This window comes from Biomphalaria glabrata, chromosome 16, assembly GCF_947242115.1.
Source record: "Biomphalaria glabrata chromosome 16, xgBioGlab47.1, whole genome shotgun sequence".
Taxonomy (NCBI): Eukaryota; Metazoa; Mollusca; class Gastropoda; family Planorbidae; genus Biomphalaria; species Biomphalaria glabrata.
Window position 1 is genome coordinate 22,717,113 of NC_074726.1, and position 144,179 is coordinate 22,861,291.

General features: G+C 35.5%; 4 protein-coding genes and 1 long non-coding RNA gene across 7 annotated transcripts; all 5 read left to right on the plus strand.

Moving 5' to 3' along the window:
- The first annotated feature begins 2,949 nt into the window (after nucleotides 1-2,949).
- LOC106073640 (uncharacterized) lies at nucleotides 2,950-28,955 on the plus strand. 2 transcript variants are annotated; one of them, XM_056014706.1, is made up of 13 exons: nucleotides 2,950-3,122; nucleotides 6,731-6,911; nucleotides 7,799-7,944; nucleotides 9,559-9,787; nucleotides 11,083-11,337; nucleotides 15,106-15,239; nucleotides 18,141-18,285; nucleotides 19,367-19,570; nucleotides 20,164-20,241; nucleotides 23,938-24,228; nucleotides 24,342-24,680; nucleotides 25,733-25,870; nucleotides 26,641-28,954. In XM_056014706.1, the coding sequence occupies exons 2-13, from the start codon at nucleotides 6,761-6,763 to the stop codon at nucleotides 27,009-27,011; spliced, it is 2,481 nt and encodes an 826-aa protein (XP_055870681.1). In that variant the 5' UTR covers nucleotides 2,950-3,122; nucleotides 6,731-6,760; the 3' UTR covers nucleotides 27,012-28,954. The 2 variants fall into 2 exon arrangements, with proteins under 2 accessions (XP_055870681.1, XP_055870680.1); XM_056014705.1 differs by lacking the exon at nucleotides 2,950-3,122 and adding an exon at nucleotides 3,151-3,915 and having other exon boundaries at nucleotides 26,641-28,955.
- Nucleotides 15,265-17,152, plus strand: LOC129923492 (uncharacterized). The gene is made up of 2 exons (XR_008775459.1): nucleotides 15,265-15,573; nucleotides 16,997-17,152. It is a non-coding gene; the product is annotated as an uncharacterized LOC129923492 (long non-coding RNA).
- A 3,047-nt stretch (nucleotides 28,956-32,002) lies between the features above and the next one.
- Nucleotides 32,003-61,377, plus strand: LOC129923458 (uncharacterized). Its single transcript, XM_056014380.1, has 13 exons — nucleotides 32,003-32,079; nucleotides 33,276-33,344; nucleotides 37,866-38,018; nucleotides 38,984-39,200; nucleotides 40,946-41,200; nucleotides 42,216-42,352; nucleotides 44,419-44,566; nucleotides 45,940-46,146; nucleotides 47,306-47,386; nucleotides 54,119-54,412; nucleotides 54,510-54,848; nucleotides 57,028-57,165; nucleotides 58,329-61,377. Exons 2-13 carry the CDS (start codon nucleotides 33,294-33,296, stop codon nucleotides 58,517-58,519), a joined length of 2,211 nt encoding a protein of 736 aa, XP_055870355.1. The 5' UTR covers nucleotides 32,003-32,079; nucleotides 33,276-33,293; the 3' UTR covers nucleotides 58,520-61,377.
- A 22,321-nt stretch (nucleotides 61,378-83,698) lies between these two features.
- LOC106069989 (WD repeat-containing protein 86-like) lies at nucleotides 83,699-119,825 on the plus strand. 2 transcript variants are annotated; one of them, XM_056014646.1, is made up of 7 exons: nucleotides 83,699-83,780; nucleotides 88,083-88,352; nucleotides 90,346-90,521; nucleotides 92,077-92,494; nucleotides 100,677-100,812; nucleotides 107,467-107,570; nucleotides 115,597-119,825. In XM_056014646.1, the coding sequence occupies exons 2-7, from the start codon at nucleotides 88,197-88,199 to the stop codon at nucleotides 115,852-115,854; spliced, it is 1,248 nt and encodes a 415-aa protein (XP_055870621.1). In that variant the 5' UTR covers nucleotides 83,699-83,780; nucleotides 88,083-88,196; the 3' UTR covers nucleotides 115,855-119,825. The 2 variants fall into 2 exon arrangements, with proteins under 2 accessions (XP_055870621.1, XP_013085232.1); XM_013229778.2 differs by lacking the exon at nucleotides 83,699-83,780 and adding an exon at nucleotides 83,829-84,027.
- Nucleotides 119,826-122,812: 2,987 nt separating this feature from the next.
- Nucleotides 122,813-133,057, plus strand: LOC106069987 (uncharacterized). Its single transcript, XM_013229776.2, has 8 exons — nucleotides 122,813-122,940; nucleotides 124,602-124,787; nucleotides 126,782-126,921; nucleotides 128,866-129,092; nucleotides 130,369-130,525; nucleotides 130,705-130,791; nucleotides 131,341-131,390; nucleotides 132,611-133,057. Coding segments are annotated over exons 1-8 (1,062 nt in total). The 5' UTR covers nucleotides 122,813-122,938; the 3' UTR covers nucleotides 132,824-133,057.
- The last annotated feature ends 11,122 nt before the right edge of the window (nucleotides 133,058-144,179 follow it).

Consider the following 144,179-nt stretch of genomic DNA (forward strand, 5'->3'; position numbering starts at 1 on the left):
AGAACGAGACAGCTGGAGGTCACTCACGAAGGCCGCGGGATACACATTTGAGATCAAAAGAAAATCCGCTGCTGAGGACAAACGCAGACGGAGAAAAGAAAATCTAAATCGACCACCTGCGGACAGTGTTTATGCTTGCCCTGGATGTGGCAAAATATGTAGGTCACATCTGGGGCTGCACAGCCACGGGAAATACTGCACTCCTCACTAATCTTCGGACTCGAAGACAAGCTTTATATACATCACATTGAGTTCATTGATAGACTTGTGTCAGAAACGATGGACATAGGTACTCCCTAGAGGTCACGCGAGGGAACTTTGTTTTCTTGGAAGTAAATCTTGATTAGGGGGATGGACTTCAAACCTCACTTCTATACGTGTAACCGGACAATGAGTTTGCTTAGTTGGAGAAAAATCTCAATCACTTGGCTGGATTACAGGCCACACATTTACACGAATGCCGACTTTGAATTATTTTATATAAAAGTACAAGGTTCAGATTTGTATATATTAGCTTGAGAGACACAACCAGTGATGAAATTTTAATAATGGTTTTTAACCTTAAAAGGGTTATATAATTAATCTTCATATTTCTTATAAACTGGATCTCAGTCTTTAGCTTCTAATGGACCTCATTCACCAATCGTTAACAAACAACATTTACCGACGTGATTCTATATCTCTTCTATACAAATTACGTAATACACACAGGTTGTCACGTGAAACGTTTTTTTTCGTTGTTTTATCAATATTTTCACGTAGCTAAATGTTGTTTATTTACGAAAAGTGAATGAGGTCCATTGTAAATTTTAAATGTTTAACTGAAGTTACTTAATTTATTTATTTAATTCTTAAATGTTTAATCCTTTTTTTTTTTATAAATATCTACAGTTATGCAGTATAGTCTAGTGTTGACACTCCTTCAACGGCATGCCAGTGAATTGAGAAACTGAACTCTATGAATTGGTATGTAATTTCCAGCCCGTCTTTTCTTGTCCAGACAGCCCTGACTTTATTGAAACGTTGTAAACAAGTGAATGGGTACATGTCGGTGAGAACTGTCATGTACAAAAGCCAGGGCTGGGAATTACCACAGTCGTGAATAGCGTGCAGTCAACCGTTCATGTAAACCAGTGGTTCCCAAACTTTTTTGTCTCGTAGACCCCTTGCCATGTTTTCTTGTTTTCGGTAGACCCCCTGCTTAACTTGCTCAACTTGCACATTTTTGCAAATTCATTAACATTTTTTAAACAAATTTCTAACTGTAGTGAGTTGAGGAGTAAAAAAGTAATTTAAAACTACACAACTTAGGATATTATGTTTAATATACCAATTTGTCGTTCTATGAAGTAGTCTTTCCAACATTAAATATTATTTAATTAATTATTATGCCTTAAGTATCATTGTAAAAGGTTTCGCAAAGAGCAGTTTCTCGTGTATTTCTTGATCTTTCAAGTGTGGTTCAAAAGTTGAATCTGCTAAACTGTTTTCATTAACAGGAGATGGGTCAAAGGCGAGTAACTGGAGCCTAAACCAGTGAACTTCGAGCAGGAAGGGCTCATTTGCATTGGCTTGCTACCCACCTAGCAGAAGGAAAACTGAATTCAAACCTCTGCTGCCTTGCTACTATTCCCAAACATGGGAAAGGTCTCGTGGGTCAACACTAAGAAAATATAAGGAGACGGTGACCATTAGCGCCATGTATTTCTGGGCCGTCCCCTCTTTCTCTTTTCTTGGGGGTTCCAGGTTAGGGCTCGCCTTGTTATGTTGGATGCAGGCTTGCAAAGGGTGTGAACTATCCATCTCCAGCGTCTCTGAAGGATATCTACTTCAGTGGGCTGCTGCTTTGTTCTTTACCACAGTTCCTCATTCAAGATCTTGTCTGGCCAGCGGATCATAAGAATTTTCCTCAGGCAGGTATTGATGAATAGTTGGATTTTTTCACGGTGGTGATGGTGGTTCTCCAGGTCTCCGCGATCTGGAAGCAGATGGGCAAGAAGTGGCGACAGTTGGAGAGATTCGCCCAGAACCGAGATGCCTGGAGGATGCTGGTTGGTAACCTATGCCCAGAAGGGACTACAGGCATAGATGAGATAAGATGGTGACCATTATATAGTTTGTAGCACACAGCGCTACACCTTGTCAGACCAAACTGTATTTATGTATTTTGCAAAGATTTACATAAGAAGCTTTTAATTTTATAACTCATGCCACCGAAGCGACCTTGAACTGTATTGTTGCTTAAAGAAATTCTTTTAATAATAACAGATGTAGGTTGGTGTAAAACGACTGGTAGAATCAATGTTTGACCTTTGCTGTTTTCCGTATTTTGCTATAAGAAAAGAAATCTTGTAAGACGCTCACAAACCATCATCTTCTCTATATGATGTCGAACTATGATTTTGCGGGTCTATTTTGAACTTTGAGTGTTCGAAAGTTTTTAAAATCTTTATTTTTGTCAGGGTAGCATTGTCTCAGATGATCTTCCAGCGAACCTGGTTCATATCGTCATACAAAAGTCACTTAGGCTTGTTCGACAAGGAAAGAATGAATCCCAATTTTAAATAATGAATGCTGTACTGTCTACATTTTTTTTTGTTCTAAATATTAGTTACATGTAGACAAAATTAAGCTATTTAAATAAGTATTGAAATTGATTACAACAATTTTTCATTTGAATAGCAGGATAAATATTTAAAGGATTAACGAAGATACAAATCATATATTAGTGTATGCAATAATTACATTAGTGGAATGTGAACATAAAATGTGCTTAAATGAAATCTGTTATCGTAGACCCCCGTGGGCATCTCATGGACCCCCAATTTAGTTTTTTACTTTCGTGGACCCCTTGGAGGTCTTCGTAGACCCCTGGGGGTCCATATAGACCACTTTGGGAATCACTGATGTAAACCTTATGCAATATATAAGAATGTTACTCAAATACTTTTCTATCAGGAGGCAGTCCTATGCTTGTAACGTGCAATTGCATTTTTGTCAACATATAATATTTTGATAACCTCCTCCCCCACCCTTAAAAAAGCTGATCCTTCTAATATTTGTTCAAACACACTAAATACTAAATGTCTATTCGATAGTGTATTTCATACATACTACACCGGGTAAGTTGAAACGTTTCATAATATAGCCTCATATATATATGAAATATTTTTTTTCTCGAGGCTTTGAATAAGAGACTTACCCTTTACAAAACAATTAGATCAATTAGATACTCCTTATAAGACATTAGTTAGGCCAGGCTCACATCTAACTTCACATTCACTTTCACTATCTCTTAGTCTGCTGGACTATTGGGGCACCACACAGGATCTGTCAACCTTCTTTCTTCATTCTTCTCTGTCATTTGCCATTGATAGAATTTCATTATGATATTCTTTCTGAAAATATTGATACCTGCCTTTTTACCTACCTGGGTGGACCACTTCTGATAGAATTTAATACCGATATTCTTCTGAAAATATAGAAACCTGCCTTTTTTCCTGCCTTGTTGGACCACTTCGGGGGTCGATTTTGAGTTTGTGTTTCCACACAAAACTGTCTTTGTAACCTTGTTTCTACATTCTTTTATTGTCATATTTCTTCTGAATAGAGAGGGACTTTCATTTGTTTGTTCATTTTTCCATCGTGGGCCAGTATGTCTGCTTTTTCATTGCCTTCTAATTCAACGTGTGCTGGAACCCATTGAAGAACAGTTTCCTTGATGTAGGTTTACAAGGGCTGTCCTGAGTTGCTTTATATAGGAAGTATCCGAGTTTTTCAGGCTTTGAAGGACTGTCTTGGCATCGGTCAGTAAGACGATTTAGCTGTTTGGTGTGCAAACCAACGGACAAGTCAATAAACATCCAGATTAGTTGAATGAGACAGGACTTGAAAGCAAACTTGGATTCACAACAAGTATGTTGACACACGTACATTTTGTACAATTGCAAGTTTTTTTTGTTTTTTTTTTACAAAGGTAATATCAGTTGACTCTGTCTGGTAAAATGTTTGTACACATTATTTATCCCTCACCCAAAGTCGGAGCAAGCTGAATTTTCGCACAATTATTTCTTGTAACTAACAAAACAAGAATTAATTGAAAAAAAAAACAATCAGTTAATTAACTATTAGTAATTAATTATTTTGTTTGGTATCTCTAACACGGCAAAGAAAATGTACTTGATTGATGTGATTATCATTAGTCGATGCTGTGACATAATTCGATAAGTTTCTAGAAGCCGAGGCTAGGTCAGAAGTCCAGAACAAACCCACGTTAAATATAGTAATCCAATCAGACAAAGAGGCAAAGCAAAACAAAAATACGTTAGTTTCTAGAATGTCATAGTTAATAAAATAATTAGGATAGAAGTTTCTATGATTCTGGAAAGTACGGTTTAGAAAAGTATAAATTAGGGGAAAATGGGTTAGTCGGGGTCATCGTATTGTAACTGTCTTTGCTTAGTAACGGTCTTGTGTTAGAATGAGTTCAAACATTTGCCGTTCCATAAGTTGAAGTTATACTTGTTGAAGATTTTGTATCTTTAAGTTTTATCGGTAGCAAGTTATATCAGTTGAAGTTGTAGTTTTAAAAAGTTTCATTTTATGAAGATATTTAAGTCAAGTTGTTATTAAATTGAGATATTGAGATAAATTGAGACTTATATGTGAAATTTGAAGAAAGTTAATTAAAGTAGTTATAAGAGAACACATATGTTTCTTCAGTGTGTTATCAAGTCATTTATATAATAATCTCCAGCAAGATGATTGTGTTCAAACAATAACTAATATAAAAGGAAATACCAAGCAATAAATAAACAGAAATCGTCACAGTGATGATTTAAACCTCTTAAAAGTTTGAAGCTAACAATAGATACCTATAAAACCTTCTATTTTCATAAACGATATATGGCTCCTGTTTCCGAAGACAATGGATTCGCCCAGATGAGTCACTGCCTTTGGTTACGTCTTGAAATGGGGCAGAATCTGGAGTGACTGATCAAGCCAATTCTGGAGCGGGAGAGTTTCCCACAGTTCGTGCATGTATATAAAGCATCTGTTCTAGGGCTAGCTGACAGGGCAGCTTTCTTTTTCTTTCTCTTGGCTGACGCAGCTTCGTTTCTTTTGCACTCGGCGAAGTTTGTACCAGAACGTACAGTCTGTCTCCATGCTGTCCGGTCTTGGGCTATCTCCTCCCACATACTTTGGTCTATGCCCATGGCTCTCATGTCTTGCTTACAGACATCTCTGTAGGTTAGTCTTGGGCGGCCCCCTGGGTCTGACTCCCTCTGAAAGCTCAGAGTATAGGATGTCTTTAGGGATTCTTCCATCTGGCATGCGAGTGACATGACCGAACAAGCGTAGTCGTCTCTCTTGAAGGAGAGTATAGATGCTGTGCATAATGGCCCGCTTCAAAACTTCCTGGTTGGTGACACGACCACTCCAGGAGATGCACATTATGCATCGCAGGCAGCTTAGGTGAAAGCTGTTTAGTCCGTGTTCTTGACGCATGTAAGTTGCCCAGCTCTCACTGCCATAAAGAAGTGTACTCAGAACTCAGGCATTGTAGACCAGGACTTTGTTGCCGTAGTCAATTTGGTATTTTCCCACACGCGCTTGGAGAGTTTTGACATTGCTGCATAAGCCTTTCCTATTGCTTTTGTCAACTCAGTGTCTATGTTTAGGTTGGTGGCTATTGTTGTTCCCAAATAGGTGAATTCCTGCACCACCGTAAGTGTGTGATTTCCAATATGTATCACTGGTATTTCTGCAACATCTTGGGCCAGGATTTCGGTCTTGGATAGGCTTAATGTAAGGCTAAATTCTTGACAAGCAGCTGCCAGAGCATTCACAAGCCTTTGCAATCCTTCTTGTGAATGAGATAAGAGTGCAGTATCATTATATATATAAATACATGTATTGTTGTGAACTCCTGCCCAGGCATTGACCAGGACACATAAATAAACATAATTCTTTCATACTTCTTTCAATAATTCAAAAGACACCTGTGATCAATTAATAACAGGAATATAAATTTAATTAAAGCAATTCGAATAACTGTAATTGTAGACAACAGCATCAAATATTAAAGTATTAAATATACAAAACTATGAAACTGACTCCTATAGTACCGATACGATTATACTCAAAACTCAAGCCTGTGACAACAATAACAATGTTCGACTAATAGACCTATGAAATCATAACAAATAAAAATATCTTACAATGATGATTCTATCAAGCGCTGTACATAATACTATATACAAATATTTGCTTAAAGAAGCTGAGGAGGCTTTAATCCTCGAGATCCAATTCAGGTCGTTTACCTGGATATATATAATGGAAATGCATTTTACAAAGCGAGCACCCAGATACAGTCTTCTTTCTTCCCCCGCCTCTTTCCTACTGGTCCGGCAAAGTCAGTGATTCCCAAAGTGGTCTATATAGACCCCCAAAGGTCTACGAGACAAAAAAAGTTTGGGAACCACTGGGGTAAGTGATAGGGTTAGGATCATACCACAGTGAGGAAGCTAAAAGCATGGAATTGCGCTAAACAAAAATAATAGGCAAAATGTTTCAAATCGCAAAGATGTATTATTGTTAGCGTAGCTCTATTACATATTTAAATATATGCATAGTATATATTAATTGATACAACTGCTCTCAATCCCACTTTTAATTTTTTTTTTTTAAAGTATTTTTAAAGTTTTACTTATTTTGTTTTTTTTATCAGGATTTTTTGAAGAGAGGAATTAGCCCTCTCATGCCCGCCCTCACAATTGTGATATTTTGGATGAATGGAAATATCTTCGAAAAGATTTGTCATTTCATGTCCCCTGTGACAGAATCAAAGACAAAAATGATGAAGACATTTTATTGGTGTGTTCCCTTTTTTTGTTTATGTTCCCTTGGAGGTAAGCAGATCTTAAAAAATGGTTTCACCCACAATACTAAACATTTGAACAAACAAACAAACAAACAAACAAACAAACAAAACAGATAGTGGAGGATATTCAGATTATAATGTAATACACGAGAAGGGTGGGGCCAGACAAAGCTCGTCTCCTTTTCACCTACTGAAACTTTTAATAGGTTAACTCTTTCTCTCCGTAATTATTTACCACATTCTGGTGGAATCAACGTTGGTATCGTCTATTAGGAGAGAAAGAGTTAAATTATTTAGAAATAAACTGTTGTTCTTTTTTTCAAACGCACCATATAAGGTCATCTTTCAAGGAAGATATCATTTATTTGGGAAAAAAATCAAAATAGTAAAATATATTTAGAACTAGAAGTTAAATATACAAAAAATGTGAATTCAATGAATGTGAACAATATAACCAATTTTGGAATCCAATAAAGTTTAATTAGTTAGGAACTATTCCTAGATCGGCTATATACATACATGTATATTAATTTTCAAAAAAAAATTGTATGGATAACCAAGTTCGTGAAAAAAGCAACGTATTTCAACATGGTCTTGTTACTTGAGTTTTTAAATGCAAACATTCTAAATCCTCCCGACCTCTCTCCTCTTTTCACATTGCTGCTTCCTTTCCTTTCTCTCATGCTCTCTTCTCCCTTTTGTATCTTTTTGTATCTTTGTACGCTTCTCTTTCAATGCTTTTTCTCTCTTCCCCCCTTTCTCTCTCTTTCTCTGTCTGTCATTGTAATCACAGCAAATTCCAATACAGGTTACTAGAACAGTCTAAGTCGTAGTCTGTCTAATTAATGCTACTCATTCATGCTTTGTAAATCATTTAGGTTGACTACTTGAACAGTTGTTTGGTTTTCATTTCAGACGTGCAAGCTCAAAAGGTAGAGCTCTATTTAACTAATTGTCAATTAGCTTATGAGTCTGGTGATACAGTTGAGCTTCAAGCATTTCTAAACACATCTGGAACGAATCAAACTGTATGGCCTTTGGACAACATTGTCTTATTAACAGTAAGAATGGTTGATTGCACTTACATACTATAATTTCTATTTATTGGAAAGCATAATTGGTCTTAATAGATACACATTTTTGTATTTATATTCTCTAGCTGTATCGATTCGGGTGGTCAATGTCTTGGTATCTGGAATTATGTGCCCTAATATCTAAATCTGACGACTCTACTTCCACTGTATTGCCGGAGCTATCTGTTTGGAGTGGATAAATAATAGATATCCGCTTTACGAAATAAAATACTTTAATACTTTAAGTAGAAATCATTAGTACATTACACGCATCCTATTAACACACAATATAAATAAATATTAATCAAAGATTTACAAAAGTTTTTTAAAATTATTCTTAAATAAAATTACTACAGTATCACGATGTAAACTTGTCTGCCCTTGTGTAGTTTTTATAAATGGCATGATCTCGAACAGGTTATATCTTTATAACTTTTCATTCAAATTATCTCCCTTTCATTCTACACTCTTCCTTCTAAAAAAATGAAATCAATGACTCAGTAAATATCCTGTTTACACTTCTCTTAAGACCTTAGCGACTACATTAAGTAATTCTTGCAGTATGATTATTTCCTGCAGCATGAGTTTGAGTACATATGTAATACCAGATGTCCTTGAGAGATAGAGAGAGAGAGAGAAAAATAGAGAGAGAGAGAGCATGAAGTATTTACTATTACAAAGCATTTTACCTTTTTAATACTGAAGCCAGGTTGGTTAACATTTTTTTTTACTTCGAGACCATATCAATTTCCAATACATGTGTAATGAACATGACTGAATTATCGTCATCCAATGAACTTATTCTCTTTGCGCCGATTGTACAATGCATTTCACATTGTATTTGTACAAAGCTTATATCAACTCTGTGTGTCTGGTAAAAATTGTATCCGTTTTTTCTCCCACACCCAATCTCTGATCATGTTGAAATTTTGCACACTTATTTATTGTACCTGACAAAACAAGAATCAATATAATGAATTAACCATTTTATTAATTAACTATTGGTAATTAGTTATTTTGTTGTGTATTGAACAAGGAAAAGTAATAGTACTTGACACATGTGGAAGTATTAAGCTAAATGAGTCCCCTTTAGACTTAAAGTAGAGAATTAGGTCGTCGCTTAAAAGTTTGAAACTAACAATAGATAACTATTAAATCTTCTATTTTCATAAGCATGTTGTTAGGACAGTTGTTGATTAATTGACTATAGGAGGCGTGTACCCTCATTGACTCTGTGAGCTTCCTTTATTAGTCAAGTGTTGGTAATATTAATTTCTGGAATATTCGTAAATGTGTATCTCTAGATGAATAAAGTAATTTTTTTTTTCCATTCCCTACTCAATATTGCACAGTTGTTTAAATTGACTCTGAAAATCGTTGTGAGTCCTGCAGTTTAAAATCAATAAGCTTTTGAAGATGCACATTTTATTTTGCAAAAATCCTGGCCACTCACGTCATAACAAAGGCATTTACATTTACGTATAAGAAATTGTTTTAAACTTACTTCCAAGAAATATGCCAGTTAAGAAATTACACAAGTATTAACAAATATACATTTGCTGTTAGAAATATCCTTAACTTATCCTTCTTATTCCTTTACAGACAATGTACACGCCAGAATGTACCGTCAACATCACAAACGATGGGTGTGAGCTCAAGAATACATCCTTATGTGGATACTGTGATCATCAAGTGGAGGATGGATATTTCATTAATTTTACTTTTACTTTTGATATCAACAAAGGAAACTATTGGTTATTTTGTTATTGGTATGGGATAGATAACACATACGTTCAGGATAATGTTATTACTTCATCACTTCAATATGACAGTGAGAATTTTTTGTTTTTTATTTTACAAATGTTTATTCATAACCAGTTAGGCAATGTATATCTTCTATATTTTAATTACATTTATATTGATCAGTAATTAAGCATCATAAATGGCTGCCGTGTCGCTTGGTTTGCACTGAGAACTTTCGCCATGACGGCCCCCGAGTTCGATCCCCTACTCGCTGCCATTCCCGTCAATTGTACCCGAGGTCTGGCCTATGACGTCAAAACCTTGATTTCTAGATGTGACATTAACGAGCTGAACAGAGCCTGATGGACATTAAAGGCCTGAACACTGACCTGCAACGTCGTAACCTGTGGACAGTGAAGACCAAAAGCTCGTTGTCAAGTCACAGATGTGTACAAAGTGGTAACAAGCAATTGGTCTAGTTTGCCCACAGGTTGCAAAGTCGTAGGTCAGTGCTGAGGCCTTCTATAACTGAATGATGTCGGTAAGGTTGTATTGGCTGAGTGCCTGAAAGCAACAAGGAAAAGTTATCCCAGATATTTCCTCCCCTGACAGGCTCACAAATGGTATTGGGTCTTACCGCTGTAAGCCTTCTTTTAAATTGTGTAATTTGGGTTGACTTTTACAAACTATAAATGGCAATATTCAATCGACCGTACTTACTGTTTTGTCTACTTTTTGTAGTGTTTCCAAGCCATTGACTTTAAATGAAACATTACGAAGAGAAACTTTCGGGGTTTTTTTCCCATTCAAACGATTTAAGTGAAGAGCACTTCATTACATGACGTCATTCTTATTATTGTTGTCCTGTACACCGATCATCGAAAATGATTATCCAAGACATTTGACCACATTAGGAAAACTTTCCTATGTATAAATAAATAAATAAATAAATAAATATATATATATTTTAAAATATTATCTTGTAACATCAAATTCGGTCTCACATTTTGTATATTTTGAACAGACATGTCAGCTGGTATTTCTGCATGTAAATTTAAAAAAAAAAAAAGATTTTCTGGACTTTTTTGCGAACCGTCATGTAAATATTGTAGAATTATAATTTTTTAAAATTTAGACATTCACGTGGGAACGGGGAAATTATCATTGAATAAAAAGTCTTAGTCTTAGTATAAAAAGAACGATAATCGATCTTACGGAAAGTCGAGTCGCTTAAAGGAGGGATTCTCAATAAACAAAATTGATAAGTTACTTGTAAAGGAAACAAATAAATTTAATAGAATGGTTTACTATATTATTTGAACAATAAATTAGAGCTGATTTTAATTGAAAGTAGCCTTTAGGTTATTTCTTCTTTGTTGATAGGCTTTCAGAATAGAAGATATTTTATTGGTTGGGATACAGAAGCTTACTTCACCATCAACAGCCTGACGAAGTCGCCTGAATTACAGAATGTCCAACATTTTATTGGTGGCAATTACCAGCTCCAAAAAAAATTGTTTCTTGGAACTACTGCAGAAATATTCACTAATATGAATCAATCTGCTGATTCTATCAATAGCCCGCTTATACTTTTATCTGGAGTTAATGGAAGCTGTCAGTACGAATGTCAATCTGTTGGTAATGTAATACATTCAGTCTTAGCAATGTTTAGTTTAGTTTAAGAAAATTTAATTAAAATGCAATTATTTGGAATGCAAACAAAATGTAATGTGTTTATAATTTGACAATATTATTACTGTGAATTGTATATACATATATATATATATATATATATATATATACACATATATATACATATATATATATATATATATATATATATATATATATATATATATATATATATATATATATATATATATATATATAACAAAAAGAAATGAAAGCCTGGGTATTAGCTGTAGTCGGAACGATGTCGCCCACACGGCAGTTCTTTCCTCTCTACTCAGCAGTACACAGCAAAGGTCTATGCGACGTGGCAACGAGCCGTTGGTCTCCACTGCTCACGAGCTGCTACGTCACAGGTCAGCGTTTAGGCCTACTGTAACAATTGGTCTCGCTTCAGCTCCTGATTTTTCCTCAGGGTTTACTCCCGAAGCCTTTCCCATGTTCGTGAATAGCTGCAAGGTAGCGGAGGTTTCAATTCAAAGTTTTCCTGCTTGTCACAGGCTCGTTTGAAAATAATTGTGACATATTTTACATTGTAAGTCACTAATTGTATAAACGTGCTAGTAGCACGAGGGAAAATCTCTCAGTCTAATCGGAAACTACGATGTATAGGGGGCAGTGGTATATGTGTCCTGAGAGAGGACATGTGTCATATTTGATTTACCTTTGGAGTTTATTGTAATATTTGGAGATTTTGTAATTTTCGAAGACGGAATGTGTTTTAGTGATTGTAGCGCTATTCCTACTTGGATATATATAACCTTTACATTAATTACTCTCCAGTATTGACAGCCAGATGTATGTTACATTAATTGTATACACTGGCGGATCCAGAGGGGGGGGGTAAGGACTATAGCCACTCGACCGACCCCCCCCCCCCCACACACACACACAGAACGAATTTTAGTATAGAAATAGGACGTTTTGTACATGAATTTATTACTTATGTTAAAAATATATATACTAATTATTTATATTTCCACCTATTTTAGATTATTTCGCCCCCCCCCTCTAGTATGTTGGCTGATTAAGTTGGGTGGAGAGGTGGCGGCCCAATTTTTTTGTAGAAATCACAGCTTGTTAACCTTACCTTACCTTTTCTTATCTTATCTTATATAATACAGACGTTACTTCAAAAAATAGCACTTGGGAAGAAGGATTATTTGTACAAATACCTATCCCTTAGTCCAGCGGTTCTCAACCTTTTAAGCTTGGCGACCCCTTTTTACTATCCCCCACTCTGCCGCGACCCCCCCCCCGCCATAACACACACAGCAATAGAAGAATACACTAAATACAATCCATATTTTCAATGGTCTTAGGCGACCCCTGACAAATCGTCAATCGACCCCTCATGGGGTCGCGACCCACAGGTTGAAAACCCCTGCCTTGGACCGTTGGGGCACCAGGCAAGACTTGTCGACCGTCTTTCTCCACTCCTCCCTTTTTTATCTTGCCCTGTTTGTTAACAGAATCAATTCAATATCTATATGAGTAAAACTTGTTACTGATATGTTAACAGAATCAATTCAATATCTATATGAGTAAAACTTGTTACTGATATGTTAACCATTCTCGTTACTCTGTTGCATTTACTGCCCTCCCCACTCTAGCCCTCTGAGTGGGGGGCGGTCCTATTTTTATGAAGAAATCACAGTTTGTGAACAAAATTAGTTCAATATCTATATAATATAAGCTACATATTGATATTTGAACCCATTTGTTTATTATGTCGCACCACCAAACCAAACTCTAATCTCAAATTTTGTTATTAGTAAATATAAAATGAAAAAGGGTTGCAGCATGTGGGAGGGACGATACATGCAATAGCCCTCCGCCCATCGGACAAACCAATACTTTTTTCTTTTTGTATTATAGTTAAGAAATTACAAAATAAAAAAAAAATCGGCCATTAAATCATTTATATATGCTATACATTAAATTCTTATATCGAGACGTCCCATTCTCTTATTCTTTAATGTCAAATGCAATTATTAGCAGAAATTATTAAAAAAGTGAAGATTAATCGTTTTCACTCTACCGCCCTCTCCCCTTTCCAGAAGGAAACATGGCGTTTTAAAACAGAATATTCAAGCATGTCGACAGAGTTAATGTAATTGCACATGAATTTATCATAATTGTTTTAAGAAAGACTTTGTTTTGGAAAATTTAAAATTCATAAATAAATTTTCTGAACAATAGTAACAATTGACATGACTTTTAAAACCAAATATTATTTTCCTAGTCGCTTTTTTCTAACCTATAATAAATCGGATATTTTCTATTGTATAAATAAATTTAGGGCTAAAATTCACAATGTGAACAGTTGCCCTAAAAATGCAAAAAAATTAGAGAGGAAACTAATTGGTCCACTTAATTTCTCCTCCTACTACCGAATTTTTTTTTTTTTAGAGCTTTAAATTATAGATTAGTAACCAAACAAAGTTACAAATATACTTATTAAACAAAATGTATCACTTACAAATGAGCTTTTAAAAAAAAAATATTTTTCGAATATTCTTTTTTTAATCTAAAAATGTTGGGTATCTTATCTTTTCAAGAAACAAATCTGCATTGTAGTAAGGGCCTTTAAATTCATGATAGAATATTTTTCAAGTAAAACATTATTCACAAGGTACTTTTTTAATAAGATGAATAATGAGCTGTAGATGTCAGGAGATTGCGTTTCTGCAGTGAAGAATGCAAGAAAACGCTTGATGTCTTGCTTTGCCACGAACCACACTCCCCCAGACCGCCTAGCTTTCAAGAGAAAGGTCACCAGCATGACTGTTTTTGTTTTTTTTTTGTTATGTCGCCGAAGGTTGAGAAACACTGCTTTCTTTTTATTCACACACACATATATATATGATATATATATATATATATATATATATATAAATATATATCATGTGCGTAGCCGGGGGGGGGGGGTTGGGGGTTCGGAATTTAGTGACTGATATTTTGCTTTGATTTTGTTTATTTTGGGTGAGATTTTAATACTAAACCATCACTTGCCCCAGCACAGCCAAGGGGGTTTTGAGTTTAAAACCCCCTACCAGGGGGTTTTGAGTTTAAAACCCCCTAAGAGGGGTTTTTGCAGTTAAATCCCTCTCTTCTATAAAACAAAACAACAAAAATGCAAACGACAATCCCTAAATTCCAATTGCACAGTTAAGGAAGATTTTGATTTTAAAACCCCCTCCAAAATTTACGATAAACCCCTTCTTCAATATAAAAAATGCAAATTACACACTCAAAATTCTATAAGCGTAGCCAAAAGGGTTTTGAGTTTAACCCCCCCCCCCCCTCTCTTTAGTAGGGTTTGAAGCTAAAAAATACCTGTTCAATATAAAAAAAAAACAAATTACGCACTCAAAATGTTATGAGCGTAGCTAAATGGGTTTTGACTCAGTTTTGAGTTTAACCCCCCCCCCCTTTTTTTTCTTCAGCGTTGTTTGAATGTAAAAAATACCTCTTTAAAATTAAAAACAAAGCAAATTATACATTCCAAATTCTATGAGTGTAGACTGTAGAGAAACTCAAAACTTACGTGAAAAGGTGAATAAACAATTAGAGACACATCCAATTTAAAATTCAAACACATAAACAATCGTCAACCTCGTGGTCCTATCGCCTTCACTAGAGCTCAAAATTTCTAATATCAAACAAAATCTTTTACATTTTGTACTAATTAAATTTACTTATTTTCTTTTTCAGCTGAGATGTTAAATATACAAAATCTAGTCATAAGTATTTATGAATCTGATGAAATATCTAATGTCACCTTATACAATATTTCAAAATCAATCACAGCCTTCTTTCTGGCAGTAATAACGTATGATCTGCCACAGGTGAAAAAAAATATTTACCTTTTTTCTTGCTGTATGAACTATAGTTTGCAACTCAGTAATGATTAAAAAAAAAAAACGCTTTTCTTGTAAAGCTTATATTAACTCACTCTGTCTGTCTTTCTGTCTGTCTGGTATAGGGTAACGTGGGGCAAAAAGCCCTTCGGGGTAAAAGGCCTTTCTTAATTTTTGTGCGAATGGCTTATTGGATGATTCAAATTAAGACTTCCTGAGATAGCTTACTTCCGTTCTTTTAATGCACATTGAGCTTGATGTAGTAGCTTTTCAATTTATCGTCACAGATCACTTTGAATTTTTCTACCTATCTCACTATAAGGTAAGGGCTCATTTTATTTGTCTGTATTTTTATTATGTGTTATTTTATCCTTAATTGTAAATATTCTTTGCAAAGGATTTTCAATTGAAATCCTTATAGATGTTGCTATACTCTAAAAGCGACATGGTGAAAGTTAATATATTGATCGTTTCAACATCACCTATGTTGGGGTAAAATGCCCATTAGAGTTGGGGGCAGGAAGCCTTTATCGAAATCTGGTCATAAAAGATCTAGATGTATAATGTATACAATCTAGAAATCTCTATAAATTTTAGACTTCATTGTTATCTATAATATACAATATTATTCAATATACAAATAATCTACAAAATTCTAGATTCTAGACTGGAATCTAAGAATAAATTATATAAATACAAGTTCAATAGGTCTAAAATGTAAATTAGAAAAATATATCTAAATCTAGATCTATTATAAATAAATCTAATAAAATATCTAGTCTAGATCTAGTAGATCTATTTCTATATGTCTATATCATTATATTATTATATAAATCTATAATTTTTATTCTGTACGCAATAGTGATTTGGGGTATTCTAGTCAATCCAGATGAGATAGCAATTAGTATGCGTATTTGTGATACTTAGATTAGAAAGTAATAGTAAGATCTAGATCTAGTAGAGCTATAGATCTAGTCTTTAAATTATACCATATTAGTAAGTTTAACTTTAGATTTATATTTTCTGTTTGTAAAATGTTTCAGATGTTCCTTCAGAGTTGAAGATTATTACTTCCTAGTCCAAACCTCCCGCAGGACAACAGGGTCAGGGGATGGGAGCGGGCAGGGTTTAAACCCTGGATCACTGACAAATCTGAACGACAGTCCAGCGCACAAGCCGCACAACCAAAATATCTAGTCTAGATCTAGTAGATCTATTTCTATATGTCTGTATCATTATATTATTATATAAATCTATAATAATAGATTTTTATTCTGTACGCGATAGTGATTTGGGGTATTCTAGTCAATCCAGATGAGACAGCAATTAGTATGCATATTTGTGATACTTAGATTAGAAAGTAATAGTAAGATCTAGTAGGGCTGTAGATCTAGTCTATAAATTATACCATATTAGTAAGTTTATATTTTCTGTTTGTAAAATGTATGTTCCTTCAGAGTTGAAGATTATTACTTCCTAGTCCAAACCTCCCGCAGGATGACAGGGGATGGTAGCGGGCAGGGTTTAAACCCTGGACCACTGACAAATCTGAACGACAGTCCAGCGCGCAAACCGCACGACCAAGTAGCCATCCATTTTCTAGATCATTATTATTTGTTCTACTTTTGCCTGCTATGTTTGGAATTATGTATATTTATCTTTTGAGATCCATAAGCTTTTAAAGTTTAAAATGTGCACAATGTAATTTAAAAAAAAATAATTTTTTATATTTTTTTTCATTTCAGAAAATGTTAAGAAATTACCAGAGAAAAACACAAGGCTCGTATGGTCGACATTCTTGACAGGAGATTTAAAAGCTATCGCTGATGGGATGCCACTTAACAATGTCTCCGAAAAAATTACATTTATAATTATTAAATATTTCACTTATACTTTTTAAATGTGTTTGTCAAAATTTATTATTTATGTTTGTGTATACCAAATATCGCAAGCTAAAATTATTTAAAAACAAATTCATGTGTTTATATAATTACATACTGGTACACTAATACATACAACTAAGAGCTGAAAAACATAAAAATAATTTTTAAAGTTTTTAGTTTTCATTAATTTTGCTTCTGCATTTTAATCAATTTTCTTTTTTATCTTGTTTACAAACTAAAATTGAAAACAAAATTACCAGCCTAAATTTATACACAAAAACAAACATCTACGAAGAAAAGAAAATCCTTATTTGCTTGAACATAATTAATAATCAATTATCATTATTATTCTTGTGTGCAAGGATAAAAAAAAAATTATTTGAAAACAAAATTACACATACAAATATATATACACAATAATATATACACCTAAGAGATTTAAAAAGCAATTAAATTCTTTATTTACCACAATTTTTGCTTTGGGGGTAAGTGGCCCTTGGAAGGGCTTTTTGCCCCAAGTGTGGGGTAAAATGTCCCTTAAATTTTTTTTTAAATTTCATGCAATAATTTTTAGATGCATTGAAATAAATTTATTTTAAAAACTAATTTGTAAATTAGACATGTAACACTAAATGAAAACCAAATTTAAGATAAAATTGTATTAATAAGCTAGCTTGTATAGGCCATAGAAGCTTAGGGGGGGCTTTTTGCCCCACGTTACCCTATAATTGCCTCCACACTTATTTTCGGATTAAGTTGAAACTCGATTACATTTTTTTTTCTTGTAAACCAATCAATACAAAAAAAAAAATAAAAAAATTAGTCAATTATTAGTAATTTGTTTTTGTTTGATGTTTAAAATGGAAATAAATCCTATAGTATTAAGAAAGAAGGTTTTAAAAAGTGTAAGATAAGCCTCTTTTTTTTTTTTAGAATTTTTTTTTCATTTTGCTTGTTATAACCTTATATTTGAATAATGTTCTACTTTATGTTTTCCACCTTTCAGGTGGTCTACCTGGAAAAGTTAGATTACAACGATGAGCTTCAATCCATAACATTTGGATTCCGCAACTTAACTGGCCTGCACAGATTTTCACTGTACTTTGCTTACAATGTCTCAACATGCGTCAAAGCAAATGTTTGGAATTTTTGTATGTATCTAAAGACCGAAACGTCAAAGTAGTGACGTAATCCAACCAATGTATTTCTAACCGTGTACGCCGAAAATAACAAACAATCTAATTTACTTTTAAAAAATATGAACAAAGTAACCTGGGATTGCAGAGTATGTTGGCGTATTTCTGATGTAATCGTGAGTAAAAGTAGGCGTTGTGTGGGCTGTAGAAATCCGATGAAACATCGAGGTGGTCTGTCGTAATTCAGCTTATAAAATGAACTGTATAAGTTAGAGTAAGAGTGAACGAATGAGAGACGTGTGACATTAAGACATGTATTTATAGTTATTTAGATCTGTTTAAAGTATCATTTATAACTGGTGCTTTTAAGTACATTGATATTGAAGTTTAAACTGCATATATATGTATATATATATATATATGTATGTGTATATATAAGGCTTGTCTTCGAGTCCGAAGATTAATGAGGGTTGTAATATGTTTTACCGTGCTGGGACATATATGTTTTGCCACACCAAGAGCAAGCATTACCATTGTCTGCCTGTGGTCCATTAAGATTTTCTTTTCGCCTTCTGCATCTGTCCTCCTCAGCGGATTTTCTTTTTGTCTCTAATGTGTATCCCGAGGCCATAGTAAGTGACCTCCAGCTGTCTCGTTCTGACGCCGCCTGCAAACAGGTGTTCTCTTCTATGTCATCTAAGGCAAGTTGGTGTTTAAACTGGTCTGTAAAGCGTTTATATAAATGAATAAGTTTGATTACAGTGAAGTCTGTTCAATTGTACTTTTCAATTGTACACTATGAATATAATACGCATTACCGCTTTATTTGTACTAATTGCTTAAGACTTCAAACTAACGACCGAGTATCAATTCTCAGCATGTATACATAGAGTCATAGATGAACCACTAATTAATTTTTTATTAATTAGATGAGCAAAAAGAAGAATGTTAACCATTGAAAAGCCGATTACATTCGAGTGGTTTTAAAAGACCCTGTGTACTATCAGAATCACCTTTAGAAAGAGAACGTCATTTACCTCCCAGGTAAAGAGTGTTAAAGCAGGGGTGATAACCATATTTATTAATTTTTCAACAGCCCAACCTAACATCACGTTGGCGGACGACTGCCCAAGCGGACCTTATGTCAAGAATGGCTTGATCAGACGTGGGACCAATGCTACTTGTCGATGTCTTCTGGCCAACTCTTTTTTTCCGTTTTCAAGTGTCCAGTGGCTTGATTCTAGTGGTCAGCCAATTAGTACCCCGGGCGCTTACAGCGATTTGACAATTCTCACCGCAGGTAAGTGCGTTGAATGTTTGTCTGTGTGCGTTTATTGTGTGTTTGTGTGTGAAATGTTTGTTTTTGTGTGCAATGTGTGTTTGTATGTAGCATGTGTGACTGTGTTTGAAAAATATGTGATTACACCAGTGTTTCCTAAACTTTTTCAGTAACGGAACACTTCGCACATTCTGAGTATTTAGTGGAACACTTCGCACATTCTGAGTATTTAGTGGAACACTTCGCACATTCAGAGTATTTAGAGGAACACTTCGCACATTCTGAGTATTTAGTGGAACACTTCGCACATTCTGAGTATTTAGTGGAACACTTCGCACATTCTGAGTATTTAGTGGAACACTTCGCACATTCTGAGTATTTAGTGGAACACTTCGCACATTCTGAGTATTTAGTGGAACACTTTTTCAGAGAGATTAATTCACGTAGTGGCCTACTAATTAATTAGTCCACTACTTCGTTGAACTACTGTTTAGGCCTCGCGGGACACTAGAGTTCCGCGGAACACAGTTTGGGAAACACTGGATTATACAATAGTTACCAAGTTTGCAAGTGACTTCGGAAATTTATCTAGCTCTCTACTTGAAATATTTCAGGTAAAACACAGTACACCTGCACCGCAACCACATTTGAACGCAGCACAAATGGACTTACATTTATTCCGAATTATTTTGGTACGTAACATGGATTCTATTGGAGTTATTTTAAAAAAATTGTGCAACTATAAATACCTAGTCTTTTAATGTATCTAGAGTAGTGACAGTAGGAAGTGTTGATAATCTTGGATTTTATAAAATGTTACAACCATTCCTTTAGTGTACGTTCGTGCTTATCAAAGTGTTAAGCCATTTCGCTAGTAACTTACACTGATGTAACTTACACTGATGTAACTTTCACTGATGTAACTTACACTGATGTAACTTACACTGATAGATATTCTCTTTAGGAAACATAGGTCCTTAAATATGGCGTCCTTGACATTGTCTAGATATTTCAAAAGTATTTCTCTTTGTGTTTTTACGTATTCCTTTAGTTTTTCCCATATCGCCTTCCAGGTTTGAATCCTGGCGAAGACTTGGATTTTTTTTCGGGATCTTTAGGGCGCTTCTGAGTCCATCCAGCTCAAATGGGTGCCTGTCATTAGTTCGGTTGGTCATTTAACTGGCCACAAAACACCCTCGTTATCCGTGGGGCACCGAACAAGTTGACTTATCCGTCATCTTTCATATATATCGCAAGGTCTGACAAGAAGATTTTCATTTTTTTATTCCTTTTATTCTTCTCCATATTTTTTCAATATTTATTGTTACTGCATTTTATTGCTTAAAACTATAAACCCAATTTGAAAAATGAAAATACAAGCATGAAAATGACCAATTAGATAGCATTATATAACTTGTGTTTTTTTAAAAGGCTTAATTAAAAAAAAAAACTGACTTGAAATGTAAATAAAGAAATCTTAATGAGTTAGTTTTAATTTAATAAAAACAATATTGTTACGATCTTCTCTACCAGGCATTGTGTAAACACTGCTAAACACAACACAGCACATCTAATACAAGAACTTGACAACAAGAGTTTTAATAAACAATGTGGCGTTTTAATTACAAATACATCAATAGCCAATTTAACACCATTGGTTACACCAACTTCAAATGCTTTCTTGTACTTAACAGAACTGCCTAACTAAACATTACAAGTCTCTCTTGCTCGTATAGCTACATTCTCGAGGAATCCCAAGGTACCACACAGTCCTTACTGCCTTGCTGTTCTGGACTCAACTGTTCTTTCTTACTAATTGTCGCTAGACCTTGAAGGCTTTTGATCACATGACCACACCATGTGTCATACTTGCGTGAACTAGCAGTACTGTCCCTTGTCTATCGACAGCCGTCCACCCGTTGACTTGTGTGATTGGCCTGAGTCGTGTGTATCAGTAGGCCGCACTCACATTAACCCTTTCAGTTCGACACTGGAGTTACTACTGACTTGGAATGTAAATAAAGAAATCTTAATGAGTTAATTTAAATTTAATAGAAATAATATCTAAATATTAATTTATGAGCAAGAAAGGAACATAATATAAAATGCAATTATTTGTATTTTAAACTTTTTAAACTACCTATTACAATGCCAACGTAAGAAAATAATTTGTTGTTTTTTTCTCTTTTCTGGATGATGTTTGATACGAAATGATATTTGTGTTTTGCAAATGAAGCTTCTGAAGCGCAAGTGTTCGAGCACTTAAATGAATCCAGAAAAATGACAGAACATTATATATTGTGTATCATGGGCGTAGCCAGGGGGGGGGGGGGGGTTGGGTTCAACCCCCCCCCCCCCCCCGAAATGAAATCCCCCCCCCCCCCTTGGGAATTTAGTGAATGATTTTTTGCTTTGATTTTGTTTATTTTAGGTGAGATTTTAATACTAAACCATCAATTGCCCCAGCACAACCAATGGGGTTTTGAGTTTAAAACCCCTTACCAGGGGGTTTTGAGTTTAAAACCCCCTACCAGGGGGTTTTGAGTTTAAAACCCCCTACCAGGGGGGTTCGAGTTTAAAAACCCCTACCATGGGTTTTGTGTTTAAAACCCCCTACTAGGGGTTTTGAGTTTTAAACCCCCTACTTGGGGTTTTTGCAGTTAACCCCCCCCCTCTTCTATAAAACAAAATCCCCTAATTCCAAGAGCACAGTTAAGGGAGATTTTGATTTTAAACCCCCCTCCAAAATTTACGATAAACCCCCTCTTCAATATAAAAAAAAGTTAATTACGCACTCAAAATGTTATGAGCGTAGCTAAATGGGTTTTGACTTAGTTTTTAGTTTAAACCCCACTTCAGCGGGGTTGGAAGGTAAAAAATACCTCTTTAATAATAAAAACAAAGCAAATTATACACTCAAAATGTTTTGAGTGTAGTCAAAGGGGTTTTGAGTTTAAACTCCCCTCCAGTGGAGTTTGAAGCTAAAAAGTATCTCTTCAATATAAATAAAAGCAAATTACTCACACTAAAATCTATGAACGCAGCCAAAGGGGTTTTGAGTTTAAACCCCCCGCCAGGGGGGTTTGAGGCTAAAAAAATACATCTTCAGTGTAAGAAAAAAAGCAAATTACGCACTCAAAATGCTATGAGCGTTGCCAGAGGGGTTTAATGCTAAAAATACCTCTTCAATATAAAAAAAAAAGCAAATTACACACTAAAATTATTTGAGCGTAGCCAATCCAATTGGGGGTTTTGAGTTTAAACAACTCTTCTTCAGATGGCGTTTGTTTAAAGTTTAAAACCCCTCCAGATGGTTTTGAGTTTAAGATCCCCCTACAGAGCATTTTGAGGTGGAAAACCCCCAACAGATGATTTTGACGATAAAACTTCTCTTTTCGATATAAATACTAAAGCAAACTACAGTCACTTAATTCCAAGAGCGTATTCAAGAGTGGTTACACATTTTACCAGTGGCAGGGCTCCCTTAATAAACTGTAGTGAATAGTCATCTGCCGAAATTGAAAAACACTAAATGTGGCTCAACAAAGATGGCTAAGACAGATTTTAGTAGTCAGTTATAGAGATCGGGTTTAAATCAAGGAAATCCTATGCCGAACTGGGAGTCGACCCTTTAGTAAGATTGTGAGAGAGCGACGCATGAGGTTTGCGGGACATGTTCTCCGACAAAAAGAATTACGCATAAGAAGAGTTGCAATGGTATCCTAGTACAACTTGACGCCACTCATTCATTGAGGTTCTCATGGCAGGTGGGAAGAGGCTTCAGACATTACCAGTGACAGATTTTTATGGAAACAGCTTGACGTCAAATGCTCCGAACGGCGCGGTAGGGTCTAAGTCAGTAAGAATAGCACATTAGGTTTTTGAAATAAAACTTTTTAATAGCAGGAAAATGCACTGTAGATACCTCAGAATATGCATTTTGTTGGCTTTCAATACCAGAAATAGTGCTTGGCGGCGGGGCTTCGCCCCGCGCTGGGGGAGCTCCTAGCGCTCCCCCAGACCCTCTTGCTAGTATTGGCAGGGAATCTACAATTTTTCCACTAACCTATTCTAGGGCACAATAAACGTCTTCCGAAAGAATGAAGGGTCAGAATGCAATAAAGATTATTTACACACACACACACACACACACACACACACACATAAATACATATAAAAAAATTCGCGCGGGAGGGGGGGGGGTCGGGGGGGGGGTGAGAATAAAATCCCCCCCCCAAACCCCCCCCACCCGAAAAAAAAATCCTGGCTACGCCCATGTTGTGTATAACCAAGTGTAAAAATAAAACAAATCTAAAGGAACACTATGTTTCTATATTTAGTAAAAAACGATTTGAATAGATAAATAAAACAACATATTTCGTCCCCAGATGTCCCACGTGTTGTCAACTTGACAGTGAATGGCAAAAAATCTGTTGATCTACATGTTGGTGATAACGTCACAATCTCCTGCCAAGTTCAGTCGGAACCAGAAGGAAAAGCTGTACTTCTAGCCAGTGGTCTGGGATCAATCAAAGAAATCATTTCCACCAACGAGACATTAGAGTTATCTCTCCGTGACTTACAGTGTGAGGATTCTGGGAGATACAACTGTACAGGGCGGAATGGGTTTGAAGACAACGTGACGTCATATCCGGATTATGTCGACATCAATATAAAGTGTAATCTCTTTATGCATTTTTTAGAAACTTTACACATAATACATATGTACTGGTATATGAATGTTATTTCATAGATATGTTTGTAACTGCATGGATATATAATTTTTTCTTAGGCATTTTCCAATTAAACCAGCAAAAGAACACATCTCTAGTGACAACCGTTTCTCCAGACGAGAACTCAGTTTTTACGTTTGAAGTTTACGGCTATCCAGAACCTACAGAATATGTTCTTAAAATAGAAACGGGAAAAACGTATTCAACTATGGAGACTAATCAATACAAGGTAGCATACACAAGACTAACTCCGCCATTTGGTTTGATTACCGTGACTGTCTTCGACGCCGATAGAAGGGGATTAATCACGTACGTCTTGAATGTAAAAAATGAAGCAGGGGAGATAACTCTTACAATTCAAGTTAACAAAGAAATACCACCTGTAAATATTTCTTCAGGTATTACAATAGTCCGATTGAACTAAGCTAATAAGATCGAATAATAATGAAACACTAGGCTATTATATTTTTGATTGAAATTGAATTTAAATTATTATAGCGTCTAAATCTATACAGACTGACTTATCTATATCTGTAGCAATTATACATAAAACACTGAACCATAATCTTCAAATACAAAACAAAATTTAAAAAAAATACCTCAAACGACACAAAGATATCAGGAAGTCATTCTTCCCATATGCTAGGACAAATTTGTACAAATACTCCTTCTTTCCTAGTGCTATTAGAGCATGGAATGGGTTGCCTGAGCTAGCCTGGAAAACCAGTGACTTGGCAGAATTTAAGTCATTGGTTAATATGCATGACTAGATGCATGACGCGTAGGACGTAATCATCTTCTTTTTTGAAGTAACGTCCGTAGTATATAAGATAAGTTTTCATATGTATTATCATCTAATATTATAAAGCAAAATCAATACATATCTGTATGTGTTTAATGTGTGACAACATAATGCTTGTCATGAAGAATGCTCCTTGAGTTAGGCTACAGCTAGTACTTGCAGATTCAAAACAAAAAAATGATTGGAGCCAGCAACATCGTAACCTTATCACTCACAACCAACGACAGCAACATTTTATCAATGTATTGTCAATGTTAAGAAATAAAAACTTCAAGTACCTTTTCTTTAGTCAACATTAAATGTATCACGATACAGCAATTAGTAAAGAACTTAGAAAGATATCGCTCTAATTCATTTTAAGAAATGCTAATTTTATATATGTTAATATTGAAAATATAAACTTAAGAAGTTATTTCTTTTTTATTTCATATACTTATATATAAATAGTCAATATACTAATAACATATTGATTAGCTTAAAATTTCTTTTATCTTTTTTTTTCAAGTATTTTAGTTCTGAACGAAATAAATATTTTTGTTATAAATTTTAGTATATTGGACGAAGTGCATACGTTTTAAAGATGTCACCATGGTATTGACAAGCTACTGTATAAATATAATTGTTGTTTCAATATTTTGTTTTCTTTAGGTTCAAACTCAGCAGACGTTATAGGTGGCGTCACTGGGGGATGCGCTCTTTTACTTCTCATTGTGATTCTTGCAGTTTTGGCAGTTAAACGCAGGAAGAACTTATCTGACTGTACACACTTTAAACACATAAGGAAAGGTAAAAATGTAATAATGAATGATTAGAAAAATTAAGTAAACTGCATTTCATTTTATTGGAGGCGCGGTGGCTGAGCGGTTTAAATTCTTGTGAAGACTGAGATTTCCAATTTCGGGATTTTCGGGCAATGAAACGGCAGACTCCCTCGCAAGGGAGGGGGCTTTGGCAGCCACACACCTCGAAGCACCAAGCACGTACTTACAAGCAACGGCACAAATCCGAGCACTCATTCAAGAGAAGTGATTAAAGTGGCGACTGAGGAGGTCAGAGCAGACAATTATTGCGCAGTGCAGGACGGAACATTGTCCTATTGGGGCATACTTTGCCCGGTTCCGCACGAACTTTGACTCCCGATACCTTTCTTGTGGAGAGAGCGTCGAAACAGTGTCGCACGTCTTGTACGAGTGACCCAGATCCGCGAGCTAAGGGGGGACTTGCCTGTGCAGTCACTTGACTTGTATGGTAGCTATGAGGCACTACGCCGGACGGCTAAGTTTCTTGCCAGAGCACTACGGGAGGATTGAGTCCTTCCTGCTCTGTTTTTTCAATAGGAGTTCATCTCAGGAGTCCACTCAGCTCTATACCTGACATAAGTTTGAGAAAAGTAAAAGGCGGTTGGTCGTTGTGCTGGCCTCTTGACAACCTCGTTCACCCAGGTTACAGAAACAGTCTTGCTCAGCTATCTAAAATATCTGTTACACATTTTCTTTGCTGAAGTATAAATATGTTTTTATAGGTGACTGATAACTATTTTAAAATTCTTCTTTCAGATGTTCCAATTTCGGGAAGGAAGCAAGTTCATGAACATAAAGATGAAGAAAATGTCTACAACACGCCTTTGGAAGATACAGTGGAACCTCCTGAAAGTACTAAAAAGTATACCTCGTTGCAAAATGCAGTTTTGCAACAGGATAGCAATACAAATAAAACATTTGCATCAGAGAATGAACTAGACCTCTCTGACTATAATGACTATAAGTTCGCTAATCCTGAGAAGAATCTAGTTACCTCGCCTGATTTTGACAAAAGATATTTATCCATCGTAAAAACTGACGAGTCCAATCCCGAATCTGAAAACGATTATTCCAATATCCCAGCTGATGATACAGTAGCATTGGAAGATTTACTGACTACGGCATAGATTATTACGATACTTTGGAGAAGAAGAATGTACCTCTTGGGAACGATGCAGATCCTGGCTTATATGAGACGTATGATGTATTAGTCTCCCCTGAGTATTATGATCGTAACTACAGTACTCCAATAAATAAATCAGTGGCTTCCCCTGATTTCGTTTACACTAATAACCGTGACTATAACTAAACGATTACTAACCCAGTGAATGTTATCCATCAATTGTTAGTGTATCTCTTCAGAACTGCCGTGAATTTCATTCTCTGTTATGTAACAATTACGAAATAATTTTTTTTTCAAAGTTATTTACTTTCAGAAGCCATTGGTCGTTTATTCATTTCGTATTATGCTTTATGATTGGAAATGGTGTTTCCTTTGAGCTTCATACAATCATAAATCTACAATCTATATCTATATCTTGTGTAATATTTTAAATTTGTTATTTTAAAACATTTTTGGAGCTTACAATAGCACAACATTGTGCGCCAAATGTTCGTGTACTTCTATTTGTTTACTCACCATCTTATTGAGCACTAGAGGCTGAGTGGTAAAGCGCTTGACTTACAAACCTGAAGCCCTGGGTTCGAATCTCGGTGAAGACTTGGATTTTTAAATTTGGGATCTTTAGCACGCCTAGCTCTAATGTGTACCTGACATTACTTGGGGAAAAGTAAAGGCGGTTGGTCGTTTTGCTGGCCACTGACACCCTTGTTAACCGTGGGCCACAGAAACAGATCACCTTTACATAAACTGCAATATAGATCGCAAAGAAACATTGAAGTGTGGTAATTCCCACTGAAGCTATGTGACGTAATTGATCAAATGATGAGTTCAAAGTCAATGTTTAAATGATTAAATAATTGAAAAACAAACAAACTATAACGTCATACCTGAATTTCACTTTGTAGCCAATTACCTGGTGATTTTTTTTTTCTCAAAAAAATGCACAGAAACTGTCAAATTAATGGGTAATTTGTTAGTGATTTTTTCACAATATCCATCCAATTTACAGAATCATGGAGAATGTAAGTTGTGAAAGGATATTGTAAAAATTTGTGAGTTTTGGGAATTTTTGTTTGTTTTTTTGAAAAAGAAAAACACAATTTAGTATTTAACATGTTTCAAGGTTAATATTGTATTGTTCAAACTAGACCTCCAGCGGACAACAGCTTTGTCTGAACGAGGTGCTGGAAAACATTAAGGTCGCAACTGGGTCTTTACTGGGTTTTGCGTAGTCATGTGGAACACTGCACTTATCCTTAATCTTGGAACATTGCTTTTATTATTAATGTATTGTTGGATAATTTACTCACTTTTTACAAAGCCTATATCAACTCTGTCTGTATCAACTCTGTCTGTATCAACTCTGTCTATATCAACTCTGTCTGTATCAACTCTGTCTGTATAACTAGTATATTGTTTGGACACCTGAAAACGATTATTCCACACCCGAACTCGGATCAAGTTGAAATTCTGAACATCTATTTCTTGTTTCTGACAAAAGAAGAATCAATAAAAGAAAAAGTAACTGTCATTGTTAATTAATTATTTTGTTTGGTTTTGAACAAGGGAAATAAATTGCATATGGTGGTATAGGCTGAATTAGTCCCCATTACACTTAATTAGGTCGTGGTTAAAAATGTGAAACTAATTGTAATTCTATTACAAATCCATTAATAGAATTGATTACTGTAATGACACAAGATGCGTAGAAGTTGATGTGAATCGGGTTTTTCCTAAGTAATGTGACGAGTAATAAAAGAGCAGGATTACGAACAAGAAGAATAACGGACAAGACGCCTTAGAGGACGACGCTAGGCTAGCGACGACAGAGGACTGTGCCCTTTTGATTGTTTATTAAATTGTTTGAAGTTATCAGCCTGCGTTATTAAGTATATTATTTATTCATTCTGTTGTTGTGTCATATGGACTCGCATGCACCATTAACATATATACTCATCAACAAAATAGACCATCAACATTACTATACTGTCATCGACAAATGGGAGACCAAAACTATGTGCATTAAAGCGTCGTATTCTGTCTTATTGTTACAGAAGTTTATATTCATAATAGAAAAAAAAAGACTAATATAGGAGGATAAATATACACCTTTCAGACAGACCGATCTATTGGGGTCTACTTTATTTCTGTGGCCCTCTTCAGAATGTGCTATGTGTCAAAACCTAGAGTGGAATTTTGGATGATGTGAACATTTGCATGACCACCAATCTAGAGATCTCCAGTACTTCTCTTCATTACAATGCTACTGTCTCTGGCATCCTCAGTGGGCTTGAATGTTCAATAATAATAATAAACATAAATTAAAACATTACTCTTACAAATAACAAATATAAAATTATAGATGTCAATGATTCTGCCGCTTCTGCCTTTACCATCAATATTACACTCTTTATAATCGCCTTGCGTATTGTTTTACATGAGAACATGCATATGTAGACAAAGGTTAAAATAGTGAAGATGAAATCAAAAGAGTTCGCTTTAAGAAAATCAAAATAAGGTCTTGCACTTGTTTTTAACATACTACTACTAGGCTGAAAAAAAAATTATGACCAATAGCCAACTGTGCTTTAAAAGGGGCATCAGTATTTGAAGTGAAAAGTGACGTCAGTAGTTTCAAATACCTCGGAGCTATTGTCTTAGACGAGGGAACAAAATCTGAACTATTGGCCCGAATTTCACAGTCCACAGTAGCACTTTCAAACTTAAAATAATATGAAAAAACAAAGGCATAGCCCTAGGCACCAAAATTCGACTGATGCGCTCCTTGGTCATGGCCACATTTTTATATGTGAGTCTTGGACGCTGACTGCAGAGCCAGAGAAGAGGATCCTAGCAATGAAATTGAGATGCTACAGAAGGATCCTAGGTAACACATTTAGAGACCGCATTACAAAACAAGAGATTAGAGACAGGGTTACTGTAACGAGTGGACCCCATGATGACCTGCTAACTATCGTATGAAAAAAAACGCAAGCTAAAAGTATTTGTCCATATTACAATGTCTTCGGGGCTAGCAAATACCTTCCTATAGGAAACAGTACCAGGAAAAAGAAGAAGGAGTAATAGGAAAAAGCGATAAAAGAATGAATGGGTCTGCCATTGAAAGAGGCTTTAACTAAGTCAAAAGACAAAGAGGAATGGAGAAAGATCGTCGACAATTCTTGCATGGTGCCCGAACGGTCCAACAGACTTGGGATAGGTAAAGGTAAAAGGCTGAGTCAATTAAAGAAGGCATTTTTTTATAGTTCATATTTAACAGATGGTGGAACGAAAAACTAATAAGTAAAAACAAAAACAAAAAAATGGAGAGAATAATAAAAAAAATAGTAGCATTGTGTTTACGTTTTTTGATCAGCGGGCTGAAATGTAAAGTATACATATATGTAACGGATCCAGAGCTTTTGAGAGGGAAGGGCAATTTTTTCCCAAACCAATATACATTAATATATAAAGTAAAATTAAAGTTTCCCTTTCAAATCTTGAGATCTATGATGCAGATGATGTAAAGGTCATCTGTATCTGAGGCTGACGGTTACAGAGGGTGTCATTTGGTCAGCGCAACAATCATACATCCTTACTTTTCCCAACTAATGTCAGATACCTATTAGAGCTGGATAGACTCAGAGGCACCCGAACGATCCCGAAATTAAAAATCTCAGACTTTACCAGGATTTGAACCCCGGGACCTCAAGTTCAGAAACTAAGCGTTTTGCCAACGCGTCCACCATAAATGGTAATCGTGGCGTCCAATCACTGTATTAATCATGTTTCTAATCTCTTTGTTTTTTTTAATGTGGTCTTAGTGTCCAAATTTTAGGCTTTTTCTGTAGCATCTCAATTCAGACGTTACAACATATACAATTAATATAAAAAAAATATTGTACTAATAAGAAAACAGCTCTCACATATTTCAAAACTCAACTAGCCAAGTTAATTGAATTAATGGATAGTAGTATTACCCATGGCCGGATTTAGGGCAGTGCAGGCGGGAATAATGCCTCTGGGCCTCCACAAGAAAATGGTCTCCACAAAAAAATGGTCTCTACAACAAAAGGGTTTCCACAGGAAAAGGACCTCCACAAAGATATTTCAATAGTCTCAAAGTTTTGACGATTCAGCAACTTTCATGCTGTTTTTTTTTTTCTAACTTTTTTTTTTCATTGTAAATGGACACTCGATTCAATCATACGATTGACATAAACCAAAACATGCAGTAAACTTTCTCTTTTTTTTTTTAAGTAGGAAAATACATTAATTGACAAGTACTTCATTTATTTTTTCTAAAATATGGCTTGCTTTTAGATATTAATTTTATTACTAATGATTAGGTTTTTATTAAAGCAATTAAATAGGGGCCTCCGCCTACTTAAATCCGGCCCTGGTTTTGCCGGTACTTTAGTTTCCTTTTCGCACAGGTTGAACTTCGAAAACTCCCATGAGTTTGGTGATAGTAGTTTTTGCTTTTTTTTTTCTCTCTCAGATTTGAATTTTCGTAGAATTATTTATTTAATAGAGTCCAGTGAGTGATAGGAGTATATTATTACAGCAACGGAAGGTGAATCCCAAATCCCCCACTTGCTACGCCCATGAGGATAATATAAAACTCCTTAAATATTATGTACAAGTTCAACAGGATGGCTGCCTGTTCGTGCGGTTTGCGTGCTGGACTGTCGTTCGGATTTATCGATGTTCCAGGGTTCACATCCTGCCCGCTTCCATCCCCCGTCTTCCTGCGGAGGTTTGGACTAGGAAGTAAAATATCTTCAACTCTGAAGGAACATACATTTTACAAAAACATTTTTACAAACAAAACGAAAAGTGAGGTCAGATTCTGTGACACTAAATACGCGTTTCTTTTCCATAGCTCTCTGACCTTTGAAAGTTAGTAAACAAGTGCACTGGCATATATATGATAGAACTCTTAAATACAAAAAACTTTGGCTGAGAAATTATACAGACATGAACAGTGTGCAATCATCCGTTACATATAAACATCGTTCTTATCTTCACTCATATTCTTCTCATTCAGGAGGTAGCCCTATAGTTCTAAGGTATAATAATACTTTTATTTAGATATTTATATGCAATAACTAAAAAAATATATCTCTTGCAATTTTATGCTTCAATAAATACTTAAAGGTTTATATAGTCCTGTCATGTATAATACAATTGAAAACTTAAAACTTGTCATAATATTTTCTCATATTTATAAAAAAAAATTTTTTTTATAGAAAAAGACCATATGAATTAAAATGTAGTCAGGGCTTATAAAATTTTAAAAAATCAAACCTTATTCAAAGGGGAGGCTACTTATTAGGAAGGTATTTTGCTATAGATTTGTTAACCCAATTATATCAGTTTTTCGAGCGTTAAAACAATCGAATATACGAAAAGCGTTAAATCATTGTTTGTTGAGCCCTAGGCTGACCAAAGCAGCTTGCTACAAAAGGTCTCGCTTGATGTGAAGAAAATGTTACGCTGATTATGCCTACAAAGACATACTTACGCTACTTGTGCCTCGATTGTTACACGGCCCCCTGCACCAACCGTACTTTATTTAACTTAGTATACAAATCGTAGGATCTTTCGGTAGCATCTCAATTCAGTTTCTAGAACAGGTACTATTAATATAAAAAAATATATTGTCATAATAAGAAAACTTAACGTAACATAATTTAACGTAATCATCTTCTTTTTTTGAAGTAACGTCTGTATTACATAAGATAAGATAATTTGACCTACCCAGGCTGCCCTGTCCCCTAACAATATCAGGCGCTATAAGATAACAGAGAAGGAAAATAGAATAACAAAATGTATTTTCTTATTTAAATACAAGACACTTATGTAGCTGAACATTTTTTTTTATTAAGAAATTAAGTAAATATTTTTAGCTAAATAAAAAAAAATTCTTATAAGTCTATCTATCTATCTATCTATCTATCTATCTATCTATCTATCTATCTATCTATCTATCTATCTATCTATCTATCTATCTATCTATCTATTTTTCAGTCAGTCTGTCTCTCTTTCAATGTATATATATATATATATGCATAAATAAACGCATAAACAATTTTTTTATAAATGAAGCGCTGGCTTTCTTTTTCTTTCCGCTCTTTCTTTTCTTCCTTCTCACTCTCTCTCCATTTCCTTCTTTTTTCCTACCTTCTCTTTGTTTGCTTACGCTTAGTGAAAATCTTCTCCCCTATGTAACATAGACTTGTATTTTTCACATTGATATCTACAGGCTTTGAATCAGAATAAAATGAGGATCCTTTTTTGTGTGTTTCAATTATTATTACCCATTGCCTTGAAGGTAAGTAGGTCTAGGTACAGTATCAATAGTTACACATAAGACACTTGACATTATCAAATTAAAAAAAAAAAAAACTGCAAAGAATGAACACATACTTATTTTGATAGATCTCCTTCACCTACCCCTCGGTCTAATGCACCGTTGGGGCACCACACACGATTTATCGACCGTTTTGATAGAGACATTTCGTATTTAGGAAAACTTCGTTTATTTTTCATTATCTGAGCTCTCAAATCAGTTTAAAAAATTGGATTTATTTTAATGTGAAAAAGACTGAATGGAATCCAAGAGATGAACTCACTCTGTGGCATAAATGGATCACCAATTTCCCTAAACGAGTCTCGAATAGATACAGGCCTACTGGTCGATACTTTTACTGGCTAATCTTTTGTTGACAAACCAATTATTTCGTCGAAAATTTGTTATTTTCTTATACATTTTTCTTTTGTCCATTTTGCGGATCTTTTTTTTAATTGAAAGCACGTCATTAAGCTGTAAATCTCCATGTAACTGATTGGGAAAAAATATGTAAAATAAGTGGTTTTAAACGTGATATAGCTTATAATTTTAGATGTACTGAAACACGGCAAGTGGAAACAACACATAAGCCATTAACCAACGTTTCTCAAACTGTGGTACGTGGACCACCACGGGTCCACGAGACGACCAAAGGGGATACGTATGAAAATTGTATACAAATAAAATAACTTCTTCCCTAAAAAACAAGATCGGATAATTTGAATAATAATCAACTCGCAACTCACTACTGTTGAATAAGTCTATTACGTACTTTTATAAGACGACCTACACTAATGATTTGAAAACATTATTCACTTAGATATTCTCGACTTTGTATTGAATCCCATTGCGCGGGACAAACTCGGATCCCAGCCACAGTTGAATCCATTGTAATTCAGGAGCAGCTGATTGAAATATGCATAAACAAGGAACTTTAACCAATGTTTGAACAGGGGTACTATAGGTTCCGGTTACAAAAACATTTTCCAATTTTATATCCTGCATTATTGGTTACTGTACAGAAGTTGTTGACAGCTTTCCCGTCTTCTTAGTTGGTACCACGTAACGAACAATGCCTCCATTCATATATGTTTTTTTTCCTTTTACATTTCTTGTCAGTGGGCAAGTAGTACCGCCTACGTGAACGGATGTAAATCTGTAGTACATTTTAAAATATTTTTACATGTATTTTTGGTTCTTATTAAAGTAACTCGCCATACCCACTGGTCTCGCCTATTGATTTTGTTCCCAGGCTATGTAATGCATATTTTGGTATAGACACCTTCCATGGATGCTGTAAAATATGTTGCATATGTTAGATGTTGGTCGCAGCTGAAACTGCCATAGCCACGTAAAATACTGCATTTCTCATTAATCTTCAGACTCAATTATAAGTATTGAGTTTAGGTGTATTTACTCATTATTTACTGATGAGGCTTTCAATACAATAAATGGATTACCCAAAGAGATTGACTTAGTACACTTTTATATAGATATTGTTTTTAACAATGGCCTTAGCGCTTAGCCCCTCTGGTTCCCTATTCTTACACCCTACAAATATTCACATAATACTCATGGGCGTAGCCAGGGGGGGGGGGTTCTTGGGGTTCAACCCCCCCCCCCCCGAAATGAAATCTCCCCCCCCCCTCCCAGGGGGGGGGACGGAATTAAGTGACTGATTTTTGCTTTCATTTTGTTTATTTTAGGTGAGATTTTAATACTAAATCATCACTTACCACAGCACAGCCGAGGCAGTTTTGAGTTAAAAACCCTCTACCAGCGGGTTTTGAGTTTAAATCCCCCTACCATGGGGTTTTGAGATTTTAAAAACCCCTATCAGGGGGTTTTGAGATTTTAAAAACCCCTATCAGGGGGTTTTGAGATACAAATCCCTCTACCAGGGGGCTTTGAGTTTAAAACCCCCTACAGGGGGTTTTGAATTTTAAACCCCCTACCAGAGGTTTTTGCAGTTAAATCCCCCTCTTCTATAAAACAAAAAAAAATGCAAACAACAATCCCAAATTCCAACAGCACAGTTGAGGAAGATTTTGATTTTAAAACCCCATCCAAAATTTACGATAACCCCATCTTCAATATCAAAAAAGCAAATTACACACTCAAAATTCTATGAGCGTAGCCAAAGGGGTTTTGAGTTTAACCCCCCTCCCCCTTCCAGTTGGGGTTTGAAGCTAAAAAGTACCTCTTCAATAAAAAAAAAAAAAGCAAATTACACACTATAAAATCTATGAGCGTAGCCAAAGGGGTTTTGAGTTTAAATCCCCCTCCTCCAGATGGCTTTTTCTTTAAAGTTTAAAACCCCTCCAGATGGTTTTGAGTTTAAAATTCCCCTACAGAGCGTTTAGAGTTGAAAACCTCTCTCTTCAATATTATTTTAAAGCAAACTACAGTCACCAAATTCTATGATCGTAGCTAAATGGGGTTTTGAATTAAAAACAAAACAAACAAAAAAAAACCAGAGATTTTTTAGTTTAAAACCCCTCAACAGATGATTTGACGAAAAAACTTTCCTTTTCGATATAAAATCTAAAGCGAAATACAGGCATGTAATTCCAAGAGCGTAATCAAGAGAGGTTACAAATTTCTACCAGTGGCTTGGGCTCCATTAATTAAGTGTGAATAGTCTTCTGCCGAAATTAAATGTGTCTCAACAAAGATGGCTAAGACAGATTTTAGGAGTCATAGAGATCGGGTCTAAATCAAAGAAACCATATGCCGAACTGGGAGTCGAATCCTTAGTAAGGTTGTGACAGAGCGTCGCATGAGGTTTTGCGGGACATGTTTTCCGACAAAATGAATTACGCAAAATAAGAGTTGCGGAAACAGCTTGCCGGAAAATGCGCCGAACAGCGCGAGAGGGTCTAAGTCAGTAAGAATAGCACATTAGGTTTGTGAAATAAAACTTTTTAATAGCAAGATAATGCACTGTAGATACCTCAGAATATGCATTTTGTTGGCTTTCAATACCAGAAATAGTGCTCGGCGGCGGGGCTTCGCCCCGCGCTGGGGGAGCACTGCGAACTCCCCCAGACCCCCTTGCTAGCAAGGGCGGGGAGTCTACAATAAACAATAAACGTCTTCCGAAAGGGTCAGAATGTAATAAAGATTAATTATGTACACACACACACACACACATATATATATATATATATATATATATATATCATTTTTTTTCGGGGGGGGGGGGGGGGTCGGGAATCCCCCCAAAACCCTCCCCGAAAAAAAATCCTGGCTACGCCCATGATAATACTTAAAGCGTACCGTCCACCTTTTTTTTTTTTCACTTTCAATAAAACTGCCCGCATTTCACCCCCTCCCCTCCACTTTTTTTTTGGGCCAGTGTATTCTAGTTTATGTTAAGTTTCATCGGAACGGCCCACTTTAAATCTCCCTCCTAAATACACTCCTGGTCTGTTGAACTGTAAATCACTTTTCCCCCCTTCCCATTTATATATATGACTGTGGTTCCACGTCAAGAAAATCGAAACATTTATAAATTAACTCATGAAATTATACCATTCAATATATATATTAAGATAAAATATATATTTTTATATAAACAATGTCTACAAAAAAAAACAAGCTTCGAGCCAAGGAGAAATATATGCACAAAAAGAGTTTTTATAGTCTGTAAAAAAGAAAGGAACTATAATGTACTATTCGATATGTTGTCTTTAAAAATATATTGCGTTTAAATTACGATTAAAGAAACTTATTTGGTAAATTCAACATCTGCGGTTTCCATCATGAAAGGTGCTTTGTTGTCCTAGGCACACCGTAAATAATAACTAATTAATGTTCGTATTTTGTTCTTCCATGGCAAGTGGGAGAATAAGCGATATGTCTGTCCATGAACAAAATCCGAGTCGTAAAATCTCTCAAATGTTCACAATTATAACACGCTTGTAGTTTTTATGTGATCGGCTGGGGTCCTTTTGTTCGTACTCGACTTGCTTGCTTTCGAGTTGTATAACCTACACACTGGTGAGAGCCAAGAACGGGGGTGATGGTTGTTTAGACGGAAAGGGGCAGTCTGATTTATTTCAATACAGAGCCGTGTCGAGAGTATGTTCAATACAGAACCGTGTCGAGAGTATGTTCAATACAGAGCCGTGTCGAGAGTATGTTCAATACAGAACCGTGTCGAGAGTATGTTCAATACAGAACCGTGTCGAGAGTATGTTCAAATGAGTCAGGATCTTAGATCTTAGATTTTTTTTTCTGTGGAAAAAATTGGCAGTCAGTTATGGCAAAGAATAATTAAATAAATGATTTAGTAGACTTTAAGCGACTGCATACGAGATTGGCACCTATCACACCCTACTCATCATAGTTATATAGTTACAAGTTTGGCTTGGACATAATAATCTTCGTCTCAAACTAACGTTTACCTCTTTCTCTCTCTCTCTCTCTCTCTCTCTCTCTGTCTGTCTGTCTCTCTCTCTTTTTTATTCATTTAATATATTTAATAATTTTAAATTTTAGTTTCAGATTTTGCGATCTCAAAGAATACATTTATCCATATCCAAATGTCAGCTTTTCTACTATGATGGTGATACTGTTGAGCTTCAAGCATTTCTGAACACATCTGGAACTGACCAATCTTCATGGCCATTGGACAACATTGTCTTACAATCAGTAATTTATGTGATTTGGACTTAGACGTACTCATTTTAATATAACTATGTTGTGCGTTTTTTCTGTGTTCATCTCCCCCCCCCCCCAATCTCTCTATCTCTCTCTCTAGCAGAGAGAGTCAGAGAGAGACTGAGGGAGAGATAATAGCCAATATTTGCTATATCTCATTGACATCTCTTAGATATGGTTCTGCCTAATGATATATTTTGTAATTTTGTAAGTAATAAGTTTGATATGTAATTAATGTCGATGAATAATAATACTTGTATATTAGTCCTATGGTATTAATAGAGTCTATTATTTCCCGTCACGTGTTTAAAATATAGTAACAATTTTGTCATCGTTTCTCAAGGTTGCTGTAGCCGTGGTAAAATCGTTTGCTGAGTCGATAGTGTATTCCGTCCTATAAAATAATCGATCTTAAAGAATGCACTTTTTTTTGGTAATCTTATATATATATGATTGTACAATGTTTCGCTTGAATCGGATGTTCCTTGAGAGTTGAAGATAATTTACTTTCTAGTCCAAGTCTCTCATCAGGACGACGACTGAAGGGAGCAGGCAGGGTTTGAACCAGGTACCATCGGCAGTCCAGAGCGCCAACTGCACGACCAGGGAACCTATCTATGTCTCTAAGGCAAACAAAATTTTATGGTATAAAATAGGCATAAAGTCTGTTGATTTCTAAATAATTTCAGACTATATTTAAAAAAATGTGCTATATTTTATTTTTTTTAGCGCCACTGCTTGCTACTTTATATTGGTCAGTGCTACCGGGTACAATCTTTTGCGTGGACAAGCGGAAGAAAAGATATCTGGAAAAGTTCAATATATATCCCTAATTTTAAAAAAAAGGTTGACAATAGGAGTTTTAATGTGATCTCTGGAGTTAGCTACCGCTCAGCCACAGTGAAATATTTACAAACATATATTTTACATTTAACTTTTTTTTTTTTATTCAATAGTCCTACTCACGGTGTACTGTAAACATCACAAAAGAGGGATGTGATCTTCACAATTCATCTTTATGTGGTTACTGTGATCGTCAAGTGAATAATGGATATTACATCAATTTTTTTATGACTTTAGAGAGAAACAATACGGGTTATACAATCTTTTGGTATGGAAATAATGACACGTTTACTATAGATTTTGCTTATTTTTCGCCAATCTCAAATAAAGGTAAAATAAATATTTTCTTTCATATAATTATTTACCTAATTTGTACAATTATTCTTAATAGCTTTCAAATTAAAGGGTGGAACCTGAATGCAGCCCGAGTCCCTTCTTCTATCCGTAGTTCTGTCAAGCTTACATATCAGCAATCCAATATTATATTTTAGATCATGAAATGTAATACATTAAGGACTGTCATCCAAATGTGGGAAGCGTGGTCGAGAGGCCAAGTGCGCTTGAACTTGGCTTGGCTTGGCTACCTAGAAGGGGGCTCGAGGTTCGGGGCAGAGATGTGTTTACTGAGCGCCTTAAGGCAGCACGGAAAACCAACTCCTAGATACCCCCTAGTTGTTGTTGTTTTTTTAATCAAACATCAGGGGAGGTAAGTCGTTATAAAAAGTCACAAACTCTTTCATTGACAGCTCAGTTTTAGTTGATGGACTAAATGATGATGATCATTAGTGGAAAAAAAATTAGCATCGCGGTTCACAATGGAAATTATTAATGGCCCATTATTATTAGTTATTTTAATGTTTCTTTTATAAGTTTGAAATTAACAATAGATAACAATAAAACCTGCTATTTTCGTGAACACTTTGTTAGTACAGTGTTCAAGGCCTACAATTGTACAGTCTTATATTCCAGTGTTAAAATGTTCAGGGCCCACACTTGTACAGTCTTATATTCCAGTGTTAAAATGTTCAGGGCCCACACTTGTACAGTCTTATATTCCAGTGATAAAATGTTCAGGGCCCACACTTGTACAGTCTTATAATCCAGTGTTAAAATGTTCAGGGCCCACACTTGTACAGTCTTATATTCCAGTGTTAAAATGTTCAGGGCCCACACTTGTACAGTCTTATATTCCAGTGTTAAAATGTTCAGGGCCCACACTTGTACAGTCTTATATTCCAGTGTTAAAATGTTCAGGGCCCACACTTGTACAGTCTTATATTCCAGTGATAAAATGTTCAGGGCCCACACTTGTACAGTCTTATAATCCAGTGTTAAAATGTTCAGGGCCCACACTTGTACAGTCTTATATTCCAGTGTTCAAATGTTTAGGGCCCACACTTGTACAGTCTTATATTCCAGTGTTAAAATGTTCAGGGCCCACACTTGTACAGTCTTATATTCCAGTGTTAAAATGTTCAGGGTCCACACTTGTACAGTCTTATATTCCAGTGTAAAAATGTTCAGGGTCCACACTTGTACAGTGTTATATTCCAATGTTAAAATTCAAGTTGTTTAACTTTTGTTTTAATAAACACATTTAAAAAGTAATCACGATAACCGTTAGCCCAGATACCCCCTTCTTTCTCCCCGTCCCTTTCCCAACTGATCCAGCCAAGTGATAAGATCATAGCATATTGAGAATGCTAAAAGCATGAGATTGCGCTAAACAAAAAGAATAGGTAACAACGTTAGATAGACAGTTTGAGTGGAAACACAAACTCAAAATCGGCCCCCAAAGTGGTCCACCAGGATTCGAACACGGGACTTCCGGTTCCAAGTGCTTGACCACTTAGCCACAACATCTCGATTTCTTTTCTCAATTTTAGCATATTATCATTAAGTTTTCTCTCTATATATATATTTTATTATGTAAACTCTCTTGTTCATCCTAATTATCGTAGTTGAAGCTCCGTGATCATGATTCATTTAATATTGTTCACTTCTGTGTTATGTCAGTATATATTATCTATTTTATCTATATTAATAGTCTGACATATTATTTTTTCTTTCAATAGACCCATTTGATAGAAGATATTTCATTGGATGGACCGTACACACACTCTTCCTGTACAACAATCAGAGTCGATCATTTGATTTGAAATATGCTCAGCATATTATTCTTTTCAATTACCATCAATATAAATATTTATATATTGGAACTAACGAAGGAATATTTACTTCCATGAATCAGTCAGAGGATACTTTATATCAACCACTGATACTTTTAACTGGAATTTCTGGAAACTGTCAATATATGTGTCAATCAATAGGTAATACAAATAATTTACTAATTGGTTAATCATGAAATCGATGGGCACACATATCATTATAGTCTATTATTAAGGGAATAGTAAAGACATCCATGTCCTTAAGCAGTAATTCATTTTGTCTACAAACAAGTAATGTGAGATTGTAAAACTTTTAAAAGAAGATTTAATATTTCAATAAAAGAGAAATGACTTCATAAATGTAAGTCAATTCTTTCTTTGCAGTCGGAGGTTGGTTTTATTCGTTTGCGTTTGATGCCTACCATGTTGAACAAATCTTTTTTTATAGCCTACTTCTAAGAAAAAATGCAAAAATTGTATATAAGTTTTTTAACGATTTAATTTAAGTTTTAATCAATTTTCGAACACACCTTTTTTTTTTTGTTTCTGTTCTTAATTAGGAAGCAAGCTAATTATAATTTGTCTATATTTAGTTTGACAGCGTTAATTTTGAAAGAATGTTTTTGTCTTGTTTCAATTCAATGTACCTCATCTCTAAAAAGTAAAAAAAAGTAAAGTTCCCCTTTCAGACCTTGTGGTCTATAGGGCAGATGTAAAGGCCATCTGTTTCTGTGGCCTTCGGTTTACGAGGGTGTCATGTGGCCAGCACAATTACAAACCGGCTTTACTTTTCCGAAACTAATGTCAGGTACCCTTAAAGCTAGGTGGACTCAGAGGCCTCCAGAGATCCTAAAATTTAAAATTCCAGTCTTCAGCAGGATTCGAACCCAGTAAAACACAGGAACCCGATTCAGAAGCTAATCGTTTTACAACTTAAAATTATCAATAATATGATTGTACTTTGACCACAATATATTTTTGGTCCCTGTAAATAAATTTCCCAGCTTCGGTCTCCTTCCATTTTTGTCTGATCGCCGCAAGTCCTCAGAGAGTTCCCCATAGTTTTGGATACGCACCATGAAAATCATACTCTAGGTAAATACCCCCCAAAAATATAGTTAACAAAAAAAAACATTATTAATTCAAAGATTGTTTTTTTTTAATCTGGTTCCCTAAGCTGACATGTTAAATCTACAAAATATGTACACAACAGTGACGTCGAATATCAGAGATAACACATTTACCATCAAATTCTACAATATTTCAAAATCAGTCGCTTACTTCAGTTCGATTGAACCTAGACATCTGTCTCAGGTAGGACAAGATAATTACTAAAGATGTATGAGCAATAATTTGTATCTCCATAAACACAATTACTTGTTTTAAGTGTTGCTATTATTATTAACGTTAGAAACGAACGAAACGAGTATATATTTATGTTACCGGCAAAGTGCGAAATAAAGTCATTCGATGTATTAAGCGTGTCTGTGAGTTGGTCTTTGTATGTAATATCTAGTATCTTTCTGTAGCATCTCATTTCCATTGTTAGGATCTTCCTCTCTAGTTCTTCATTCAGCTTCCAAGATTTGCAAGCTTATATAAGAGTGCATCAGTCTTATTTTAGTGTCGAGGGCTACCCCTTTGTCTTTCTATATTGTTTTGAGTTTTGCAAGTGCTGCTTTGGACTTTGCAATTCTGGCTGGTAGTTTAGGCTTATTCTTTCATCTGAGACAATACGAGGCATTACTATTGACAGTTGTCAGCTGTCACCTCCATATACTAATGTCATTTTAAAGCCCAGTTGCTTATTTGTCATAATTTTTTTGTGTGGGGGGGGGGGGGCATCGATTTGCATACTATATGTTGCGGAAGTATTGTCTATGCACATTACCAAGTAAGCTAATACTTCTTCTGTCCTTGGAAGACCATCTAAGTCGTCGGGAGCTCCTTCCTATTCCATTCAAAGAAGATATTGAAAAGAGTTGGTAAGAGTAGTCTGCCTTGTTTCACTCCAACTGAGGTTTTAAACCAGTCCTCAATGTTGTGGAAGTAAAATACACTAGTGACCTGCTTGTAGACTTTATCCATTAGTTTTATTGTGCTGGCCAGACATTTTGAATTGCATTTAATTCGATTTTTTTTTACGCAAATGTATTTGTTTCTTTGACACTTTGCCTTGCACATACACTTAAACGAAACTTGACTACTTCCAGTACACTGAGATGCTGCTACTGATTGAAGAGGTATTTCCAATAAGCAATCTTTTTATGACATTGATAGCTACGCCACTGGTCTAGACTGTAGCTCTAGAATATAGAATATATATAGAATCTAGAGCTAGGATAGATCTAGAATATATCTAAATCCAGAGCTAGACTATATCTAGATGTCTAGACTAGTTCTAGACCTAGAATCTAGACCTAGAATCTAGACTAGGTCTAGACTTAGAATCTAGACTAAGTCTAGATCTAGAATCTAGACTAGGTCTAGATCAAGATCTAGAAATAAATATAGAATCCAAGCTACATCTATAATCTAGATCTAGAATAGAATAGATCAAATTGTTCTATACGTTTAAATCTAAATCTATATCTACATCTGGCCTCTATTGGGTCTAATTTAGATTGTTGTCAAGTCAGGTGTATCATGAAGATATGTCAAAACTACGCTCTATAAAAGTAGTTTGTTGTTTGTTTGTTTGTATTAAAATTATTTTTAAAAACAACATTTGAATCAGTATTCTATTCCATGAGTTAGTTGATAAATGGAAAATAAATTTTATGATAATCCATAGCTATTTTTTCGATTGTGACCTTAGATGCAATTTTTTTGTACCAATGCGCGAATCTTTGAATTGAGCTTGATTTATTAATGAAGAAGTCCTTTTTAAAAGACATACCTCCCATGACGTTTTTCATTGAAAAGTGGTGTATTTTTTTGAAAAAAAAACATGCTTGCATAGATCATTTTAAAAATTAGATGATTCATTTTCGGAAAAGGAAAAAAAAATAGCAGTTGCATCAGAACTTTGAATGATCTAAAATATCATGATGTCCGATTTTCAATTTCTCTTCTAGTTTCTGCGATCTAATCGGGACAGACGGACTAACAGACGGACAAACAGGACACACAAAACTAAAAGAGTCTTTTCCCCTTTCGGGGCCCCTAAAATTGGTTACATATTTTCGCTTGATATTGTTAGTCAGTTTATAGCAAGTCGGATTTCGCACTTTTCCGGTAAGTTATATTTAAATAAAATACAATAATAATAACTATATTTCTAGAACTAATTCTACTGCTATAACGTTACGTAACATTATTTTTCGGTTTAAAAGTAGTGCATTTCTTTATTTCACTCTGTTTATTATTCCATTCCAAAGGTACAGACCTATTCTGCATTTCATTACTACAACGAAGAGCTTCAATCTCTGACAGTTACATTCAACAACATGAGTGACCTAAACAGTTTTTCTTTTTATTTTCCATTTAATATTTATTCATGCGTCAACAAAAATATTTGGAACTTTTGTAAGTACTGCAAGAAAGGAAAAGTAAGAAAACAAAAGTGAAACGCTCATTATATTTAAACAAAGATACAAACATTTAAATTTTATTTCTACACTGATATTGGCAAAATTTAATTTATATGAGCACATTGTAGTAGCCTATACATCCCAAGAATGAGTACAACCTTATTTTGTATAAAGTCGAATATAAAAATGATTTTGGAAATGTAAAACGTTGCCTATGCGTAATTAAAAAGATTTAGATATTTGGACTGTTTTCTTTTTGAAGTGCGTCAAAGTTATATTGCTTTACATTTCTTTTCATTTTTAGATATCAGCTTTTCTGCTAGGGCTTTAGTTTAAAATCTAATTTTCTTAGTTCCACACCAAGATAACCAATATTGTTCAATTGTTGTTGTTTTTTATTATTAAATGTCAAACGGTTTAAAATGTATGTCTCTACCTTCAGAACTATTCAATGGCATAATACCTATAACAGTACCTTTATTTGAAAAAAAAACAACAGAAAAACATTTTTAAAATATCTTTTATAAAAGACAATACCTCTATAATGGCTCCTTCTTTAAACTCCAAACATAATAAAATAATTTTAAAAAATGATTTTAAAAACTGTTGGTTTATTTTGGGTCTCGAATTAAGCATCTTCTGATTCGGCCAGGGAGGAAGGCATACATGTACAATTATTTATTGTTGTGTTCATTATATGGACATCTAGATATAACACTAGACGTCAAGTTCTGATTTAGAACAAGCTTTACTACTAGATCTATAATCTAGATATAATCTATATTAGATTTACTTAAAATATATGCAACAGTTATACACTTCAATGAAATTTAAAATGGCTGACCATGCCATATTGGCTCTAGACCTAGATATATTCTCCAGCCAAATTTACATTATTTAATTTTAAAAATTATAACTGTCAAATTATAGTTTTTCCCGTGTGGCTAACGAGCTAGTAATTTATTTCTCAGTGATATATATCAACTATTAAATTTCTTGGAAAATTGTTAGAGCTATTTTTGAGATCAGCTTTCCATGTTCCTGGATCCAAGTTTTATAAAGCTCTTACTTGAATGGAGGTATTGTAAAAAGCCTTTCGTAAACTTAAACATTTTTTGTTTGACTATATGCTGTCCAACTAAACATAACACTTTTAAAGGGAATGGGGAGAATTAAATTTAACTTGAAATGCCTAAACACTAGTTTAATAGGTAAACTATATTATTTTTTAAACTGTTGGGATATATATATATATATATATATATATATATATATATATATATATATATATATATATATATATATATATATATATATATATATATATATATATAAAATTAAAAAATCGCCAATATTTATTGCTAACAGCTCAACCAAATATCAAGCTAGCAGACGACTGTCCAAAAGGACCTTCTGTCAAGAATGGTCTCATTAGACGTTGGACAGACGCCACTTGCAAATGTCTTCTTCTCGATTCGGTCTTCCCTTTTACAAGTGTCCAGTGGTATGATCAGAATGGTAAGCCAATTGGTAGCCCTGGCGCTTACAGCGATTTAACTATTTTCACTTTAAAAGGTGAGTCTACTGTGCTTTACGAGCTTTACTGTTAATAAGATGTGTGTTATTGTGTACAATGTGTATAGGTTTGTAAAAGTGTGATTGTAAGTTAATTGTGTGTCATTTGGTAAAATGTGTGTTTGTGTGTAATATGACAACGACATTGTGACGATTAGTACATCCTTATTTACTTTTATATTTATTATAATGACGTCAACGTACACAGAGGATTGATGAACTAATAAAATATAGAACAAATTCCAACATACAAAGTAATTATATAAAACCAATATTTCTTTGCACTCATACACCAATAATGTAAATAATATTCCTTAATTAATCCACTATAATGAATCAATTTTAACTTTAAATCCATACAAATATGACGAATAAGTCACCAAAATAATTTCAGTTTTAACTGAACAAATTTTTCAAATTCTAACTGTACTCTCTACTCTCTATCTCCTCTTACTAGTCAAATCTACATCTATTTAAATTTTATTAACACAAATTACAGAAAACGAGAATCTGTTTTAATGATAGGCCCCATCCATTCTTTTGTAGTGTCTTCCCATCACTTTCTCTTTATGTCTCTTTGTCGTTGTTATTTTCTAGTACTATTCTCTTAAGAAAGGTCTTTGCGAGCTTTGAGGATCTTGTGATATGGCCATGCAGTTTAAGTTTGCGTTTTTTCGATAGTAGTTACACTCACTGTACTAATCCTGTCTCTAATCTCTTCGCTTGTGATGTGGCCTGTGAATTTTGTACCAAGAATATTTCTGTAGCATCTCAGTTCGTTTGTTAGGATCTTCCTCTTTAGTTCTGCTGCCAGCGTCCAAGATTCGCAAACTTAAAACCTTGACCAGGAAGAACAGCAGTCTGAGTTTAGTGTCGAGGGCCATACTTTTTTATATTTCTATATATTTTTTTTTTAGTTTTGCAACTGATGATGTGGACTGTATTTATTCGTGACATGTAAGATGTGTGTGCTATAGAGGGTATGTGTGTGTTTTCTAACGTAGGGTACGGAAGGGTTAGAATTCCCGTTTGTGTGAAATATTTGTCTGTGAAAAATGTAATCAAAATACGATCAACCCATTTTCGAATGAATCTATAAACTTCCCGTTTTATGTATTTTAATCAATCATTTTAATTAAAGTCGCATTCAACATTACAGAGAAGACATCTCCGTACACTTGCAGTTCAACGATATTTAGCGACATCACTAAAGGAGTTACATTTATCCCAAAAGTGTATGGTACGTAGCACAAATTCTGTTGGGTATTTTTTTTACAAAGCTTATATCAACGCACTCTATCTGTCTGAGTGTCTGTCTGTCTGGCCGAAAGAACACAAGAAACAATATAAAAAAAAGTCAACCAATTAATTAATTAACTACTCGTAATAAATTATTGTATTTGGTATCTCAGAGATGGGAAAATAGTACTTGACTAAAGTGATGGTATAAACTGAATTAGTCCCCTTTATATTAGGCTGCCGTCTGAGGCTTAGTGAACACAAACATGAAATAGAAACAAGATATAACTTTACAATTTTCCATGTTCACAAACTCTTCACTAGCAGAGTGGTTACCGTGTTGGCTTGAGAAGCCTGAGAAGGCTTTAGCACACAAGTTGGAATTTAGGTCGTTCCTTTTTTTAATACATGCTAAAAGCATTAATTGCGCTAAACAAAAACAATTGGTAAAAAAATATTAATAATCGCACAGATTTATTATTGCTAGTCTAGATTTATTTCAAATATAATTACATGACTGGTCCAAACGGACACACATTAATATAAGCTTTTTTTTAATAATATTTTTTTGTTTTTTGGTTGTTTAACAAAATCATATCAGTGTAATCTCCTTTTTATTATATCTTATTACAATTCCACTTTTCAGCTTGCAAATTCTTTATGAGACGAAATACGAATAAAAAAAACTGACTGGACTTGGTTGTTCTTGAAATATAACATTTTATGTATATCTTTTGCTAAAAAAATAGTAGAAGGTTTTTGGCCACACAGGGAAACTCTAGTTTGATTGTATAGTAATCTAATAATTAAATTTGGTCTTTGGTGAACTGATTGGTTATTTCGTAGCGACCTCCGTTTTTTGTGTGCCAATTTTACTGTAAACTAGTGTAAACTAACGATATTTAAAAAACGGGAGACTATTTAGTAAGGGAAATATATTATTTAGCATATTTTAAACACAATTGTGCAAACGGTTTTAGATTTCTTTATAAAAAAATGTTTAAAAAAAAATGTGTATTACTAAATAAATTTGTTTATGTTTTTTATATTTTTAAAAAATTGTTTACTTTAAAGAAAAAAGGAATCTTCTATTTAGATGACATATAAGTCTAATGTAATTTAAAACAACAATTAATAGGTAGTATTTCCCGTCGTACTAGAGACAGGTTATATCGCATACACAATTAACTGTAACCATTTGCGAACTAATTACAATAATCAACGTATGTTCACATTGAACTATATCTTCATAACTATCAGTTCATCTACGTGTCCTGTGATACCAAGTGGTTATTCGAAATATAAAAAAAAAAACAGTATTAGTAACACATTTAACAAGAGCAAATCTCTTCATTTTGTATCCACGGAGATAAAGTTGCAGTTGTTGATACCTGGAAGCATGGTTGAGAGGCTAAGTGCGCTAGAACTTGGCTTGACTTGAAGGGGGCTCTAGGTACGTCACCCGACTAGTGCAAAGTTGTGTTCAATGAGCACGTAAAGGCAGCACGGAAAAACCTTCTCCTAGATACCATCTCCCCCCACTGGTCCACAAATAAGATTGGATCGAAGCATGAAAGTAGCGCAATATAAAAGCTATAATTTATTTTTATTAGTTAGTTCCTAGTTTCTGATATTCTTTCTGAAAATATTGAAACCTGCATTTTTTTTCCTTTCTAAGCGGACCACTTCGGGGGCCTATGTAGAGCATGTGTTTCCACGCTGTCTTTGTTTATTATTGATTCTTGTCAGGTACAAGAAATAGTTGAGCAAATTGTACAAAAATGTAGTAATCGAGTCTACGACCTCTTATTAGAAGTCCAAAGCACTACCTTACGACCAGCAATATAAAATTATAAATTAATAAAAATGAATCCTATTGCATGTGAAATGTCTTTAACTAATAACAAATTGAAAGACTTGGTGATATGTGGAATAAATTATTATATTTTTATATCCCCAGATGCCCCAAGTGTTTTAAAATTCACAGCAAATGGCAAGAGATCTATTATTAATTTAAATGTTGGAGATAACGTAACTTTCTACTGTCAAGTCATGTCAACAGATCCGCCATCTAAAGCTGTACTTGTAGGCAGTGGTCTGGGATCTATCAAAGAATACATTTCACCCAACGAGACATTAGAGTTATCTCTCAGTGACTTACAGTGTGAGGATTCTGGGAGATACTACTGTACAGGGCGGAATGGTTTTGAAGACAACGTGACGTCATTTCCTTTTTTTGTTGACATCTACATTTATTGTAAGTAAAGTTCCCCTTCGGCATCTATAGGGCAGATAATGTAAAGTGGCCTACGGTTAACGAGGGTGTCATGTGGCCAGCAAAACGACCAACCGCCTTTACATTTTCCCCAATTAATGTCAGGTACCCATTAGAGCTGGATGGAATCAGATGCGCCTATGATCCCGAAATTTAAAATCTCAGTCTTCACCCGGGACCCCCGGTTCGAAAGTCAAGTGCTTTTCCGCTCAGCCACCTCGCCCCATTTATTGTAATCTTCATTTATATTTAGATATTTCAAACAATATTCATGCATATGAAAGACGTTTGAAAAAATGTGTCCTAAACATTCTAATATTTATTTTTTCAGGCCCAAACCGATTAAATCAGCTAAACAACACTGATCAAGTGACAACAGTTTCTACCGAAGAGAACACAGTGTTTACTGTTGTAATTTATGGCTATCCGGAACCTACAGAATTTATTTTAAAAAAAGAAACAGGAAAAACAAATTGGACCTTGGGCACCAATCAATACAATGTGTCCTACACAAAATTAACTCCGCCATTTGGATTGATTAATGTGACCATTTATGATAAAAATACCAATGGCTTAAACAAGTATGTCTTAAATGCCAAATATGAAAACGGTGACATGAAAGACCTAAGTACAATCAAAGTACTGAAAGAAATGCAATCTACAAACAAAACTTCGGGTAATTCGCATTTTAAATAAAAATGTAGTTGATTTTGGTAAGTACGTTTACCATTCGGCCTTTGTGACACGACTTCCTAAGAATCCTTTAAAATTTAAATTTTCTTAAAATTTTATAACTTGCTAAACTGTACAAATTAATTTGTATTGAGAGTAATTAGTTACAAAGTGTGGCATAAAATGAGTTAAACTTATGGCATCCATAGAGGTCATGAAAGTAATTTTTTATACAAAGGCACAACCCAAACGATGAAGCTACACTTATCCATTTGGAGACTCTAGCCTGCAACACTCTGTCATCTATTATAAAGACTTACTTCCACAAACGTCTTTTACATAAAAGTGGTAGATAGTTTTATGAATAATAGAATTAAAGTTTTGATTTTTAAAATACTAAAATATTTACAAATTTAAAAAAAAATATAGCTTAAACTAGAAATTGAAATCTGCAAAATATGAAGAGTTTAGATGTTAAATATCTTTACCATTTTAATGTGTATTACTAAATTGAATCTCAATATCCTGTGGTAGCAAGTCGTTGGTCGACCTATCAATACAATGTATCGGCAAGACTTTCGACACGATCACATCTCTTCTATTTCTATCGATGGAGATGTGAGTTCAAACCCTTCCTTTTCGTGGAAAATTTTGTACTGTTTTTTGTTGTTTTTTTTTGCTTTGATTGTGTTTATTTAAGATGAGATTTTAATGTTAAACCATCATTTGCCCCTTCCCAGGAAAGTGATGTTTTAAGTTTGAAATCCCCCTTCGTGGGGTTTTAAGGTTAAAACCACCCACTTCTATGGAACAAAGAATAATGCAAACGACAGTCATCAAATTCCACGAGCGTATCCAATAAGGATTTTGAGTTTAAAATAAAGCCAAGAGGAGTTTTGAATTTAAAAATCCCCTCCACAGGGGAGAGAAAGGGGTACCTTGTTAAATGTTAACGTGATCGCTCTTTAAAGACTTGAATTCGAACTCAGGGTTCAAGCCTCCTCACAGGGACTAATTCAACTTATACCACCACAATGTCTTTCCCTTGTTCGATACCAACAACAATAATTCATTAACAATAGCTTAATTAATGTCAGATACAGTCTCTTAGCACAAGTTTACTCCTCGCATAAGTCTCTAGCGGGCTTAGACTCAGTCCAGAACCAAGCAATACGGCTAATCTGGGGTACATTTCGGACAACCCCAGTAGCTTCTGGCGAGATCATGACAGATATTCCCCCACTGGCCTTGCGAAGGGAACGAGCTTGCCCCCCCCCACCCATCAGAAAAGAGCCACGCTCTCTCCTACGGCGGATTTCTCCCGGTAACTGTTCCTGAGCTGCCAGAAGTGAGAAAATCACTGATTGATCCAAAAGTAAACAAGAAATGCACACAAAACCTACTCAATGTAACTGCGGATCAACGAGAGAAGTCCAAGGCAGAGCAAACTCGGAATCAAAAATGCCCTGGAGTATATTGAAAGACGTATTGAGGAAGGAACTGCAGCACCGGCAAATGCAGCTCTCTACAGACTCCCTTTCCTGCCTGCAAACTCTCGAGAGCCCAGAGAAATGGCCTACTCAACTGGCAAAAACTATGGCGTGCGTGGAGAGCCTCAAGAGGAACTATCAGGTACGTAAGGTGATGCGATGGGTTCCATCAGAGAAAACGACAGTTTGGCGAAGCTAGGAACGCTTCTAGACCCACCAGAGGAGCCGCAAACATACGAGAGTGCAAAAGCGAGAATTTGTGAATGGATGAAGTCCAAATGGTACAAAAGCTGGGACCATTGTAGCAGGGGACGGGAAGTCTGGAAAGTTCTCAAACGCCCAAACAGAAAAGACGAGTGGTGGAAGCTAGACAGAAAGTAGCAAGTAATATTGGCACGATTCCGCACTGGACACTGTCCGATAGGAGCCTACTTCGCTAGGATCCGGGAGAATCACGATCTCAGATGTCGACACTGCCACGCGGAAGACGAGACCGTGGAACACATCCTGTAAGACTGCATGGTGCTCAGAAACACATTCAAAGATACAACTAGTCTTGAAACAGATAGAACTGGTGCATGTGGGGATCTCGCTCCGTACGGAGACAGAGAGACCCTACAGAACACTGCCAGATACCTGGACCGTGCTGTAAGGGATTAATCTCAGTACGGATCCTTAGTGCATGCAGGCTTACAAATGGTACAATAAATAATTGTGCGAAATGTCTATTTTTTCCGAAATTGGGTGTTGGAAAAATAACATGTAAAAATGTTTTACCAGAAACCCAGAATGAAATAATATAAATAAAAATAAACGCATATTAGTCGGCTGATTTGAAAATAAAATTTCATTATTTCACTTCAGTTAATTAGGTTCAATATTAAGACTTCTCCACTAGATTTTCCACTACATATGAAGATTAATAAAATGTTCGAAACTTTCTGGTGATACACCAAAATATCTGATTAAGTATTAGGTATAATCTTTTAGAAGCCATAACAGCTGATAGCTCAAGCAAAATCAGTTTTTGTGCATTGTGTCCTTTTTTTTCTCCGAATTTTGCTATAAGTAGAGATATTGTAGGATGATCGCAAACTTTTCTATTTGTGATGTTGAAGCAAACAAATCCATTGGTCTATTATGAACTTATAACTTTAATAGTTCTAAAGTAGTTCAAATCTCTTTTATCAGGGTATCGTCTTCTTACATGATCCTCCAGCTTAGATGGCCATTGCTTAAAACTTTGTTGTATAGGTAATGGAGGAAGGAATGAACCAAATTTCAAATAGTCAACACTGTACTGTCTACATTTGTGTTCGGATTCCACCATGTCTAATTTTAAATTTTAATGTCATATAGACACAATTAAGATACTTAATAGCATGTTCACATTTTTTTTTATTTCTTAAAAAAACAGAGTTAAAATTCAAAGCATTATCCATGCTACAAATCATAAATGTTACGAGCTACTTTCATTTATGAAAAATGAAATTTAAAGTCTCGACCTGATTAACTGAGATCGACTATGGTAGACTCCCATTTAAATCTCAAAAAAAAACCAAATCTAGTTTTTCACTCTCGTAGGTAGACCACTTAAGTCGTCGTAGACCCCTTTGGGGGGGAGGGGGTCTATGAAGACCTCTTTGGGAATCACTGATCTAGACCAACAACAATAAATCTGTGCGATTAGAAATATTTTTACAAATTGTTTTTGTTTAGATCTATATACGCTATGATCCTATCACTTGTCTGGACTAGCAAAGAAAAAAGGGGGAGGTGGAAGAGTAGATATATCTGGGTAAATTTTACCGTAACCGGTTTTTAGAAGCATTTTTTTAAAAAGCGAATGACCTAAATTTGAACTCATGACTTTAGCCTAATCAAGCCAACATTCTAACACCTCAGTCAACTTTTGTTTTCCTAATTGGTTAACCATTTTTATTGATTCGTGTGTTTTCAGGTAAAAGAAAAAATTTGCACAAAATTTCAGCTTGATCCGAGATTGGGTGTCGGAGGTACATACTTTTTATGAAACAGACAGGCAGAATGAGTTAATATAAGATTTATAAAAAGTAATGAGATTAATTATGTCCAATTTTTCGATAGGGCCTAGTTAATGATCCTACTATTTAAGTTCCCAAAAAAAAAAGAAAAGATTTACAATTACTTCTGATGTCTTATGACTTATGCGATAAAAAGTTCAAACTAGCGTAACAATAAATGTATCTATCTTACTAACCTCCTGTAGATCAGCTTGTAGTAGTCAGCTTCTAAAATGTTTTTTATTCTTCCCCAGATGTCCCACGTGTTTTAGAATTTACAGTGAATGGCCAGAAATCTGTTAATTTAAATTTTGGTGATAACGTCACTTTCTACTGTGAAGTCAAGTCAACAGATCCGCCATCTAAAGCTGTGCTTCTAGCTAGTGGTCTGGGATCAATCAAAGAAATTATTTCCAACAACGAGACTTTAGAGTTATCTCTCCCCGACTTACGGTGTGAGGATTCTGGGAGATACAACTGTACAGGGCGGAATGGGTTTGAAGACAACGTGACGTCATATCCGGATTATGTCGACATCAATATTAAGTGTAATATCCATAAGCATTTTTTTAGAAACCTCAAACATATTATACATGTATATGAAAGGTATTTTAAGATTCAACTCTTAAATAATTGTATTCGCAGGTCCTTTCCAATTAAACAAGAACAACAATATCTCTCGAACGACAACCATTTCTCCAGACGAGAACACAGTTTTCACTTTTGAAGTCTACGGCTATCCGGAGCCAACAGAATATGTTTTAAAAACAGAAACTGGAAAAACGTACTCAACAGTGGACTCTAATCAGTACCAAGTATCATACACAAGATTAACCCCTCCATTTGGTTTAATTACTTTGATAGTCTATGACGCCAACACAAGGGGCTTAATCACGTACGTCTTGACTGTCACAAATGCAGAAGGTGAAATAAATATTAAAATTCAAGTTAACAAAGAACCGCAATCGGCAGGTAGAAGTTCGGGTAATTCACATTTTTACAATAAATTCATCTGTTTATGGTAGGTAGGAATATACATTCATTTTATTTAATAGAAATTTCTAAGCATTCAGCAAAAAAAAAAAAAAATTAATGATCACAGTGTGGAATTCTAAATTTTATTTTTAATGCTAGAAAATATTTAGAGAATATCTTAAAATGTAATACAGGTTTACGTAGCGAAAATATAGGCTTGTTCTTCTATAGATGAAGCAAGATTTATCAATTAAAATCAAATGGAATAGAATTTTTACTTTAATCGAAAGAATTCCTTTATCATTGCTGCAAATAATCACTCACCTTAAAATACAAAGTAGCAAAATGAAAAATAACAACTGTTTTAAAAAACAAACAAAGCTTAACTAAAAGGAAAGAATTCTGTCCTTAAAACTTTATCTGCCAATAATTTACAAGCTATTTCCTTTATTCCATATCAAACAAAATAATAAATTACCAATAATTAATTTAATAATTTAGTAATTTATTGATTGATTCATGTTTGTTAGGTACAATACATAATTGTTTAAAAGTATCAACTTGATCGGATTATGCACGAGAAGTAATAGCGTTAACAATCATTTAAGAGGACTAAACACAACAAATTTAGCCATATCTGTGCATACTGAAATGTTAGTTTCCCTTGTTGCTTTTACACAAAATAATGAATTACCTGTAATTAGTTGTCTAATTGGCTACTCTTTTATTTTTTGATTCATGTCTTTTCAATATCAATGAATAATTGTTCAAAGTTTCAACTTGATCCGAGTATGGTTGTGGAAGAAATAACGTGTACACACTTTAACCATAAAGACTGACAGACAAACAGACATGACAGATAGTCAGAGAGAATGAGTTGTATAAGCTATGTAATAAGAATCACATAAGACTTAACGTAGTTTACTAAAAAGTAAATTATACACTTCAAATGTAATCAGATACAGATATACTATCTTGCAGGTTATGTAAATTTCTTGATGAATTAAACTACAATAATCGGAAGTTCCAATCCAAAACTCCGTGACATTACCAGAAATGTTCTTCCTTGTTATACCTCCCGGCATCAGCGACATTCTATTGTTATAGTGTAAATAATAAAACAAAAATAGAGTTTCTAAATACTTTTTTTGCAATACCTCGGTTTCAATATTTCCGGTCGAATGTCCCACTGGGTATTCAGATATTTTTTTCCCATTCCGGTCGAATGTCCCACTGGGTGGGACATTTTTTTCCTGTTCCGGTCGAAATACTATGAATCAGCTAAAATTTAATTCAGACCTGGCTGCCAACTCCTCAAACAATATTAAAGACTGGTAAGGAGTCACACTTGAGTGGAACCTTTAGGGCGGGTGTGGAACTGTGGACGTGATTCTCCTACGTGGCTGTAACGATTTCCTAGAGATTTGACAGTTGATGTATGTCGTTGGGAAATGAATTACTAGCTCGTTGGTCAGACTGGAAAAAGTCTAGTTTGACCGTTTTATTTTTTTAAATTATAAAAAGAAATTAATTTAAATTTGACTACAGAAGTACAAAATATTTTATTTTAACAGTTATACGCGTTCGGGTATTTCCGCATTTAGGCCCTATTCATGAAAGAGTTTAATAAGTTGATGATTGGGAATATTTCGCACACCGTCTTCTAAGACTAGATCTAAAGGCCTATCGTTGGAATATTTTAATAACAAGTAGATTTATACATTTGCTTAACCAGGATTTTTTTTCTCGTTGGGAGAAGGGGGAAAGGTTGAGTAAAAAAATTTTTTTTATTTTTTTTATTTTTTTTTAATCTAGCACTAATCAGTTATTTAGAGAATACTATTCGCTGTATAAATGGTATAGCGAAGGTATTGTGCTAGTTTTCACGTAACGTCTGTTTACGTTTTTCTTGTTTGTATTTCTTGAAAAAAAAAATCATAAGTGAGGAAAAAATGTATTTTAATTCTTTAAGTTACATCAAGATTTTTAAATATTTTGAAACAAAAATCAGTTCAAAAACATTTAGTTTTTTTGTTTTTTTTTTAGCTTTAAATTTGTTTTTCTTATATATTTGATTTTTAAGAATGAATTGAAACTTGAGTTAAATTATCAGTTACAATGTTACAATTTAATTTACAAAAAAACTGTACACATTTACCTTATGTTTTTTTACAATGTTTCTCTGCAGGTGCTAATTCAGCAGACGTTATAGGTGGAGTCATTGGAGGATGCGCTGTTTTAGTTCTTATTGTAATTTTAATTATTTTGGCATTCAGAAGTAGGAAGACATTTTCTGACTGTATGCATTCTAAAGACAAAAAGCAAGGTAAAAGATTTATAATCTCTAATTTAAAGTAGAATGTAAGGCGCATTGATGTATATATGTGTAATAATCAAAACCGTTTGACCAATCTTGATAAGACTCCATAGTTCATAGTTCGGAAAAAAGCGCTATCCTCATGTATTTGTTACCAAAACATTACATTATGGCAGCGGTTCTCAACTTTTTTATGCTCTGCCGAGACCCCCCCCCCACACACACACACATACAGCAATAGAAGAACAGACAACAACAATCCAAATTTTCGATGGTCTTAGGCGACCCCTGGCTAATCGTCAATTTACCCCCAAGGGGGTCGCGACCCTTAGGTTGAGAACCCCTGCTTTATGGAGTCATAGATTAACATAATAATATTAAAATAATAACTAAAAAAAACTTTTTTTCTGGAATCACTTTCTGTTTTTATTATTATTAAGATATTTAATATAGGCTATTGGCTTACGGCTCTATCTTTCATAGGTCGAAAAAAATAGGCGTAAAAGAAAGCACGATACTACAAATAGACTTTAAGGACTTGCAAGGTCTATGTAACAAAACCTTATCTTAACTGTGTTCACCTGGTCAACACATATTTACCTATATCTTAGTCTTTTAAACTATTGGGGCACAACACATGATCTATCACCTGTCTTTCTCCATTCCTCTCTGTCTTTTGGCTTGAATAGAATCTCTTTTAATAGCAGGCCCGTTCATTCTTTCACGTTGTTTTCCGCTTGCTTTCAATGTCTTCCTCATTTTGTCCCTTGGCACTGTTCCCTTTGTGACCAGCCTAGATATGGCCGTAAAAATTATATTTGCATTTTTATAATTACTGTAGTTAGCATGTCTTCGTGGGACCCATATTGTCATTGTTATCATCTTTCGAATATCTCCATGGTTTTGTAGATGCTACCTAGAATCCTTCTACTGCATCACACCTCTATTGCTAGGATCCTGCTGACGACTTGCAATTCTAGTCAGTTGTTAGGTTTGGTTCCTGGCCAACAGAATGTTTTATACACTTTCCATTGTTCCTATTGTATTCAGCAGTTTTGATTGTTACATCTCGTTCCGTTTTAAACGAATGTCTTTAAAAACGTGACAAATTCTCACCACCGCAGGATGATCGTTCCTTTTGAGACAATTGATATTTTTGATTCTCTTTTCAGATACTCCCATGGCGGCCAATGAGCATGAACCCGAACATAAAGATGAAGAAAATGTTTACGACATCTCATTGGAGAATAACGTAGACTATGTCGTTAAGTATACTTCATTCCAAAATGCAGTTTTTCTTCACGATTCCAGTACAAATACAAACTCTGCATTAGAGTCGGAAAAAAAACGTTTCAGCTTATAAAGAACATTATTACACAAATCCTAAGGAGAGTCCAATTAGTGGTACCTTGCATGATGTAACTAATGAGGTCAACGCTGAAATTAAAAACAATCACACCGATTGTCTATTGAAAGAGAAAGTTCCATCTCATTTGGAAGAAGATTGTTCCATTGAAGCTACTCAAGATCATCCAACTGCTGGATGGCAGGATACACTTCCTTCCCCTGACAATGGTAGAGATCATTCCAATGCTTTGGAGCAAAATAATGTAACGCTTGTGTGAACTAAAAAAATCATTATTTAACAGAGACATATAATGTATGCTTGCCCTGAATGTGGCAAAATATGTAGGTCACAGATGGGACTGCGCATCCACGGGAAAATACTGCATTCTTCATTAATCTTCGGACTCGAAGACTAGCCTTATAATTATTATTATTATAATGTATTAGAATCCACTAATCATAACTACAGTACGCAATTAATTTAATAAGTAGCCTGCCTTGAATTGGTTCAACACTATTTCATCATGAAAAATAATAATAATATTATTGAATTTACATAAAATCCAGTGGAAGTTAGCTAACAGTTGTTAGTGAATCTCTAGAGCACTGCCATGAATTCATTTCTCTGTAACATTTCTTTGTAAATCATATTTTCTTGATGATACTGTTAGTCGTCAATCATTTATTTTAATACTTCATTATTTTCATGAAGTCTTTCTAGTGTGACATATTTTCATGAAGTCTTTCTAGTGTGACATATTTTCATGAAGTCTTTCTAGTGTGACATATTTTCATGAAGTCTTTCTAGTGTGACATAATGTAGAATCTAGCTCTAGTCTAGTATTTTGCATGTTTATTTCATAAGCATTCTATAAGACGGTTCGCAAAATGTTCAGATATGCCTTTTTTTTTTCAAATCCTTGTTGAATATAAATACACATTTGTGTCGAATGCTCATTTGTCACTGAAGCTCTCAACACAAAACGTCAAAAAATAATTTTCATTGATGAAAATTATAACTGTAAAATCAAAGTTTCACTGTGTGCCCAATTACATAAACTGTTAATTTTCCAATAACCTCTTACTTTCCTAAATACAGGTAGAGATTGTAAGTTAATATTCCTATTTGTTAAATGTTGTTTTAACATCTGTAGTTATTAATGAGAGTGTTTAAAAAATGACCTTTTGAATAATGTTTTACTTGAAAATTATTCTAATATGCAATTACAGGCCCTTACTACATTGCAAATACAACCGATTTGTTCCTTGAAAAGATAAGATACCCCACAGATTTAGATTAAGGCTTTGAGGATCACCGCCGAAAAAAAAATATTCGGAAAATAATATTTAAAAAAAAAACCTCATTTGTAAGTGATACATTTTGTTCAATAGGCATATTTGTAACTTTGTTTTGTTACAGAACTATAATTCAAAGCTCTAAAAAAAATAAATTCAGAAGTAGGAGGAGAAATTAAGTGGACTAATTAGATTTTACTGTAATTTTTTTTTTATTTATTTTTTTTTTTTCATTTTTAGGATTCAAGTATATATTGTGAGGTATAGTACCAAATTAATTCATGCAATAGAAAAATATCAGATTGAGTAAAGGTTGGAAAAAGGTGACTAGGAAAAGAATATGTGGGTTCAGAACTGATCGCAATTGTTGCTCTTACACTAAAAATTTCGAATGAATTCTAAATTTACCTAAATAAAGTCTTTCTTAAAATAATTGATTATATCATGTGCAATTACATAAACTCTGTCGCTATATTTGAATATTCTGTTTTAAAACGTGATGTTTTTTATAATTTTTGCTGATTGCATTTGTCATTAAAGAATAGGGGTGGGGCGACTCGATATAAGAATTTAATTTATAGCATATATAAATTATATAAGTGACACATTTTTATTATTTTGTAATTTCTTAAAACTTAAATACAAAAAAGTACTGGTTTGTCCGATGGATGAAGGACTATTGTATGTATCGCCCCTGCCCCCTGGTACAACCCTTTATCTTTTACTAATGATATAATTTGAGATTAGACTGTGTGTACGGCATAATATATAAATGGGTTCAAATATCAATATGTATCTTATATTATAAACATATTCAACTAATTTTGTTCACAAACTATGCTTTCTCCATAAAAATAGGAGGGCTAGAGTGGGGAGGGCAGTAGAAGCCATCGACCCCACCCCCACCCCCCACCTCACCGAATCGGCCAAGATACCAATAGTGTAGCGACATAGTATAAAAATGATATAGTAATTCAACTAATTTTGTTCACAAACTATGATTTCTCAATAAAAGTACGATTTCCCCCCCCACACACACACACACACTCAAAGGGCTTAGGTGGAAAGGACAGTAGATGTATTCGATCCCCCTTACCCACCCAATCGGCTAACAGGGGGAATAACATAATATAAAGGTCGGGGAGGTGGAATTGATGCCATTGCCATCCCACCAAATCGGCCAACATACTAGAGGAGGGGCGAAATAATCTATAAATTGGTTAAAATTTAAATAATTAGTATATATTATTAACATAACTAATGCATTCGTATACAAATTATGTGATTAAGCGAACTGATTACTCCATATGTCCCTCAGAGAGCACTGTGCTCAATGGACTCATCACTTCTAGTGGTGCCACGTTTCTCCCTCAAAAGCTACGGTCTTCGGGCTTTTTGCAGTGCACGGCCCAAAGGTTTGTAACTCACTCCCCATTGATCTCAGACAGACAACGTTACACTACTCTCAAGAAGAACATTAAGACCTACATGAATAAAACTTTTTTAGATTAGTTTGTCATTTTAGCTCTCGTGTTTGTGTTTGTAATGTTATTACAGTGCCTTAATTCTACATTTTGTTTGTTAATAGCGCTTTATAAATAAATGTTATTATTATTATTATTATCATATGGGAGTTTCTATTTATGCTTAGGTCCTGGTCTCCTAGGAGTAACAAAGATTTGCAAAGAGAGATAACACGTACTTTCACAATTGCTCATAATCGTTATGTTACCTCCCCTATTCAACACAATTCTTTTTTATATACTTTTCTAATTTGTGGCCTCTGTTGTTATCAAGGAAGTGCTGTTGACTTCATCATCATCATCATCACTCCTTTGAGTTCCTCATGGAACATAGGGCCTCGACAAAAACACGCCACTCTCCAAGGTCTCTTGCTATTTTTTTTATGGTTTCCCAGCTCTTCCCGGTCCTCTCGGCTTCTTCTAGTAGGCCTACACTGCCTCGCCATGTTCTTTTTGGTCTTCCTCTGCGTCTTGTTCCCTTGGGGTTCCACTCTAAAGCCTGCCTAGCTCTGTTGCTGGTATCTTTTCTAAGGGTGTGACCAATCCATCTCCACTTCTTCTCTAGATCTGCACTTCTAAATTTTTATGTCCACTCATCTCCACAGTTTGGTGTTTTCTACTTTGTGCTGTTGACTTAATGTTGAAAATCTTTAGACTTTAGAAAATAAAATACAAAACCGCGAAACTTTATAACAGAGTTTGAAATAAAAATGTGGATTTCATCGATCGCTCCCCTTCTTTTCTGATCTTGACCTTCACGTATCCCATAATCTGTTAAACAGGTGGGGCACCACACAAGATCCGTCAAACGTCTTTATCAATTACTTCTTTTTTTGTTTTTGCCCAATTGGAATCTGCAGGTGTTGATCAAAGAAAAAAATAAAATCGACCACCAGTAGACAGTGGTTCTGCACGCGACAGAGTGGTAAAATATGTAGGTCAAAGCTAGGTCTGCGTAGCCATGAGAAAAAGTGCACACTATAAAATGAGTAGGTACCAATACAAGCCTTATTATTAATTTTTATTATCTTAGTTTATTTAAAGTAGTAAAGGTAAAGTTCTACTTTCAGACCTTGTGATCTATAGGGCAGAGGATGTAAAGGTCATCTTTTTCTGTGGCCTACGGTTAACTAGGGTGTCATGTTGCCAGCACAACGACTAACCGCCCTTTACTTTTCCCAACTAATGTCAGGTACCCATTAGAGCTGGGTGGACTCACTGGGGCTTAAGGATCCCGAAATTAAAAATCCCAGTACTCACCAGGATTCGGACCAGCGAATGGATACCCTACAATAGTTGGGGAAAAGTAAAGGCTGTTGGTCGTTGTGCTGGCCACATGACACCTTTGTTGACCTTTTGCCACGAAACAGATGACCTATACATCATCTGCCCTATAGACCACAAGGTCTAAAGGTGGAACATTACGCCAAAAGAATACAATTTGGGAAGTTCAGAAATACAGGAAAACCTTTGCACCGGAGCTCCGCTCTGGACGACGATTGCCGCAGCTTAGCTAACTATGGGAACCACAAACGTTCATTTTTGGGTCTAGTGTTGCGAAGTCCAAACTACGGCCCGTGAAGCGGAGTAATCTGGCTTTTGAAATGTCTGACCGCAGTGCATAATGAGGTCGCATATATCTTTTCTTTTTTGTTTGTTTTTACGGCTCAATTTTACTTGTATAGGAATAATTAATAAATTTGAAGGTTGTTACTAATTCTCTTTAATTCAAGGATACAAAATAAAGTTTGTTTTTATTGAGAGTTTTTAAGTGCTCTGAATATATTTAATTGAGCTACATTAGGACGATATTGATGTCTATTGTAGGATATAGGTTCGAATCAACGTTTAAGAGTTTCAGATGTGAGGAGCTGATTCAATGTAGCTATTATTGGCTTTCTGATTGTAAGTACATTAATTAAGTTCTCATGACATTTTTTAAAAGATGTCTTTTGAGATAAATGCGGCAATTATCTCTAGCTGGTTTTAATTTATAATTTAGATTTGAAGATCATGATTTCGCACAACCTTTTTTTTTTTTTTTTTTTTTTTTTTTTTTTTTTTGAAAGGAAACCTCAGAATTTGCGCTATTCAGTTTTAGCTTTATCATCATAGGAATCCTTGGGCCTTGGGCCTCTTTTCTTTGCCTCTTTTTTGGGCTTTATGTGCCTCTTTTATGGGCCATCTTGCCTCTTTTGTGGGCTTTTTTTTTTTTTTTTTTTTTTAATATGTTTTTATTTGTAAGTTATCATAATTTACAAGTATTAAATCATAAACAATTGAAAAGTGATTAACCTAAAAATATAATAACAGTCATAGAAATATTATTTAATATCAAAGACATACTACCTAACCAATGAGCCCCCTAAAGACAGAAAAATGATACAAGTATACTCTACTCCAGAACAATCAACACAATATCAGATATCCCTGACGCCCAACACCCTATTTCTAAAAAAACACATGAGCATTGTACAGGTATATGAAATCAAACTAGATAATTCTCTACCCTAAAGTCCATTATTTTCCTAAATGTTAATTCCAAGTGATTAGGATCAAACACCTTATTATTATGTAGACATTTGAGCCAGCTAGCCCAAACAAGATTCCTGTATTCGCACAACCTTTTTTTTTTTTTTTTTTTTTTTTTTTAATAACAAATATTTTCTTTTATTTACATAAAGTTGCAGACCTAATCCCCATACAAACTGTGATGACTCCAGTTTAGATCATGATGGGGAAGAGTGTGCTGAGGAATCTTCAAGTCTTTCTTTCTTGACTTTATGTACCTCTTGTACTCTCATCTCCAAATCCTGTAAAGGTCTATAAAACATATGTACAGTCTGTGCTCCAGCAAACATAAACAATAAAGATGTCAAACCAGCCATTAAATATCTTGGCCAGGAAGTGCCAGCAGGCATATTAAAGAATCTCCTCAGTATTCACAAGATTAAAGATGAGACCTAATTGGAATCAGGTGTTTTGTTCTGCTAATTTGGCAGCCTCTTTTTTCTTGTAAATGTCATAAAAATTAACACCAAAAGGTCTCCAATTAATCATTGAGAATTCTAAAGCTGCTCCCAGTATAAAAAATAAGGGCATAAATCTATACACTCCAAAATATCTTTGTCCAGGCCATTTCAATAACAAACGGCGGATACTGTCGCCCATAATTGGATAAAACCTTAAAATTTACATTTGCGACATCCGAGAGTTGGACCTCAAAAGGTGTAAATTTGTTTAATGATATAAATTTCACCAATAAACTTAAAACAGGTTTAAGGTCTTGTTATAAAAATACATTTTACACTTTAAAGATGAGTGACAGGAGTCGCACTGCAACGTAAAGGATACATCGTCATTGGTGTCATTCAACGTTTCATTACTGGAATGCAATGGCAGACCCAGACTTAATGAATTGTCATTACTCTTCTGCCTTGTAAGTTACAACAGTTCTCCCTGCAACAATTGTTATTAGACTAAACTGATATTATATTTAGAAAACAATTGTTTAAATTTTGGCAGTCTTTATGTATAGAGGTGTTTCTAGATCAGCGGTTCTCAACCTTTTTACCTCTGCGACCCCGTTTTACATTTTCCCACTATGCAGCGACCCCCAACCGTAAAATTATTTCCTTTCATAAGCATAATTAGCTGTGCTATTGCTTATATTATAAAATTGTAATACAAATTACAATTAAATTGCAAATAAATAAAGTATTTAAATTACAGTAATTTACTTTTCTATTTCTTATTCTCCTTGTTCATGTTGCAGACTTATTTTAGACATTAAAAGCATGGCGAATCACAGACAATCAAGAGTCCCGAATAATCTACAATGATAAGCCTACATATAGTATTGAGACCGTCTCAGCTTCTGTTTGACTAGATCAGGAAGTCTCTGTACAGTCTTTGAGACATCACAACGCTTCTAGTTTTTTTTTTTTTTTCTTTAGGACTGGCAGGATAACTCGTGTTTCGCACAATTATAATTAAGGACGAAAAAGGCGCTAATTGGGATTCGCCTGCAGACACTTGATCCAGATTTATGTAACGTTTAATGATAATTTAAAAAGAAAAGTAACTTCCAATGGAAAAAAAATTACAATGCCAAGTTTAACAAGTTAAAATCATTCACAAAATAAGTCTAAATTTTCGATGGTCTTAGGCGACTCCTGGCAAATCGTCATTCGACCCCCAAAGGGGTCGTGACCCACAGGTTAAGAACCCCTGTTCTAGATTATAGTAATAGTAAAATATTATTAATTACACAAATGTATTATTGCAAATGTAGGTATTTTACAAATTTAATGACATGACTGATCCCAAATAATTGAAACAACTACACTTGAATTAAACTTTCTTTTTAAAGTTGGATATATTTATGGTCTATCTATCTATCTATTTATCTATCTATCTGTCTATCTATCTATCTATCTATCTATCTATCTGTCTATCTATCTATCTATCTATCTATAAATCTACACCCGGTTGTTCGACCACCAGTATAATGATAAAAACCCATTCAGAACAAAGAAACATTTAGTAAGTATGCCTTTTGTTTTGGGTCCATTTGATGCTCGCAGAATTCCGCAGACATTTGTCGGAGATAAAAACACACATGTGAACTATTTTTCTCATACAAAGCAAATGAATAAATAATATTCAGTGCCTGCATTAAGTCTTTCGCGAAACAGACGCATGCGGCACAAGATCAGCAGTTTGCAACCACGGGCTTATATCAGTTGGCAAACTTCTGTGTCAAAAGAGCCATAGACCCAAATAAGGATATAACGGCAAAGTCTAGTTTTTTCAGTTGATCAATGAGGCAGGAACACTATTCCAGATGATTAAAAAACAAACAACCATCTCTCATTAGATCTCTCAAAGCAGACATGTTGTGGTTTAAATTAACTCTTTCTCTCCGTAATTATTTACCACATTCTGGTGGAATCAACGCTGGTAGCGTCAGTTAGGAGAGAAAGAGTTAAGTCACATTTTTCTCTCCAGCATCTCGAAATCGCCAAAATGAGGTTCGAATTTTAAACATATAATATATTTTTTTTAGACCTAGCATCTGCATTTCAAAGCTGCCAATGTTAGTATTAAAGATCGAACATTTTATTTCAGCTACAGTGGCATTCAGAGTTGATTTTTGACTAAGTCTAGCGTCGCTTTGCTGTTTCTAAAGTATTTGAACTTGTCAAAGAAAGATAACTTGATATTTAACAGTGTTGTTCTGAGATGATAAATATCAATCTTTGCATTATTTTCTCAACAAAAATTCAATTGAGATGGAAAAGTATCAAGGTTTCTCTTTCAAAATCTTGGGGAAAAAAAAACACTATTTTTGGTCTTCATTTTTATTTAGGATACCTCCATTTACTTACGACATCAGTTGTCGAGCTGTTTACATTCTTTGAATCCTTGTTGTTTTTTTTTTTGTCTCTAGCCCCATATATATATATATATAATTATATTTTATATTGAAGAGGGGCTTATAAACTCAAAGCCTTCTGGGGGGGTGGGGTTTCAAACTTAAAATCTTCTGAAGTGGGGGGTGGGGGGGGGGTAAAACCCAAACCTTCTTGATTACGCTCATAGAATTTGGTGATTTTAGTTTACTTAACTACAATATTGGATAGTGTTTTTTTTTAACTAAAAACTTTCAGAAGGAAGGGGGAGAGTAAGTTACAGATATTGTGATCAGGTTCCTCCTGCATAGAGTGTCGTTTGAGAATACTTTCATCAAGCCTAAGGCTGATATGGCCGAGTTGACGTCGGTAGCGTTGTATGTTCTGGCAAATTTATTTGTGTATGATATAATAATAATAATAATAATAATAGGATAGCCTTCGTTTCCAAAGTTTAAGAGTAAGTGTGGTATTATTAGAAAAAAAAAAATAAAACCTTATTTCAAGGCTAAAAATGACGCGTCCATTTCCAAGAAAGAGCGATTGAAAAATAAAATAATGTGAAAGATGGTCGTCAGGAGTTATCGTCAGCACGGTTATAATTATTTTAATCGCACTTCAATCTCTCAAATGATTTTCACTACTTCCACCAAAACTTTGATTATTACGTCATATTATAATATAACATCCCCCATATTCAATAGAAGCGCTATAGCCAAGTACACACCCAGATTTACAATATATTATAAGATTTCTCATCAAGAATGTAAAATGGAAGAGGAAACACTATAAACGCATTAATAACATGTCAACAAAATATCAAAAAGTATTCTACATAATCATATTTATATATTTGATGAAATGATGGCTTAAAGTCAAGCCTTAGCAGCACAATTAAACAATGAATATTTAATTGTGGTTAAATTGACCGTGGATGAAGTGACCAGGAATGAAGTGACCAAGGATGAAATAACCGTGGATGAAGTGACCGGAAACCTTTTTTTCCAAATCTGATTGTTGCAGGTAAAGCCACTGTCCGCTGGTAGTCTATTTAACTTTTCTATATGTGCTACGTAGCATACGCCGCTATTTTGCAGGGCCGGCCTTAGGCCACTGCAACCTATGCGACCGCAGTGGGCCCCGCACTTTCATAGGACCCGCGCTAATTCTAGGTGTATAAATTATTAAATTAAACCATTTTATAACTTATAACAGATTTCCCACGGCCTCCTGTCGATTTACCAGGATTTGTGTCTTGCTAATACTCTAGAGTATTAAAACATATACGATCAATGTAGAAATATAAAATTTATATGAAAGGTATTGTGGATTTTTTAAATGGCAGATTGTAATTGTACATCCTGTCATTAGGTGACACTATATTTTATATTTACAGACGGGAAGAGATGATATGGCAGAACTGTAGGCCTAATAAAAACTATAGTCAAAAGGGTAAAATGACATTATTTTAGATTCTTTTAATGTTCATTTATTTAATACGAGACTAAAAATGTTACATTAAGAAGTCCATGAAAAGTGAAAAACGATTGATTTTCTATTTTAAATCACAAATAGTTCATTTTTTAAACGATTCTCCTGTTTTTATCAAAGATCTCTGTGTACATGCAGTTGACGATACAGTACGCTCCCCTGAATATTAACACTATTAATATTATGTCACACAATTTTTTTACAAAGTTTATATCGACTCACTCTGTTTATGACTATGTCATTTATCTAATAGTTTGTACACTGATTTCTCCCACACCCAATCTCGTAACCATCATAATTAGTGCAATTTTTTTATTCTATAACTTTTGAGATACTAATCAATTTAAAAATTAGTCAATTGACAATTAGTAATTAATTATTTTGATTGATTGAGGTGGTGGTTGTTATGAGCAAATGAGACCCCTAATCATATACCAAACAGACCCATCAATAGTAGATAATGAGAACTTTGATCTTGATTCAACAAGTAATAATCTATATATATATAATTCTCTTCTTCCCTCAACAGTTAGGACGAGTAAGAAGTAAAGGATAGATCGCTCTCTTATTTCTGCGGATAGTAACCCCACAAAAAAAAAAAAAACAAGAGAGGGGGCAGAACAAGTTGGTATTCACTCGTCGCTACGGATGGCTGCGCGCTGGACAGTCAAATCCTGCCCGCTCCCATCCCCCTTCGTCCTGCGGGAGGTTTGGACTAGGAAGTTATTTTTCTTCAACTCTGAAGGGACATCCGAAACATGTAAAACATTTTACAAAGAAACATTTTACAAACACTTAATAGCAGCGCCGGACTTAACCATTGTGACCAAGAAGTCATAGAAAGAGAACAAGTAATCCACTATGTATATTCACCCGTCACTAAATAGCAGGGCCGGACTTAAGCATTGTGGGGCCCTATGCGAAACGGATTTCGCGGGGCCAAGTTTGGGTAGGGAAGAGGCCAATAAGTAAAAGGACGGATTTGGATTGGTTGTCAGAGGCTATTTGAGAAACCATTTAACCATTTTTTAGGTAGTGGCATGTTTATTTCCATTACAACTTCCGGCAATGTGAACCTTACGGAGTATATATATATATATATATATATACCTAAATCTATCTAATCTAGTGATTCCCATGGTAGTCTATGTAGACCTCAAGGGGTCTACGGAGACTTCCAGGGGTCTATGAATGTGAAAAAATAAATTTGGGGTCTATGATAGATGATTTCATTTAAGCATGTCGTGACTTTAATTTTCACACCCCGTTAATGTGACTATATCGTACACTAATATATGATTTGTACCTTAGTTATAATAATTAATCAAACTACTTAAATGAAAAATTGCTGTATTAAATTTCAACACTTATTTCAATAGCTTAATTTTGTCTACGTGTAACTAATATTTAACAAAAAGAAATGTAGATTGTACAGCGTTGATTATCTAAAATTCGGATTCCTTCTTTCCTTGTCAAATAAGTGGGTGCCTAGGTGACTTTTTATGACCATATGAGACTAACTACGCTGGAGGATCATTTGAGACGATGTCACCCTGATAAAAAGATTGAATAACACAAATCTACATTATAAATTATTAAACAAATACATATCATATCTCAACATATAAAAGCTCAATTAAATCTTAGTTAAAGTAACACTGCTATTCAAAAGTTGGTAGCATATATTATATTTTTGATTGGTACATCTATGAAATGGCAACGATAAATTCGTGGCAATCTAAATTGATTTAACTCAAAACAGGTTCTAAATAATATTTCAATACTTCGTTTTCTGTCGGATAAAGATTTAAAAAAAATGCCTAATCAGTTGATGCACACTTCTTGCCATAACTAACAGATTACTTTTCAATTATATTTGTCTAGTGAAATAGTTATTTGTTTCTTCAACACCTTCATATATCCCTTAGATTTGTTGACTGTCTTTCTCCATCCCTCTCTGTCCTTTGACCTCGCTAGAATTTCAATGACTGACCCGTCCATTCCTCGATGTTGTATTCCCATTTTGTCTGCCTTTTATACTTTTACTGGTACTACTCCCCGTAGGAAGTTTTATTGCGAGGGCTGGGTCTTTGTGATATGGCCATATAATTCTTAGAAACATCATATTTCATGTTTGTTTTGTCAGGAGGAAATGATGGCTGTATTTAATACTTGTTGGTACCGGATTATTATGTCCCACAAGTTTGTTTGGGTTTAGGTCTTAGCATTCATGAATTTATTAAGGGAAATAATACGTATTTTACAACCGCTCATTTTTTACTTGTTATCTCCCCTGCTCAGCACAAATCCTTTTTTAGTTCCTTTTGTTTTTTGTGGCCTTGGTTAACGTCAAGAAAATTCTGTTGACTTAGTTTTACTATACAATGTAGACAATGCATTGCAAACCCGCTTCTGCAGTACTTTATATCAGAGTCTGTAGTTCATATTTTGATTTAAACGAGTGTTTCATTTCTTTTTTTAACTAATTGGAATCCAATGTATGCGAAAGGTGATGACGGAGAAAAAGAAATAAAAAAATCTTTAAACATTAAGAAACACTGTGTATCCTATTTAACACGTTGCAGCTGTGCCGAGACGCCATGGGCAGTATTCTTTTGGAGGCCCATAGCCTCTTTGAAAGGTATTAATTTACGTTTTTGGATCGAAACGCCAGACACATTATATCATCTAAACATTTAAAATGTCTGTCTCTCATTTGCTCATATTTAGTATGCATAATTATAAGCTTTTATTTAAATGTTTTGTTTCTAGTTGCTACTCTTCGAAGTTGCAGCTAAACTACTGCCGTAAATCAGGCCTTGGTTGCGACTATTGTAAGAATGTAATCTCTTCTAGAACACTTTTTAGCCACGACGTCAACCGTAAGATTTAAAGTATTGTCAGTTAAAATGGCAAAACAAAAAAAAAAACAAAAAAAAAAGATTAAAAAATGTGTAAAAAAAATACTTCACATACGGTACACTCGATTTCGCTTTAAATCTCAACTTTTGGGACCCCTTCACTTCTGGAGTACACAGGGCAGTGACACCCCATGCCTTTTCCTATATCCGGCCCTAATGCCGTCGTTTACTTCTAAAGCTTTTTAAAAATTGTTTATTACATTTTTGACTTCTGCTGAAGAATGTAATTTAATTTCGCGTCACTTATTTCCCTTGTTTTGTTTTGTTTATCTCCTTGCTTGGTTCTTGATTATCCTCCCGTCTATCATTGTGTACTTTGGTGTTGTGCCTATTCCCTTTCGTTAAGTACTTTGTGTTATTAAATAGTGTAATAATCCTTCTAGCCGTGACAACAAGCCAAGGGGAATAATAACTTTCGTTCTAAGAATTACAAACAAGGGAGGATATACATACTTTATAGATGTAAACATTGAAAATTGTGTTTCAAATAAAACTAAACAGAATAGTTGTATAATTAGTTGCTCCGAGTCACCATCATAATCAAATGCTTAAATACATAGTCATGTCACTTTTTCAATAACACTGACCTTTACATTTTGACTATTCCATTCTCCATAAAGAGATGATTGTTGCTTACATCTGCTGTTTGCCATGCAGCAATAGTGCAAGGCAGACAATATGCAATAGGTAATACTATCATCATATCTGTCCTTATGGCTGTAGGCTATATGGGCAGCAGTGGAGCAAGGCACTCCTGGGCTCGGGTTCAAGAATACGATAGAGAGCCCCATCGAGTAGGTTGTATGTAACCAGGGGTCGCCTGAGACCATCGAAACTATGGATTGTTATTGACTACTCTTCTATTGCTGTATGTGTGTGTGTGGAGGGGGGGGGGGTCGCGGCAGAGTGGGGGATTGTAAAAAGGGGTCGCCGAGCTTAAAAGGATGAGAACCGCTGATCTACAAGGAGGCATCCCTGTGCAGGTTCTATTTGTCATTACACTTAAACTAATTATGAAGTCTACCATGTAGATCTAGTTATTACATGATATTTCATTTCTTAATCTAATTTTTTTTCAAGAACCACTGAGGGCCCCTAATGGTCATGGGCCTGGGCGCAATGAGTTCCCTCGCGCCATGGTTGCTACGCCTCTGTATATGCGCGTTCTAAACTGATGGCTCTCTAACCATAGCATTGAGTAGAGTCTCTTGTCTTATTCCGAATTATTCTTGAATGTGTGAATTAAAGTTATATATATCGGAAATTATTGATTTCATCTATATTATAAGTGCTAAGTAGTACTCACTCACTGACCTGTGTGTCAAGAGAAATCGTAAACTATCAAACTTTTATTTCTTACACCCGCTTCCTTTACCTCTCAGGTGCTCGCTAAGACAAGATTTTGACAGATTCGCAACCTGAGCATGGTTATTAGCATACAAAAAAAAACGAACTTTTAACTAAAGTTTTGTTGCTTTTTTTTGGGGGGGTGGGGGGGGGGGGTTTCCAAAGAGGGTCGCATTATATTTATAAAGCATTGATAGAAATAGCCAAAAAAATTAGGACTTACTTATTTTTAAAACATATTTTCTTTCTTTTTTCCTAAGTCCAATTACTATTTTATTTCCCTAGCAAGCCGTTCCAATTTAATGTACCAGATCCTAGTTATCACAAGCAGGTATTCATCACAGGGCTACATAAATACGTAGATGATAAGGAACATTTCGCACACAGCCTTCAAAGTCTGGATCTGATGGAGAGGTTTATACAGTACTAGAGACCTGCGTGTGACATAGGCCCTACTGGAAACCTGTGAGTGACATTAACAGTTCTAGAGACCTGTGAGTGACATAGACAGTACTAGAGACCTACTAAAAATTGTATATAGTGAAGTTTTGATAAGTAATGTCTTTTAATTAGCAGGCGCGGTATCTGAGCGATACTGCGCTTGGCTTCGGAACCATGGGCATCGGGATCGAATCCTGGTGAAGACTGGGATTTTTTATTGCGGGTGCCTCTGAGACTACCCCGCTCCCCCATGGGTACCTGACATTAGTTGTTGAAAAATAAAGGCGGCTATTCGTTGTGCTGCCCTCATGACACCCTCGTTAACCGACACAGACGTTTTATTGTACCTAATACAAGCATGATGGGATTTTAAAAATTCAACCAATTAGTTTTTGGTAATTAATTATTTCAGTGATGCCCAACCTAATTGGATCTGCGGGATATTTTAGTTTCCGGCACGTGTGTCGTGGGCCACATGAAGAAAATGTACAAAAAACGAAATGAAATTGACCTGAAACAATTTTATTTTAAACTTGTGAATCTTGTGCATTAATTAATGAGCTAATGGAAGTTTATCTCGGTTTTATTTTCTACGCGTCGGAAGCTGGCTTCATTTCTGTACGTAAAGTGTAAGCAATATTGTAGATAACTTTACCAACGACTCATTTTCTTGCCTATTTTTGGTAAATATTCCCATCTTTCCTCCAATCTCCAGGCTTAATTTAACCATTTTTTTAATTCGCAGCTCAAACCAGGAATGCAGCCATAATTGTTTTATAATCCATTCTTAATTTCACAAGAAATTATAGATCTATTCACTTTTCCTGGTAAGATTCTAAATACGTAGTCCACTTGTAGTTTCCTCGGCTCTCCCATTTCATAAAACTACACATTTTAAAGGTCATGGTGCCAATACATCACAGAAAGTCCAGGGCTCAAACGTATGTAAATATACATTTTTCCCCTTATTTTTTTTTTGTTCAAAACATTAAAAAAAAGTGGAGGGGGGGTATTTTTCTACACTTTGTACTGACGTTTCGGCTGGCCGGATGAAACCACGTCGCGGGCCGGATCTGGCCCGCGGGCCGTATTTTGGGCATCACTGAATTATTTTGTTTGATATCGAATAAGTGAGACAACGTCTACATCAAAGAGAGATATAGTTGTAAGTGCGTAAATCTTCCTCTTAGATAAGTTTAAAAAAAAAGAATTTTATTCTTATATTTTGCTTGTCATTATAAGACAGACCATTAAAATTAAGAATGGGGCATGCTGGTAAGGTTAGACATAGGTGGATATAGAAAGCAGTTGGTTTATTTTATAAAAAGTATTAAAATAGTAATATGAACATGTGGTAAAGGACAATGTCATTATCTCAAATGATTTCAATATAAATGTGTAAATTGATTTGATGGCAGGCACTGTTTGCATAGTTCTGTGCACAGTGCATTTGGTCATAACATACAGGCAAAGTTGATGATGTGTAACTAAAGAGGACATTAGATACAAAAACAGTTTGATAGATTTACACAAGAATTTAAAATGGTTAGATGATGTTTATTTATTAAAAACATTAAGTACTAATCCAATTTAGACATAACCCAAACTACTAAGTTAAATGTGCATCAACAAAAATATGAATGTGATGCACATTTTGATCATACCAGTGCACATGGCAAATACTCCTCTGACTTGAGGATGATTTATAATCAATATATCCATTTCAATGTACAGTAGCCTCCCCATATTACGGTTTACATTGTTACTAAAGAGCTCCTCTTTGAGTGCTGCTACTCCTACGTGATGTAATTGAGTTCTGTTCACTATATTTTGTTGTTTAACTCGACGAATGGAAATAAGACGATGGTTGTGTGACATTGATTTATAATTACATTTGATACCATGTGTTTCAGAAACTACTCTCGCTGCGAAGTTGAAAGAACATCAACAAAATCTATTACTTGATTTGTTAATTTAATATAATAACAAAAAAATATTGCATTAAACTTTTATTATTTAAGGATGATTTGTATACAATTCCAGAGGACACATAGTAGCCTACCCTTTTGCTTCAGCTGAATGTGTATAAAACGCCTCTGATTCTATTTCTTTTTAATTCATATTCAAAAATGTTTATATATCTAAAACATTGCATGTTTAAAAAAAAATATTGGGAAAATATTTGACAGAGACTATATTGAAATTGTATCTTCGTTGATTTTATTGCTATTTACAAAGATTTTATCAACATATCCCGTTTGTCTGTCTTGTAAAAAGTTTGTACACGTTATTTTTCCAAACCCAACCTCGGATTAAGCTGAAATTTTACACAATTATTCTTGTTCCTCACAACACAAGAAACAGCTTTAAAAAAATTAGTTAATTAACTATTGTTAATTAATTATTATGTTTGTTATCTTGAACAAGGGAAACAAATGTATTCGACAGATGTAGTGGTATAAGTTGAATTAGTTCCCTTGAGAACTCTTAAGAACTGAAGAACATTTTTATGCATTTAAAAAAACGATTATAGATTTATAAAACATTCACCAAGATACCCCCATCTTCCCTCTCACTTTCCCAACTGGTCCAGACAAGTGAGAGAGCATTGAGAAAGCTAAAAGCTAAACAAAAACAATTGGTCATAACATTTCTGATCGTGTAGATATATTATCTGGTTGCCCCACTCATATATATAAAAAATCACTTAGCAGATCCAAACTAATTGATACAATTACACTTAATAAAATTTTATTAAAGTGTTTTTTTTCCGGCCCTTTTATGCGGTTTAAATAATTACAAATTACCTTTAATTTGAGGCCTTACACTTTTTTAAAATATCACTAGTTCAATATATTGGATTCAATTTAATTGCTTATAACATTAGTATCTAACATTGACAGAGACATTTTCAATCTTTTTAGAACAATTTTTGGCCTTGTGAAATCTTGAGGTAAAGGATTGCCTTCCTATCTATACTATCAATGGCATTGTTTAGATTGGAACACGTGGACCCTTCCATATGTAGGCCTACGTCATATTTTTGTTGGTATCTTTAAAAGTGCTATGTGATATATTTGTTTTTTAACATTAAATTTTTATTTATATCTTTTAAATAGTTCAACTTTTATGGATACATTGATTTCCATTTACAGCATTTACAATGCATCCATAAACGTATTTTTTTTTTTAGGTTTTTTAATAAATGCTTCCAAACAACTAATCTGGGCTCTGTTTAAATTATTAGATTCTTGAATTAATTTCCCCCAAACGATTCAGCTGAATTATATCGGGTTATGTAGATTTTAAGTGTAATTGAGTTTTCGAAACTAAAAAAATTGACAATGCAAATAAAACATAATTATCTCAAATATACTCAAAATAGGTTCTTGTCGATCTTATCCCATTTCACCTTCATTTGAATAAATAAAATTCACTTTAATAAATTTCCCATTGATTTGGTGTAAATCATATTGACCTTTAAAAAATATATTATAAATTATTTACTCTATCTTGTACACTTGTTATTGTAAACGTCACGTCACATCTTTTTTTTTGCACTTCCAAGATGCTGAAGAGTTATACCCTTACAATGCCAGCTGTTACTATTATTAGCGTCTTACTTCCTTGCTAGTCTGATGAAATCCAGCTAATGTCGACCATTCTATCACTTGCTCTTACGCTGAAGCTAGGACTCTTGGATCTTCACTTCTATCCACTACTCTCGGTGGTTACATGTAACACCGTGAAAGAAGAATAGACCCCGCTTGAGAGTTTAATTGTCTAGAGCAGTACCTAATGCCCAAAATACGGCCCGCGGACCATATGCGGCCCACGATATGGTTTCATCCGTCCCGCCGAAAAGTCAGCACAAGTGTAGAAAATCCTCCCCCCCCCCTTTTTTTTAAAAAAAAAGAGTTGAAAAATGTATTGCAATAACTTAAGGGAGGCAACTCAACAAGGTATAGGTGTTTATTTACATCATGTACATGTAGAATATCTGCCTTAAGCACAGCATCTTCATATCGGTTCTAGACTTGGGCGGAAATCGGTCTCTCCCTCTAATGTCAACATCCTTCTCAGTCTAGTGAGTCTAGTGTCAAATAGTGTGCACCTTCTGCACTAAATTGGATGGCGGTGTGCATGGCGGGGTTATAACAGTATCTTACCTATGTTAGGGCCCTGACTTTTCTCTGTTGGTTTGGTACCATGGCATTTAATGTTTGTACATTTACGAAATGGGAGAGTCGAAGATTATTTACATTATTATTAAAACTTGCCTTGGTATTTTAACTTCTGACACAGTTTTTTTACAAACCTTACATGAGCTCAACTCTGTCTGTCCGTCTATTTGTCAGTCTGGGTGGAACATTGTACACGAAATTTCTCCCAATGCCAATACCCGGGTTAATTTGAAACATGACACAAGTATTCATTGACACAAGTATTCATTGACACAAGTATGACAACACGCGTATCAATTAAAAAACTGGCCAATTACTTTAGCAATTAGTCTTAATTATTTTTTTTATGTAGAGGCAGTACTATCTAAGGGCTATAAACATTGTATAGAGAATTAGATCGCCTGCTAAAAATATTAAAATAATAATAGATAACTACATAGCCTTCTAATTTTATAAGTAATTGACTAGCTTAGTGGCTAGCGCGTCGGCCTTTTCCAAGGTTTTGGAGGCTTAATTCCTCCGCTTCGATAAAAAGATGTATACTTGGCAAGAGAACTAGAAGATGTTTATCTTGAACAGACTGTACGTCTTCTCATGTTACTATATTCATTCAGTAGTTCAATAAATAAAGTGTTCAGAAACATTGTTCGCATCTTCCTCTAAGTCTAGAGCAAAAGGCTTATCTTTGAATTACTATAAAGTCCAGTAGATCTATACATTCGCTTACATTAGTCGAGTGATAGGAGAAGATAGGGCGGGGTAATTTCCAATTTTACAAAGCTTATATCAACTCACTCAGTCTGTCTGTCTGTCTGTCCGATAAAAGGCTCCCATATTTTATTTCTCCCCCCCCCCAATCTATGATCAAGTTTACATAATTATTTCTAGTAACCGGCAAAACAATAGTCTTTGCTTTTTTAATGTATAGCTCCTGTTTCAGACCATGCGGTTTATAGGGCAGATGATGTAAAAGTCATCTGTTTCTACTGCCAACGGTTTACAAGGTTGTCATGTGGCCAGCACAACGACCAACCGCCTTTACTTTTTTTTAGAGTTGAGTGGACTCAAGGCGCCCAAAGATCGCGAAATTAAAAATCCAAGTCTTGAACAGCATTCGACCCCGGTACTCCCTGTTCGGAAGTCAAGCGCTTTTCCGCTCAGCCAACGCGCCTTCTTGGGTTGTCATAGCATTAAAAAAACAACTTTTAAAGTGTTATGCTAGAAATATTATTCTTTATTTATTTCTATAACTATTTTTAGTGTTATATATGTATATTTCACTTATTGTGCACATAGTCCGGTGTAAAATTGCAGTTATTGGAGAAATGTATCTCAAATTGAGACCAATTGACATAACAGGGCAAATTAAGCAGCTTAGGGCCTCCGATTGGTAGGGGCCTTTTTTTGAGAAGAAATAGTGAAAATAGTTCTGGACTGTTTGAGGTTATCTGCAGGTTTGGGAGTCTGAGCTGTCTGGGACTAAGAGACGCCCTTCGTACTAGCTGTGAACTGTATTGAGGACCTGGAGCGATAAGAAAATGTGTGTCGGAGGTTTAGTGGTATGTTTAGGTAGAAAAGGACTTGTTGAACTTAAACCAAGACTCTCTGAAACTTGATAGCGGAAGTCCATGTCTCACTATGTATTGTATAACTAAATAAATATATCTTCTATTGAGTGCTTGTATTGGATTCGTTACAATATAGTTTCAGCTTGCTTTTTTTAATAAGCCTTTAAACCTAAACACTTCACTAGAAAAGAACTAATAATATATATATATATATATATATATATATATATATATATATATATATAGTTCGATGGCGACCACTCTTGTCATCCAGGGAATTTGTGCCTTTTCATGTGGCTGGTCTTCAACAAATATCTGCGCACATGCTTCCTGATAAGCACAATAATTCAAATTAGCGACATAACCATTTCTTGCATTATGTCCACTATTCTCATCTATCTGTTGAAATCGAGGCAATATTTGTTAATACAATTTGATGCTTTTTTCGAAGCTTTCAGTTCAAACATTTGGTTTAGCCTATACCTACGCGTTAGTCCATTGAATGACAACGTTTCTATTTAGGACCTAAAGTTGAGATAATAACTCATGCATGAATTGCATGCACCTCCCTCGCGCCACCGTCGACCCGATCTTTCAATGGTTAAAGATTTCATTTAAAAAATATGCGACTTTATACGGTACTATCAACAGAAAATACACTGATACGACAAAGTAGAAAACACCACACTACGGAAAATGAGTGGGCAGAAAAATATAGAGCTGCAGATCTTAGAGAGGAAGTGGAGATGGATTGGTCACACCCTTAGAAAAGATACCAACAACAGAGCTAGGCAGGCCTTAAAGTGGAAGCCCCAAGGCACAAGACTTACAGAAAGACCAAAAATAACATGCCGACGCAGTATACAAGATGAAGCCGAGAGGACAGGAAAGAGCTGGGAAGCCATTAATAAACTAGTAAGAGACTGTGGTGAGTTGTGTGTTTTTACTAAAGCCCTATGTTCCATGAGGAACGCAAAGGATACATGAACATTGTCGATACCTATGCTGTTGTTTTTTGTTTTGTTTTTTGTCGAATGGATTTAAAAGTATTTCGTGGGCAGTTATGCAACGAATACTAAGTTACACACGTATTCAAACGACAATCCGTACTCTTGTGCTTTCTAAACAAAAAAAAATAAAAATGTACATTTTCTTTTTTCTGTAGGTCTGAGTTGGAAAAATGCTCAAACTTCTTTAAAAAACTAAAGTAGTAAATAATACTACCGGCGTGCATTAAACGCTTTGTGTGTGTGCATATATATATTCTTTTAAATATATTATATATATATATATATATAAGAGCCGCAGTCAAGGAGTAAAAGACCCGCATATAGCTTGAGTCCCCCCACCCCCCGGTTTGAGACCACTGAAAAATAAAGATAAGGATTACTTTAGTTTGAACAATGATAATATTTATTGTAATAAAAGGTACAAGAGATAACACTGTTGGGGCGAACTAAGATAAAACACAAGCCACCTATCTACGTAAAAGGATAGACGAAGTAATTACTTCAACATACTGACTGCTGATGGTACAAACATGGGTGCCCTATTGTTTATAAACTTAGCTTTAATAATCCTTTATTTAGTTGTAGTTGTCTCAGAAGCTTATCCCTCTGCCTTGGTGATGTAGGCTGTTCCACTCCGTAAGCGTGAGTATCAGCGTTGGGAGGTGCCATCTGAAGACTCCTGTTCAAATTAGAAATGCCCGGCCACTGTTATATGTCCTCGAAGTGTGGAGCTAAATCAACAATGAATAGGCAGGTTGTCAAGATTAGCGCCTAACACTTATTTGCTCTTAACACCTGGACAGAGGTCAAGCGTGACGTGCACTCAGGGTCTAGACAAAGGGGAGGGGGATACTAGGGCCGTCTCGCAAAATGACATGAGTTCATCCGCACTCGTCTGGCGCTATCAAGCTTGACAGAGGTGAATAGACCATGACAGCCACAGGCCAGATGGGTAAGCTGACCAAGAGAGCCACGAGGCCAGATGGGTAGGTTGACCAAGAGAGCCACAGGCCAGATGGGTAAGCTGACCAAGAGAGCCACAGGCCAGATGGGTAAGCTGACCAAGAGAGCCACAGGCCAGATGGGTAAGCTGACCAAGAGAGCCACAGGCCAGATGGGTAAGCTGATCAAAAGAGCCACAGGCCTGATGTGTAAGCTGACCAAGAGAGTCACAAGCCAGATGGGTAGGCTGACCAAGAGAGCCACAGGCCAGATGGGTAAGCTGATCAAAAGAGCCACAGGCCTGATGTGTAAGCTGACCAAGAGAGTCACAAGCCAGATGGGTAGGCTGACCAAGAGAGCCACAGGCCAGATGGGTAAGCTGACCAAGAGAGCCACAGGCCAGATGGGTAAGCTGATGAGTTTGACTTATGGAAGTCGCTGGGCTAAGAAAAGGGGGGGGGGGCACTCACCTTTTTACAGCTCTTGATGTGGCAACAATAAGATAATTTCTGCGCAATTGGATGAGGTCGATTGTTTTTGGATCAGCTGACGGATCGACACACGTGCCCCTTTAATATGTAATGAAGTAATTTGAACAGACACTTCTTAATGTTTTTGAAGCGTGTTAAAAAGTCATTAGAATAATGATATTGTTCAACGTTACAGAAAAAGATAATGAGCAATCTGTATCAGCAGAATGGTTTAAATTAACCCACCTAAAGTAAATAAATTTTTTAATGTTTCGATACATTTGTAACCGCATGTAAATGTTGTGGAATTCATGAGATGAAAAGAAAATGTCGGTCATAGCCTCATTTTTCGTTAAATGCATAAAATTAATTTATAATAAATTAATTAATTATATAGCGATTAATAAGATAACCTTAACCCTAAGTCGTTAACGTACTAATCGTCTAAAATATCAGAATTTTATCGGGTCGGGATTTTTACTCTTTAAAGATAATTTTTTTGTCTGCCCAGAAAAGTGCTCTGAAGTCACATGAAAAAAAGTAGTACGAGATGAGCCCTAGTCGTTACGACGGAACGAGGCCAACTGTCTTTGGAAATTATATAGCTAAGGTAACACATTTTATTAACTATCTACAGTCTACACACAATGATGAACATAATGGTCCTGCCACGTTTCTCCATCAAAAACTACTACGGGCGTTTATAAGTAAAATTAAATTATTATTATTATGTATTGTGCATTGCTTATTGAATGATATTATACATACTATATTTGGGAAGCGTGGTCAAGAGGCTTAGTGCGCTTGAACGTGGCTTGGCTTGGCTACCTATGAAGGGGGATCGAGTTCGACACCCGACTAGGGCAGAGTTGTGTTTACTGAGCGCCTGAAGACAGCACGGAAAAACCTTCTCCTAGATACCCACTCCCCCCGGTCCACAACTGAGATTGGACCAAAGCGCTCGGAGCATGCTATAAGCATGAAAGTAGCGCTAAAGAAAAGCCATATATTTTTTATTTATTTATACGTGTTTCAATTTTCAATAAAAATGATCGATCACTTACCGTCATCGAATTCTGTAAGTTACAGAAAAGTTGCTTAATTATCCATAAGCCCTTAAACACCTCCGCTACAACAAATTATTTACAATAGTCGAAGCTAGTATTTCTTCTTGGTTCTGTTTCACTACGGAGTCAATCAATCAATCTATCAGACTGTTCACCTGTTATATGGTATTCTATACAATGTTGAGGTCACAGTTCAGAACACACGAGTAGATTTCCTTGAAGTACAGATATCATCGTCAGTAGTGGAGCTACTAGAGATGACTGACTAGGTCGAACATTAAACTCTAAACACTCTTTAGGAAAAGCTTTTTTATTTTTCTTTTCTGTCTTTCTGTATGTCATTCGGTGGTCCGTCACTTTAATGTTTCAAAAACTAAAAAGCACTTCTGATAGTGGGAAAAAAATATAATTTTCACGATAAATTAAGCAATATCAAGGTTGCTGTATTAAACCTCGATGCTGGAACAAAAAAAAATATTAGCTGGGGCACCACACACGATCTGTTGACCGTCTTTCTCCATTCCTATCTGTCTTACGCCTTGAATAAAATTTTGTTCAATGACGTTTTATGTTCTCTCTTCAACTTTTTTTTCCTGGTACTGTTCCCTGAAGGAAGGTCTTTGCGAGCTTTGATGACATTGTGATATTACGATTGAGTTTAAGCATGTGTTTTTTTTTACAGTAGTTGGCATGCCGTCGAGGGGTCCAATTACTGTATTAATCCTGCTTCAAATCTCTTCATTTATGATAAGGCTTAGATCTCCCTTACATTGCTAGGATCCGTCTCTCTATATTTGCACTCAGCGTCCAAGATTTACAAGCATATTAGAATGTGGCCGTGACCTGGTAGTCTGATCTTAATGTTGAAGACTACATACAAAGTCAACTAAATCAATCAACTCTTCTTTAGATCTATATCAGTCTTTTATCTTTAATTTAATTGTCAGCTTTAATATACTTTTTTTTTACATTTTTGACCATTATCTTTAGTGTCAAGAAATGAACTCCTAAAAAATATATCTATGCTGTTAGTGTGTCCATTTGGTAGGTCATTAAGTTTTATTTAGTTTCCCATTGGGGATTTGTCCTATATCTTCGATTATCTTTTTCTCCGTCACAGGTGTGGATATGTAGGTCCTCCCATCTATCTTGCATGAGTCCAGTTCAGCTGCGTTCATTGATTGAAGACCTTGCTAAATAGCACTCTGTTTATTATTGATGATGAATTGATTTTATCGATCGACGGTGAGGTATTGATTTCAAAGTATTGATCGAGTTTTTCAAACATGCTCGGTCATCTTCTATAGGTTGAGGCAATGCCAGGACTAATAATTATTGCATGATATGCGAAACAAACGAAACAAATACGTTCAAATAATATTGAAGCATATTTTTTGTTTAATACGTCTAAATTCGTCAACGTGTAAAATGACTTCTCAGTAGAAGAGCTGCTTCATGTATGTCAGAAGTCACGGTGGGTTCCGGTGTTGACACGTTGCCTAGCAACCGCCAGGAGTTATGTCAGCGTGCCACCATCTTCCTGTCATGTGACTTTTCGTCCACGGGGAAGGGGAGAGAAGCAGGCAAGCCATTGTTCTTTTAGGTATGGTGATTTTTTTTTTGATTATTATTTTTGTCTTCTCCTTCCCACGCACGCGCTCACACACATGGCCGCTGCTTCACATTTCTTCTTTCAGATTCAGTTTTGTCAAGAGAACAAGACATGAAGATTAGATTCCTTGGATGAATAATGTAGCCCGTTAGGTCAAAGTTCAAAGGAGTGTATTAGTGTTTCTGCTGTGTTATTCGCTAACATATTTGTTTTCTCAAAGACCGGAATTAAGTTTAATGTAAATTTTATTAGAAGTTTGTGATTAAGATTTCTTTATTTGGACTTAATTTTGTTTACTCTAATCATTGATATTAGAGGTTGATAGATATATTTAATTTTATACACTTAATTTACTAGTCGTTTCAGATTACGGTGAAAAATGATTACAAGGCTATTTTAATTAGGATTTAGTAATTTTGGCTTGTACATTATCGAATCTATAACCATGATTCTAAGATTTATTCACTATTTATAAGTAACTTTCTATGAAAGTTATTATTTACAAATAAGCCCTTTAGTAAAGTACTGGAATAAGGAAGCCTCTTAAAAAAGTATTTTTATAAAAATACCTTTTAGAAACATATCTTTTTAAATGAAGACTTTTTTGAAAGTATGTCTATAACAAAGTCTTTTAGAAAAGTATCTTTATAATGAAATATTTTATATAATGAAGTCTTTTAGAAAAGTATCTTTATAACGAAATCTTTTAGAAAAGTATCTTTATAATGAAGTCTTATAGAAAAGTATCTTTATAATGAAGTCTTTTAGAAGAGTATCTTTATAATGAAGTCTTTTAGAAAAGTATCTTTCAAATTAGGTCTCTTAGAAACGTATCTTTATAAAAATATCATTTAGAATAGTATCTTTATAACGAAGTCTTGTAGAGAAGTATTTTATAACAAAGCCTTTTAGAAACAATGCCTTTGGGTGGGTGGCACTGTACTGCAGCAATCTGAAAAACTAAAATAAGATTCACTATAGACCATTGAGCTTTTAGGGAAGTAACTAACATATGACTATAGCTATCATAGCGAGACAAATATAGAAACTAACATATGACTATAGCTATCATAGCGAGACTAATATAGAAACTAACATATGACTATAGCTATCATAGCGAGACAAATATAGAAACTAACATATGACTATAGCTATCATAGCGAGACAAATATAGAAACTAACATATGACTATAGCTATCATAGCGAGACAAATATAGAAACTAACATATGACTATAGCTATCGCGAAACAAATATAGAAACTAACATATGACTATATCTATCGCGAAACAAATATAGAAACTAACATATGACTATAGCTATCGCGAAACAAATATAGAAACCAACATATGACTATAGCTATCGCGAAACAAATATAGAAACTAACAATTTAATTTCAGTGTGTTTTTAAATTAGTTGGTACAATTAATGATTAATTTCTTTCATAATTTTTTTTTACATAACAAACATTACCTTTACCTATCCCTTAGTCTGTTGGACCGTTGGGGTACCATGCAAGATTCGTTGACCGTCTTTCTCACTTCCTGTCTGTCTTTTGCCTTAGTTAGAACCTCTTTCAATGGTAAAGTTCCCCTTTCAGACGTTGGGATCAAAAATGAACTGGACATTATATTACTTTTACATAGCTACCTTACGAGGTGACCTAAAGATACCGAAACTAGAAATCCCAGGATTTACCAAGATTTAAACTTGCGATCCCTCGTTTCGGAAGCTGAATCCCTCACCTCTCAGCCACCACGCCTACTACAAAAACATTATAATGTCTGTATTCTTTTACTTTAGGCTCTTGTTTTAAAAATAAATTAGGCAAACTTATTTTCGTTACTCAAAACCATTTTATAACACGATATTCGATACCTATATCTCTAAATAAAAGGAGATTTTGTTATTGTAGACCTGTATTACCTGATCGTTTAAAAAAAATATAGACGTTCCTTCAAAATAGAAGATTACGTCCTACACGTCATGCATATTAACCAATGACTTAAATTCTGCCAAGTCACTGGTTTTCCTGGCTGGCTCAGGCCACCCATTCCATGCTCTAACAGCACTAGGGAAGAACGAGCATTTGTACAGTATGCATTTGTGTAAAATCTTTCTTGTCGTGAGAGACCATGAAATTTGTTTTCGACAATATAAAACCTTTTGTACTACTGAATTTAAAAAAAGGAATTATTAAATGTATAGTCATATCTTTACAAATGAGTACTCAAAGATGTTATGAAACATGTGACTCCTTTAATTAAAAAAAAAATAATTTAATATTGTCCTGAGAAGTAGGGTATCATAGATGTTTTAGTAACTATCCTAACAGTAAGAGAACTTAATGAAATACTAGCTCTTATACTGATATATGTACAAAAATTGCAATGTGGGAAGAGTGGTCGAGAGGCTAAGTACGCTTGAACGTGGCTTGGCTTGACTTCCTATGAAGGGGGCTCGAGGTTTGACACCCGACTTGAGCGCCCAAAGGCAGCATGGAAAACCTTCTCCCAGATACCCCCTCTTCCCCCCCCCCCCTCAACAGGTCCACTAATGAGATTGGACCATAGCGCTCTGTGCATGCTATAAACATGAAAGTAGCGCTATATAAAAGCAATAATTTATTGTTATGGCCAATATAAACTTTGGTGATGATTTGGTTTTCCTGACTAGTGCAGGCAACTTGTTCCATACGCTAAAGATAGAGAAGTTCTAGAACGTGTTTGCATACATAGCTAGTACAATTAAACCGATGAGGGCCTATATAGCTCTCATAGCGTGTAATGAAAAACAAACTTTTTAAAACAAAAAAGCTGATACGAAGTGTAATGGTATCAATTAATTTGTATCAGTCATATAATTACATTTGTATTAGATCTAGACTAACAATAATAAATCTGTGCAATAAGAAATATTTGTATTTATTTATTTTTTTGTTTAGTGCTATGTCATGCTTTTAGCTTTTTCGATACGCTTTGATCCTATCACTTATCTGGACCTGTTGGGAAAATGAAAGTGTGTGGGGGGGGATGAGAAAGAAAGGGATATCTGTGTACATTTTAATGTAATCACTTTTTTAAAGTGATTATTTTTTTGAAAGGAGTCGGAAACGACTTTTTAATTAAATGTTTGGCTCACAACTCCTCAAGCCAACACACTAACCACTCTGCTAGAGAGGTAATTACGAAAACAGGGGATTGTATAGTTATCTATTGTTGTTTCAAATCTACTTTAAAGCTGTAGTCAGGTATACCAACACCTCAGTCAAGTAAAATGTGTTTCCCTTGTTCGAGATATCAAACGAATAATTAATTACCAATAGTTAATTAACTAATTTTTTTATTGATTCTTGTGTTGTCAGGTAAAATAAATAATTGTGAAACAATTTCAACTTGATCCGAGATTGGGTGTCGAAGAAATAACGTAACCAATCTTTTTACCAGACAGATAGACAGACAGAAAGACAGAGCTTTCTGAAGAGACAAGCTTCTTCTAAAACATAGCTGATTATAACTTTTATTTTTCTATACAAAAAGACGCAACTTAAAAGTAGATTATGCATAGAAATAGATTAAATGATTATAAACAATATCTAGTTCCTTGCATATAAAAGTCTTTGTGTCTCACTTCTCTTTGAAATAATTTGTGTAATTTTTACGTCAAGATAATCCACTTTATCACAATGCTGTTATAAACAATAAAAAAAAATAATATTGATTTTTATAGAAATATTTCACAAAAAAAAATTAATTAGCTCAATTTTTCTACAATTTATCTTATATTATGAAATACAGACATTGCTTGAAAAAAGAAAATGTGCTCGTAGGTCAATCTAGTCTTTCATGTTAATCAATGAATACAATTCTGACTAATCATAGGTTTTCCTGGCCGTCTCAGGCAACCCATTGCAAGCTCTAATAGCACCAAGGAAGAAGGAGCATTTGTTCAAATGTGTCCTAGCATATGGAACAAGAAATGTGCCTTTATCTTTCTGTCTTTCTGAGTATTTTATTAGGTTTTGTTTTTGTATTTGAAGATTATTTTTCAGTGTTTTATGTATAATTGAAATCTTATATCCTGAAGGCTTTCTAAATTTAGTTATTTTACTTAAGGTGTTACATTAGTCAAATGTGAATATTCGTTTGTTATGAATCTCACTGCTCTATTTAGAGTCTGTCCAAGTTTTTAAATATTTTATTGAATTGAGGGTCCCAAACAGAGGATGCATATTCTATTATTGGCCTAACCAAGGTTAAGACTGTATTTTTTATATATACTTTTAATTTCCATAGTAATAGTAACATCACGCTGGAGTTGAACTTTAAAAAAAAAATTAATAACATTTTTACAATTTGAGGAGTTTAATTCATTGTTTAACACTGCTGGTCACGTGAAAGGTGAAGGCCATGGGATGCCTTCAGTCCAAGAAAGTTGAGGAGAACTATCTCCTCCAGAGTCTGCAAGAACATGAGCGCGGAATCAACGCCATGGCGGTCAGTGAGGATGGGTCAGTACTGGCCACAGCTGGCGAGGACAAAACAGCTAGACTCTGGAGTACCAAGGTAATTTAGTTTAGTTTATTCTGGACTTGAAAAACATAAAGAATGACACTATTCGACTAAGCTGTAGTTTTGTTGCTTAAATGAAGGATTCTGAACTTTACTTATTAAAGATTAGTATTTATGTCTGAAAAACTATAAATAGCTAGCTTGTTGGTGTAGCTAGTGGTATAAGTGTTTATGAAATATTCTTTTTTTTTATTAAGTATTTGTGTAGTTACATCAATATCTAATACACACCACAAAGGAAAACAAAACAAAGTGACGAAGTCTTCTGAAGGCGCAGTCGTTGAAATTGAATGTTCCACAATATATGCTTCGCGGGAGCCAAAAGTTTTGATTTATATTGTAGAGCGGATACTGTCAAGTCCAACTTCTAGGAAAATTGGTTGCCTTAATATTGTTATAGTCAACACCGAGGACAACAAACAGTGCGTCTAAGACCTCCGAGGTCGCTGTCGTTCTAACTGAATGTCTATAATCTCCACCTCACAGGTTCAGGGACAAAAACAGATCGTTGCTTATTTTTTTTTTTACATAGGAAATAACTGAGCTTCTATAAACTGAAATATGAATAGTCCATTATTAGTAATGAAAGTCAAACTCATGTAGCTTTAATTAAACACATAAATATAAATTTAGGTTGAACTAATGCTAAATATAGCATTTTTGTACATAAATGTAAATATCCTATTCTTTTTTTTTTTTAAAGTTATTTCTTTATTCACAAAGATTAATATTATACATTGCAATATAAACATTGACAAATCTTATTGACAAATCTCATGTTTGTTTAATAAATACATCATGAGATACTGAATGTTAAAAATGAATATGGAATACAAAATAAATAAAAAATTAAAGCAAAAGAATAAATTTGACCAAAAAAAAAAAAAGAATAATTAAAACATCATGAAAAGTACTGAATGACAAATGATGATAAGGTGATGAGAACATGAAATAAAAAGAAAAATCAAATTCCGACCAAAAAAAAAAAAAAGATGCTGACTGTCACTGGTAGTATAGCTCCAGATTCATTCCATCATGTATTTCATAATCAGCAAGTGTCACATGATCTTTAAATATTGTGTACCATTTTATGAGGAGAATTTTATCTGCTCTTGTGCCAGTCTGTGCAGCTATCAACTTTTTCAAGTCTCTAATTGTGTCATCATAATTGCACTTGACTCTAACTTTTTTACCAAGTCGATCATTACATGTGATTTCCAAGATTCTTTGGATTGTCCCTTGATGAAGTGTCTGCTTTACTCCTTTAGGAGTGTTTGGTTTGCTCCAAAATATGGAACGCTTCACGAATTAGCGTGTTATCCTTACAATTTGCATTTTGAGTTAGGTGGCAATTTTGATGTTTAATTAGCCTCCTTGACATTGTTTGGTGGATATCTGCATTATCTAGGAGAGGGGCACTGCCTTTACAAAACATACCAACTCGAGCTACTCTGGTAGTCAAGATGTTTTACTTATATTTTATTTTTAAAAAATGTCGTAGAAATAAATTGGAATTTTCAAAATAAATTTTCTATTCCAAGTAATGTCAAAACAATACGAAACGAATTTCCCATACAAGCGAAACGAGCTAGGAAATTTGATTTTCTAAAGCTGTTAAATTACATGTTGGGTGTGGAGACCGAGTGGCAATGTTTGGCCTCCCAAAAGCGTGGTCTCTAGGTAAAGACCGGGCTTTTTTATCAAAAAGTGGATTTTTGGGACACCACTTAATCCACACATCTCTAATGGGTACCTGAAATATTAATTGGCGTAAAAATGCGGATGGCTGTTGTGCTGGCCCCATGACACCCTCGTTGTCGTCGACCATAGAAACAGATGGTCTAAAATTGATGCTTTTTAAAAATATATTTTAATTACAATGTTTATAAACACTTCCTTTATTATGTACGCGGATACACCAAATAGCTAGCTATTTATAGTTATAGGTCATACATGAAAATCTGATGCAAATCATATTCGTTTTTAGACCGAGCAGTGTGAGTGTATCGGAGTCCTCCGAGGTCACACGGATTATCTGAATTGCATCCTGATTGAAGATTGTTTTGTCCTGACCGGAAGTGCCGACAAAACAATCAGGAAGTGGGACGTCGGCACGTGCGAGTGTCTTCTGATTTTAACTGGCCATTCAAGTGTCATTTACAGGTCAGTAGGTCGATTTTTTTTAGTCAGTAGTATTTTAGGTCAGTAGGACAAACAGCACCAGGCAAACAGCAAAAGCTAATAATTATCTAATTAATTTTATGTCATTTTTATTGTGTTTTTTTTTTCGTGGCAATGAGTCATTTTAAAGCACTTGGAGAGTTGAGAAGGGGGTAATAATAAAAATAAAGTAATAGCAAAGAATAGATAGATAGATAGATAGATAGATAGATAGATAGATAGATAGATAGATAGATAGATAGACAGACAGACAGACAGACAGATAGATAGATAGACAGACAGACAGACAGACAGACAGACAGACAGACAGACAGATAGATAGATAGATAGATAGATAGATAGATAGATAGATAGATAGATAGATAGATAGATAGATAGATAGATAGACAGACAGACAGACAGACAGACAGACAGATAGATAGATAGATAGATAGATAGACAGACAGACAGACAGACAGACAGACAGACAGATAGATAGATAGATAGATAGATAGATAGATAGATAGATAGATAGATAGATAGATAGATAGATAGATAGATAGATAGATAGATAGAACAAGGATTGTATCCACTTTTTATTTCAACAGAAAATATTTTCTTCGCACAATATTTTCAATTTTTAGATAGAGTTCAAAATTTGCACTGAAGTGAATGTCTATTAGAGATTTTCATTTATGGTAGAAAAACTATAAATAGATAGCTTTTATTTTTTTTTTTTTTTTGTAAATCCGGTGTAAACAAACATTTTGATAAGCTATGTTTTTTTTTAAAGCATATTTCAGTTTTTGTGTCCTTTTGAGCAATGCAATGTTAGTCCAAGTTTTGAAGCTCTTTATTTGTAGCTCAAAATACATTCAAAAGTTTTCTCATCTTATCTTATCTTAACCCCAACCCTAACCCTTTACTTCAAAAAAGAAAATATTACATCCTACGTGTGTTCTTAGGCCAATCTAGTCATGCATGTTAACCAATGGCTTAAATTCTGCCAAGTCATTGCTTTTCATGACTGACTCAGGCAACCCATTCCATGCTTTAAAAGCAATAGGGAAGAAGAAGACGCATCAGTGCAAATTAGTCCTAGCATAGACTTTTACTTTATGGCTTTCGACTTATTTTAAAACGAATCGGCAACTAACTAAACATAATTTTTTTTTTTAAATTGTATCAATAGACCATATGATCTATAAGGCAGATGATGTAAAGGTCATCTGTTTCTGTGGCCTACGATTAACGAGAGCGTCAAATGGCCCCAATTGATGTCAGGTACTCATTAGAGCTGGGTGGACTTAGAGGCGCCCAATGATCCCGAAATAAAAAATTCCAGTCTTCGCTGGGATTCGAACACGGGGAAGCCAAGCGCTTTACCTCTCAGCCACCGCGCCTACTAATAAGATAGAGTTGACATGAAAATGTAATGTATTTGGCAAAAGTAAAGTTTAATGAAACATTTTTCAGTTTATCATGAACATCTCTTGTAGAGATTGACTGAAATTTAACAATATGGGATAATACTATTTTGTTGTTGTTGTTTTTTTAGAATGATCTGCACTGGAGATTTTATCTTCTCAAGCTCATACGACAGAACCGCCCGGGCCTGGGACTTTGACACAGGAGAATGTGTCCGCGTGTTCAGGGGTCACAAGAGGGGCGTTTACCCCCTGATCTTCATTCCAGCCGACCAGGACGACGACGAAGAGCTGGAGGTCGGCACCCCTAAAGACATTCTCATCACGGGGTCCGCTGATTTCACGGCGAGGACCTGGAACTTTGAAACCGGCCAGCTGATGAAAGTCATGAAAGGTCACACCGGAGCCGTCACATGCATGTCCGTTGACCCCACAGGGCGCGTGCTGTTTACCGGAAGTACGGATTTTACTATTCGGAGCTGGAATTTGTACAAAGGCTCTCAGTTGAAAACTTTTGAAGGACATCAAGGCTCAGTAATCTGCATGACGGTAAGTAGGATTAATATATACACCTTAAAAAAGTAGTTCCCAAAAGTGCGTTCTTGTACGCGTGACTCGATTTTTTTCACATTTGTCATAATATGAATCACTAGTCACCGTTTCATTCAAAACTCAGAGTCGGTCTCCATGTGTAGGGACAGTACGTAGAAAATATATTAAACGTTGTGAATGTTACTTTTGATGTAAATATAATAACATAATGGACGAAGGGCAGGGTTTGAACCCGGGACCATTGAGACCATCCAACGACTGTCCAGAGCGCTTACCACACGACCATAAGAACAATAAAATTTGTCAAAATTACACAATATAATAATAATAATGAGGAATGTAGTATTTACCGTGGTTACGCAGCCCTAGCTGTGACCTAGATATTTAGCAACATCCAGGGCAAACTTTATTAAATGACAGATTAAAATATTCATTTGTAGTACTAAATAAGAGGGTCAACATTTTAGGGATTTGTACTTGGCTCAGAATTCCAATTTTCCAATTTAACTGGATTTGAACCCGAGACTACAAGAGTTGCTTTACTAACTGATATCATATTATTTCACATTTTATATTTACTGTAATTATGGAATGGGTAGTTTATAAGTTCTGATATTTTCAACAAACAAAATAAATCTTTAAAATAAAAAAAATAATTTTAAAAAAAACTTACCTAAAGGGGAAAAACTCCGTCCTTAAAACTATAACTATCGATGATGTACAAGCATAGACATATATATATAGACTGGACGATAAAGAACAAATTATTATCGGAAATATTTGGGAAAAGATAAGTGTGTAGATCCACATCACAAACCTATATATATTTGCCTATGTCTATGATTATAAAACAAAGACAAAATATTGGGAATATGGCAGTTTTGCACTTTTCAAAACTAAAGATCAAAGGTATATATTGGCTGAAATGTTAGTCCTAGAATTTATAGCTCAATCGCCGCCATTTTTTTTTCACATAGATATAGTACATAAAACATATTGACTCCCCCCAAATAAAAATAACTTCCTACTTCCAGTCTATATTTATTTATGTCTATGTGTACAAGTTATTTTCCTTAATCGATATCAAACAAAATAATTAATTACGGTAATTAATTTACTAACTTTTTAAAAATTGATTCATGTTTTGTTAGGTACAACTAATTATTATTTAAAGTATCAACTTCATCGGAGAATGCGCGAAGGAGACATAGCGTTAACAATTAATTTAAGGGGACTAAACCCAAGACATTTAGCCATATATGTGAGTACTGAATAATTAGTTTCCCTTGTTGGTATCAAACAATATAATTAATTTCCAGTAATTAATTGTCGAATTGGTTACATTTTTTATTCATGCCTTGTCTATGCAATGAATAAGCGTGCCAAGTGCTAACCTGACATAATGTTCACTTATAGTTCAATTCTTGTTTATTAAGCTGGCGACAGGGGCCTTTAAACCTAGCGTCCTTGATATTGTTCAGTTCATCGTGGAAATATTCAATATTCAAAGCGTCACATATGATTGAAATATAATCTGAGATTAAAACATTTAATAACAAACTTGTAACAAAATATATTATGTATAAAGTCAAAGGGTATACATGTGCGTGATCATCATTTATAAGATACACATCTGTATAAGTGTGTCACATTAGAATTGGGTAGTGATTTTAACTTCGTATTTTTTAAAGTTAAATAAGTTGACCCCCCATGTCCAGTTGTATGTCGGATGTTTATGTACAGAAATTACAGAATTCTAGTCTATGAAATAAAATAGTTTAAATCCTTCTACTAGAAATCATGAAAATATTAAACACACACTCTATTTTAAGCAAAAAGGAAAAAACTATTGAAAAGACTGACATAATGAATGAAATAAGCCTTGTATTAATACACTTCAAATTCAAGTATTTTAGTGCTTACATTTTTTTCACCTAATTTCTCTGGTTCCTGGTATGTTCCATAAAAGTATATAAAAAATAAAGTAAAGTTCCCCTTTCAGACCTTGTGGTCTATAGGGCAGAAGATGTAAAAGTCGTCTATTTCTAGGGTCTACTGTTAATAGGGGTGTCATGTGGTCAGCACAACGACCAACCGCCTTTACCTTTCCCTAACTAATGTCAGATATCCATTAGAGCTGGGTAAACTCAGAGGCGCCCGAAGATCACAAAATTAAAAATTCCAGTCTTCACCAGGATTTGAACCCCGGACCGCGGTACTGAAGCCAAGTGCTTTACCTCAGCCACAGAGCCTCATTTAAAATTATGTAAGTCCACGCAAAAGCAATGACATGATTTTTATATTAATTTGTGGAATTACATCTCACTGAGTTTTTAAAATAGTAAAAAAAAAACGATTTCTCAAAATTTTGTTCTAACTTTTCATCTACAAGTTCTAACTTTTCATCTACAAGTTCTAACTTTTCATCTACAAGTTCTAACTTTCCATCTACAAGTTCTAACTTTTCATCTACAAGTTCTAACTTTTCATCTACAAGTTCTAACTTTTCATCTACAAGTTCTAACTTTCCATCTACAAGTTCTAACTTTTCATCTACAAGTTCTAGCTTTCCATCTACAAGTTCTAACTTTTCATCTACAAGTTCTAGCTTTTCATCTACAAGTTCTAACTTTTCATCTACAAGTTCTAACTTTCCATCTACAAGTTCTAACTTTCCATCTACAAGTTCTAACTTTTCATCTACAAGTTCTAACTTTTCATCTACAAGTTCTAACTTTTCATCTACAAGTTCTAACTTTCCATCTACAAGTTCTAACTTTTCATTTGCAAGTTCTAACTATTCATCTACAAGTTCTAGCTTTTCATCTACAAGTTCTATTTTTCCATCTACAAGTTCTAACTATTCATCTACAAGTTCTTACTATTCATCTACAAGTTCTTACTATTCATCTACAAGTTCTTACTATTCATCTACAAGTTCTTACTATTCATCTACAAGTTCTTACTATTCATCTACAAGTTCTTACTATTCATCTACAAGTTCTAACTATTCATCTGCAAGTTCTTACTATTCATCTACAAGTTCTAACTATTCATCTGCAAGTTCTAACTATTCATCTACAAGTTCTAACTATTCATCTACAGCGTCTTTTGCTCTTGAGCAGTTGACTTCTCTACATTCAGTTCTGAGAAGATATCGCTCAAGATTTACAGACAAATTAGACATTTCTCAGTCCTGCAGTGTACGGTTGTCTATCACAACTAGAGCGACTATGTTAATCGAACAAAGGTTTCTCTGAGAAAGGTTAATCAATCATAGGTCTCTTGAATAGAGATCTCTCAGAGAAAGGTCAATCAAACAAAGGTATCCGAGAGAAGGGTCAATCAAAGGTCTCTCAGATAAAGATTAATCTAATAAAGTTCTGTCATGTAAAAGTCAATCAAAGAAAGGTCTCTCAGAGAAAGATAAATCAAACAAAGTTCTGTCCGATAAAGGTCAATGAAACATAGGTTTCTTAAAGAAAGGTCAATCAAACAAAGTTATGTCATGTAAAGGTCAATCAAAGAAAGGTCTCTCAGAGAAAGATAAATCAAACAAAGTTCTGTCCGATAAAGGTCAATGAAACATAGGTTTCTTAAAGAAAGGTCAATCAAACAAAGTTATGTCTGATAAAGGTCAATCAAACAAAGATCTCCCAGAGAAAGATGTATTAAACAAAGTTCTGTGAGATGAAGGTCAATAAAACATAGGTTTCTTAGAGAAAGGTCAGTCAAACAAAGATTTATCATAGAGAGGTCAATCAAACAAGGGTGTCCTAGAGAAAGGTCAATCAAGAAAAGATCTCTTCAATAGAGATCTCTCAACTCAAATAACTTATTCTTTTATATATATATATACCGATTGTCTGCCATGACAATGCAGTCAGTCATGCGTAAAGCAGTGCGCGCTTATCACTGAACGCACTAAAGAATCGTTCAATTGTTTTGTTTTTGTCGAAGAGAATTATATGCTTATACAAGAAAATCATTAGTTCAAATGATTAAACTAACAAGTGCAGTTAGTACATTCAATTAAAGAAAACAAGGGATATATATTAACTCCTTCTCTCCTACCTGACGATAATAAAAATTGATTTGGCCCAATTAAATTAAATTAATTTATAGTTTTATAAACTTCAATTTGTGTTACATACAAAGAGTATGCATTCGTCTATAGTTATATACCTAATATAACATTTCCAGATTACATACAAAAAAAAGTTATAGAAATTTAATCATAACAGGGTAGTGAAACACACATTAGCAAAATAAATAATTCCATCGGAACGTGGAAAGTAATTACGGAGAGAAAGAGTTAAAAATACTGGACGTCAGTCATCGTATAAATAAATCAAATAAAAAGTCTCGTATCCCGCCCGGCTGGTGAATTCATGAACTTCCCAATGATCAGTTCCTATAAACCTCAATACTCATTGAGATTTGATCTCGTGACCCAAGGGGAATAACAGGCTAGATAGCAGTTGTACAGGACTACAGGTATGGGATACAATAGCATATTTTTGGAGAGCTAGAGAAGGTTTAACTGCTGGAAAAAATGTAGATTTATTTCTACTGTTTATTTCATTATAATTAAATATAAGAGAAATAGATATGAGTAGGTTATACACGTTAAGTGAAAACATAAGTAATGCAATTAATGAAACAAATTGATGTCTTTAAAACACATAAGTAATGCAATCGATATAACAAATTCATCTCTCTAAAACATGAATAAATTGTTGAAGCTTGGTCTTTAATTTGCAGCCCCAGAAAACTAGCTCAACTAAACCGGTGTAGGCTTCCTTATAAACAAATTTAATTATAAATTTTATTAACAATATATACAGAATGTACAAAATATACAAAAGGAGGCGCAGTGGCAGAGTGGTTAAGCGTTTGGCTTCCGAATCCGGGGTTCTGTGTTCGAGTCTCGAATTTAATGGGTACCTGAGCTTTGTTTGGGAAAGTATAGGCGATTGGTCGTTGTGCTGGACAATCGGCACTCTGCTCGTTAAACGTTGGCCAAAGAAAGAGATGACCCAACATATCGCTAGGTCTGTAAGGGGGAACTTTGTTACCGAATTTACTTCAGATGTATGTGGAGGAAAAAGGAAATGAGACTTTAAATAAAAAAAAAAACACTCTAAAATACTACACGTCTTTACTGTTACATATTTATGTTAGTTCTTACTGTTTCTTCATCTTTCACACCAGTATTTATTAATTTAAACTATGACAGACCTTCAGAATCTATGCAGTATACTCAAAAAGGGGGGGGGGGGGCGAACGAATTTAAATATAGAATTCACCCAATATGTATACGAATTTATTACTTATGTTTAAAATATATACTAATTATTTATATTTCAACCTATTTTTAGATTATTTCGCCCCCCTTTAGTATTTTGGCCGATTTGGTGGGGTCGGGAGGGGGGCGATGGCATCAATCCCGCCGCACCCCCCCCCCCTAAACTTTCGATTGAGGGGCGGTCCAATTTATTTGTAGAAATCACAGCTAGCTAACAGAATCAATGAAATATCTATATGATGAAAACTTGTTATTGGTGTTTTAACTGATTTTTATATTATGTCGTTCTCCTGTTGGCGAGTGGGAGGTAGCGAATACCTCTACTGCCCTTACCACCTAAACCCTTTGAATAGGGAGGGGGCAACCCTACTTTTATGGGGAAATAATAGTTTGTGAACAAAATTAGTTGAATTAAAATATAATTTTTATATTATGTCGCTCCCCTTCTGGTATCTAGCCCTCTGAGTGTGTGTGTGTGGGGAGGGAGAAGTCCTATTTTTATGGAGAAATCATAGTTTGTGAACAAAATTAGTTGAATATCTATATAACATAAGCTACCTATTTGTATATTATGCCATACACACACTCTAGTCTCAAATCAAATTTTATGATTAGTAAATATAAAATGAAACAGGGTTGTACCAGGTGGGAGTGGCGATACATGAAATCGCCTTCCGCCCATCGGACAAACCAATACTTTTCTTTTTGAAGTATAGTTAAGAAATTACAAAATTAAAGGAACGAGGAATAATCGTTTTCACTCTACCACCTTTCCCATTTCCACATGAAAAAATGACGTTTTAAAACAGAATAGTCAAATATGGCGACAGAGTTTATGTTATTTCACATGAATTTATCAGAATTTTTTTAAAGAAAGACTTTGCTTTGGAAAATTTAGAATTCATACGAAATTTTTCAGTATAAGAGTAACGATTGAGATGAGTTCTGAACCCAAATATTCTTTTCCTAGTCGCCTTTTTCCAGCCTTAACTCAATCTGCAATTTTGGCGCTATGGGCGTCGGGGCTTCGCCCCGAACTCCACTGATGAATAATGAGCTGTAAATGTCAGGAGAATGCAAAAAAACAAACGCTTATGGCGTCGGGGGTTCCAGACTTCCAGCGCTCCCCCAGACCTCTAAGCTGTCAAGAGAAAGAGCTCAACATGACTATTTTTTTGTTTGTTTGTTTTTGCGCAGAAAGTTGAGAAACACTTTTTTTATTTACACATTTTACATTTTTACGATTCTCTGTCTCCTAATCATGCGTTTTGTAAACAACTGCTCAACACAAAACACAAGAACTTGACAACAAGAGCTCCAAATAATCTGATACTCTAATAAATAGATAACAGCCAATACTAGACAATGGCAAAACAATCAACTACTAAAAATGCTACACTGTACATCACCTTTCTAAACTCTACTGTCTATATCTATTCCTGGACTCATACATTCACTTGAGGACTCCATCAGGACCGACTTCATGGCCTACTCACAGTCCCGGTCTCCTCGCTGTCATGTCTTGAACTGCCCCTTTCTTACACAGTCTCTCGTCCGTGAAGGATTTCGATCACATGACCATAACACTGGTCATAGTTGTGTGTACTAGGAGTACTGTCCCTTGCCCATCGCCAGCCGTTGACCTGATTGATTTGCCTGAGTTCACGTGTGTCAGCTGTACGCACTTTTATGCATAGGGTTAGGGTTTACTGGGCGTTAGGGTTAGGGTTTGGAAAACATCGCCCCCCCCCCTCCAAATTTTTGGATCGGCTAGTGCTCTTCGCTCACCTTTACTCACGGTTACAACAGAAACACGCACATAAAGCTCATGACATAGCCTAAATAATGAAGGACACTCAATTTTAAACATGGCATCTTTTAAAATTAAATATAAAAAAAGTTTTTTTAAAACAGAATTTATCGATGGTGATGGCTAGCCTTTGGTGTGTCGAGCAATGGCAATAACAAATCTTTAATTATTGACCCATGTCAATGACAAATTTATTTGTTTTTTGAATAGGACATGTCTGTCTATGTTGGCTGACGGCTATGCAATAATTTTCCCTGTTGACTTATTGCAATACCAAGCCTAACAGTCTTTCGACATAGCAGGAACAGGTCTTAGTTAGATTAAGTTATTGCAATTACATGACTGTTAGAATTGCTTCATGGCGACAAGGGACCTTTCAGACTCAAACCATAAGAACATCAGGTGTATTAGATTAGCCCCCATGTCAATATCTGCTGCTCCATGTCAATAACAAGTCGACCGATAGCCATCGCGCATCTTCCTCCACTGCCCACCACTGCAATGACATGTTTCTCAGCGATGGCAATTGACAAGACAGACGTTTTTGAATTGACCTATTGCTATAACAAATTTTTAAACCTCGGCTTATGTCAAGTCTTTTGGTGTTGGCTCAAAGCCATTACATATCAATTAATGTTGGCCCATGACTACATCAGTTGGAGCTGTGGCTGCGCGGTAAAGCGTTTAGCTTCTGAACCGGGAGTCCCGGGTTCGAATCCTAGAAAAGACTAAAATATCTAATTTCGGGATCATAATTCGCCTCTCAGCTCTACTGGGTACCTGACATTAGTCGGAAAAAGTAAAGCCTGTTGGTCGTTTTGCTGGCCACATGACACCCTCGTTAAGCGTGAGCCACAGAAACAGATGACCTTTACGTCATCAGCCCTATTGATCGCGAGGAAAGGGGAACTTTACTTTACATGATAACAAAACAAACAAATAGTGCCTTATGCTTCGAATCTCAAACGTTTGAGAACCATTAATGTCAGGCTTCGTTGATGGTGTGCTGTGCGTTGAAAAAGTCCCATACCATTTGACTTACTGGATCCTTCTTTTTACAGGTTGTCAACAAACTTATCTACAGTGGTAGCTCTGATCACACTGGCCGGGCCTGGGTCGCCGAGTTTGGGGACTGCACTCGAATATACAAGGGACATAAGCACACAGTTAGTGTTATCAAAGTCTATGAAGGAATGGGTGAGCTATAGTTTCTTTATAAGAACACGTCCAGTGAAGAAACAATATTATAACACAAATAAAGACAACAAAATAAGTAAAATATAAAAAAAAAACTTTAAAAAGCAAAGATAAGTGGAAGAACTCCACATTTACATTAATATACTTAAATACTGAAATATTTTCTTCTTCTTTTTTTTTCTATACCAAACAACATCAATTTATTACCATTATTTAATAAGACTATATTTTTTAGTAAACATCATCACAATAATGACACTATAATTATGCAAAGTTTCAACTCGGTCCGAGAATGGGGAGTGGAAGAAATGTTAAGAATTTGTACAAGACATAGAGACAGACGGAGTAGAAGATTAGTAATCATGAGGATTAATCCTTTGAATGATTTGTTACTGCTATGTTGCTGTAGAATTATGTATTTAATGTTTTTGCTGTTGAAGCAAGCAATACCAACTTGTGGTCACACCTTATCTTCTTATCTTGTATAATACAGACGTTACTTCAAAAAAAGAAGATGATTACGTCCTACTCGTTATGCATTTAGTCATGCATATTAACCAATGACCTATATTATGACAAGTCACTGTGTTTTTTTTTTTTTTTTTTTTTTGGCTAGCTCAGGCAACCCATTCCATGCTCTAATAGCACTAGGGAAGAAGGAGTATTTGTACAAATTTGTCCTAGCATATGGGACGAGGAATGTGCCTTTATCTTTGTGTCTTTCAGAGTATTTTATTAAATTTTGTTTTTGTATTTGAAGATTATGGTTCAGTGTTTTATGTATAATTGCTACTTTACTTTTAAGTCTTCTGTCCTGAAGGCTTTCTAAATTTAGTGATTTTACTAAAGGTGTTACTCTAGTCAAATGTAAATATTCGTTTGTTATGAATCTCACTGATCTATTTTGTGTCTGTTCCAGTTTCTTAATGTTTTCTTGAGTTGAGGGGTCCCAAACGGAGGATGCATATTCAATTATTGGCCTAACCAAGGTTAAATAACATTTTAGTTTTATGTTCTTATTTAATTTATAGAACTTTCTTTTTTTTTTAACCCTAATGCTTTGTTTGATTTTTTTTATAGTTTCATCAATATGTGGATTCCATGACAGTTTTTCATTTATTATAACAGCTAGGTACTTTGCGTTTTTAGTCTGTGTTACTGGTTTGCCATGAATAAGATAAGTGGAATTAATTTGTTTTAGTTTTTTTGTTACTCTTAACTACTGACATTTTTCTGGGTGGAAAGACATGCTCCAATTTGATTCCCATTTCTGTAATTCATCTAATTCTCTTTCTAAAATATCTGTGTCTTGTGTTGATTTTATTGTTTTATATATTATGCGATCGTCTGCAATTAATACGACTTTTGTTCCTGAAGTAATGCAATTTGGTAAATCATTTATGTAAATTAAAAATAGTAGTGGACCCAAGACTGTTCCCTGAGTTAAATATGAGTTTCCTATTATTGGTGTTGATTTTATGCTATTTATTATTACAGTTTGTTTTCTTCCTATCAGAAAATCCTTTAATCCACTGATACAATGGACCATTAATGCCAAAATATTTAAATGTTTTAAGCAAACTATGGTGGTGAACTTTGTTAAAAGCCTTGGAAAAATCTAGTAAGATAGCATCTATTAGCTCACATTATCTAAACCTTTTGAAAAATCATCAATTAGTCCTATTAGTTGTGTTTCACATGATCTATATTTCCTAAAGCCATGTTGGTATGGTGTGAGGACATTATGTTTGTCTAAGTGGTTTATGATGTTGCTACATATTATGTGTTCTAGGATTTTACATGTGATGCTGGTAAGTGATATGGGTCTGTAATTTCCTGGGTCTGATTTTTCTCCTTTTTTAAATAGGGGGGTGACATTAGATTCTTTCCAGTCCCTTGATACTCTGCCCTGGTTAAGAGATGCCTGAAAAAGTATTTTGAAAACAGGTGCTAGCTCATTGCTTAGTTCTTTGAGTAGTCTAGCTGGAATACCATCAGGTTCAGATCCTTTATTGGGAAGGAAAAGCTGCTACATTTCTATATATTTCTATAAATTAAATAAGAACATTAAACTAAAATGTTATTTAACCTTGGTTAGGCCAATAATATAACAATACATATACTCCTTCTTCCCTAGTGTTATTAGAGCATGGAATGGGTTGCCTGAGCTAGCCAGGAAAACCAGTGACTTGGCAGAATTTAAGTCACTGGTTGATATGCATGACTAAATGCATGGTGCGTAGGACGTAATCATCTTTTTTTTTTAAATAACGTCTGTATTATATAAGATAAGACAACAACTTCTGCGCCATTGTCATTACCTTTATTTCTATGCTTGATTTAATGGTTGTTAATCTAGTCTATTTTTAGATACTTAGCTTATACTTTCTTTAGAAAAACAAACCAAAAAACACATGTCCAAAAAGAGGCTAGTTCCCCCCCCCCCAAAAAAAAAGGCGGAGCCCCCCCCCCCAAAAAAAAAAAAAAAAAGAGGCTAAGAAAAGTGACCAAATCCCAAGTATTCCTAGGATGTAAATGGCTTCACAACTGCTGTCACAAGCAAAATAACTGAAGTATCCAACAAGAAATAATGACAAATCATAACCCAATCTCCTTTTATATGTGTTTTTTTTTTAACCTAAACTAAATCAGTAAATATTTCAATAAGAAACGAACAATCTTAATCAAATGTAGTCAGATGGAGAGCCAAAAGTTTCCTTATAAACATTTTTTTAAAAAATGTAGATTTCTAAATACATGTTTTGACTTACGGATTACAGAACAATTGAATATGCATGTAATAATATTAAAATATATACTATTGACTTGTTATACAACATTAGTAAACACTTGATATTGACTCTTTTAATTTAATGCTTCCTCAAATTGGAATTTGGGAGAAGTACAATTTATAATACAACAATGTTAAGTAAACCCTCAGCTTGCATATACACCAAAAGTTAAACAATGTGACTCTTTCTGAAGCCTTTATGACCTCGCTCTTCCATGCTTAGATGGACAAGGCCGCTGTCTGTCTTCTGCAAGGTTTTGAATAAATGGGAAAGCGTAAATTTCACGTGCCTAGAAAGCAAGAAATATTCAAAACAATCATAAACAATAAACGATTTCTGTATAATGTTGACAGGAGAACCAAGACATTGGCATTTTCGCCTTACTTCGACTCCATGATTAGACCAGAACAAGCCATATGTTTCGTGGCCTTCCCCACTTAGCTTCATGTATGGGTTAGAACTGTTAGGTATCCCAACCTACTTAAAGATAAAATATAATAATTGTGAAGATCCTTCCATGTAGTGGACGACGAATACAATAGGGTTGTAGATTAAAGAAGGACAAAGTCCATCTCTAGCTATTAGGCCCTGCTACCAATCCTTACCCCATATGACCACCCCGTGCATGCTAAAAGAACACAAAAACATGTTTTAAAATAATCAATAGACAAATTCTGAAAAGAAAACAAAACAAGCTGCTGACAATGTAAACATGACCAGTTCGATCCTCCATAGCTTGGGATTGTTCCATCAGATTCGATCAGATTCAAGTATAGTTTGTCGGTGGTAAAAATCGATGATTTGCTGGTGATCAATACTTCTTTTATTAAGCTCTAACGATCGATCTAGATGAATAGATACAAGTACTTCCGATTGTTACCTTTCACTTTTTTTTTGTAATGAAAGGAAATTTTCAACATTAAAAAAATTCAAATGACGTAATGGGCTCCCATACAATCGTTATCACAACACAGGGACATCAGAAACTGTCTTAGTTGAAAGTGACTACACTGTGATGTTATATTAGTTGTATTTACACGAGCTACTCATTCATTGGTTCCTTATGTCGCAATTAATAACTACCGCAAGCTTACTTATGGTACTACAACCATCATATTCCAGCTAATCTGAGCCACTATCTTATCTTCTTATCTTATATGATACAGACGTTAATTCAAAAAAGAAGATGATTACGTCCTACGCGTCATGCATTTAGTCATGCATATTAACCAATGACTTCAATTCTGCCAAGTCACTGGTTTTCCTGGCTAGCTCAGGCAACCTATTCCATGCTCTAATAGCACTAGGGAAGAAGGAGTATTTGTACAAATTTGTCCTAGCATATGGGACGAGGAATGTGCCTTTATCTTTGTGTCTTTCAGAGTATTTTATTAAATTTTGTTTATGTATTTGAAGACTATGGTTCAGTGTTTTATGTATGATTGCTACTTTACTTTTGAGTCTTCTGTCTTGAAGGCTTTCTAAATTTAGTGATTTTACTAAAGGTGTCACTCTAGCCAAATGTGAATATTCATTTGTTATGAATCTCACTGCTCCATTTTGTGTATGTTCCAGTTTCTTAATGTTTTCTTGAGTTGTGGGGTCCCAAACGGAGGATGCATATTCTATTGTTACGTATTTCTGAATCTTCTGGCTAGATGTATTAGTTGGCACACAAATAAAAACACTGCAAAGAACTGAATTTTCAGTTTCATATAACTTTAATGACTATTAACTCTAACATTACTGTAACATGTAGCGTAGAAGACTGTACAATATCTGTCAGTTTACAGTTAGCTATACTTCGTTGCACTGCATCTCTTCACTTCGTTGCAATTCCTCTCTTCTCAACTTACATCGAGCCGTATTCCACAGAACAGACCAACGACACACTTCCCAGTGTCGCTCCAGGTCTCCCAAAGCTGAACCAAGTCGTACTCAAGTCTACCGAATCAGAGCCGCACACGTCTTACATCGACTGTATCGACTGTAACGGCTCAAGTCCACTGTAGTTCGCTGTATAGACTTTAACGACAGTAGTCCACTCCAGTTAACTCTACCCTAGTTAACTTGCATCGAGTCGTACACATTTCTCTTCCACAGAGCCGCACACGTCTTACATAGTCTGTATCGACTGTAACGGCTCACTCACGACTCCATACGACTGACTTTCACATTAACTTTCTGGCTTATATAGAGTCCCTAATCGCTTCTCCAAAGTTGCACAAACACTCCTAGTATCCTCTGGAATAACATGTCAGGAAACGTCACATCCTGTCTTTATTTATACACGTAGATTCCAGAAAACACTCACTGCAGTGTCATCAAGTCGAGGTCACACGTAGTGACCTTTATCTGTCACTGTTCATTAGTAACTGTCCCCCTACTTAGATCTGTTCGTCCCCTGGAACAACACGTGTGGACACGTCACATCCTGTCTTTGTTTGTACATGTAGATTCCAGGGAACACTAGCTGCTGTGTCATCTCGCCGGGGTCATACGTTGACCTCTACCTATCACTGTTCATTTGTAACACTATTATTGGCCTAACCAAGGTTAAATAACATTTTAGCTTTATGTTCTTATTTGATTTATAGAAATTTTATAATCTACTATATATCAGCGAAACTACCACTGATTCACTGATTCACTGACCACGAGATGTCTCTAACTCTAGTACCTGTGGGCAGTGGAGACCAATAGCTCGTCGCCACGTCATACAGAAATGTCAGTGTTCAGGCCTCCTATGTCGATAGGTCTAAGTTGAACAATGTTGTTGTAGGGGATGAAATAAAAAATAAAATGTATTACACGAAAATCCATTCATCGGAACCTCCATTTTGAATACTAAATATAGGCTGGTTTTTTTTTTCTATCGTACAAATACTCTGCCAACAACATTCTTGCTAATGAAAAAAGTGTCCTATTTAAGAAACAAATAAAATCAATTATACACAAACAAAGATTTAAAAAAAAAGACTGTCAATTTGCAATGGTTAAAAAATTCTTTTTGACATATCTATTGTCACTAAATATTTCCAAATAGCTTTTATCAATTTCTAGCTATATGTAAAATTAGAGGTAGGAAAAAGTTATGAGTTCATATGTGTCATGTGGCTTTATACTAATTTGTTAAATTTATTTTTGTTTGAGTAAATGTCTGTAATTCATATGGTTTATAACATTATGATTAGATATGTACATGTTGTGTCTATTTGAAAGTATATTTCTATGGAGATGACATACAATGACATTACCATGATCTTAACAATTGTTTATAGGTTTCAAAAATTTATTAAGGACAATGTCATTACATATGTTTAAAGATAAATTTCTATGACTTGAAGTTAAAGTTTGAATGTATCCACAGTCAGAATCATCATCATCTCTTTTTTTTTTCTTTTTTTTCTTTCTTCTCATTTGTTTGTCACATATTTCTTTGTTTTGTCATTTGTCACAAAAGTTGCATGACTTATCATTTGGTTGTCACATATTTCTTTGTTTTATCATTTGTCACATCATTCTTTGACTTGTCATTTGTTTGTCACATAATTCTTTGATTTATCATTTGTCACATCATTCTTTGACTTGTCATTTGTTTGTCACATAATTCTTTGATTTATCATTTGTCACATCATTCTTTGACTTGTCATTTGTTTGTCACATAATTCTTTATTTTATCATTTGTCACATCATTCTTTGACTTGTCATTTGTTTGTCACATAATTCTTTGTTTTATCATTTGTCACATCATTCTTTGACTTGTCATTTGTTTGTCACATATTTGTTTGTCCTGTCACTTCTCACCTGTTGTCACAAAACCTTTTATTTTTTTTTGTTTTGTCACTTTTTGGTGTTTCAGTCGTCACAGCCTGCGGAGACACAGTGGTTAGGGTGTTCGACGCCAAGTCAGGGGCGCTCAAACGGACGATGAAAGGTCACACCAGCACTGTCACTGCTATGCAGGTCACTACATTTGTTTGCTATTTGGATTTACTCTAATGATCATAGTTACAGCACTCAGTCATAATTACTGCACTCAAACATAATTACTGCACTCAATCATAATTACTGCACTCAATCATAATTGCTGCACTTAATCATAATCACTGCACTCAGTCATAATTATTGCAATTAGTCATAATAATACAGTCAATTATAAAAATTGCGCTTTAATATCATAAATACTTTACTCAATCTTAAATTTTGAAATTAAGCATAAATACTACAGTCAATCATGAATACTACAGTCAATCATAAATACTATAGTCAATCATAAATACTACAGTCAATCATGAATACTATAGTCAATCATAAATACTACAGTCAATCATGAATACTACAGTCAATTAATCAATCTTATGCAGGTCATCACTTTTGTTTTCTTATTCGTATCTACCCCAATGATTATAAATGCTGCACTCAATCATAATTACTAGTGAATCATAAATATATTACTCAATCATAAATAGTTCATTTAATAATAAATACTACAGTTAATCACAAATACTGCAGTTAATCATAAAACAGCACTCAATTACAGGGGCGGACAGGGTGCCAAAGTCGGCCAGGTCATTTCTATACAATCCGGCCCATAAATTGCAGATCAGTCATGAAAATTATGATGTTAAGTTTGATAATGTAATGATATGCATGCATACAGTGAACAACTCTATATCTTTATATGTTGCTTTTTAATCACTCATTGTGTACTCCCTAAAATGATGAGGCCTACCAATAGCACTGTCTACGGATGTATGCTATTACATTATATCGGACGATGTGTTATATTAAACACGTATTACACTGCAGAGACTGTGAAAGATATTTTTTAACACGACGTTCAGAGGGTCACTTTTATTTAAAAAACTTTGACACATTAATACGTGTCATGGTGGCATCCATTCGGTCCTTTCGCTGGCCCTACCGGTCCATTTAGGTATCGGCCCACCGGGCATTTGCCTGAATGCCCATATAGCCAGTCCGCTCCTGTTCAATTATAAATACTGACTCAATCATAAATCCTACAGTAAATAATAAAATCAGCACTCAACCGTAAATACTTCAGTCGATCGCAAATGCTGCACGTAGTTATAGATAATACAAAACTATCATCATTTTTACACTCCATTATAAATACTGCACTCATTTCTAAGTTTCACTCTGAAAGACATACCTCACACATTCATAAGTCTAGTTTTTTGCTAGTCAGATTAGCCAATCGCATGCTTTTGATGTTGTAATGGACCTCATTCACCAATCGTAAACAAACAACATTTAGTCACGTGATAAAAAAAAATGCCACGCGATAGCCACTGTGTATTAAAATTAGATAGTAATTTGTATATAAGAGATAGAGAATCACGTGGATAAATGTTGTTTGTTTAGGATTGGTGAATGAGGTACATTACATATAATCTTTATATAATTATATTTCTGTTATCTCACATTTCCATAGTACGCAGGACACAACGACTAGTTACATTTATTTTTTAAGCTTGATTGATAACTTTTAGCCAGTGGTAAACAAAAGGTCAAAATGACCGTGACTGTGTCACACATGAGAGTCTGTCACATCTTTTCGTTTAGAATAAATAGCAAGATTTATCTTTTCTTATGACTAATAGATTAGGTTACTATTACTGTGATCGGACTCGAAGACAAGCCTTATTGATAGATAGATAGATAGATAGATAGATAGATAGATAGATAGATAGATAGATAGATAGATAGATAGATAGATTGATTGATTGATTGATTGATTGATAGATAGATAATAGATAGAATCATAGATAGATAGATAGATAGATAGATAGAGAGATAGAGAGATAGAGAGATAGAGAGAGAGAGAGCGATAGATAGATAGATAGATAGATAGATAGATAGATAGATAGATAGATAGATAGATAGATAGATAGATAGATAGATAGAGAGATAGATAGAGAGAGAGCGATAGATAGATAGATAGATAGATAGATAGATAGATAGATAGATAGATAGATAGATAGATAGATAGATAGATAGATAGATAGAGAGATAGATATAGATAGATAAATAGATAGATAAATAGATAGATAAATAGATAGATAGATAGATAGATATAGATAGATAAATAGATAGATAGATAGATAGATAGATAGATAGATAGATAGATAGATAGATAGATAGATAGATAGATAGATAGATAGACAGACAGATAGATAGATGAGTCCGATGTGCAAACATACTCAAATTTATACAGCGATGCCTTAAACACGGCCAGCAGGCTATGGGATACAATTTGAAATAATAAAGTATTTGTTTGTTGTTGCATTTTTTTAAAAACCAAAAACTTGTTAGCCCTGCATGGTCTCTGTGTATGATGAAATGTAATTCTATTTGACATTGATCTCAACTTCATGTTTCCCTGAACATTATTTTGAGTCTTGTTTAATGTCTTCTGTCTTCTGTGTGTCTCAGTCTATACAGCCTGTGGAGACGGACTAATTAGGTGCTTCCACTCGAGAACGGCCGCCCTGGTCAAATCCTTTATCGGCCACCAGTCTTCGGTGACGGGCCTTGAGGTACACTGGTCTCTGTCCAGTCACAGAAATCACTTAAAGTCCGCCCCCATCACGTGTCACAAATGTTATGTCTCGCATGTCTGACTTTAGAGTCTTAGATAACAAAAGTTTAACTATATGTTCACATTGTTGCTGAAGCTTTGATTAAATAAGGCAGATCACAGTTTCGCATTTAGTAGATTGAAAAAAAAAGTTCTAAGATTGTTGTTAGCTCTTTTAAGGAAGGTTTCATCGGTGTCGAGTGCAATGAACACGGTCTAGTTTAGAATCCTCCCTTAAGTCCTATTTTTTACGACATTGGCATATCGATTTTCCTTGTGTTTTTTTTTTTTTGGTAGTTGGTTTTTTTTTGGTAGTTTTTTTTTTGGTAGTTGTTTTTTTTGGTAGTTCTTTTTTTTGGTAGTTGTTTTTTTTTTTTTTTGGTAGTTTTTTTTTTTTGGTAGTTGTTTTTTTTTTTGGTAGTTGTTTTTTTTTTGGTAGTTGTTTTTTTTTTGGTAGTTTTTCTTTTGGTAGTTCTTTTTTTTGGTAGTTGTTTTTTTTTTTGGTAGTTTTTTTTGGTAGTTGTTTTTTTTTTTTTGGTAGTTTTTTTTTTGGTATTTGTTTTTTTTTTTTGGTAGTTTTTTTTTTTTTATAAATTAAGATAACTACGTCCTGAAAGATGACAGGGGAGGGCATCTGGCAGATTTCAGACTTGGGATAATAATGAAGACAGAAAAAGCTCATGACACTTCACTTGTATGGACTTTTCCTACAGGGCAGTTGGAACTACAAAACGTCTTTAGAAATGAAAGAAAATGGCATGAAAAACATAAAAATACTATTTAAAGAAAAAACCTTTGTTAAATGGAATTGTATCAATTAATTTGGATCAGTCATGTAATTAAATTTGTAATAGATCTAAACTAACAACAATAAATCTGTGCGATTATAAATGTTTTTACTAAATTGTTTCTGTTTAGTTTGACTTCTTGCTTTTTGCTTTCTCAATGGCTTATGGTCCTAACACTTGTCTAAATCAGCTAGGAAAGGGTGAGAAGGGGTATTTCATTAAATGTTACCATGGTCGCTTTTTAAATGCATTTTATACTAAAAAAAATGTTCCACTTAAATTCGAACTCGATGGCTCCAGCCTGCTCGCGTACATTCACCAAATAATGAGACAGCCAAGTGCTAATGAAAATATAAGTTTTGTTATCTATTGTTAGATTTAAACTTTTAATCGACGACCTTGATTATGTATACAAAGTATATAGAGGATTTATTTAACTTATACCACATCAGTCATTACAATTTTGCTTTTCCTTGTTTATTACCAAGCGAAATAAATTATCACCAACAGTTTATTAACTAATTAATACATTTTTTTGTATTGATTCTTGTTGTGTCTGTTGCAAGAAATAATTGTGCTAAATTTCAACTTGATCCGAGATTTTGTTTGGAAGAAATAAGGTGTAAAAAAAATTACCAGACAGAGAGTAAAAAGGAATTAGCATTCGTAGTTGTAACACATTCATTTACAGTAATAAAAAAGAGGATAAAGATAGAGGAATCTGAATCATATAGGAAACTAGAATTTTTGAGTTTTGAGTGAATTGTTGATAATGTTTATATGTGTTGCGACGCAGTGAATTTTATTCTCTAATAATTAATTTTAGTGTCCTGAGTAAATTGAAACAAATAATGCGGCTACAGAAATACGATACTGGTAATCGATTTCTTCCCATTTCTCAGTTCAATGTTTGGTAGTTATAAATGAATCGATTTACGTCCACAGGAAAAGAAGATCAATGCGTCGATACCTAAAACCTGTGGAGTTTTGAACTGTTTTTTTTTTATTTCTGGTTTAGGTTCGCGTGACTCAAAACACGATTCGATGTATGTAAAGGCGCATGCGTGAAAGATGGACAGCGATAAATCGCCTCGATGACGCCGTAAGTTAAGAACCTTGACAGCCGGCTGTTTGCGTGGAGCTGCGGACATCTTAGTAATATCTGCTGGACAAGTGCCTGGATCAAAGCAATTGGTTACCAATTTTCCTATCGATCTCGTGAAGAAAAATCGAACGCGTCCATGTATTGATTGTTGACTCATTAGAGGTTATGGGGTCATGGAACAACGGAGCTGCGGAGAATATGAGAGCGTTGGATTGTTGAGATCCCAAAGGACAAGAATAGTGAACAGGATCGGGGACTGGGATCAACGAAGTATCACGGAATCAGTGAGTGGAATCGATTTGAATAGGCGAAATCAAAAATGGAGAACAGACTTACTGGATGGTTTCAGAAATGTCGAACCGAATATATCAATGGGGATTGTGAATGGAGAACGAAAGTCTTGAATGGGATCGTGGAAAGTGAACGGACTTAGTAAATGGGATCCAGAATAGTGAACGATTGGGTTAGCGTTATTTTACCCTTGCTGACATCGTTGAAAGCAGCTGGCAGCTGTTGGGCTCTGAAAGATACACTTGGAGAACTCTCTCAAAAATCACGGAACACACTTCTGAGGCTCAAAGACAAGCCTTCGCCAACGACTTTGTCTGTATCAGATGGGATAAAGTATGCATGTCCCAAAGTGGTCAAGTGAAATACTGAACTCTTCCTTAATCCTTAGAAGCTAAGACAATGTCTTATTATAATTAAGCAGGAAGTATTCAAAGTGAAATCAGAGATACCCTGCACGAATGGGCCTTACACTTATAACCAAAGGAACCATGCTTCAAAAGTGTGAGATTCATTGTTAAAGAAGTAGGCCTACAAACCGTTACCCAAATGCTTAGCTATGGAGAGCCTGATTTTTCTTCTGCAGGTTCCAGAAGTTGATCTTAACCAATAGAGGTGCTATTGTTCTAGTTAGTTTGTGGTTCTTTATTTACGTGAGAATGTCATCCAAGCAATGTTTTTGAATCGTGGTTGTACTTAATAGTACACAAAGTCTCTGTTACAATATGTATGCGGTGTAAATGTAAAGTAAATGTAAAGTAAATGTATATTAAATGTGAAGTAAATTTAAAGAAAATTTTAAGTAAATATATGGTAAATGTAAAGCCCCTAATGTAAAATTCGAATAGGGTTCAAGAGTGTGTTACTTTATTTTAGGCCATCGTCGGGCCAGTAGACTTTAAATCCTTAAATGCTAAGGATGGCTTCTGGTCTTCGAGTCTAGAATTTGATTGTTAATAGAGGATAACAATATGTAGTGAGTAGTAATGATACAAATTATTTTGGCTGTCTCACATATTGATTCATTGATTGGACTTTTTTTTTAATCAAGATCGAAGTGTGGACCAGAATCAAGCAAACTACATCACAATATTAACAACAGCAGTAACCTTTAAGTGCATTTTTTATGTGCAAGGTAACTGCACCAGCCATTGTGTGGCCATTGTAGTACAATATAATCTCTTGCACGCTGACTTCTGCTCCATACTTGTGCAGTCAACCGAAGACGGCGATCAACAGAGCAATAAAATAACAATCTAGAAAGCCACAAAAGAAAATTGTTTTTAAAAAGATGGCATTGTCGGACTGTCGTACATTAGTAATGAAACGAGGTTGGGTGGACTTTTTTTTTCCTCAAACAATGGAGAGACTCAAGACTCTCAGAGCGTTTTTCGAAACCATGGGTAACAACTCTAGTGTGTCTGACCTAAGTAACTTCTACAGCCCATAGTTCAATAAGTTCTATAATAATAATTAAGTAGAGCTTCGAATCACTGTAAGTCGTGTGACTACTAGTAACATTCTAAACTTTAAGATTAATAGGAAGATCTTGTAGGTTGCTTTTTAAACTTTGCGCTTTTTGGGCCACATGATGTTCATCTCATCTTTTTTTCTTGAGCCGACGGTTAACGAAGGTGTTATGTGGCCAGCATAATGGCCGACTTCCTTCACTTTTCATTCTATGGCAGATACTCATTAGACTTGAGTGGACTACGCATTAGAGTTGAGTGGACTCTGGGGCGTCATTAAAGTATAAAGTATTTGTAAAATATTATGTTAACCCTCTCTGTAATATGCAGGGCTGGACTTACACTTCATAATGCCCTAAGCTTTTTGAGATATTGGGTCCCTTCAATTCTTTGTTATCAACATAGGTCATTTTGTCGTTTGCTCTTTCTTCAAAAGAATTTTTTTTTTATTGTTATTAAAATAAATTCATTGTTTGGAGGGGGGGGGGGAGGAGGGGTACTCATTGTTACGAAAATTCTAGATCTAGAAGGGGTACAAAGAGGTAAAAATTTTGGGAAGCACTGCTTTATGGTACAAGAAGTTTGGCCTTTTTTCGTTTCATTCTATATTAATATCGAACATCAAACCAGTATATCAAACCACTATATCAAACCAGTATATCAAACCACTATATCAAACCAGTATATCAAACCACTATTTCAAACCACTATATCAAACCAGTATATCAATCCACTATATCAAACCACTATATCAAACCAGTATATCAAACCACTATATCAAACCACTACATCAAACCACTATATCAAACCGCTATATCAAACCAGTATATCAAACCACTATACCAGACCAGTATATCAAACCACTATATCAAACCAGTATATCAAACCAGTATCTCAAACCAGTATATCAAACCAGTATAACAAACCACTATATCAAACCAGTATATCAAACCAGTATATCAAACCACTATATCAAACCACTATATCAAACCAGTATATCAAACCACTATATCAAACCAGTATATCAAACCAGTATATCAAACCACTATATCAAACCAGTATATCAAACCACTATACCAAACCACTATATCAAACCACTATATCAAACCACTATATCAAAACAGTATATCAAACCAGTATATCAAACCAGTATATCAAACCAGTATATCAACCAGTATATCAAACCAGTATATCAAACCACTATATCAAACCACTATATCAAACCACTATATCAAACCAGTATATCAAACCAGTATATCAAACCACTATATCAATCATATGAGCGGCTGATGAGCGGAAAAGCGCTTGGCTTTCGAACCTGGGGTCCTGAGTTTGAATCTCTGTGAAGACTAGGATTTGGAATTTCTGGATTTTTAGGGTGCCCCTAAGTCCATCCACTCCAATGGGTATCTGACTTTAGTTGGGGAAAGTAAAAGCGGTTGGTCGTTGTGCTTGCCACATGACACCCTGCTCGGTAACTGTTGGCCAAAGAAACATCTCATCTGCCCTAAAGATCGCAAGGTCTGAATATGTGTTTGTTTTTTTTTTGTTTAAATTTAGTTCTAACTCCCAATCTGTCATTTTAATAAGACCAGTAGGCTACTTATGTAAATGAAAAAACTTTTTTTTTGGTGGCCATCAGTTTAAATATTTTTATTAATTCATATGTCTTACAATTCATCTCTCCTTTCTGTTTTGTGACCCTTAACCCCATGACCCCCCCCCCCCCCCCAAATAGGTCGTTGACGGCAAACTCTTCACCTCTTCCTACGACGGCACCTTGAACGTCTGGGACGTGGCCAACATCGACGGCGACAGCCAACTCCGAAACTACGTGGCCGTCCAGAACAACAGCGGCGCCAACAATAACAACAACAACAACAACGACAAGGCCAAGGAGAAGCACAAGATGAACGACGTGGACAAGTTTGGCGGACTGCAAGACATCCCCGGGCAGGTCAAGGCCAAGGAAGCGGACAGAATTGTCATTGATTAGCGGATCTAGATAGGAACACCTAGGTCAAAACAATAATAATTGAAATTTATTATTTGGTTCTATATTTTCAAGAAACAAAATGACCAAAGAAAAAAGCAAAAAAAATATCAGACACAGGGGCGTAGTAAAGGGGGGGAGCACTATGCCCGGGCGCCACCCTAAGGGGAGGCGGCATACGCAGTTTATATTTCTATGTGATGTTAATGGAAAATGGGAGGGGGGGCGCCAATAAAATACCTTGCCCCGGGCGCAAGTTTTGCTCACTACGCCTCTGATCAGACATTATATAACATATTGATTTTGGGCTTTTGTTTAAAAGAACATTGCATACTTTTCATATGTCACATTTTGTCTAGCTTTGTATGAATTTTTTTTTCATTTCAGTCACATGATAACCTGCACATCCTGTTGCATACATTGGAAACCTGTTTTTCTTTCAATTATATTAAGTACATTAAATTGTTATACATAACACCGAAGAATACATACAACATGTATTAGGAGTTTTCTGAGTGCAGTCGTCTTGACTGAATGTTATACAATATCTACTCCAATGGTGACCAAATCAACTTACTTTTACAGTTTATAGGGACTAGCACAAGAGTCAATACTCTCCTAAAACATTTACAAATTAGACATAATTATACACAATGATGAGAATATTTATTTATTTATTTTTTTATATAGTTTTTTATTTGTAAGTTCTCATAATTCACAAGTATTAAATCATAAACAATTGAAAAGTGATTAACCTGAAAATATAATAAAAGTAATAGAAATACTATTTAATATCAAAGACATACTACCTAACTATTGAAACCACTAAAAATGATATAAGGATCCTCTACCCCAGAACAAACAACACAATATCAAATATCCCTGACCCCCAACACCCCATTTCTGGAATACTGTCTGAGTATTGTACAAGTGTATGAAAATCAAACTAGATAATTCTCTACTCTAATATCATTATTTTTTCTTAATGTCAATTCTAAGTGATTAGGATCAAACACTTTATTATTGTGTTAAGCTTTGAGCCAGCTACCCCAAACAAGATTCCTGTATTCGGAAACAATAATCAAGTTCAAATTACATTGAAATTTATTTTTCTAGTTTTGGCAGCTTGTGTAAAACAATAGACAAGTTAACATTCACATAGTTGCCACAGTTAGCTTCTAATAAGTCCCTTACAGTACTCTTTACTTAAGGAATAAGGGACACAATGATGAGAATATTTATTAGAATATTAAACATAAACATGGACATTACAGCATAATAAATCTTGTAATTGTTATTTTTCTATATAAATATTTTCGGTTTTACAAGTGGGGATAAAGTTATTGAATAAGAGAAGCAACTTCATTACTTGCACAGTGCATTAAAAAATAATGACTTCCTTTTCGATCAAATGGGACACATTCATAGTGTAGATTTATCTTCATTATCATCTCAATCCTTCTCTATGGTGTGTAACTCTTACTTTATCGTATCAATTAGAGACCCTTTTTTTTCTCAAATGAGAAGATATTTATATACTAATATGATTCTGATCATTGACTGACACATATGTCTAAATCAGGGGTTCTCAACCTGTGTGTCGCGACCCCCTTGAGGGTCGATTGACGATTTGCCAGGGGGTCGCCTAAGACCATCGAAAATATGGATTGTATTTGTCTACTCTTCTATTGCTGTATGTGAGTGTCGGGAGTGGGGGGTTGTAAAAAGGGGTCGCCGAGAATAAAAGGTTGAGAACCGCTGTTCTAAATGTTCCCAATATCATCTTGTTCGATGCAATAATATCAGACCACGTAGAGCGCGCTGACAAAGGAAGGTTGCATGATAAGTGTGGGGGGGGGAGGACGCTTACATGACAGCATAGTTAGTTGCAGGCTTAAGTAGCAATGAATTGATCGAGGAGGGAAGCTAAAGGATGACGCATGATTTGACCTACATTTGTTGCCGAATGTAGTCAGTCGCTGTACAGTAACTGTAACAGCCAAATGATTTTGTGTCTTTAGACAAGACTAAAAGCAGTAACTTCAAACACTACGAGTTGCCATGCTAAACTAGATCTCAAAGTAAAAGTTTCGTTAGAAATTAGATCTCCAAGGAAACGTTTTGTAATAAACTAGGTCTCCAAGTAAACTTTTTTGTATAAACTAGGTCTCAAAGTAACTTTTTTGTAATAAACTAGGGCTCCAAGTAAACTGCTCGTATGAGACTAGGTCTCCAAGTAAACTGTTCGTAGGAAACTAGGTCTCCAAGTAAACTGTTCGTAGGAAACTAGGTCTCCCAGTAAACTGTTCGTAGGAAACTAGGTCTCCCAGTAAACTGTTCGTAGGAAACTAGGTCTCCAAGTAAACTGTTCGTAGGAAACTAGGTCTCCAAGTAAATTGTTCGTAGGAAACTAGGTCTCCAAGTAAACTTTTTTGTAATAAACTAGGTCTCTTAGTAAACTGTTAGTAGGAAACTAGATCTCCAAGTAAACTTTTTTGTTATAAACTAGGTCTCCAAGTAAACTGTTCGTAGGAAACTAAGTCTCCCAAGTAAACTTTTTGTAATAAACTAGGTCTCCAAGTAAACTGTTCGTAGGAAACTAGGTCTCTAAGTAAACTGTTCGTAGGAAACTAGGTCTCTAAGTAAACTGTTCGTAGGAAACTAGGTCTCCAAGTAAACTGTTCGTAGGAAACTAGGTCTCCAAGTAAACTGTTCGTAGGAAACTAGGTGGTCTCCAAGTTAAAATTTTCCGAATAAAATGGAGTAAAAATAATTGCAACAAAGAAAAACAAGAATTCAATGTTGAAAGCATCAATTGAAATAATTATTTTGCAAAAAGTGAAATGTATATTGCCGATTGCCATTGATCTAATTTAAAATACAAATGTCATTTAAAAATGTATCAGATTACTTGTAAGGTCATTAAAATAATAATAAACTATCAAAAGCGGTATATCCATATAAGGTATATAAGGCACTACATGGATGTGAATGTGACTTTTTGTTTTGTATTTGTATATATATAACGTGTATCTTTTGTAACATTATGTTTGATATTCTTATATAAGAATATAAATACTCTATACAAGATATTCCAGTAATAGTTCTTATTTCTCTTGGGTTAAGGCTTTCACGTAGAAAGAATTTTTATTTATATTGTACTGGTTATAAAGCGCACACTATCGTCCAGAAATTCTATTTTTTTCTCTATTTGATTCGTGACTGGATGTTGCTCAAAATGCCAAAATTTCTATGACGTGTCTTTTCAAAACTATTATGATAATTTCCCCTGTCTTCACTCTTTGCTTGTTGTCCTTGAACGAGTTAACGTTTCCTCTTTGTAAAGTCAGGAAGGAAAACTATGAATCTAAACCTCGTCTGCAATGGAGCTAAATTGAAACACGGAAAAGGGAGTAAACCTGGGGGGAAAATAAATATGACCATAACCCTTAGGCAGATGTCACACAGCGTGCTACACTCTGGCAGACGATTCAACGCTGATGACCCTAAAACATATCGGCTAAAGCCGTTCATTAGGACTTAACGGCGGCTTTGATGGGGGGTAGGAGAGGGGAGGCAACAACGTCTTGACCAAAGCCCATGCCCGGGACACCATCTCGCTGTCCACAAGATGTGCCCTAGTTCGTCTAACTATAACAATTTATTTGAATAGAATAATTTTACATTTCCAATGTGTTTCATTTTTATATGTATTTTATTTTCTTAACTTTCATTGACTAAAATATCAATTAAATTTCTGGAAATGTTTCCCAATTTACATAGACAAAAATGTATCATATTTTGTTTCGTCTGTTACAATAAATGTATATTTTCATGTTGTATGTTGCCATTGTAATGAATCCAAACTAATATTTTTTGATCCAAAACACGCTCTGCCTACATCATTGCAAATGTGCATATAAAATTGTGGATATAAACTTCAACATTTTGTTATATTAAAGTTAATTGTTCGACTTCTTTTGTTTGTCATTACATTTACAGTAGAGCATTGTTTATCCGGACGTCAGTTAACCGGAACATCTTTTTTTCTTATTTCATAGTACGGTATCTTTCTGATGTGCAGCGAAAGATCAGTGATTATTTCTCTCAATAATGGTAGGCTACTACGTATAAAGTTTTGTTCCCCTGTATATTTGACTTGAATTGTATGTTTACTTACGGCGCCATACCCTCATACGAATTTTCTTTACATTGTTGGTGAATGAATTAATATTTTTTAGATGTGTTTATTAATGTGTCGTTGGTTTCCATCTGCAAAGAGCTTGGACATTTAAAACTGCTGTACATGTTCTAGATTTTTAATGTAAACCCTAAACTTGAACAGGATTGTTTTTAAAACAAAACTGAATATAACTTTTATTAATAAATAGGCACATTATTTTTTTTTGTTTTTTGCGTACTTATGCGCCATATTTATTAGCAAGGGAGCTTGGGTCAGCTCACAATCGTATCCTGCACTTTGTGCTTTAGAAATGTATTCTCTTGGCGTCTACAATCTAGAGCGCTATTTCTCCTTAGAAAAGCGCGGGTCAAATAAAGTTGTACAAGAAAGCGTTGGGCACTGAAGTGTGAGAGACATTCTGCCTCAGTACAGAGTTTGTATATTTTAGGTTATAAAGATCCCACTTTTATGCTCAGAAACAATGCAGAAACAAGGCCAGGTTCACATCAACCTTCACATTCACTTTCACCTATCCTTTGGTCTGCTGGACCGATGGGGCACCATACAAGATCTGTTAACTTTTTTTCTCCATTCTTTTCTGTCATTTGTCTTTGATAGAATTTCATTCTAATAAATATTGAAACCTGCCTTTTTACCTGCCTGGGTGGACCACTTCGGAGGCCGATTTTGAGTTTGTGTTTCCACACAAACTGTCTTTGTAGCCTTGTTTAAATTATACTCTAATGAAATGTTATGATCTCAGTCGAGAATATTGTTTTGAACCTCAAAACATGAAATATTATTACTATAAATAGACAAGGAGGAGGAATGCGGAGTAGAGTAAGAGTCGAACTTGAAAGAGTGTTACAAAAACACCTTTTAACCATCCCTCGTCCCCTCTGTGCACCAAACTAAAACTTTGTCATTTTTAAATGTAACAAACAAAATCACGCTCAATGAAACTCGATCATGTTGTGAGCTTAGTTTAATGTATTCATAGACGGTTATTAAACTAGATGGGTTTTTCTTCCTACATCTAGGTATACAATGTTATGATTGCTATTAGCAGTGTTTAAGACGTGAGTTAATTTTTCTTTCTTTAACTTGGGTATATAGTGTACACACGAAAATACTTATTCCGTTACGAGCAACATCGTTGCAATTTATTTTTAAGACCAGAGAGTAATGCAGATAAGGTGAAAAATAATTTCAAAGATTAAGTCGCGAAAGATGTTGATTATGAGAGAAGGGATGATAATAAAGATGATGGTGATGATGGTTAGGAGCGTGTTGATGAGGATGATGGTAAATTGAAAAAGGCCAAACACCACCGAAAAAAAAAACTGGAGAAAAAAGGCCAAAATATCTCCTTAATAATTATTGTAATGTTGACACCAATGCGAAGCAGCGAATGGCGATAATGATAATTGGAATGTTGTAGGGGTTGATAATGACGATGATACTTATGATGATGATGAAAATTGTGATAATGATGATGATGATGAAAATGATAATGATAATGATGATGATGGTGGATTTGATGATAGTGATAATAATATTGAAAACAAATTTCCTAATCTAGAATCCAATAGATAATGTGCAATAACAATCAATCATACAAAATTCTTCTAGTACATAACACGACGGGTCTTCTGAGTAGTAAGAACCCTGTGTTAAGACAGAGGCGGGAAACATCCACAAGATTGTTGGTATGAAGACAATAATTCTCGGACCCTCCCTTTGATATGTCCAAAATTAAAACCCTGCCCTTGGTTCCGCAAGGTTGTTAACGCCGGAAGTGGTAATGGTCTTAAGCCCATCATTACCTATAAAGTGCTTCCAATGGCATGCGTCTCAAATAGCGTCTGACTACCAGTCCAACTCCTGGCCTTCACGTGTGGCTCAGTTACTGAGCCTGGCGGAACCGTTACCACAGACAGGAGAAGGGGCAAAGGCGAGCAACTGGCGCCTTAACCAGTAAGCTTCGGGCAGGAGGGGCTCGTTAGCCTTGGTTGGCCTTCTACATAATGGATATATATATGTTTTCATGTAAGTCAGAATACTTTACTTGACCTATTGAAACTGGACAACTGTGTGACTGACATACATAAAGTAGAGGAGACGCAGTAACCGGGTACCGTGAGTGGGCACCGTGAGTGACTTTATCCTGAACCAATAGAGGAACCCAAGATGTATCATGCAATGGTCCGTCCCAAACTGAGATGTAACAATTTGTCCAAGCCTGGATAGTCTCCACATCAAGGAGTCCTAATTAGTGCATCACATGTGTTTTTAGTCTTTGGTAGCTTTGAAGGACATGGTCTGCATTCTCTGGTGATGCTCCACAAGTGAAGGTTTCGCAAGCTCCGACTTTAAGTTTCCGGAACATATGTTAAAACTTAAAATGTACAAATACTTGTTATCTAGAAAACAAAAATCCACATATTTTTTTTACAATTTCTCTCATTAACGTAGATCTAGAACCTTTTTAAAATCTTTACACTGTGGCCCTGTAAATATATAACAGTGTATCACTGTCGATTTAAGAAAAGAACTTATATTTAAATTAAGTCAGTAAGATAAAAAAAATTAAATCCATTAAAATAAAAATAGAGTAATAGGATGACATTAGGACAGAAATGTATTTCTTGTATTGTGAAGACCAATATCCCAACTTTAAAATAGAATCTCTCTGAACCATAAAAGAACATTTTTTTTTAAATTACCCATCTTGGTATTTCTGGGTATTTCTTGTTCAGACTAGCTCACTTCTCGGACAACGTTGGCCTAAATAACAAGGGACATTTCAACTGGGTTAGAAGTTCATTAGGTTCAAGGCAACGACAGAGCAGACACGTCTCCAAAGTTTCATTCAAGCAAGTCGACACACTACCTGAGCAGAAAATGTAAGTACCCTAGCATGTCTTTACATAATGGAATCTGAGAGCTAGATCCATGCACTGCTTATGTATCATAGGACTTAGTGGAGAAAGATTTTAAATTAATTTTAAAAAATAACTTTTAAAAGAAACAATTTCTCCATTATAGAGCGATTCAGTTTCTTCTTTACTACTAAATAGATTTAAAAACAATAGGACATTTTTGCCCACCTCACTTCCCCCAACCCTTAAGATAATGAATCCTGGTTATGCGAATGTATAGATCTACTAGACTTTATACTATTCTATTGTTTGGTCTTAAGATCTAGACTTAGAAGACTGTGTGCACAATTTTCCTGAGCGTTAATTTATGGAAGACTTTAATGAATAGGGACTACCTGCGGGAATACCCCAAGAGGTAGAGCCTGCTCACGATATTTTCTAGTCCTCCGGGCAATATTTATCTTTTAATACTTTGAACAAATCATAACGGTCGGACTATGAGTCTGGCCAACTAGTTAAAATAATTCTTTTTAAAGTTGTACATCAACTCTCAAAGTTCTAGGATAATCTTTAAGAGCCACTTTCCATTCGTTTTCTATGAATGTCAAACCTGAATAGAGTTGTAACAAGAGCAACTGACATTAAAAAAACTTTATTCTTTTGCATAAAGAGCTTCAAAATATTATGTAGTAGATTGATAGTCATAATGGCTTCTGCGGGGAAAAAAAATGCTTACTATATAACTAAGGCTAAAGTAGTCTACTTGCATACTTCAGCACTGGACAATATAATGTTCTAACCCTCGAAGTTATCACAATTGCAATTCTAAAAAATCGTATCCAAGCAACGTGACTATTACAGGATATTATTCTATACCAGTCGGTAAAAATGTCAGAACACTTTTGTCAAGTAGTGCATTGCTTAGTTGAATATCTTCAGTTTCTATGTTAGGTTTAAGCGAATCCTTTGTTCTCACAAAAACGATCCCTAAAGAAAGCATACAAGAGAATATCCACAAGATGAAATACGGATACTTTAAATAGATGAGCTAAAAGAAATAAATGCAACAAGGGCGATAATTACCATAAGCACGACTGTGTCCAGTCTCTTAAAAGGCCTCCGAATTTCAGAAAAATATTTTTAACAAATTAAATTAAACATAAAAAAATATCGGAAATGAAATTAAATTTTTACAAGTAATATTTTTTTTATTCATAAATGTTTTCGGATTTAAGAGCTTTGAAAGAGGGTGTATCCACGAAAACTCTGGTCAGGTTCTCCACGTACTTAAAGCTGGCACCGTTTATCTCACGTTTGAATGACAATATAGAAAGAGATTGAACTGCTCCGTGTTTAGTGATCGAAAAGTCTATAGTCTACATTTAGGACTATCTATACATTGTCCCATCAAAAGACTTTAAAAAAAAAACTCATCTGAAATATTCAAACCTAGAACTAAGACGATTGGGGCAGTAGTTATAAAACACAGGCTTTACGAAAAGCGGGTTACCATGTAATCGATGCTTGAGAGGCCCCTTTTTTAATTTTTGTTTTACAACTATTACTATAAAATTTGACCATTATTTTAACATTTATATCATGCATAAGAAGCAGCTCTAACGCAATAGACGCCAGTGGGTCCATTACTTTATTAATTCACAATGTTTGTTTGTTTTTCCTCACAGGTTAGGCCCCATAAGTCTGCTGTACTGTTTGGTCGCTCTAACCTTCACCGATGAAAGCGTGAAAGAAAAAGAACCCATTTATATAGGGAAGACAGCACTTATCATCATGGACATGCAAGAAAGTTTTATGTTTGATGGCAATGCATACATCAAAGGCGCTGAAAACCTCGTGGACGCTATTAACGAGTAATATTAATTCTCAAAATATTTTTTAGTGGCCCCCGAAAGGGAAAAAGACGCTACTAGATTAGTGTGTAATGTCCGTCCGTCCCGTTTAGATCTCGTAAACTAGAAAAGATAGTGAAAATCTGACACCATAATATTTTAGACTATTCATAGTTCTGATGCAACGGCTACTTTTTTTTCTAAAAGCGAAAAATCTCATTTAAATCACTTATGCAAGCATTTTTTTCATAAAAATACACCACTTTTACAACTATTCAGTATTAATAGTAACAAACGCTGAAGGCTCTTTAGTAGGGGAGATGACCTTTTACCATATTTTTCACATATTTATGCAAATGGTTTTAGATTTTGTCAAAAACTTTTTGTTACATTTGTTTTGCTAAGTTGTGTATGTTCTGTCTTATTAACTAGTACATTTACACAAAGTAGTTTTTTTTTTTTTTAAAGAGAAATCTATTTAATATGCTTACAAGTCGGACATAATTTAAAACAAGTAGTTTTTCATATTATCGCGTGGACCTCAGTGCAATGTCACTTCCTCACTGCACATAACTAAAGAGATTGACCCTTTGCAAAACAACCAGATATATTAGATATTCATTATAAGATTTTGAGTTTCTTTTTCCAGTCTTTGTAACCTTGTTAATAGTATTTTATAGCTAATCCCTTGTTACTTACTAAAAAATTGCATTTTGATCAAACTCTGAGGACATTAGTCCCAAATTCTCTCCTGCAATAGTCCAAGAGATAACCAAGATGATCATAGGTTTTCCATACACGAGAACGTGTGTGGCTTCCAGAACTTGAGATGAGATTCAATAGGTGTAGAACAGTTACGAATGACATAGCTTAGTTTTACTAAGACCTAGATCCTCCCGCGCCGTTCGGCACATTGAGCAGTAAGCTGTCTCCACAAAGATCTGTCACTGGCAATGTCTGAAGCCGCCTCCCACCTGGTGTCCACTGCTCTGAGGTCCTCCGTGAAGGTGTGGCGCCAAGTTATACGAGGACATCCCTGTTTGTGATTTCCTCATATTGGCCTCCATGTCATCGCAACTCTTGGTATTGCGTAGTTCATTTTGTCGGAGAACATGTCCGCAAACCTCATGCGACCTTTCCAGCACCCCTCACAACCTCACTAATGACATAGCTACGCGTGTGAAACGTTTTCGCGTATTTGAATCCGTCTTTGAATTCAGCGTCTTAATTCTGCTAAGACTGTCTGAGAAAAAAGACAAACCTTAATACTAGTATAGTTAACACCGAACAGATCATTTGTGAGTAGTCCCACTGAACACATCATTTGTGATAGTTAGTGAAGGAAAGGCTACCTATTGAGCCACTTAGTATATCGTGCTGTGTAAAGTAGTAAGGACCTTTTCAGACCTTTCTATGGGGCGGATGATGTAAAGGTCATCTGTTTCTTTGACCAACGATTAACATGTCATGTGACCAGCACAACAGCCAAATTGACTGTTTTCCACTCCAAATTTAGCATTTTCCTTTAGGCGATAGGATACTGGAAATTTTCATCCATCCACAAATAGCCTTTTCCACATTAAATGTCTTGTACCCATTAGAATTAAGTGGGCTCAGTTCCAAACCTCGGGAACTTTAGGGCATATGATGTAAACAGTTAGGTGGACTGGGGTGTTCTAAAAATCCCGAAATTTAAAATATTTAGATTCGAAGTTGTTTTCCACATTAAATATCTTGTACCCATTAAGTTGAGTGGGCTCATTTAAAACCTCCAGAACTTTAGCGCACATGATGTAAACAGTTGGGTGGACTCGGGTGCTCTAAGAATCCCGAAATTTAAAATCTGAGCATTTTCAGAGATTCGAACTCCAAATCCTTCGATTTGCAAGCCAAGCGTTTTACCACCCAAGCCACCATGCCCCCGATCGATGTGTTATGAATAGGGTCGAATCCTTCGGCGTATGACTTAACCGAGACTAAATTGTAATCGATTTTTACTTTCGTTTTATTTTCAGCATTCGTAAGTATTTCAGTCACCTGTTTGATGTGGTTATTTTTACCCAAGAGCAGCACCCAATGCTTCACGTGTCATTTTACCCTACATACCATTGCATGAGACCTGGAGACATCGTCGAACTTAACTACACACTAGACGGTAAGGATGCATTCATTGTGTTAAGCAATAGACTGGATTAACAACAGTGCAAGACTTGAGCTCGCGCTCTGGGCCTCACTCTTGGTCTCAAGTGGGCCTCACTTTGGGGCTCACTCTGGGCCTCACGCTTTGTAGGACTGATTCTCCAGCGCCGTTCGGCGCACTGGGTGGCAAGCTGTCTCCACAAAGATCTGTCACGGGCCAGATCCGATTGCGACGAGGCTCCATGCTGCCCAATGAAACCTGTCGGCGAAAAGTGTAGAATTCCCCCCCCCCTTTTTACCTAATCAAAAAAGAAAATGTTGAAAGATGTATCTTATGTTAGGGGCCCCCATTTTGTTTTCTCTGCATGGCACCATGACCTTTTAACTACCAGGAAAAGAGAACAATCTTAGGGTCCCTCATTTTTTTTCTCTGCATTGCACCATGACCTTTTAACTACCAGGAAAAGAGAACGATCTTTACTTTTTTATGGGACATCATAATAAGCTAACATATGTTTTATAGAGTTGCTGTTTAAAAGCAATATATAGTCATGAATACCAATAAGGTGGTGGTCAAGATACAATACTGCTCACGTTTTAAGTAGAGAAGCCATTTTACGACGCCTAATAAAAAAATTGAAATTAAAATATCCCATTAATTAATGTAAGTAGTAGATCCACGGGTTTCTCATGAAATTAGTTTGAGGACGATTTCATTTTGTTTTTGCAACCTTTCATTGATGTGGACCGCGACACGAATAACGGAACTAAAAATGGCCCGCAGATCGAATTGCGTTGGGCGTCAATGATCTACTAGGACTAACAAACATTTTGGGAGATTTGAATTATTTTTCGTTCTTGTTAAGCGATAATAGCATTTTAAGTTGGCAGAGGTCCATCGCTTTTCTCAATGTGTAGGACATCAAGAGGGCTTTCCGTGCTGCCTTTTTAAGTGTTAATATCATGACTGTCGTGACATTTATTTTGTAGGAAGTTGTTGGCATATCAATTGTGCTAAATGTTTGTCCTCGGTATGGCAGTCCTCGGTATGGCAGTCCGCGGTATGACAATCCGCAGTATGACAATCCGCAGTATGGCAGTCCGCAGTATGGCAGTCCGCAGTATGACAATCCGCAGTATGACAATCCGCAGTATGACAATCCGCAGTATGACAATCCGCAGTATGACAATCCGCAGTATGACAATCCGCAGTATGACAATCCGCAGTATGACAATCCGCAGTATGACAAACCGCAGTATGACAATCCGCAGTATGACAATCCGCAGTATGACAAACCGCAGTATGACAAACCGCAGTATGACAAACCGCAGTATGACAAACCGCAGTATGACAAACCGCAGTATGACAAACCGCAGTATGACAATCCGCAGTATGACAATCCGCAGTATGACAAACCGCAGTATGACAAACCGCAGTATGACAAACCGCAGTATGACAAACCGCAGTATGACAAACCGCAGTATGACAAACCGCAGTATGACAAACCGCAGTATGACAAACCGCAGTATGACAAACCGCAGTATGACAAACCGCAGCATGACAAACCGCAGCATGACAAACCGCAGCATGACAAACCGCAGCATGACAAACCGCAGCATGACAAACCGCAGCATGACAAACCGCAGCATGACAATCCGCAGCATGACAATCCGCAGTATGACAATCCGCAGTATGACAATCCGCAGTATGACAATCCGCAGTATGACAATCCGCAGTATGACAATCCGCAGTATGACAATCCGCAGTATGACAATCCGCAGTATGACAATCCGCAGTATGACAATCCGCAGTATGACAATCCGCAGTATGACAATCCGCAGTATGACAATCCGCAGTATGACAATATCCAGTCCATTGGTAGGGTTCCCCCTCTAGTTCTTCAGTTAGTACCCAGATTCGCAAGCATATAAAGTTGTATATTTCATTCCATTGATTTAGGGCGACTATGTAGACAGCACCCCAACGTACCCAAGTGGACTATTCCGGACGAGCACACAGTGGAATGTGACTTAGAGAAAGGCACTCACATTCTTGTCCAGCAAGAGCTCTACGAGCCACACAACATCGAGAGAGTGCTATCTGGAAAATATTCATCCAAGATTGTCAGTCGCCTGACTACTGACTGCTGTAATGATGTTATTGTGGTTAGAGGTCAATATCATCATGTAAGTTGTTTTGTTTTTTTTAAATGGGCATTTAAACTGAGTGGTTCAATGCTTGGCTTTCGAACCGAGGGATCAAGAGTTCCAATCCTGAAGCATGGCCTTTTTTGAATTTTGGGAAATTTAAGACGCGTCCCCTGAGTTCACCCCAATATAGATACCTGACCGTACGTTGGGGAGTAGGTAGTAAATGTGGCTGGTCGTTGTACTGGTCACGTGACACCTCGTTAAACCGTCAGCCATATATAGATCCTTGTATTACCCATAGATCTAAAGTATTTTAATTCATGGAAATGTAAAAGTTGCTTTACTTAGCATTTTTCTTTAGGCAATAAGATGTTGGAAATAGTCATCAATGGCGGCCCATCCACAAATAGCTTTTTGATGTATCCCGTATACAGAACCCGGAAGTGTTAGTAAGCGAAATGTTTGAATAGACCAGTGGTTCCCAAACTTAATATTTGAATAGACCAGTGGTTCCCAAACTTAATGTTTGAATAGACCAGTGGTTCCCAAACTTAATGTTTGAATAGACCAGTGGTTCCCAAACTTAATGTTTGAATAGACCAGTGGTTCCCAAACTTAATGTTTGAATAGACCAGTGGTTCCCAAACTTAATGTTTGAATAGACCAGTGGTTCCCAAACTTAATGTTTGAATAGACCAGTGGTTCCCAAACTTAATGTTTGAATAGACCAGTGGTTCCCAAACTTAATATTTCAATAGACCAGTGGTTCCCAAACTTTTCCCTTATCGGAAAACTTCGCACATTCTGAGTATGTAGCTGAACACCTTGCATTTTTTTAATAGATTAATTTACATGGTGGCCTAATAAATTTTTCCAGTAGTTCGCGGAACACCTTTTTTTTTTTGTTTGATTTCCATTATATTGCAACCCATTTTCTTCTTATTGCTTTCTCTTACTGAAACGTATTGCTTAAAAGGTAAAACGGATCCTTAAGAGTCAAAAGTAAATTAAGATCATGAATCCTGCGATTCACTTTTTGTACGAATATCCTCCAATAAATTTATTTTTTTAAGTGTACCTTATTTTGGAAGATTGGGTGCTTTTAGTTCAAACATTGACGGGTGTCTTAATTTCTGGATAGTTTGACGTGCCATATTTTGTTTAACCTTTGACCGGTGCCATATTTTGTTTAACCATTGACAGGTGCCTTATTATATTTAACCATTCACAGGTGCCTTATTTAATTTAGCCATTGACAGGTGCCTTATTCAACAATCCTAATAAACTGTACTTCTTAAATTGTTTCTTGCAGCTTGATAGCGCTTCGGCGTTCTATGAAAAGTTGAACAATGTACCAACCACGTTGCAATCTGAACTGAAGCAACGTAACATTGACACTCTGTTTCTGGTGGGAATAGCAATAGATCTTGGTATTATCCAGACAGTACAATATGCCATCTCGCAACTTAGTAGGCTACATTTATTTTCTGTTTTAAAGTAGTTGCTATATTCATTATTTAAAATCATAAGGTATTTTGTATGTATATTATATTTATTTACCGAAAATTGTTAAGCGAACATAAGTGTAAAAGCTTAGATTGTTTTTTTTTTAGCATTACTCAATTGATAACAAATTATTCAAATACAGATTACGAGGTTTACGTTGTACATGACGCCACTGTCCCCTACAAGAGAGAACGTCTTCCTATGTGTGAGTTTACAATACCAAAAATGGGTCAGTATAAATGTCAATTACTAATTTATAGATTTAATGTCATTACAAGTGCCCATAAGTGATTCCTATAATTAAATATATATGCAAATTGGTGATTCATAGACGACAGTATACAAGTCAACTAGTGATTCATCATTAAACGCCGATAAGTGGTTGATAGACGAGCAGGGTATCATATGGCCAGCACAACGACCAACCATCTTTATGTTCCTCAACTTATGTCGGGTTTAGACAGGCACGACACATCGATGTGCCAAAAACCAAAAATTTCAAGAAAAACAAAACCTGTCTTTACTTTCCCCAACTTAAGAAAGGAAGCCATTAGGGCTTTCTGGACCCAGAGGCGCCCTTATAATCCCAATCTTCAGAGGTTCTAGCCCAGAACCCCAGGCTCTGTAGCCAAACGCTTAACCACTCAGCCACCGCGCCCCTGCGTCTATCATAGAAACATTTATAACTATAACTATAATTTAAATTTAAAAAAAAAAAGTTTACGAATGACTCTCTTAAAATATTGTAAATTCTATCCTTACAATTTTTTTTCCACAGGAGCTCATTTGATATGCATGAACGACCTCTATAACATAAGACCTAAAAAGGTAAGAACCCTTCTTAATGTTTAAATATTGATACGCCTTTGAAATCCAGCCTGCTGAACAAAGCATTACAGTTCTCATGACCATACTGACTGACTGTTTTTGGAGACTTGCCCTGGCGTGAAGATTCCTGGCCGTGTAGACTGTCCTAGCTGTGTAGACTGTCACGGAGCCTAGTCCTGACCGTGTAGACTGTCCTGGCCGTGTAGACTGTCCTGGCCGTGTAGACTGTCCTGGCCGTGTAGACTGTCCTGGCCGTGTAGACTGTCCTAGCCGTGTAGACTGTCCTAGCCGTGTAGACTGTCCTAGCCGTGTAGACTGTCCTAGCCGTGTAGACTGTCCTGGCCGTGTAGACTGTCCTGGCCGTGTAGACTGTCCTAGCCGTGTAGACTGTCCTAGCCGTGTAGACTGTCCTAGCCGTGTAGACTGTCCTAGCCGTGTAGACTGTCCTAGCCGTGTAGACTGTCCTAGCCGTGTAGACTGTCCTAGCCGTGTAGACTGTCCTAGCCGTGTAGACTGTCCTAGCCGTGTAGACTGTCCTAGCCGTGTAGACTGTCCTAGCCGTGTAGATGCCGTGTAGACTGTCCTAGCCGTGTAGACTGTCCTAGCCGTGTAGACTGTCCTAGCCGTGTAGACTGTCCTAGCCGTGTAGACTGTCCTAGCCGTGTAGACTGTCCTAGCCGTGTAGACTGTCCTAGCCGTGTAGACTAGACTGTCACGGAGCCTTGTCCTGACCGTGTTGACTGTCCTGTCCATGTCGCAGAGACATGTTCTGGAAAACTTGTGACTTAGTAATTTTCTAGTCGACATTTACAACTAGATAAGCGAATGAGTTTAATCTTCTAACGTATAGATAATCTTATCGATTACAGACGTTACTCAGAAAGAGAAGATAATTACGTCCTTCTCATATGTCAATGAGGTCATGCAAGTTAATGACTTAAAACTCCTAAATCATAGGTTTTGTCTGACTGAATCAGACACGATTCAGGCAACCCATTCATTCTCTAATGGCTTTAGGGAAGGAGCTCTTGCGCGAATTAGTCCTAGAATATGGAATATGTTGCCTTTATCCTTGTCTATTTCATTAGGTTTTAGTTTTTCTATTTGTAAGTTGCGGTTTAGAGTTTTCTGTATTTTAACTTTTTTACCTTTCATTATTCTTTCCTTAAGTGTCTCGAATTTAAAACTCTCTGTACTTCAACGTTTTGTTTTGTCTACAGAATGTTAAAGAAGAGAAAGATAAGGCTGATAAATGTGGTAAATGTGGTAAATGTCCTGAAGGTGATACAGATAAAGCTGCAAAAGATGCAAAAGATGCAAAAGAATCAAAAGATGCAAAAGATGCAAAAGAATCAAAAGATGCAAAAGATGCAAAAGAATCAAAAGATGCAAAAGGCTCAAAAGGTGCAAAAGGTGCAAAAGATGAACTCTAAGTTTTGGACATTATTGATCGTTACCGCGTTTAATTCGGCTGGGTGGGATTCTGGCCAAGTGTTAGAAATTGTATTTAATATCTGTTTCCAATTCATTTTTGTTACGCGAGAATCTCGGCCACTAGTCATGTTTGTTACATGTTTCGCTATTAATTTTCGTAGCGAAGTTTACTTTCTTGTTAAAGTTTGATAAGTTGCAATGTTTGAAAATAAAATCCAATTCTATTCCAAGTACCTCTTGTGTTGTATTTCATCTGTTAGATGTGGGATCTTGTGTTGTATTTCATCTGTTAGATGTGGGATCTTGTGTTGTATTTCATCTGTTAGATGTGGCTTGTTTCGATTGAGAGCAAAGAGCAATTTGCAATCTTCCTAATACCAACACCCATCTTTAAAAGTTGACCTCAATTGAATAAACCACTCACAACCACTCAGTGTAGACGACTTTCTTCTTATCCATTCATCCATTCCCGTGGCGCTTCAACACATCCCTCCATTCAGATCTCTCCTGGGCCTTTTCTCTCCACACCCTAACCCCAAGCTGTTATAGATCTGCCTTTGAGTCGCCTGCCTTTTGGTTTTTGCCTGTATTCAATTTTCGCTCCAGATATCTGAATCTTTTGTCCTTTTTTTTTAATTTGTCACTCGGTGGGTCTTTATACCATTGATCATTGCCCTCCACCCTGTTTCACCTTGTATAGCATCATAGAATTTTCCTAAGAATTTTTCATTTCCAAGTACTTAGATTTTCGGTTGTCTTTGTCAGTGTCCAGGTATCACTTGCATATAATTCTCCTTAGATCTTATTACCACTTCGGCCCAAGATAGCCAACTCTGTATGGCAGAGTAGAACATCTGAAAAACAAGACACTTATTTTTTTTCCTTGGCGTAGACTGCAAATGTGCTTACAGCTCATCAGGCAAAACCTGACCCTAAATGAGGCTAGACACAAGCTTCACAGCTTGGCTACCAGTCAAAGATGTTCGAGTTCAAACTCCAAATCAATTCGATCCCGAGAAAGGGAAGTGGGAGAAAAAATTTAATTTGCTTTAAAAAGAAACTTGCCAGATTTCTGACGGGAGTATCAGCATTTTAAATGAAAATTCACAAATCTTGTGACGCTAAGTAAAATGTTTACTTCAGTTTTAGGTATTTAAATGAGCAACTGTGATGAAATAGGGGTTGTCAAAAACTTTTCTCTTAGTGAATATGTTTGTGCATTTAAAGCTAAATATATTGACAGTATAATGGCATTGATGTATATCAGTGGTCTTCAACCTTTTTTGGCCTACCGCCCCCTTTTAGTATTTTTTTATTTAAAAAAAAATCTCAATGAAAGAGAAAAGGATTTTATCACTGAAAGTCAGTCTTTTCCTGCAGTCAGAGGTTAGATGGCTACCGTGTAGAACAAATATTTTGTTTAGCCTGCTTTAAGTCCTCGCCAAGCTATAAATCCTCCTGTTTCTTAAAAAAAATAACTCTAAAATTGAATTAATAAATAGCTTAATAAACGAGCAATGCAACTCCGTTTCGAAATCCAGCGAACTTCAATTTACAATGAGAGTTTAACAAGCTGCTTATAATTTGTTTCACAAAACTGTTGAAAGATGTTTGGCTTCCAGCGCCCCTCAATTTCACTAAAACGCCTTCTAGGAGGTGCTAGCGCCCCTATCGTTTTGACGAAAGTCGGACGGATTAAGACATACCTCCAAATAGGAGAGTGTCACCTTTCCCGAACTTCTGGTAACTCTTTTATTGAAGGGAAAGTAACAATCTTCTTCAAATATCGCATTTAGTGAATATTGTAGTTTAAAAATAAGTATAGGTATCTTTATTATTATTATATCATAATTATGATCAATTTTTTTTTAAGGGAAGTAACCAATAAAACTAGATTTCAAGCAAATTTAATCAAGTTGTTTCCCTTGCAATCCTGAATTCTCGTGAATTAGCGCAACATGTAACCTGAGACTAGCATAAATACCCAGAAACTAGCGAATGTTAAAAATATGTATCTAATTGGAAAATACTTTATCAATAATAAATGCCAGCATAGATATTGATTTAAACTTCCGTGTTACACTTGCTAGAGCAGTCTTTGGTAGACCTCAAGAACAAGTATGGTCAAGTGTACACTCATAATGACTCATTCCCTCACTTTTATATGCTTCACAGTCGTTGACTTTATATTCCAGTCATATCCTGAACGACTTATACATTCGCTAACAAATATTCTCCATGGAAATTGGTTTGATAGCATAGTCCCGTCAACTTTATCCATGCCACAGTTTAAAAAAAAAAGGGGTCCCAACCAAGATGGGCTAGACATGTAGTCCGTTGGTCTGTTGAGTCACGACCTTATTATTATGTAATACATTCATTCTAATTTCTTATGTAGCTTTCCATAAGAGACGGTTTTGTTTGCAATCGCAGGTGCTCCCATGTGGGCACAGAGGGAAACGAAACGACAGACAGAAACAAAGAGAGCCCTAAATCAAGCGGTGTCAGGAACCCAAATTCCCTGCTTGGACCTGAGACGGATGATTGCCTCTGCCACCTATCGAGAGAAGCAGGATCGGTGGTAGGATGAGACCCACAACAAACTTAGACAGATTGTAGCGGATGTCAGGTGGCAGCTAATATCTAAGGGTCTGACAAGGCTTGGAAGGACGACCATGTCCAGACTTAGGATTGGCCACACCCACATCACGCGTTCCTTTGTGCTGAAGAGAGAGGACTCCCCACTTTGTGAGTACTGTGACTCTTATCTCACCGTAGAACATATCCTCCTTTGATTGCTCCAGATACCAGGATGTTAGGGGGGAAGTATTTTAGAGCAGACAACTTAAAACACTGTCTGCTAGTGTCAACAGTGTGAAAATACTGGGCTTTATCCTGGAGGCGGAGTGGACTACAAAAATGTGATTTGTAACAGGGCAAAGTAATTGTGAATATATAATATTTTTATAAAAATTATTTACATTTTTACTATTTGAGCTATGAACGGAACTTATTTTTAATAACTTAGCTGTATAACATTTAGATCTTGAGTTATAAAGAGAAAATAACTCTCATGGAATTATGGGCGCGACATGCCTAAATTGTGCCGATTTGCCAAAAACCCAAAATATCAAAACCCTAAATATCAATGGCAGGTGCACTTTGCAATCAATGCCCACCCAACACTTCTATCACTGCCAATTTAAAAAAAATGTGCGTAACATTTACAAACAAAGTGCGTTCCTGGCATTAATTCAGTATTAACAAAGTTACAAAGACAGTTTGTGCGAAAACTCAAACTCAAAATCGGCCCCCGAAGTGTTCCACAGAGGGTCTTCACCAGGATTCAAACAAATGACTATCGGTTCCAAACGCTTTACCCATCAGCCACATCATTTAGCGTACACTTATAGATTCAAGATCTATGTCTAGATCTATTATTAGATCTAAGTCTAGATCTACAACAAGATCTAGAATCTTGATATAGAATCTACTAGACCTAGACTAGAACTCGTATGAATTGACACGTTTAATTTTCAGATTATTAGACCTAGGCCAATGTTATGATCAGGAATAGTAGGGTTTTTGTTACCGGGTAACGGTATACTATGCTGTTCGTATTCGATTCATTTCTTAACTACTGTTTACATAATAAATAAATCTGCGCCCCTAAGCTGTCAGAAGATAAGTTATTGCCTTAATAATTAAAATGTTGTTCAATTTATTAATACATTTATAGTATATATATATATATAAATATAAATATAGCCTATCTATAGGCCCTATCTGGCTCTATTTAGTCTTATTTAGACTGTCAAGTATATATGTCAAATTCTGCGCGCAATAAAAGTAGTTCGTTATTTTGTAAACTTAGAACCAAAACGAAGTTCGTATTAAAATTATTTTTAAAAATAACATTTGAATCAGTATTCTATTCCATGAGTTAGTTAATAAATGGAAAATATATTTTAAAATGATCCATTGATACTTTTTCCATTGTGACCTTAAATGGAAATTTTTTGTACCAATGCGCGAAACTATGAATGAAGCTTGATGTATTAATGAAGAAGTATGTGACCTTTTTAAAAAACCTACCTCCCCTGAATTATTTCATTGCAAAGTGGTGTTGTTTTTTTTTTGAAAAAAATGTGCTTGCATAGATAATTTAAAAAATTAGATGGTTCACTTTCGTAAAAGAAAAAAGTAGCCGTTGCATCAGAACTTTGAATGATCTAAAATATAATGATCTCCGATTTTCATTTTCTCTTCTAGTTTCTGAGATCTAAATGGGACGGACGGACGGACGACCAAAGGCCACACAAAACTAATAGCGTCTTTTTCCCTTTCGGGGGCCGCTAAAAAGCAACGTAACGCCCTCTATATTTCTTATAAAGATATAGAGTTCACTGTATACATGTGTACAGTTATCGATACCTTATCAAATGTAACAATGTCTATGTGGAAAGGTTAGGCCTTTAGTTGGGTGTCCATCATATGAAAGGTAGGCCTATAATTGGATGCCCATCATAGGGAGTACAACTTATCGGCCGGATTGTATACAAATGGCCGGGCCGATTTTGACACCCAGTCCGCCCGCGCCCCTGTTTGTCATTGCCCATTCAACAACTTTTTTTTTGTCCATGCCTATTAATTTTTAGCACTGCTAATTCTTACACTACTGTATGACAAAAATCTGTTTTTGCCCGTTCGACATATTTCGGTCACTGTCTATTCGGCACACTTTTGTAACTGCCAATTTGACACACGTCAATGACACAAGGGCACTGGCGATGTTTCCTGAAGTGCGACTCTGGTAAAATGAAATGTATTCTACTTTACCATCACACATTCTCTATGAAGATACTGTATCGATTTCTCACCCCAAAATTCTGTTAGTGTCTTGGCTTATGCTTCTATATGATAATGTCCTTACGGAGTTTTTTTCTTTTTTTTTAAATGTAGTTATTAGCCAGACGTCCGGGTGGATTATACGGGATAAGTACTATTGATCTAGAAAGGACGGTATGCTATCGGGAAATAGATCACTTTATGTCCGGAAATGCCAGAATAATTTCTTCCAGCATGAAGGGGAGAGAAGAGAGGAGATGGGGACAAAAGGAGGTTGGGGGGGTGGGGGGGGGTGAACGAGACTGCTGAAAGAAATAGAGGGAATGTTTTATTAGTTCCTCGGGAACGATGTAGTTAAATGGAATGTTTTGATCTGTTCCTCATCCACTGTGTTCTGGATACGTTGTAGAGGGGAGTTGTTGGGCCCGTTGTAAATGTAAATAGATAAATAGCTACATGCCACGACATAAAAGATTAGCTTTAAGTCAGCGGTTTGCCAGCTTTTTCCTTAACGGAACACTCCGCACATTCTGAGTACTTAGAGGAACACTTCGCACATTCTGAGTACTTAGCGGAACACTTTGTTAATTTTAAGAGACATTAACTCATGTGGTGAGCTGCTAGTCAATTATTCCAGTAGTTCGTGGAACATTTATTCAGGCCTCGCGGAACACTAGGGTTCCGCGGAACACAGTTTGGGAAACACTGTTTTAAATAAATGGTTTACTCTTAGAGCAATGGGAGAAAAGAGAGAAAGTGAGAAGCAGAAATAGAGAATAATAATGTAGAGAGTTGGAGACACAAAGATAGAAGAGAAAGAGAGTTAGAGACTTTGAGAGATTGGGAAGACAGAGAAAAAGAATTAATAAATGGGGCAGTCATAAAGAAAGAGATAGAGAAGAAGAAAGATTTAAGTGAGAGATTTTGGAAGGAATATAAAAGAGAGAGAAAGAGAATGAGGTAGATTTAGAAAAAAAAATCATAGGAAAACAAAGGAGAGGATTTAGAGAAACTAAAGGACGAGAGAAAAAGTAAGAAAGAGAGAAAAGAGAGAGAACGGAGCCTAGAAAGACAGAAAAAAGAGAGAGAGCGGAACCGAGAAAGACAGAAAAAAGAGAGAGAGCGGAACCGAGAAAGACAGAAAAAAGAGAGAGCGGAACCGAGAAAGAGAGGAAAAGAGATAGAGAAACCTAGAAAGAGAGAGAAAATGAGAGTGCGGAACCTAGAAAGAGAGAAAAGAGAGAGGATGGAACCTAGAAAGAGAGAGAGAGAGAGAGAGGGACCTAGAAAAAGACACAAATAGAAAAGGAGAAACAGAAAAAAAAATACGATTAAAAAAAATATACGAAAATGAGAAGTTTTAATCTAAAGTGAAATCAAAATGTACTTAAAATACACCGAGAAATTAAAGAAAATCTTATATTGCTGAACTAACAGGGAGAGAGGGGGGGGGGAAGAATTAGTGAGAGAGAGGGGGGAGAGGAGAAGTGTAAGAGAGAGAGAGAGAGACAGAACGAGTGATAGAGCGCGCGAAAGAGAGTGAGTGAGAGAGAGTGAGAGAGAGAGAGAGAGTGAGTGAGAGAGAGTGAGTGAGAGAGAGTGAGTGAGAGAGTGAGTGAGTGAGAGAGAGTGAGTGAGAGAGAGTGAGTGAGAGAGAGTGAGTGAGTGAGAGAGAGTGAGTGAGAGAGAGTGAGAGAGTGAATGCGTGAACGACAGAGATGGGGAAGAATGAAACAGAATCTAGAGCAAAGAAGTAGAAAAGAAACATTGACATGAGTTATCTTTCCTTCTCCTTACACCAAGCGATGATAGCCCCCACAATGCATTCTACTGACTGACATAGTAGCTGCCTCCCAAAATATATGCAATTGTGTAGCGTCGTCCTCTGCAAAGTGAGTCTACGACAAAATGGAGCTAGAGACACACTTAGGCAGAGAAAGATCCACGGAGGAGGGTCGGGGGTATGAGAGATATGTTCAGTTACCAGTTGTTGTTGTTTTTTTGGCTTTTGTTTTCTAATTAAATGGCTTCTTTCTTCTTTGCACAGAGCAAATTGCAATGTCCCACGAGAAGTGCAAACAGAAAGTTTATTTTTACATAGGCTCTTTCGTAGATTCGAGTTTGTACATACAAGAGTGAATATATTGGAGTAATTAGTAGTACGGTGTCCCCTTTCAGGCCTTTCAAGCTATGGGCAGATGGTGATAAGGTCATTTGTTTCTTTGGCCAACGATTTACGAACTGGGTGTCATTTAGCCAGCACAATGACCAACAGCCTTTACTTTTCCCAAACTGAAGGCAGGTACTAATTACGGTTGGGTGAACTCAGGGGCGCTCTCAAAATCCCTAAATTCAAAATCCCAGTCTTCAATGAGATTCGAACCCTAGACCCATCCCATGTTCGTAAGCCAAGCGCTTAACAACTCAGCCACCGCGCCCCGAATATATAGGAGAGTTATAAATTATAAATTATAATTATAAATATTAGAAGTTTCGGTTTAAAAAAAACTTATATATAACGGAGACGAGCCTATTTCAGGGTCCGAAATATCAGTCCAAATGTTACATGCTTCCCTGTTATAGATCCAGTATGTGTTTCGCTTTCCTGTGGTGTGGCACAAAGTTCTGAGAGACTTATAAAGCCCTTACACACTTTTAGGTGTTGCTTTAAGGGATTTTATTTATTTTTTAAAGGCTTGCATAATTAATGTTTAACACAAAACTGTTGGCTCACAAAGATAAAATGTAGCCGATGCACCTAAACTTGGCAAGCTACAAAATATGGGGAAATCTGACGGCGACTTTTGGGGGGCCACTAAAAATGAAAACATTGGTTAAAACTAATCGATGAAACATTTTCTTTTAACTTCAAGGGAAGACTACAATTTAGAAAGGGGGGGGGGCCTTATTTGGACAGAGATGGGGGGGGGGGGAAGGATTGTTTTGATTAATGTGTTTGATTCAGTAAGGAATACATCTGAGGAAAGTGGAAGTCTTCTCTCTCTCTCTCTCTCTCTCTATCTCTTCCCTATCCTCCTGTAGCAAACCCAAACTCAAATATATGAATAATTCATTGATTCAGCCTCCCTCTGGCACCAACGAGCCGCCCCATCCCTCTTGTCTGAAGCTGTCAAAAGAAAAAGGTTTTATGTCTATTTCTCAAGTATATTACCCCCCCCCCGGGACACTACCGTCAATTTCTCTGCCTAGAATCCCTTTGAGTGAGTGTGTGTGTGTGTGTGCGCTTATCTGTGATACTCCATCTAGCTTTACTTATGTGTGCGAGGAAATGGGTGTGTGTGTGTGTCTACTTCACGTGTCTGCTTCAGTGTAAGTGTATAATTTGGCAGCTGGATCTCTTGACCACAGACACGCATGTCTACATGCTCTATGTTAAACAGCTATTTCTTTTTGTTAAAACATTTTGTTTATTTACTGTTGTTTTTCCGGTTAGACTTTTTTTTTATTTGGCACTATTTCGGTATGGCCTGGATTAAGTGGATCAATACTAAAGTGTGGTTTAGTTCATGCAGCAAGCCAAACTACATAGTGGAAGTATTACATATCTACATTTATTTATACACACTGTGCGCCAAGGTTTTTATTTGAAACATCAGTGTTATTGAAACATTATTACATTGAAAGCGAATCGAAGAGTTTCCTATTTAGAACAGTGCGCTCGGTAGGGCGATTATTGTAGAACTTTTTGGCTATATTTTGTTTTCCAGTGCTGTGGGCTGTGACAAACGTGTACATAAAGCTGTGTACGCGACGAGTTTAAAAACAAACTTTTTTATGTAATATTATTGAAGCAACAAGGCCTGTATGGCTTTATGTGGAGTAGAGAAATTTTCCCCGGTTTTGGATTGGATTAATTCGGATATGCATTAAACTTCCGTTTATGGACTTGTGAAGACATATCTCATAGGTCACAAGTTAGGTGAAATATTCTCTAAGGAGCTTTTGTACAATCAAATGCAAACTCCATGTGCTAGGACTAATTCGTGTTATTACGCCTTCTTCCGTATTGCCATTAGAGAATAGAACAATCTGAATCAGCAGAGTTTCAAATTAAAATTCATGTCTAGATTAACACTGGAATACACACGAATATATCTCCTCTCAATAAGGAACGTCTGTAATGTATAAGATAAGACAATTGTGACTATTTTTAGTTCATATTACAACATTCGTTACAATGGATTCCAGTTTTCCTTTAAACAGAAATCCACTTAATGTGTCTGTCGGAATATATCCAGATATGAGATCCAATAAAGTGGCTTTGTTTACAGGCTTGCCTTGGCTGCTTCCGGTAATGGTCGCCGTTGCCATGGTGATTTTTCTGGTCATTTCGTTTGCCTTGCACCACAAAAGGTTCCTGCTCAAGAAAAAAAAGTGCTGCCAGTACTACATGGTGCACTACCACAGAGTGGCCATTCCTAGTCCTCCCTCGCCTGAGTTGGTGCCAGAGGAGGAGGATCTACCGCGACAAAGTAGCTGCGATAAGATCGAAGAGACAAAGTCGCCGATACCGGAGAGAGACAAACGGGCAGACTCGCCGAGAACAATAAGCGACAGACTGAGGCGATGTTACTCGCTGTCGCCTCGACATTTGAAAGCAAGAGCCTCCGGAAGCCAGAGCAAGACGAGGCAAGGCACATTTCGGGTCGACATTGTTAGCGACTCGGATAACGCTCGACGCAGCGAAGAAAGGCTCGGGACTGCGTGCGACAAAGGCGATCGCTGCCTTCACCCTGACCACGTTTCATGCTTGCGGGTGACCACGGGTCAAAACCTATCCCGGCACAAGAAGAGGGCCGTGGTGGTCACCACTGTCAACGGCGTCTTAGCCAGGGCTAAACTCATCGTTCCGGAGCTAGACCCGGAACATGCACACGCAGTGGAAGCCGCCGCAGTGGGCAGCAATAAAAGGAGCTATAATCAGGACATGAGTGACTTGCCGTTCAGCGATGACTGTGACCTACATTTCATCGATGACTTTGACTTTGACAGTTTTACATCCTAAATTGTGATGTTTCTAATTAACGAATGGTGGAATGCCCACGGTACCCACGGACACACAAAAAAATATATTTTCAATTAACGGACCTAATAATTAAGTTTTGGAAAATGTGTCATTATATTCAAAGAAATACTTCCCAACTCACCATTTCAGAGCTTCTTTGGAAGAGTTCGCTTTTTTGTGTGTCTAATGTCTGTCGTGTTTTCAAAGCACAATTGAGCCTTGAATTCTAGATTCTGTTTGTCAATAGTGCAATATTAGTCTAGACACTAGCTTCTTTTATGAATTTTTAACATCTATAATGTGTAATTAAAATTGTTGTTAGCTAGAACTAGAGGGGGTGTTAAGACGTTGTGTGCGTGATTCTGATGTAACAATTACAAGTACAAGTACAATTAGGCGGATTGTATTTGCTGAATAGATTCTGATGTAACCATGAGTAATATTGGGCGGATTGTATTTGCTGAATAGATTCTGATGTAACCATGAGTAATATTGGGCGGATTGTATTTGCTGAATAGATTCTGATGTAACCATGAGTAAAATTAGGCGGATTGTATTGGCTGAATAAATTCTGATGTAACCATGAGTAAAATTAGGCGGATTGTATTTGTTGAATAGATTCTGATGTAACCATGAGTAAAATTAGGCGGATTGTATTGGCTGAATAGATTCTGATGTAACCATGAGTAAAATTAGGCGGATTGTATTGGCTGAATAAATTCTGATGTAACCATGAGTAAAATTAGGCGGATTGTATTTGTTGAATAGATTCTGATGTAACCATGAGTAAAATTAGGGGGATTGTATTGGCTGAATAGATTCTGATGTAACCATGAGTAAAATTAGGCGGATTGTATTTGTTGAATAGATTCTGATGTAACCATGATTAAAAATATGCGGATTGTATTCGCTGAATAGATTCTGATGTAACTATGAGTAATATTGGGCGGATTGTATTGGCTGAATAGATTCTGATGTAACCATGAATAAAATTAGGGGGATTGTATTGGCTGAATAGATTCTGATGTAACCATGAGTAAAATTAGGGGGATTGTATTGGCTGAATAGATTCTGATGTAACCATGAGTAAAATTAGGGGGATTGTATTGGCTGAATAGATTCTGATGTAACCATGAGTACAATTGGATGGATTGTATTGGCTGAATTGATTCTGATGTAACCATAATTACAATTGGATGGGTTGTATTGGCTGAATTGATTCTGATGTAACCATGAATAAAATTAGGCGGATTGTATTGGCTAAAAAGATTCTGATGTAACCACGATTTCGTCCATCGCAGTATTATCTATAAAATTGAGTGTGAGTATTTTGAATTGTACAGAGGGAAATATTATTCAAATTATATTATTATTTCAGGCACAACTTAAAAAAAAAAAGACTAACTGCTAAATTTCAAAACTACTGAAAAACCTTTTCTTTTTTTTTTAAATTCAGTATTGTTTTAGTTACATGACTATAA

Coding starts and splice junctions, on each gene's coding strand:
- LOC106069987 (XM_013229776.2), top strand. Junction 130,526..130,704: donor ATATGCCATCTCGCAACTTA/GTAGGCTACATT, acceptor ATTCAAATACAG/ATTACGAGGTTTACGTTGTA. Junction 130,792..131,340: donor GTTTACAATACCAAAAATGG/GTCAGTATAAAT, acceptor TTTTTTCCACAG/GAGCTCATTTGATATGCATG.
- LOC129923458 (XM_056014380.1), top strand. CDS start 33,294: ATGAGGATCCTTTTTTGTGTGTTTCAATTATTATTACCCATTGCCTTG. Junction 38,019..38,983: donor ACAACATTGTCTTACAATCA/GTAATTTATGTG, acceptor TTTATTCAATAG/TCCTACTCACGGTGTACTGT. Junction 46,147..47,305: donor AACTATTTTCACTTTAAAAG/GTGAGTCTACTG, acceptor TCAACATTACAG/AGAAGACATCTCCGTACACT.
- LOC106073640 (XM_056014705.1), top strand. CDS start 3,877: ATGAGACAGGACTTGAAAGCAAACTTGGATTCACAACAA. Junction 19,571..20,163: donor TTTGACAATTCTCACCGCAG/GTAAGTGCGTTG, acceptor GAAATATTTCAG/GTAAAACACAGTACACCTGC. Junction 24,229..24,341: donor TGTCGACATCAATATAAAGT/GTAATCTCTTTA, acceptor ATTTTTTCTTAG/GCATTTTCCAATTAAACCAG.
- LOC106069989 (XM_056014646.1), top strand. CDS start 88,197: ATGGGATGCCTTCAGTCCAAGAAAGTTGAGGAGAACTATCTCCTCCAG. Junction 90,522..92,076: donor CATTCAAGTGTCATTTACAG/GTCAGTAGGTCG, acceptor TTGTTTTTTTAG/AATGATCTGCACTGGAGATT. Junction 107,571..115,596: donor GCACTGTCACTGCTATGCAG/GTCACTACATTT, acceptor CCCCCCAAATAG/GTCGTTGACGGCAAACTCTT.